Below are 144179 nucleotides of genomic sequence, written 5' to 3' on the forward strand. Positions count from 1 at the left end.
TGCAAATAAAGCATCACGAAGATACACTAGGAGAACTTTGTATAAGTTCACCCCATGTGCCCCTTGTATCTGGGATATGTCACTTAGGTTAAATTCCAGGCTTAATTTTCCTGAAATACATATATGAATTTTTCTTTATAGATAAGTCTGTTCTTCCTTAATTTGCTTACCAGTTAAAAACTGTTAAGAATACAAGAGTCTATACATGTGATAAAATGCTTGGAACTATACACACATACACAAATAAGTGAATATAAAAACTGCTGAGTCATGGATAACATCTGTAGCATGTAAAAATGTCAATTTTCCGATTTTAACATTGTATTGTAGTTACAGAGGATGTTACCATTGAAGAAATCTAGATGAAAAGGGGATTTCTGTACCTTTTTGCGAATCTCTGTAAGTCTGTCAGAATTTAAATTTTTTTAAATTAAATATTACTCAGTAACCCAGAAAGTACCTAAGACCACACTGGCTTTCTTGCTTTTCCTAGTATACCATTAACTCACTATGAACTAAAATGTTGTTGAAGTTGTTATTTATATGAATGTCTGGTATCCCAGGACTTCCCATCTATTCTTGAATAATTGAACTGTATAAAAATACAAATCTTTGATTTATCTCTTTTAAATTTGACTTATTTTTAAACTCAATGTTTTGGCCTGTCAAGATCTTCTTAAATCTTGATTATGTTATCCAGGGAATTAAATATCACACCTTGACCTTTCTGCTATCTGAAAATAGGTGAATTATACCTTTTATCTTCATCAAGGCCAAGGGAATCCAGGTTGACAAGGATCCATTAATCAGCACTCTTCATGTACATTTATAGTTTGCATTATTGAGTAAACTATAAAGGCACTTTGATGTATATCATCATCCAACCTTCATTTCTCCATTTTACTCTCAAGGATATCATGGAAAAAAAACACGTGGATGATGTCCTCTGAAATGTTTTTGTGCATTTCCCTAATCTACAAATCTAAAAACCCCATTTAGATTGTAAAAATAATGAGCTCAGAAGCCACAAAAGAAAAGGACAATAAAGTTGACTACATTTTTTTAATAAATGTGACAAAACAAAAACTCATAAGCAAAATTAAGGGCAAATCACAAACTGGAAAAATATTTGCAACATATGAGATCAAAAGACAATGTTATTTAATTTATAAATATTATTTATGTAATAATAAAAAGTTAAGCAACATAAAAATGAACAAAGGTTATGAAGAAGAGTTCAGGAAAATAAAAACATGAATGGTGGACAAACTTTTGAAGCAACGCTTAACCTTGTTAATGAATAAGTGCAAATCAAAACAGAAATATGATTTTCCCTTATTAGATTTCCAAACTCAAAACAAAAAATGTTAAAGCCTCATAGTGGCAATGCTGAGGAAAATCAAGTATTCTCTTCTGCTGCTAGCAAGATGTGTGTACACACCCCTAGGGTCTCTTTATATGTTCTTCCAGTTTCCTCCTCTTACAACGATACCAGTCAGATTGAATTAGGGCCCACCCTAATGGCCTCATTTTAACTTCATTACATCTCTAAACGCCCTGTCTCCAAACATAGTCACATTGAGGTACTGGGAGTTAGGGCTTGTGATGTTTAATTTTATGTGTCAACTTCACTGGGTTAAGGCATGCCCAAATAGCTGGGAAAGCATTATTTCCAGGTGTGTCTATGAGGATGTTTGAGCCAGTGGACTGAGCAAAGAAGATCACCCTCACCAATGTGGGTGGGCATCATCCAAGCCTCTGAAGGCCTGAATAGAGCAAAAAGACAGAGAAAGGGCAATTCAATCTCTCTTCTTTTTCAGCTGGGACACCCATCTTCTCCTGCCCTTGGACATTGGAGCTCCTGATTCTTGGGCCTTTGGACCCCAGAGCTTACACCACTGTCCCCCTCCAGCCCCAGGTCTCAGGTCTTTGACCTTAGACTAGAAGTTACATCATTGGCTTCCCGGGCTCTCAGGGCTTGAGATGCAGACTCAGTGACACCATTGACTTTCCTGGTTCTCCTGCTTACAGATTGGCAGATTGTGGGATTTCTTGGCTTTCATAGTCACGTAAGCCAGTTCCTATACTAAATCTCTTTTTTTATAAATATTTTTATGTATACACACATATGTATTATAAGATATATATTAAATCTATATATATACACACATTTATATAATTTATATATGATATCTATATTCTATATATACCACCTGTGTATATATACACATATATATATAAATATGTGTATATATAAGTATCAGATATATCACCAATTGTGTGTATGATATACCATACATAATATATACACACGTATATAATATGTAATACATTATGTATACATATACAAACATATATACATATATTAAACTCTATATTCCATACAAATATATATTAGGTATTATGTATACATATATATGTATATATAAACATAATGTATATGTAAATGTATATAGTATATATATTTACATTTATACATCTATGTATATATCATATAATATATTTACATATATGCATGCCTGTATATATCATATGATATATTTACATCTAGACATGTATATATCATATGATATATTTACACATATAGACATGTATATATCATATGATATATTTACATATATAGACATGTATATATCGTATGATATATTTATATATACATATATGTATATATTGTATATTTACATATATGCATATATGGATTTGTGTGTAATATATTTACATATTATATAATATAGTATATACATATACATATATGACATGTACTATATACATATAAGTATATGTCATATATATTTACATATATACATATATGTATAAATTATATATTATATATTTACATATGTGCATTATATAAAATATATACATATAGTACATAGTGTGTTTGTACATATATATTATATGTATACATAATACCTTATATATGTTTATATGTAATATATACTTTAATATCTGTATATGTTTGTATATGTATACATAATGTATTACATATTATGTGTGTATATATTATACACACACATACATATATGTACATATACATATACATAATATATACATATGTGTATATATTTTGTGTATTATATGTATGTATGTATCTATACATATATACATATGTGTATTATATATGTTTATATTATATGTGTATCATATATGTATATATTATGTGTGTGTATATATATTATATATATGTATATCATACACACGCACACAATTGGTTCTGTTTCTTTGGAGAACCCTAATAAAGGGCTTTAACATACAAATTTTGGGGAGACATAACACACTCATAACATACCATTAGTACCAGAGATGTTCACAGGAGGCAAGGACATGGAAGCACACCCCCAGGAAAGGCCTCAGAAGCAGGAGAGAATGGCCATCCAGGACAGCGGGTGGTGTTACATACATGGAAGGGAAAGGAGGTCATGGCAGCCAAGGGAAGAAACATGACCAGAGTCCCAGAGCAAAAGGTTGTGAGATGAGCTTGTGGGCTAATAAGAAAGTAGAGTTTCTGAGACCAAGGAGTAAACTGAAGGAATGGGAGGGAAGTAGATTCCAAAAACTTGGGAGACCTGGCCGAAGGTTTAGCTTTGAGGAGACAGCCCAATAGGGAAGTGGTCAAGAATTCTAGGAAGGGGAAAGCATGAATGAAATCGCTCATTTGGGAGGTTTCTCTAGAACTGGTACTGGGCGGTGGTCAGCAGTTCACACAGAGGAGACATGAAAGAGAGTGAGACAGGAGCGTTTTTATTGACAACGCATCAGGACACACAGAAACAAGATACTTGCTCAGGAAGAAACAAGCAAACAAGGAGCATTAGAGGAGCAAAGTCACTCACTCCCATCACTCCAGGCTTCCCCAAGAACGTCGCAGCATTTTCCCGAGTCTCTTGCAGGTGTGAATTCAATTTTAATAAATATTGGTTTCTCCAGAGTTTTGAGATCATCGATCATGGCAAAAATGTTGCCTGGGAGGTTTAAATTCTATGTAACATCATTATTATTGCCATGGGTTTTATTAAAAGAAAAAATCATCCAAATCATGAGAGAGAAACAAAAGGTTGATATCTGCCCCTCCAAAACACAGAGAAACAAATTATAGTTCCCTGTTCCCAACCCGTAGCCCCACCCCCAGCACCACCATTGTAACTTCCTGTTCATGAGCAATTTCTGTTTAATTTAAATTGAGAGGCCATTGGGCAAAAAGCCTGATTCCAATTCTGCTCTCTGACAATGCCCAATGCTATTGATGATGCAGAATTGATGTTGAAAATAGTAATGATAATAGTAATTATTCCTGCATGTCTTGCTCAGTACTGATCACACCACCATCCAGAATGAAATCCAAAGAGCCACGTGCACCCAGGACATCCCCATCTCCCCAGAAAGCTTGAAGGAGGCTGCCAGATGATAGAGAAGAGCTGTGCCCTTCCTCTCCAGGACAACTGCTACCTTCCAAGTGGTAGAAATTAATTCAATAGCTCCCAGGACGGCTTTGACAGGTGATTCCTCTAAGAATGGACCATAGTCAGAGGTGCATGGGGTGGCCTCACTTTTGCATTTTGAAAGAAAGCATGTACTCAGAACAGCAGAGGTGTCAGTAATGTGAAACTGAATTGCCTGAATTGTCTGAGAGTGCCAAGAACCACAGCAAGGTCAGAGCTAGGTCAGCACTAGCATCCAGCTTCCTGCGCCGGGAGTCTCTGGGTGCATCTCTTTGGCACAGGTCTGCAGCAGTAGCCCTGCTGAGGATACTCCTCATCCTGGTACATTAGTGCTCCCAAAGCCTTCCAGGAAAGCAAGGTGGCAGGATGGTCCAAAAGGCAGGCTCTGCAGCGAGATGGTCTGAATTCAAGTCCTTGCTCTTGGTGTGTGGCCTTGAGAGTGGGACTTTATATTTATCTCAGTGATTTGAAATCCTGAATCTGCCCTTCAACATAGAGTTGGCAGCCTTGTGAAGCTGGGCAGGTCACCTGACTTTATCTACAAGTTGATGATGATGCCTGCATCACAAGGTGGTCATAGGTTCTAAGTGATATAATGTACACAGCACACTCCCCCACCCCTGACGTGATAAACCCTCAATAGGCAATAGAAAGTTTACCTCTGTTATGCCTCTTATCACTTTGTATTTTAGTTATCTGGCATGTTTCTATTTTTCCCATGAGTGTTTCTTTAAACAAAAATGTGGGTGCTTCTGGTTTCCAGGGCTGCATTTTATTAATAGGTGCATCCTAGCACCTAGCACAGTAGAAGCCACTCAGTTGGCAACAAACACATATTTGGGGAAATAATGAGCAGTCAAATCATTGAGGCTGATCAGACTAGAAAGGGAAAACAGGAAATAATCATTTGTCTCACAAATATAAAGGAAGGGCTTTTATTTGGAGGGGAAGTCAGCTAACTATGGGATGTCCAAAGGAAAACCAGGATTAGAGATGCAAAGTGGCAAGGAAATTAAGATCTGTATAAGGAAGAACTTTCTTAGGATTAGACAGGTGGAGAGGGAGGAGCAGCTGCCTTCAAATGTGGCCACTGTGGAGGGATGGGGCTCTGCCCGGATGCCCGCCCATCAGGATGGGAGTCCTGCTGCCTGAGCATGGAACAGTGAAGCCAATGGCACCAGATACAGAGGGATAAGGAGTCTGTAATGGAGCAGTAGCAGCAGGCAGATGATTTTGTATTCACTAGTATAGCGCAGTGTTCCAGGAGTGTGCCGGAAGAGATCATGGGTTCTACCTTTTCCCTCTCAAAGTCCAAACTCCACACACAGATACACACACACACACACACACACACACACACACACACAGAAGCGAAGAGAAGCTCTGGGAAAGATTTTCTTCCTATTTCACAACAAAGATTTATTTTTAATGCCCCCATGTGGGAAATGAGCAGTGAGCCAGGATGGGCTGCCCAGGGGAGAATACAAATGCGCCAAGATATTAGAAAGACTCTCCAAGGAGACAGATCCTTGGGAAAGCATTGCCCTCAGTGTGTTGCCAAAGCCAGTCTCCCTGTCTGCCAAGGCAGTGCAACTCCCACGGGCTGGAGCTGCCCCAGGAGCCAGAGAAAGCCAGCCATGAAGGACGTCTGCCCAGACAGATAAGTGATAGTCAAGGAATTCTGGCCGCCCTCATTCTCACATAAGCCTCGCAGGCTCCAGGGCTGTGCTCAGGGTGACCAGGCTGCAAGGCTGTGCCCAGGGTGACCAGGCTGCAGGGCTGTGCCCAGGGTGACCAGGCTGCAGGGCTGTGCTCTGGAGCCAAGCATCCCCGCACTGACCCAGCACAGCTGGAGCTTCCACTGGCTCTTTGCACCCCCCTGTTTTTACTCACAGGCTCTGAACTCACTGACCTCAATAGCAGGCAGTTTTCTAGGCTGCCGATGGATGCTAATTATAGCCAGGCCAAGCAGAGCAGTTGCTGGGTCGCACCTGTGCTGTTACTGCAGTTTCCCATGACTAGAGATTCTTAGCTGTTAGTTAAGGACAAAGTTGCCCAGGGTCAGCAGCTGAGAGCACAGGTGCCTGGGGCCACTACAGACACAGCCACTCACCCTTCTCTCTGCCACTACTGGCCTTGGTCTCCTCTTTGTTTTTCTTGCCTCCTCTCTTCTTTCTTTCCCTGTCCCACACCCTCTTTCCTCCTCCTCCTTTTGCTCTCTTCCCTCCTTTAGCCATTCCCATCTGCCTTGAGACAGCAGATCTCCTGGTAATATTCTGACTAGGAGGTGGCTGACTTCCACTTGCAAGATCACATTTTTATTTAAAAAAATGATCATGCACCTGGCATGTGCCAGGCACTGTGCATTTCTACGTTGTGTGTGTGGTTGTGTGTGGCGGGGGGTGGGTGTGGGTTTCCCAAAATTCTGCCAGAGGAGTATGGTCCATAGATTTTGCTTTCCTTGAGTACTTTTTACTCTCATGCCTAGAATCACTCAACACGAACATTATTCACATTCTTTATCTTTCCAGAATAGCCTCCCAAAACACAGCACTGCACCTGCAGCCTGGACCCCTCCCCTCTCCCCTCCTCGAGGACTGTGCTCCTGCAGTGATCGCCTCTCACTCCGGAATCATCTCTCTCTGTCTTGATTCTTCCTGTCAATCTATGAGCATGCTTTAAGGTGCCAAGTTGACAAAGGGTGAACATGTGGACTTAATTTTAGGTGTCAATTTGATCACAGAAGAAGTGAAAACATGGGCAAAAATACAAGAAGTCTGCCCTCCAAATTATTAAGTCGTGTACAACTTCTGCCCCTTGACACAAAGTGCCATGCTTGCCTTTCTAGAATGCCCTTTGTCATAGAATAAAAAGAATTTGACAAGCTCAGTGACACTGAGATTCCTCCAGTGTTCCAAAACACATTAAATAGCGAACTATTCTTGAGTGGGGATTTGACTGTTGAGGAAGATACACTACTTTTATTTAACACTAAATATAACATGAAAAAAACTAGCACATGCTTGACTTTGGCTAATGGATGGCACTTTCAAAACTGTCCCCATTGATTTTTTTTATCAACTATATACAATTCATGCCCCTGTTGGATCCAAAGATTCTAAAATTTATCCACTCAATTATGTTTTAATGACTGGGAAAAGTGAAGCACTTATAAATGCTTATTTGCAGATCAGGTGGACTTTGCAGAAGAAAATGGATTTCAAGGGAATTTCAAGATGTTACCAATAAAGATGTTTTTTTCATTCAGCCCAATGCATCTGGCAGAAAATTTAGATGAGTGGATTGGCCATTGCCATACAGCAACAACAAAAACTTCAGTTTAAAAATATGTCATTTGCCTGCATGGGCATTTCTTCCAGCTGATGACATTGCAAAAACTTTTAATGAATTAAAGCTGAATTCGCCTGCAGAAGCCAGCGAAGTTAATGAATGGTTCAAAAATAATTATGTGCACGGTAAGATAAGGAGGCACTTACATAATGGCGTTCCCTTCAAATACCAGTATTGTTTCTGCCAAATGTGTGGTATGTATATGAGTGCATGCAGAATGGATTTCCACACACCCAAAACAACATCAAGGCATGACACAGAAGATGGGAAATTTTAATATGGAACGTTCATGTTGGTGTATATCAAATCATAGGAGAATCTCAAAAAGAACAACATCATGTAGAAAATGAATGTGAACATATTCTCCAAGGAGAGCCAGGGTCTAAAAGAAAAAAACTGTCTATTCATTGTGATGCAAGACTTCAAAATATAGTTAACGATCATGAAAACTGGCCAGCTCTTATGATGGACTATTTTGGTGAAATTACCCATAATCTATTCCTGTAATACACTTTTTCATATGTTGATTTTTTCCTTTTTTTTAATTTTTTTTTTTGGTTTTGGGGTTTTTGTTTGTTTTGTTTTGTTGTTGTTTTTTTTGTTAGTTTTTTTGTGTTTTGTGTGTGTGTGTGTGTGTGTGTGTCTTTTTTGAGACAGAGTTTTGCTCTTGTTGCCCAGGCTGAAGTGCAATGGGGCAATCTCGGCTCACCACAACATCTGCCTCCGGGGTTCAGGCAATTCTCCTGCCTCAGCCTCCCGAGTAGCTGGGATCACAGGCATGCGCCACCATGCCCAGCTAATTTTGTAATTTTTTTTAGTAGAGTTGGGGTTTCAGCATGTTGGCTAGGCTGTTTTAAGTTGTCAGCATTATGTTTTACCATTCGCTATGCTATCTTTGCATCTTTTCCAACACTGGAGGTATAAGTTGTGTAGAGGCTTTTAGAGAGTTTGAATTCATTTAACGCATTTTTTACAGATTTGACTCCATGAAATTATCACATTATCACAATATTGACTTTGTGTGTAAGCATTATGTACTATGCATAATTTAAAACATTGAAACTTTCTCAATAAATTAAGAGATGTCCTTTTTGTACATCTGCATTTGTGAAAGATAAAATTTCACAAGATCTCAGCTCTTTGGGTGACTGCATGTTCTGTGGTAACCCATCAAGGTTTTTGATCCATCTTGTCAAAAAATTTAGGTTGTCATGATATTTCAGATGACTACAGTTACAAATCTGGGTACACACAATTCCAGCCATAGTAATATGTATGTCTACATTTCCCTTTTGACCTATTTCTTTTTTAATATAGTTCATCTAGTCATAACTATTATGCCCATGCAACTGCCATTAACACACTTGAGTATTTATGCTTGCAAAAATATGTATATTTGTATCACCTCATTAATTGTGTAAAGTGGGCTGTGAAATATTCTGTCACGTTTTTATGTTTCTTAAATAAACCCCCTTTTCTAAATGTAAATAAATCTTTTAAAAACTTTTTATTTTTTCCAGAATTAAATTTTAAGGATTTTTATCTTTTTGGATTTCAACATTCAGAATTATGGAGTTCTGAATTAGGATTAGCGTCCTTTGTCAGGTAGTTTCATACTTAATATTGGCCATCTGTGTTTAGTGTATATCATCACATAGTTAGAAGATGAATGGAGCTGATGGTTGAGATGGCTGAGCAAAACTTCGGTTGTCTTTTATTTCATATGCATGGGATTTTTGCCTGTAAACCACAACTTTGTGCCTTCATCTTCCACTTAGCAGTGTGTGGTGGCCTGCAAAACCTAGGTTTATATTTGAAGTTCTTATAACATGTCCAAATAATATATACCATTAGTTTTTTATTAGCTCATGAAAATAACAAATATTTATATAGAATTATTTATGTGGTAGACTGATTAAAGAGACCAATATATTCTAAGATTAAAACTTTAGGACAAATAAGACTTAGAGCAATTAAATAGACACAAGCCAAAAATAACGAAAAAAAAAAATCAGGTAAAGTGTAAAACCATTCATTAATGACGCATTCTCTGTGAGTAATTAAGAGTTCCATTTAGTATGGGGGCACTCCCAATCTTTGAATCGAACAGGCTGGAGGCTGACTACTTCTTCTCACAGTGCTTCACTGTGGGTCCCCATGGGACAGAAATCTAAACTTAGGTAGAACATAGGGGATATTCTTGGACCTGTCCAGGACAAGACTTCACCCATCTCAAACTTGTGTCTTTGTACCTTAGAGAGAGCTAAAACTTGGCCATCTGTACCCCATCAAGGAAGGATGACAACGGGTGTGAAGTAGAATGAAAAACTGTCCTTGTTACAATGTGCGTGTGTGTGTGTGTGTGTGCGCGTGCGTGCACGCATGCGCTCACGCTTACACTCACAGTCAGAGAGGCAAGCTCATCTCATATTTTGCTGCTAGGAGTGATCACTGATATGATGTCTAAGGAAGGGAATTTGACAAAATTTACCAAAATTACGAATGCATACCCTTTGATCCAGTGACCCCATTTAAGGAATTGATCCTACAGGTATGCTCTCACATGCATACATGAATGTACAGTTATTCGTTGCAATAGTTTTTGTTAAAGCAAAAACTAGGAACCGCCCTTACATGTCCTTCATCAATGGACTGGTCTGTGGTTTAGATGCTGTAAGCAGAGGCATTGCTGGCCAAAGTTCAAGCTCTTTAGTCCAGCGCCAGAACGTCTTCACAAGCTGGGATCAGTCCAACTTCTCAGCTTCATCTTCCAACTCTCTTTCCACGAATTCCACCATCCATTTGAACTTTAAACTCCTGCAGGACAGAGACCTGTCCTGAGGCAGCTTTGTATGCACATAGGTAACACAGTGGTCAGCTCAGATTGTGCTACATGGACTAAGTCAGTATCTGTGGGTGAACGGACACCCGAATAACCAGTCCTGATGCCCTAAATGCCCTATCACACCCTTTCTTCACACTGCTGCCTCTGTCTGGAATAACCTCCTCCCTCTCTAGTGAAACCCTAATTATTCCTTACAGCCCAATTTAACCTTTCCCAAACCAACATGTTTCTCTCTCATCTCTATCCCCAGAGCCCTTTCCCAGTATCTGTTACAAAGCAGGTCTCACTAAACTCTTGCCATTGTATGGATCTCCCACCCCTTTCAAATTATAAAATCCTTGAAAGTGAAGACTATTTGGTATTTTTATCCCCATAGTTCCTGACACACATTAAGTACTCAATAAATATTTGTTGTTGAATGACTTGTGAGGGAAGGAAGAAACTTGGAGAATCTTCACTAGTCATCTTATTAGCTGAGAAATATACATCAGCATTTCAACTCAATGAATTGCTATCTTGGAAATCCAGAGATCCTAGCATTTGGGATTCAGATAATGAAGCAAAAACATTTTAATGGGGAGGAGGAGGCATGGAGTTACTGTATCATTTCCAAAGCCCAATTATTCTTTGAGATATAGCAGAATTCAAAGAGAATTTTTTCTTATCAACAGAGTTTCCCACAGTCCTTTCTTGAGACATGGTTTTTGAGCTCTGTAACCCCTAAGTCCCCCAAAAGGAAACTGAGCAAGTGAAGACATCCAGGCAAAGAAAAAGCCACCTTGTAGGGAATGCCCAAAGTTGGGGCAGCCATCCCAGTTGCTATAACCACAGTGACTAAATGGACTAAATGATGAGCTACTTCTCCCCTCTCCTAATTAGGTGGGAAAAGTCCCCAAAGAGGCAACTGTGACAGCAAGAATGTCTAATGCTGGAGCTATTTTCAGTAGCAATCAGCATCCTGGCCAGGTAAACACCAGAAACCTGCTCTGTTTAGGGGCAGTCCTGCCTGACTGGCTAGTGGCAGCAATTTAGTTGATTTATTTATGAAGAACCCATATGAATGTACTCCCTAAATCACTGCTAGCTACTCCAAGGTTGCAGTTTTAATGTTATCACTGCTCATTCAGCCAAGAGAGACAGAAAGACTTCCCCATAACTCACAAAGTCCCGATCCCCAGAGATTCATCACATTTTGATTCACAGCAGCGCCACTCCAGGAAGGAACAAAGGCATCATTCCAACGGGTTCATTGTTCTTTCATCCACTCTCTCATTCATTCGTTCAGCATACCTTATTGAGTATCCACTGATGCCAAGCCCTGTGCCAGGCATTATGAAACTAATAAAAATTAAAAAGGCAAAATTGCTGCCTTCAAGCAGCTCGTATAGTCCATTGGGGAGGGTAAAACATATACGTAATTAACCCTAATTGATGGCAATACTGTAGACTACAAAAGCTTTGCACAGTTTTAAAAAGTGCTAAGGGTGATTGCAAAATTCTCTTATGTCTGCGTCCATCCATAAAAACTTCCTGAAAAAGATGGCATTTGGACAAAGTTATGAAGGAAACCTAGGCTTTTCCTGGGTAGTGTCTTAGAAAAGAAAGTAACTCAAGTAAACAATTGCATTATGAAAAGGCCACCAGATTGAGATAGAAGTAATCTGGCATCTTATACCCTAGCTGCCACTTACACATATGTGATCTTGAGCAATGCTCTTGGGCATCTGTTTGTTCATCTAGAAAGTGAAGGATAAACCAGAGAATCTGTAGCCCCCATTCAATTCTGCCATTTTGTGTGGTACCCTGGGATCCTGACATAGTTTGGATCTGTGTCCCTCCCCAAATCTCATGTTGAAATGTAATCCCCAGTGTTGGAGGTGAGGCCAGATGGGAGGGGATTGGATCATGGGGGAGATTTCTCATGAATCATTTAGCACTATCTTCTTGGTGCTGTCGTCATGATAGTGTGTAAGTTCTCATAAGATCCAGTCATTTTAAAGTGCATGGTACCTCCCCGCCCCACCCCCCTCACTCCTGCTCTGGCCATGTGATGTGCCTGCTCCCACTTCGCATTCTGCCATGATGGGAACTTACCTGAGACCTCCTCAGAAGCCAAACAGAGGCCGGCATCATGCTGCCTGTTCAGCCTGCAGAACCATGAGCCGATTCAACCTCTTTTCTTCATAAATTACTCAGTCTTAAGTATTTCTTTATAGCAATGCAAAAACAGACTAACACGGCTCCCCAAATAGGGGGTGAGGTATCAGGAAGAAAGGAAGACAAGGAGTTACCCTACTCTCAACTACATACTTCTGCTCAGAGACCCTCACCACAGATGATCAATAATTCCAGGACATGTCTGCTGGGGCACACACATTGAGGCACACCAGTCAGATGTCAGCAGAGAGGTGTATATGAAGGGGAGAACAGGAAAGAAAAAGATTAGCTAATTTAAGCAGATTTTCAGTAATTTCTCAGGCTGAACATCTCCATCTCTAATAGATGATGTCTCAACTCCACTACTGCAGAAGCAGATATGAGGGAGATTTGAGGTGGCTGTTGGTTTTTACTTTTTCTTAGTTGTTCTAAACTGTGCTATTACAATAGAGGAGGGAGGCTGGGCAAACCATATCTCTGCACTGCACGTTCAAGAGCTCAATGAGAGGTATCGTTGAGAAATCACAGTCCCTAAATATGATGGCAGGAAAGGGCAGGAGGGGAGAGAGAAGAGAGTTTGTTCTCTGGTGCAAGATTAAGTACAAGAGAAAAGGAAAGCTAAAATGACTTCCTTTTTTCCAATGAAACCTCTAGTTTTACTCTTAAAAACCTCTAGTAATAACCCCCATGCCCATTTAAGAGCAGGGTTCTCAAAACTCCAGAAACTGGCAGCCTGTTCTTTCCTTTTTTAAGCAGCAGTATTTCATTTCTGGATCATCGCATAATATGCCAAGGGCCCTCCACCCCCATACCCCGTCACCTGCTCATTTACCTGAGCTACCTTCCAGACTCTGCCTCTGTGGGAGCCCAGCAATAGTTCTTTCTGATTCCATTCCCAGACACTCTGAGAAAGAGGCAGTCACAAGTCCTAATGTGGACATGTTTATATAACCAGGCACAGACAGATATAATTAGGCAGTAATGCGCCTAATCAGAGTTTGAATTTTCTTAGAGGTGCACAAACAATACTAATTTGATGGTGAAAGCATCTGTGTATCAAATTTAGATGAAACGACCCAAAGAAAGCATTTGATTAGCAGAGACAAGAAAATGGAGGAGAAGGCAGTGGTTAAGAAGCAAATTTGTTTTTTTGTTTTTGCTTTTTTGTTGTTTTTTTTTTGGTTTGTTTTTTGGTTTGTTTTTTGATATTTGGATGGCAGGTAAACAACACTATTTACTTGAAGTGGATCTCTTTCTTTTGAAAAATTAATTTATAGTCAGAAACATGTGTGGCTCGTGGCTTCATATTGAGGCTGTAAGCACTGGCAGTTATAGTCTTGCATTTGATCAGCCCCTCCTGAGGGCAGGGCGTGCTGCCTTTCACCGGTCATTGGCTCAAGTCTCTGTATTCCATCTCTGAGAATTTGCGCAACAGGCACACAATTATTAAATATCAGTTGATACGTAATTTTACATTCTGCTTTCCTCCCATCACCATTATATCACCATATTTTTCCATAATGATCTCAGTCATTGTTTATAATAATGGCATGGGTGTCCCACAAGTAGATATGCCATTTTACCAAACTGTTCCCTTTGATTAAACATTTAGATTGCTTGCTCTTTTTTAATCAAAAATAATACAATACAGCACCATGGAATTTTGGGACTAAGTGAAAAATGAAAACTACCTTGAATCAAGCATGAGATAAAAATCTCTCAGTGTCTCCCGCCTAACCAGGAATTCCTCACTGGGAGCAGAACTAACCATCAGTATTTAATTGGGCACCTGCTATGCGTCACACAAGAACCTTCCAAACTTGTCATTATCAAGCTTGCTAAGCAAAACTAACATAGATCAAGATCTTTCTTTCATTTTCTCATCTGTCAGCTTTTGTTTTGAATGGTTTGAGGATCAAACTCTTCTCCGGGAATGAGATGTTGCTGTGTTCCTTAATGTTTTCATCTAAGCTACGATGCAATAAACAATATTCAGGAAGCCATCTATTGCTAATTGCATGTATATATTTTTTTCTTTTCAAAGACAGTCATGAAAAAGGTGAGAAAATGTATTGAAAGTTAAAATTGGCAAAATTGTGGTCCTGAACTCTCAAAAGCATCAAAGCAAATGAAACTGCTGTGTGTAGATGGCAATCTAGAAGGCAATCAAGAAAAGCCAAGCAAAACAGCGGGACCTAGATAAAAAGGATTAGCAGAAACCACGGGATTCAAAAAAGGGCATCTCAGCAGCCAAAGGAACTCCAGGTTTTCCTTCTTAACAGATAAAACCGAGAGACACAGGTTTAACTACAAATAGGCAGATAAACGAGAAAGCCTTTGCAATGAAGTACAGGCAATGAAGGCTTTGAAGTGCTCACAGAAGAAAATCCAATCTTCCAAGCGGAACAAGCAAGGCTGGCTTACCACTTCCCTCCTCACCCAGTGTTTACTCCAACCCAGACCATCCCTGGCCTCCTGCCCTCTCCTGCCTCTGTGTCTCTGCCCACCTCATTTCCTCCACCATGAAGGCTGTGACTCTTTCTCCCTAATACCTGGCCAAAACAGCCTTATTCCTTACATCTGGCAAGCCCAGTTCTAAAGTCGCTGTCATGGGTACAAAATAGTAGTTAGAAAGAATAAAGAGGACCTACTATTTGACAGCACAACAGGGTGACTGTCATCAATAACTTAATTGTACATTTTAAAATAAAAACTGTAACTGCATTGTTTGTAACTCAAAGGATAGACGCTTGAGAAGATGGATATTCCATTCTCCATGATGTGTGTATTTCACACTGTGTGCCCGTATCAAACATCTCATGTGCCCCATAAATACATACACCTACAAAAATTAAAAATAAAAATAAAATTTAAAAAGTAAATAGGTAAAGTCACTCTCATCATGAAACATCTCCATGCCCTCCCAGCTGGAAGCAGTCTCTCCACCATTGCACAAAGCTGTGGTCCCTCCCCTGCCCTGCCTGCCACATTCTACCAGACTGTGCCTCTCTCAGCTCATTGTGACATCTTGTTCATCTCTGTATTGCTCACAGCACTAGGCTCAGTGCCTGCTTGTAGTTACCTCCCAATAAATGTTTGCTCATTTTCTTAAATCAAACCAAGGACCAAACAAAATAGTTACTGCATTAATTGAGGTGGAAGTTGTAGCCTGGAGCCCAAAGAACTTTGTTCAGTTAAGAGAAAGCGCTACAGGGAAGGGTGATGAGGACAAGGTGTGTAAAAGTAGCCTCAGGACACAGTGACTTTGTGAGAAAATGACTACTTAGAAGTCATCAGGAAAAGGAAATTGGGGGTTAGACAAACCACCTTAGCTCTTAGCTCTCCCTCCCCTTCCCCTCTCTCCCTGGAACTCCCCATCCTCCTCTAGATAACAGAAACTGCTGCAAGCTTGTGTGGTGATAACCCTAAATTTTTTGATAAGGAGTATGGGTTTGGAGATTTCTTTTTCTTTCTTCTTTCCTTCTATGTTTTGCTTCCAAGATTACAGAGTAAATTCACAAGAGAGAATATTAAAGCCAAAATTATGTCAACTGTGTCTCAAGAAGGTGCTTTGAACAGGATGAAGTGGATCGGGGGAGAAAGGCAGGAAGCTGAAATAATGTCAGAGCCTGATTTGCTGATGGATATGCCGCTCCTTGTGAGCGTAGCCAGCCTCACAAGTATGTGCAATGGGAGGTGTAAGAAGCAAACAACGTGCTGAGTGTACGGGAGGGAAAGGGTTCCAGACAGCCCCCACCACTTCTGCCCTGCACTTTTTAAAGGTCAAAACAAGTCCAGTGCTCACTCCTCCATCCAGATCAATGACCCCGTGTCCTCCCTTCTTCTCCATCACTTTTTGAGAAACACCTGAACCATATTCACATTGCTTCTCATTGGTTCTGGCCACACTCATTGCACTCATATAAACCTTTTCCCTGCTTGAAACTCCAGTGTAAGTTCTCCCTTCAGCTTAGCAAGACACTGAGTGACCTTGCCTCCTCCAACATGCCCAAGACCAAGGTTATCTAACAGAAGTCCCTGAATTCTCTCCTCTCCAGAATTCCCAATATGTGTCTACTATCTCCATCTCTCCATGCTCAGAGGAAGGAGCCTCAGGGGACACCCTAGTTTCTCTGCCTATCTTTACCCTTCCACTCCCTTTCATTCTCTTGGTTCTTCCGTCAACACATGAAATCTGAGTTGGTCTGGGCTTCTTCTACGTGTGTTTTTTGTTTGTTTGTTTGCTTGCTTAATTGTATCATTCATTGATACAGAGAATTTATTTGGATTGATCTAGTTACAGTCTTTTCTAATTTTCATTTGCACTGAGCAAACATATTTTACAAAATCTTCAACATATACTTGGATTTTTCACTACTATAGCGCAGCCAGGGCAAGGGACTTCTGGTCCACCCCACACTCCCTTTTTAAAGGATGTGATCTCCCTTTTATATTAACAAAGAAAATTAAGTTATAAGTTTACTCTTTCTATATGTCACCCATGTAACATTTTACATCATCAGCCTTTTCTCCATCTTATGAATAAATCCATTGAAATTAATCAAACGTTGTCAAATTTTTAATACATTTTATTATTTCTTTTCAAACATTATTTTCAGGGAAATAAAGTTAATTTCCCCTCAGGTGTTCCACAATGACTCTACACCTCAGATTTAGCTTTTACTATATTTTCACATGATGGTATAACCAGACTTTTTGCTTTAAGACAAACCCGCCCTCATTCCCTATTATTAAATTTATTGTCAGTCAATTTGTCTTCCCTCTTGCTTTTCAGATAAAGCTAAAATTTCCAGTGAAAGTCTTACAGCAGATTTTCAGTAAAGTATAATAAGTCATTTCACATGTATTCATCACCCTAAAATGTTGTATTTTAAAATTGCAATTTTCTTAATTGGCTGAAAAATAATATGGCTTAGTTTCACTTGGTATAAAATGAAATAATTAAACACACACATTTTTAATCAAGAAAGAAAAATATCTTTAAGATATGCCAATTTGAAAAGGCTGCAAAGTAAAAAACAAAATAAAAACAAATATCAAATCTAGTTTGTAGTAAATAAAACAATAATTGCCAGATTAAATGGATGAAAAAATGAGGAATGTGGCAGTGAAAAATAAAACCAAGGTAAAGATTTCAGTTGGTGAAATTAAAAGCCTGTGAAGTTTTATGGTCTGCTTTCCAAAGAATTTGTTTCAGTGTGAATCTCTTTTGTTTGTTTTTGTTTTTGTTTTTGACATGGAGTCTCGCTCTGTTGCCAGGTTGGAGTGTAGTGGTGCGATCTTGGCTCACTGCAACCTCCGCCTCCTGGGTTGAAGTGATCCTCCTGCCTCAGTCTCCCAAGTAGCTGGGACTACAGGCACGCGCCACCATGTCCAGCTAATTTTTTGTATTTTTAGTAGAGACGGGGTTTCACCATGTTGGCCGAGATGGTCTTGATCTCTTGACCTCGTGATCCACCCACCTTGGCCTCCCAAAGTGCTGGGATTACAGACATGAGCCACCGTGTCCAGCCTCAGTGTGAATTTTTAAATACCACAAACATATATACTATGTAGAATTGGAAGGTGCCAATGTTAAAACTTCCAATTTTGCATGCTAAGTTTATTGAAGGAACACTGTAAAAGCCTAGTGTTTGCAAAATTCTATATGTTGCCAAATATTGTAAATACCATAATTAGTTGATACTATAAAGTCATGATGAATTCAGAATTAAAAGAAAATCTGCTTCATAAATATTTCATTTCATTAAAAATGCCAGAGTTGGATGTTCTAAATGAACTGAAAAAATAAAAATCTTTTAAAAATAAGACCATAGACTCAGTGGCTCATGCCTGTAATCCAATACTTTGGGAGGCCAAGGTGGGAGGGTCACTTGAGCCCACTAATTCAAGACCAGCCTGGGCAATACGGTGAGATCTGTTCTATACACACACACACACACACACACACACACACACACACACACACACACACACACACACAAATTAAGAACATTAATTTAATGTAGTCTGCATACCATTAGCTGCCATTTGAAAAAGCAACAAAAAACATAGAAAATGTTAAAGCTGATATAAGGTAAGCTTATAATTCTCTCATGCTTACATTTCAAGAAAAGAAAAACCCCTGTACACATTAATAAATAGTCTGTTTACCAGTAAATACACAGAGTTCTCCTTATCCCAAAATCTGTTTGCATTTGCCACTTAACTAGGCATTGTCCCTTGGTTTTTGGAACCCAGATTGCGTTCTGAGTGTTTTTATGCTCTTGGTGTCTTCTGCTGTTTGTGCAGGGGAACCATATTATGAAACTTTTTTTGAACTTCTATTTGAATAACACTAGAAACTGTGGAAGCCTTCCTCCAGTCTTTGATGTTCCAGACCAAGGGATTGTTCTTTTCCCACTCTTTTGGGAGCTCTGGCAAATCCTCAAACTTGGTTAGAATGGTGGCCTGTTGGAAAGGAGCAATAAATACTTAAGTACAATAGAACCACTGCTGCTTATGAAACACATCTTAGACTTATGGAGTGGAGACTGGCTCAAAGAAGAGTCTTGGAAGCAAACTACAAAGATATTTTTAGCTTTATCTGAATTACTGAAACATCTTCAAAAGGACCTTCCCATTCTCATATCTCCATCCTGCAGGTCTTCAAAGACTAGCTCTTAGACTAGGGTTGGTTGCCAGTAAAGCGGATAAGAGTAATCCTCCTTTTGTGTTTCTTGTTACCAGGTCAAGCCAAAACCAAGAAGTCTTGAAACAGGGAAATGTAAAGTTTATGTCTGCCTAATTTTTCAAGTCCCCATGGCAGAGCAATACTTTGCTTGTTTCAATTCTACAATCCTTTCACTTTTTCGTCCAGTTACTTCAGTTTGTCAGTAAAATACTGGCACTCTAATTGGCCTTTCTTCTAGTTAATATCAGAGGGAACTCCTTGTGTTATCAATACAACATTCTCTAGATGCTCAACCTCAGAGTGATCTTTTGGAGAATCTCCAAAAATGTCTTATCACACTAAAGATTATTTGATGAGGCAACTTTAAGGAATATCTAGGAAATTCTAAAGATCTAATTTTTGACTGAAAGGAAACTCAAGACATTGCTCAAGAAGTCTTGAATTCTTGAATCTTGTTTCTTTTGGAAAGAAGTGACTTGGCCACCGGCTGTTTATGACAATAGTCTTTACAGGCATTTAAGCTTGGCAACCAGTTCATGAGAATGGGCCCAGTCTGCTACACTATTTCATCAGGTTTGGTTGTTTCTCCTATGCTTGCCAACAAATCTTCATGCAAAGATATGTAAGCATTCAAGTCACCAAATATAAGCATGAATGCCCCCCATGAAACAAGAGACAACTGTAGTATGAGCTCATGGTATGCCTTTCTTGCAACCTTGAGATCCTCCATTAAATCCTGTTCCCTTCGGGACATTTCATATGTAGCCCTACACTGATATTTCTTCAGTAATGACTCCTTCACATGACATTTAACATCATTAACCATTATTTCTTCTTTTAGTTGGTGTTGGGACCATTGATCTGCTAAATGATTTCTAAGCACAAGTCTCAGATGTGTTGTCACCATGAAGGGTAAATAACTGTATTTTTACACTAAAGCTCCATTTCTCACAGGACAGATCATGCCAAGGATATGACCGGAGCTTAAAGTAAGGGCTGCTAAGACTTACGACATTGCAGTCTTTCTCCCTTCACTTTCTTTTCAAAGTGAAGGCTCAGTGGAGTGCAGGTGTTCAAAAATGGAAAGGAGCTACCTCTCTAAGATAGAAAGGAATATCACTTGTCATGATCTGGCCCTGGATTGGGGTGCTGACAGAAGCCTAAGTGGCACCAGACGTACTAAGCCCAGAGACCTGGAGGCTCCGCTTCTGTGGCTGGGCTGCTAGTCTTGATTTCCCATCTTTAAAAAACCCTTCCCCACAGCTCTTCTACTCTCACTCTTTCCTTTGCTGATAATCATCTGGAAAATAATAATAATAATCCCTTTATTCTTTCATCAATTCAGTGATATTTTATTCTACCCTACCTCCTCCAGTAAACATAAACTATAGTCTCAAAAGTTATGAAATGCTTACTCTTAATTGTCAAAATCCAGTGATGACTCTTCAAAACACCTGACTCTGTAATTTCAGAGCAATGCTGATCACTTCTTTCTCAAAATTCTCTCCTCTCTGGGCTATTAAGAGACCCCTGTCAGTGTCTGGTATCCTGACCCCCACCTTGTCCTTTAAAAATATTCCAGAATAATCTGCCTTCATTTTCTTTCCTCTTGATACTCTCTTCTCTGTACTGCTGTATTAGGGTTCTCCAGAGGGAGAGAACAACAGGATATACACATATATGAAAGGAAGTTTATTAGGGAAAATTGGCTCACACAATCACAAAACAAAGCCCCACAATAGGCTGTCTGCAAGCTGAGAAAGAAGCCAGTAGTAACACAGTCCAAGTTCAAAAGCCTCAAAAGTAGGGAAGCCAACAGTGCAACCTTCAGTCTGTGGCCAAAGGCCCAAGAGCCCCCAGCAAACCACTAGTGCAAGTCCAAGAGTCCAAAGGTCAAAGAACCTGGAGTCTGGTGTCCAAGGGCAGGAGGAACAGATGGAAGCACCCATCAAAGAAGAAAGATGAAAAACAGAAGATTCGGCTAGCCAGCTAATCCCACCTTCTTCCACCTGCTTTATGCTAGCCACCCTGGCATTCGACTGGATGGTGCCCACAAGACATTGAGGGTGGGTCTTCCTCTCCCAATCCACTGGCTCAAATGTCAATCCCCTCTACAACACCCTCACAGACACACCAAAAAAAAAAATACTTTAGCAGCTACCTAGGCATGCTTCAATCCAATCAAGTTGCCATCTAATATTAACTCTCACACATCTTCAGCAGCCTTATTGTTTCTATCATCTTTATAAAAATATTGCCCATAACTACATCAGGATGGTGTTTTACAAAGATACATGAGCAACAGTGGTCAAATGCAGCAGGGAGGGAAACGTAGAGGGCAAGTACATTCCTAAGGAGACTGTTTCATCAATCCAGGTGCAAGGTGATGAGGTTAAAGACTGTGAATCATAATGAGATATCATTTCACATCCATCAGGAAGGATATGCCTTTTTTAAAAAGGAAAAAAATTGTTGGTGGAGAGATGAAGAAATCAGGATCTGCATGCATTGCCGATGGGAATGTAAGATGGTACAGTTGCTGTGAAACATAGTTTGATTGTTCCTCAACGGTTACACATAGAATTACCATATGATCCAGCAATTCCACTCCTGGGTATATACTCAAGGGAATTGAGAAGAGAGACTCAAACATGTTCTTGCACACCAGTGTTCAGACCATTAATCTCAATAGCCAAAAGGTGGAAATAATCCATGTCCATCAACAGATAAATTGATTTTTTTAATGTGGTGTATACACACAATGGAATGTTATTCAACCATTAAGAAGAAGAAAATTCTGATCCATGTTACAACATGGGTGACCTTGGAGACATTTGCTAAGTGAAATAAGCCAGTCAGTCACAAAAGAACAAATATTATATGATTCCACTTAATATAAAATAGACAAATTCATAGAGACATACTATAGAATAGAGATTACCCAGGGCGGGGGTAAGAGGAAATGGGAAGTTATTGTTCAATAGGTACAGAGTTCCTATTTTGGATGACGAAAAAGTTCGGGAAATTGATAGTGGAAATGATTGCACAACCTTGTGAATGTGCTTAATGCCACCAAACTGTACACTTTAAATGGTTAAAATGGTCAATTTTATGTTATGTGTATTATACCACAATAAAAAGTTGTATTTTATAAAAGGAAAACCAAAATGTATGAATGGCAAGTAAATGGAGGATAAGTTTTATCTGAAATTGTTTCAAAGGAAGAAATAAGAGGCCTTAGTGGCAAATAACATAGCAATACAGAGGACAAGGATTGCAGAGACATTTGAAAGAGTAAGATCACTCTTCATCTTCATTTTACATTCCTTTTGAAGTTATTCACTCATTCATTCATTTATTCTACTAATATTTATTAAGCATCTACTATGTGCCACACACTGTACTAAGTACAAGAGACAGGGGATACGGAAGTTAATAAAATAGGCAAAGTCCCTGATCTCATGGAACTTATTTTCTAGTGGAGAATAATAGATAAGGAACACATAATTATATGAATGTAAAATTTGTCAAGTGGTAAAAAGTGCTATAAAAATTAAAAAGGGAAATAGGAAATCATGGGGGGTAGAATGTTATTTTATATGCAGTAGTCAAGGAAGACCTTTCAGTTAGGTCTAACTGATTGATCAAAGGTCTAAAGGAAGTGAGAGAGTGAGTCACATAGGTATTTGCATAAAAAGCCTTCAGGAAGAGGAAAGACCAAATGCAAGTATATACAAAGTCCTGAGGTTGGAGAGTTCAAGGAAATCAGTAAAGAGCCCATGAAGTGGGAGCTCAGTGAGTGATGGGGAAGTAAGTGTTGAGGTTAGAGAGGAAGTCAGGAGGGGGAGATCCTGTGGGTTCTGGCTTTCATTGTGAGAAAAACAGGGAACTATTAAAAATTAGGGGCAGAGAAAGGATATAATCTACTTTGCATTTTAAAAGCTTATTATGAGGAAAATACATGGTTGGGATTGCATTCAGGGGGATCCTTCAAGACCACCCTCAGGTTCAGTGATCTGCTAGAAAGAACTCACAGAACTCGGCAAAGCTGTTAGACTCACTGTTGTGGTTTATTCCAGCAAAAGGACACAGATTAAAATCAGCAATGGGAAGAGGCACACAGCATATGGTCCAGGAGAAAAAGGTGCAAGCTGCCATTTATCCCTTCCTTGCAGAATCAAATAGACAGTGTTTAATCCTCCCTGCACTGTTGTGTGAACTAAGCAATACTCACAAGGCATCAGCCATCACAGAAGCTCACCCAAGCCTTGATGTCCAGGTCTTTTAATGGGGATTGGTCATTTTGGCATGGCCAGTCACCCATGTGGTTTATCTCAATTACTCGGTATATTAGTGGGGTTCTCCAAAGAAACAGGACAACAAGATACACAAAGATTTTTTTTTTTTTTTTTTTGGCCAATTGTGGCTTAAGTCCAAAATCTAATGGAGTAGCCCAACAGACTGGAGACTTAGGGAAGAGTTAGTTCAAAGGCAATCTGCTGATATAATGCTTTCTTTGCTTTACCATAGACTTCATACACACACCCACACAGAATTCCTTCTTCGTCGGGGGTCTGTCTGTTCTCTTATGACCTTCAGCTGATTGGATAAGGCCCAACCACACATTATGGAGGTTAATCTGCTTTACTCAAAGTCTTCCAAGTTAATCTCATCTAAAAAAGGTCTTGACAGAAACACCCAGAATAATGTTCGACCAAATATCTGAGCACTGTGGGCTCACCAAGTTGACACATAAAATTAACCATCATGCTCAGTCTCCATTCCTCCAGAAATAAAACGGATACCAGTTTTATTACTGGTTTTATTACCTAAGTTTTATTACCCAAGGCCCTCACCATTAATCACATTATTAGCATAAACTATCTAGAGTGGCCTAAGATGTCAGGTAAACAAAGACACTCTTATCAGTCAGAATATTCCAAAGCCTTAGAAGTTATTTCCCCATAGCCAGGTAAAGGCCAAACTGTCTTTGAAATGCACAAGGTTTGGACAGCTGAAACCTCCTGAGTTAATCATTTACCACATAGGGGTTAGGGTGGAAGCAGAAGCAAGTTAGATTTTTGTCTAGATGTACAGCAAAAATCCAGATGCTAGATAGTAGTAGTTTGGGTGAGGGGGTAAAGATGAAAGTGGTGAGAGGTGGGCACACCTTGCAAATATTTTCCTGGTAGAGCCATCAGGGTTTGTTGTTGAATGGGTATGAGATATGAGAGAAAGAGAAGAGTTGGGGATAATGCCAAGGTTTTTGGCCTAAGTAGTTAGAAACATGAGGAAAACTGAGGAGGAACAGGTTTGGGGCAGTAGAGAAGAAATGGTGAGTTTGGTTTGGACACGTTATGTCAGCCTAATCACAGTTCCCATTGGAGATGGACAGTCAGCAATTGTATTTACAAATGAGGAGAAATTGGAACTGGAGATAAATATATTGAGAGTCATCAGTCCATGGGTTAAGTGAGGGAAATGAAGAAAAGTATGTCCAAGAACTAAGCCCTTAGCCACGTCCACATTGAGAAAGAATGACTAAAGGGAATATCAAAGGAGCACCTGATAAAGGAGCAGAAAAAGCAAGGCTGAGTGCTTATCTGCAAGCCAAGGAAAGAGCTTTTCTTTTTATTTTATTTTATTTTATTTTATTTTATTTTATTTTATTTTAATTTATTTTGTTTTATTTTGAGACCGGTCTCACTCTGTCACCCAGGCTGAAGTGCAGTGGCGCAATCTTGGCTCACTGCAACCTCCGCCTCCCGGACTCAAGCAATTCTCCTGCCTAGGCCTCCTGAGTAGCTGGGACCACAGGCGTGCACCACCACGCCCAGCTAATTTTTTGTATTTTTAGTAGAGATGGGGTTTCACCATGTTGGCCAGGCTGGTCTTGAACTCCTGACCTCATGATCTGCCCCTTTTGGCCTTCCAAAGCGCGCCCGGCCAGGAAGAGCTTTTCAAGAAGCAAATGGTCAATTGTGCCAAATGCCTATTGACAGGTCAAAGATAATGTATTTGAACTAATCACTGAATGTGGCAATTTAGATGTCATGGGTGACCTTGGCAGGAGCAGATTTCAGATTTCAACATGAGTGGAAATAAAAATCTGTTTGGAGTTGGTTGAAGAGGAAATAGGAACAGAAGTAGGAACAGTGACTACTGGTGGTTGTTGTCCTTGTCATATTCTCCTCCCTGCCATGCCTTGGCATCTACTCATTGCCCTGTGGCCCCTATCTAGAATTCTGTGTGTTCCAGCTTTTAACTAATGCTGTCTCTGACCTGCTGGTCTTGGCAGTGGAGTGGTTCTAGGGAAGCCACACTTCCTTTTACTGCTCTGCCCTAATCCCCCTGCTGCCATGACACCATGTAGACTATACTGTACATTTGAACAGACTTCATAGAAGTACGGAAGTTAACTGGGGAATAATGAAACCTGATGTCAAATGTAACTATTCCCAGAGTTCAAGAGGAAAAGCACTAAAAATTAAACTCTTCATAGGGAGGTCCCCTCATGGGCACACACCAGCTTCTTTCTCCCATCTCTAGAGGTTTTCCCTCCCCTCCCCTCTCCCAGTGAGCCGTCACAAGGTTGGTCTTGCCCTAAGATTTACGCCCCATCACCACTATAGTAATACCTGGGTCACAGTGATTCCTCCATGATATGATTTGCAAAGTCTTTAGCTGAGAATATACCATTGAGGACAATGTGAGTCATGTTGCTTCAGATTTAAAGCTTCATATCCGAGCCATTCCACGCCTTAAAGCAATGGTTTTCAAAGGCTGACATGCCTAAGAGTTACTCTGGGACTTGGTGTGTAAACCAAAAGTAACTGAGACAGGTCTCAATCAATTTAGTTTGTTTTTTTGTTTTGTTGTTGTTTGTTTTTTTGTTTGTTTGTTTGTTTTGCCAGGGTTAGAGGACACACACGGAAGAAAAAACACAGAGATCACAGAAACAGTCTGTGGTCTACCTTTCTCAAAAGATAACTTTGAGGGCTTCAATATTTAAAGGGGAAAAACAGGTTGGAGGGGAAACGGAGGGCATGGCAATCCACATGTTCCAAGAGAAAAGGAGCAGGTAGGGGAACAGTCAGTTATATATTTGTCTTATGCTCAGTAACTCAGCACTTTACGTAAGATAAGGTGAACATAGAATAGCTACCTATGGAGATACTTAACCTTTTATCTGTAGCTCTCTGCTTAGGGACAAAAGGAAAGGTAGTTTCTGGCATGACTCAGCTTTCATCTTCATTTTTTTTTCTTTTGGCAGAGTGAATTGGAGTCCTGAGTTTTTATTTTCCTTTCACAGGTGTAAATGCACATTCCTGAACTCCATCCCCAGAAATGCTTATCCAATGGACTTCAGGTACTCCCAGGAGCCTGGACTTTTCAAATGATACATTAAGAAAAGCATTTCCTGGCCGGGCGCAGTGGCTCGGGCCTGTAATCCCAGCACTTTGGGAGGCCGAGACGGGCGGATCACGAGGTGAGGAGATCGAGACCATGCTGGCTAACATGGTAAAACCCCGTCTCTACTAAAAAATATGAAAAACTAGCCGGGCATGGTGGCGGGCACCTGTAGTCCCAGCTACCCGGGAGGCTGAGGCAGGAGAATGGCCTAAACCCGGGAAGCGGAGCTTGCAGTGAGCTAAGATCCGGCCACTGCACTCCAGCCTGGGCGACAGAGCAAGACTCCATCTCAAAAAAAAAAAAAAAAGAAAAGCATTTCTTAAGCAGGTGGTTCTCTGACTTCCCCAGCTAGGGATCTGTGTTCTTCAGAAGTTCCTTGTGTCTTCTGTGGTGCTGAGACCCTTCAATTCTAGGTCACACCTGTGTAACTTATGAAGTAAAGTGGTTCATTTGGGGTCACAGTTCTCAGGCTCTACAGGAATCATGCTGCCAGCATCTGCCTCTGGTGAGGCCTCAGGAAGCTTACAGTCATGGTGGAAGGCAAAGGGGAGCAGGCACATCACATGGCAAGAGCTGGAGCAAGAGATTCAGGGAGGTAAGTTCCCAGACTTTTAAACAACTAGCTCCCGCATGAACTGAGCAAGAACTCGCTTATCACCAAGGGGATGGTGCTAATCCATTTATGAGGGATCCATCTCCCTGATCCAATACCTCCCCCTAGACCCTTCCTCCAACATTAAGAATCACATTTCAACATGGGATTTGGAGGGGACAAACATCCAAACCATGTCAACACCCCATTCAAGCTGGCTGGACCCGCAGGAACTCATGCAAGAGATGGGGGGTGGGGAATGAGGGGAGTTTCAAAGACCCCTCTTACCTCCCTACCAGAGACCATGCAGTCATTAGCACAGAATGGAAACACAACTTGAATCAAGCTATTGATTAAACTTGGGTCTGGTTTCTTGGCTGAGATCAAAATACATTCACTTCCCTGTCCCTAGGGCTCACTCAGTTTTATAGGTCAGTCCTTGGCAAGCCCTATTGACAGAAAATTAAGTGAAATAAAATAGCTGGCCCTTTGGACCACAAGTTCTGTTAGACAATATGCAAGACTCAAGCTTGCATATTTGTCCTCTGTGACACCTGGCCTCTGACTGCTGTTGGGCTCATGGTCCAATGACATCATTTTGGCCTCTCTGAGGAGCATTTCCTGCTATACGTCCTTCCTTATAACACCTCCTATTGCCTCACCCTCTTCTTCCCAGGAAGTACTTTCTCTTTGTCCTCTTCCATGGCTCACAGTGACATCAGTGGCTTGACGGCCAGAGTCAAAGTGGCTTGAGAGATAGGGGAAGCCCACCCAGGCTCAGACACATGGGCACACTCAGCTCCCTCCAGAACAGTTTCAGGCCCCCTTGAAGCATCAGGCTAAAGAAATACCCTCTGTGGCAAGATTTCTAACTTTGTAATATTTTAGCAGCAGAATGCTTTTCCCCTCTCAAGTTTTACACAAAACCCACTGTACACTTGTGCAAAAACCAGATAGAAGTAATCTTTTATGATTAAAATTGAGTTTGACACTTATAGCCCAGCCATCTCCACCTTTGCTACCCTCTCGGCAGTGTCCTAAATGAAGTGGCTTGAAAAGTCCCTGTTCAATGAGATCACCGTGACTCGCAGAACCTTCACAACTTTGGGCCCTTGGTCTTCCCAGCCTTGAGTCATCTTTTACACAAAAATGACCTGGATCCTCTTCTACTCGAATGAGAAACCTTGCACATCTGTGAAGTCCTGAACCTTCCAGCTGACTGCAAATGCATAAGATAAGATTGAACAACACAACCCCTGATGAAGAGTCGATGCTTGCCACAGCTCCTGGGGCTCCCCTCCCAGTTCAGGGACCTCTTTCCTGCTGGGATCAGCACCACCTGCCTCTTACAGCTTCCCCTGGGAACACGCCCTCTGCCTTGTCAGAAACCATGTTCACAGTCTACCCGCTTCTTGACCCATCACATTCTTCTCTTCTCCATCTCTCTTCTCAGATCTATATTTTTCTTTCTCTTATCTTTGTCCCTCAAAGTCTTGCCCAAGCAGCCATTTCATAAGTTGGCAAAAAGACCTGATGTGAAGGTTTGTCTGTAAACAGTGGTAAAATAGGACACTGAAAAAAAAGCAGCATTAATTTAAAAAGGCCGGGAATTTCCACTAAACATACAGACGTTATAAATGTTATAAATGCCAACACTTCCTTTTTGCAACACACGTCACATAGAAAAAGTGTAGTAAGAGGGGTCAGGAATTTTTTCTTAGAATTTGTCTTTTACATGCACCTAAATAAATGAGAGCATATGTATAGTTTCAGTTTTAAGTCAAGACCCAAACCTTTTCTTTAAACAGTAGATAAATAAGTGTAATATTACAAAGTAATGATAAATTAACTTTGCATTTCATTTTTTTCAGTACTTGGTGCATGCAGAAAATGCTAAAGGGTACATTTAAAGTAGAAAAATGTTCTGCATGTCTGAAATTTCTTCCTGGCTTCTATTTTCAATTACTTATTTAATGATAACTAAGCAAGTCTGAATGAGAAAGAACATCTATTCATTCAAACCAATAAAATGTGGAAGAAAAAATCTGATTGTCTTCCATATAGGTATGTGCTATGTAATGCATTTTTTAATGATCAGAGAAATGCCCACAAAATTTGATGATATCTCACTGATGTAAATTGAGAACTTGAATTTGCTCATGGAAGGCATCGTCAGCCAGTGTGAAATACCTGGGATGCTAAGCCTACCAGGCTTACATATTAATTAAGTTAGGTTGTGATGACCCATTAAAATGATGCTCCCAGAGGCAGCTGACCCACATTTTTGAACCTTTCCTAGTGCTTTAGATGCAATGATCACTCCTGTGTCTAAATACTTACTACCAAATATGAAATGTATAATAGTGTGCCCTATAGACAGCATAAGAGGGTCAGGGACCCACCTGGGTCTCAGAGAACAATGGCATCAGAAACGTGGATGCTGTCAGGGGCCCCAGATGGCTCACCCCTTCGTGTGAGCTTCATTTTCCTTACCACGTACCACCTTCTTCCACGCAGCAGGAGACATGACCACCTCATCTCCAGCTCTAGAGAGGCCGTGGGACCTGATGTCTCAGTTACCAGTTCTAAAATCTCAGGTTAGTGTCAGCGGGGTCAGGCTTCCATCCCCAAACTGGATGGGGAGAAAGGGCCTGTGTAAAGACCATTTCATGTACTCCCCTGAAACACAAGATTGGAAGGAGCATTTCCCAGCAGGAGGCAGAGCTGTTCTAGGCATACAAAACCCCAGATGTCAAAACAATTTCTGAATACTTATGTTCTATTTGTATATTATGTGAGGCAATATACAAAAACACTTAAAGAGCAATTAAGCACAAGAACTATCCCTAGACAATACATGATCTCTTATCAAAAGGATATCATGGGAACCTTGGAAAACATTATGCCAAATTAAAGAAGCTAGTCACAAAAGAGCACATATTATATGATTTCATATATAGAAAATGTCCAGAATAGGCCAAGCACAGTGGCTTATGACTGCAATCCCAGCACTTTGGGAGGCCAAGACGGGCGAATTGCTTGAGGCCAAGAGTTGGAAGCCAGCCCAGCCAACATAGTGAAACCACATCTCTACTTAAAAATGTAAAAAATTAGCCAGGCATGGTGGCACATGTGTGTAATCCCAGTTACTCAGGAGGCTGAAACATGCAAATCGCCTGAACCCAGGAGGTGGAGATTGCAGTGAGATGAGATCAAGCCACTGCACTCCAGCCTGAGTGACAGAGCGAAACTCTCTCTTACGAAAAAAAAAAAAAATGTCTAGAATAGACAAATTTATAGACAGAAAATTGATTCACAGTTGTATTGGCCTGGGGTGGGGTGTGGAGATAGCATTAGGAGGTAATGGGAAGTCATTGCTAAAAGATATGAGGTTTCTTTGGGGGACGATAAAAGTGTTCTAATATTGTTTATGGTGATGGTTGCACATCTCTGTGAATATAGTAAAAGATATTGAATTACACACTTTAAATGAGTAAATTATATGATATATGAATTATATCTCACTAAGGCTATTTTTTAAAATGAAAAAAGATGTCACAGAAAAGAAATGTTCAACCTTAAATTAATAGAATCTTTGTTTTGAAACAGTGAAACTGCAAAGTGGTAAGGTGTTAATAATGGTAACAAAGAAAATAATTTAAAAACTAAAATACGTTTGTAAACAAAAAAAAAAAAAAATCAAAGATCTCTGCTGTAGGAAAGGTGACCAAAATATAAATTTAAAAATGAGTAAATATTAGGGCAATAAGTTTGAGGATGGAAACTGAATTTTGAAATAAATTTTAAATCTGCTGTCTCATTTTTACTTTGCTTCTCAATCAACATTAACAAACAGAATACTTGTTTTAACCTTCAATTTCCTACCCTCATGCTGTTAACTTTCTGGCACACACTCTGGTTATATTTTAATAATGAACGCACTGCTTGAGAGGAATATTTGGAGAAAAAAAGAGAAGGGAACAAAAGTAAAGAAATCATATACTCCACAAGAACTTAAAATACAAAACACCAGTAACTTCACAAAAATATCTAACACCTAACTCCTCTTGTGAAAAAACACTGCAGACCCCTAGGTATTCTTTGAGGAACACTAACTAACAGGACCCAGAGGTCACTCATGGCCCCCTGATCTGAGAATGAGACTCCTCCAGTTTGTAAGCAGATTTTCAGCCATTTTCTTTCCGATGATCCTACCCTCAGCCCAATGACAAGGGCAGAGCAGAGATTGTTTTCTCTACTATATAGATGAATTAATGGAGGTTCAGAGCAATAGAGCAACTTAATCAAGTTCCCACTTTTGGAGAGAATAAGGATCTAGAACCCAGTGCTCCTGAAACCAAATCTAGCTGTCTTTTTTCCTCCAACTTTTAAGTTCCAGGGTATATGTGCAGGATGTGCAGGTTTGTTACATAGATAAACGTGTGTCATGGTGGTTTGCTGCACAGATCAACCAATCACTGATGTGTTAAGCCCAGCATCCATTGGCTGTTCCTCCTGAATATTGGCTATTCTTCCTGAATAGCCAATAGCATTGACTATTTCCTTTCCTCACCACCCCCTGCCCCTCCGACAGGCCCCAGTGTGTGTCGTTCCCCATCATGTATCCATGTGTTCTCATTGTTTAGCTCCCACTTCTGAATGAGAATATGTGGCAGACACCAAATCTTGAGAATGGACATTGGCTGCAGAGCACTAGCAGAGTCCAGAAGGCCCCCACTGTGCCAGACATTAACTCTGCAGTTGCCGAATTTAGCCTTCAATTTCCTAGATTGTGCGAGAGAATTGGGGTGATGGCTATTGTATAATTTTAATAACGAGGATAGCCAGAGTTCTAGTGCACTCTCACTGAATACTAGTTTGATTCCCATTGAAAATAGATTGAAAACACCTGATATTAACAGTAAATATTATGACCTCTGAGGCTATATGCAGTTGGACAATAAGAATCTAGCTTTTCATGGGCCTGAATCATAAGAGAAAGTTGGAATGTTTGTGTCCACTATTACTACTAATTAGTGAATATATTTTACAGAGAAGGGAAGAGAACTTAAGAAGGGGACATCTTCATCTAGCTGACACCAACAACTCAGCCAAGACAAAGTCATTGGAGATTCCTAACAGAATTGATCTTCCTTGTGGAATAAAAGATTAACCAACCTTGAAAATTATGACTTAGTTCTTAGCATATAGCACAGTGGAGAAGAGCTCAACCTCTGGAATCAGACTGAGTTTCAGTGATGGCCCAATCTCTTACTGGCTGTGCCTCAGTTTCCCCATCTGTAAAATGGGGATCACAGCATCCAACTCAGGATTTTTGTTTTAGAATTAAATAAGCAAGTGTATGTCAAATGCCTGAGACCTGGTCAGTGCTCACTAAATGGTAACCATTATTGTTAACTGTGAGGAACAACCCATCAGGATTAGAGGACTCCAGGAGAGAGAGGGACAGAAAGGGAATTATAATAAGAACCCATATGGTCTGGAGACAAAAATTCTAATTGCCACTCTGCCCACGATAAAGCTATTTTCATCTTCAATACTAATCTCCTTTTCTTCTATATGTCATGCCACCAAGGAGGCATTGGTGAATGTCTAGTAAACTAGATGATTATGTGTTTTCTCTAACTCATAAAATGAAGTGATTTCCAAATGTTTATCCCTAGGTTTGTTGATGTAATAAGTACATTCTACTTGTTACTAAATAGAAAAAAGAGTCTGAAGAAGAGCTTAGAGGCATAGCATTCTAACATTAGACACTAGAGGGAAATCTTATTTGATGGATGTGGTAGGAGGTATTATCTCTTATAAATATGGGATGCTTCTTTAGGAGGCAAAATTGTTTCAAATAAAAAAAATAGAAAGCCTTTTTATGACTGTTGAAGACGATATGCCCAAATGGATAATGCTTTAAAACTTGGAATGGATTACACATTTAAAACCAAACTCTAAAATAAAATAGACATTCTAATTCCAAACAAGAGCATCCCTGGCATTTCCCGTAAAAGGAAAGGACTCTTGGTGTGAGTTGGGTCTTGGCAAAGGACACAGCCTGGCAGGCCCCAGCGCATGTTGCCAGATGAAATACGCATGCCCTAGTGGCTGATTGGCTCTGACTGAGACACATGTGGTCCGAGGTTTCTGAGGCTCCTCAGAATGTAGGTGGCCTTCGTACCAGACTGGCTGAGGGGCAAGGCAGAAGTCAAGTGATATGATTCAGCTCTGTGTCCCCATTCAAATCTCATCTCAAGTTGTAATTCCCAATGTTAGGGGAGGGACCTGGTGAGAGGTGATCGGATCATGGGGGCAGATTTCCCCTTTGCTGTTCTCATGATAGTGAGTTCTCATGAGATCTGATGGTTTGATAGTGTGTAGCACCTCCTCCTTTGCGCTCTCTCTCTCTCCTGCCACCCTGTAAAGAAGGTGCTTGCTTCCCCTTCGCCTTCTGCCGTGATTGTAAGTTTCCTGAGGCCTCCCAGTCATGCTTCCTATTAAGCCTGTGGAACTGTCAGTGAATTAAACCTCTTTTCTTCATAAATTATCCAGCCTCAGGTAGTTCTTTATAGCAGTGTGACAATGGACAAATACATCAATCAACTACCCAGTGGCTCCTTGAGGAGCGTGACCAGCAGACCTGCTGTATTGTGGCATATCAGAACAGGGGCCAGGCTAAAAAACGCATCCAGCATCAGCATGGGTTACATAGAAATCTCATTTATTTTGCTACCATCACAGACGCCAGCCCAACCAGTACTTCAAAAGCAATGAGATAATCTTCCAGTTAGCTGTTGTGAGGAGTAATTGAATGTAATCCATCTCTGAGAAAACGGAGACAGGATTTTTACCAACTTAATTGCTTAAAACATGAATGAAAACCCTGTGGCTCTTTTAAAAACTGTGAGCGTGCAAAGAAAGCTACTAACTTAACTGTATTCTCAATGTAAATATTTATTTTAATAATTAAGCAAATCCCTCAATAATATGACCCCCAGGTGTTCTCTTTCCTGGACTTGGAGCACGTTTGGATAACAAAGATATCACTGGCACCTGCAAGCCTACCTTTTAGTTTCAACCCAAAGAGGAAATTGAGTAGGCCTCGGGCAGGAATTGGTGGGACTCCTAACTGAGCCCTTGCTACGTAGACACATAGACAAGTAACTCTGTGCTGCTTCCTACCAGTTTGTCAATGCCTTGAAATAAAGCTTACTTTTCCACACAATCCTTCTCCTAATACTTCTCCTCCTCCTTTTTTCCCACTAAAGGAATCTGAGGGAATCAAGGAAGTAATGAAGCAATAAAAGGCCTAATTGAAACTGAAAGCCAATTCAATCCCTGACCTTTTGCAGGAATTTATTTTGGTCACCGAAGTGTTGATGTTGCACTATAGTGTTACATTCTGCCCTGGTTACCAGGAGGAATATCTCCCCAACCTCAGGATAATCAAGGTTTCTCCTCCCTGATTTTGGCAAATATGGAGAAGCTACCCATAAGAAATGAAAGCTGAACCTAATAAGCATTAGGGCAGTGTGTCTAAAGTGCTCTCAAGGAAATCCGGAGGCACTGTTAGAGCCTTTCTCCAGACACATCACATGTATCATTTAGGGTAAGCCAGTCTAGTTGCTATCATAAACAAACCCCAAAATAAGTAATGGTGCCAGCACAATAAAAGCTTATTTGCTTCTCAAACTTCAAAGGGAAGTTGCTGATTGGACACAGCCTCCTTCATCTTATGCTTCTGACTATATTCAACATGTGGCTTTCAAGTTTTCTTAGTTTGTCTGCATCTAGTCAAAGAAAGGGGAAATAGCCCAGAGTTCTCATTAGAAATTTTTATGTGCCAAGTCATTTCTGCTTCACATCCCCTTGGCAAGAACTCAGTTACATAGCCAGACATTGCAGCATGAGAGGCAAGGAAAGACAGCGTAACTGTGGGCTCCAGGAAGAAGAGAAGTGAGTTTGTTGAATAACTAGGCAGTTTCTGTGGGTGGATTATATCGCTGTCCCTTCTTCATCACCCTCCTTGTCTACATGATCTTCCAATAAAACCTTGCGGGGCTTCTCAGTATACAATGGCATACATCACTTCCCCTTCCCTCTGGGTATGGCCTTAAGACACCTTTTGGGGGGGGGCGGAGCAAGATGGCCGAATAGGAGCAGCTCCAGTCTCCAACTCCCAGCGCGAGCGACACAGAAGACCGGTGATTTCTGCATTTTCAACTGAGGTACTGGGTTCATCTCACTGGGGAGTGCCGGACGATCGGTGCTGGTCAGCTGCTGCAGCCCGACCAGCGAGAGCTGAAGCAGGGCGAGGCATTGCCTCACCTGGGAAGCGCAAGGGGGAAGGGAGTCCCTTTTCCTAGCCAGGGGAACTGAGACACACAACACCTGGAAAATCAGGTAACTCCTACCCCAATACTGCGCTTTAAGCAAACAGGCACACCTGGAGATCATATCCCACACCTGGCCAGGAGGGTCCCACACCCACGGAGCCTCCCTCATTGCTAGCGCAGCAGTCTGTGATCTACCGGCAAGGCAGCAGCGAGGCTGGGGGAGGGGCGCCCGCCATTGCTGAGGCTTAAGTAGGTAAACAAAGCCGCTGGGAAGCTCGAACTGGGTGGAGCTCACAGCAGCTCAAGGAAACCTGCCTGTCTCTGTAGACTCCACCTCTGGAGACAGGGCACAGTAAACTAAACAAACGCAGCAGACATCTGCAGACGCAAACGACTCTGTCTGACAGCTTTGAAGAGAGCAGTGAATCTCCCAACACGGAGGTTGAGATCTGAGAAGGGACAGACTCCCTGCTCAAGTGGGTCCCTGACCCCTGAGTAGCCTAACTGGGAGACATCCCCCACTAGGGGCAGTCTGACACCCCACACCTCACAGGGAGGAGTACACCCCTGAGAGGAAGCTTCCAAAGCAAGAATCAGACAGGTACACTCGCTGTTCAGAAATATTCTATCTTCTGCAGCCTCTGCTGCTGATACCCAGGCAAACAGGGTCTGGAGTGGACCTCAAGCAATCTCCAACAGACCTACAGCTGAGGGTCCTGACTGTTAGAAGGAAAACTATCAAACAGGAAGGACACCTACACCAAAACCCCATCAGTACACCACCATCATCAAAGACCAGAGGCAGATAAAACCACAAAGATGGGGAAAAAGCAGGGCAGAAAAGCTGGAAATTCAAAAAATAAGAGCGCATCTCCCCCGGCAAAGGAGCGCAGCTCATCGCCAGCAACGGATCAAAGCTGGACGGAGAATGACTTTGACGAGATGAGAGAAGAAGGCTTCAGTCCATCAAATTTCTCAGAGCTAAAGGAGGAATTACGTACCCAGCGCAAAGAAACTAAAAATCTTGAAAAAAAAGTGGAAGAATTGATGGCTAGAGTAATTAATGCAGAGAAGGTCCTAAACGAAATGAAAGAGATGAAAACCATGACACGAGAAATACGTGACAAATGCACAAGCTTCAGTAACCGACTCGATCAACTGGAAGAAAGAGTATCAGCGATTGAAGATCAAATGAATGAAATGAAGCGAGAAGAGAAACCAAAAGAAAAAAGAAGAAAAAGAAATGAACAAAGCCTGCAAGAAGTATGGGATTATGTAAAAAGACCAAATCTACGTCTGATTGGGGTGCCTGAAAGTGAGGGGGAAAATGGAACCAAGTTGGAAAACACTCTTCAGGATATCATCCAGGAGAACTTCCCCAACCTAGTAGGGCAGGCCAACATTCAAATCCAGGAAATACAGAGAACGCCACAAAGATACTCCTCGAGAAGAGCAACTCCAAGACACATAATTGCCAGATTCACCAAAGTTGAAATGAAGGAAAAAATCTTAAGGGCAGCCAGAGAGAAAGGTCGGGTTACCCACAAAGGGAAGCCCATCAGACTAACAGCAGATCTCTCAGCAGAAACTCTACAAGCCAGAAGAGAGTGGGGGCCAATATTCAACGTTCTTAAAGAAAAGAATTTTAAACCCAGAATTTCATATCCAGCCAAACTAAGTTTCATAAGTGAAGGAGAAATAAAATCCTTTACAGATAAGCAAATGCTTAGAGATTTTGTCACCACTAGGCCTGCCTTACAAGAGACCCTGAAAGAAGCACTCAACATGGAAAGGAACAAACCGGTACCAGCCATTGCAAAAACATGCCAAAATGTAAAGACCATTGAGGCTAGGAAGAAACTGCATCAACTAACGAGCAAAATAACCAGTTAATATCATAATGGCAGGATCAAGTTCACACATAACATTATTAACCTTAAATGTAAATGGACTAAATGCTCCAATTAAAAGACACAGACTGGCAAACTGGATAAAGAGTCAAGACCCATCAGTCTGCTGTATTCAGGAGACCCATCTCACACGCAGAGACATACATAGGCTCAAAATAAAGGGATGGAGGAAGATTTACCAAGCAAATGGAGAACAAAAAAAAGCAGGGGTTGCAATACTAGTCTCTGATAAAACAGACTTTAAACTATCAAAGATCAAAAGAGACAAAGAAGGCCATTACATAATGGTAAAGGGATCAATTCAACAGGAAGAGCTAACTATCCTAAATATATATGCACCCAATACAGGAGCACCCAGATTCATAAAGCAAGTCCTTAGAGACTTACAAAGAGACTTAGACTCCCATACAATAATAATGGGAGACTTCAACACTCCACTGTCAACATTAGACAGATCAACGAGACAGAAAGTTAACAAGGATATCCAGGAATTGAACTCATCTCTGCAGCAAACAGACCTAATAGACATCTATAGAACTCTCCACCCCAAATCAACAGAATATACATTCTTCTCAGCACCACATCATACTTACTCCAAAATTGACCACGTAATTGGAAGTAAAGCACTCCTCAGCAAATGTACAAGAACAGAAATTATAACAAACTGTCTCTCAGACCACAGTGCAATCAAACTAGAACTCAGGACTAAGAAACTCAATCAAAACCGCTCAACTACATGGAAACTGAACAACCTGCTCCTGAATGACTACTGGGTACATAACGAAATGAAGGCAGAAATAAAGATGTTCTTTGAAACCAATGAGAACAAAGATACAACATACCAGAATCTCTGGGACACATTTAAAGCAGTGTGTAGAGGGAAATTTATAGCACTAAATGCCCACAAGAGAAAGCAGGAAAGATCAAAAATTGACACTCTAACATCGCAATTAAAAGAACTAGAGAAGCAAGAGCAAACACATTCGAAAGCTAGCAGAAGGCAAGAAATAACTAAGATCAGAGCAGAACTGAAGGAGATAGAGACACAAAAAACCCTCCAAAAAATCAATGAATCCAGGAGTTGGTTTTTTGAAAAGATCAACAAAATTGACAGCCCACTAGCCAGACTAATAAAGAAGAAAAGAGAGAAGAATCAAATCGACGCAATTAAAAATGATAAAGGGGATATCACCACCGACCCCACAGAAATACAAACTACCATCAGAGAATACTATAAACACCTCTACGCAAATAAACTGGAAAATCTAGAAGAAATGGATAATTTCCTGGACACTTACACTCTTCCAAGACTAAACCAGGAAGAAGTTGAATCCCTGAATAGACCAATAGCAGGCTCTGAAATTGAGGCAACAATTAATAGCCTACCAACCAAAAAAAGTCCAGGACCAGATGGATTCACAGCTGAATTCTACCAGAGGTACAAGGAGGAGTTGGTACCATTCCTTCTGAAACTATTCCAATCAATAGAAAAAGAGGGAATCCTCCCTAACTCATTTTATGAGGCCAACATCATCCTGATACCAAAGCCTGGCAGAGACACAACAAAAAAAGAGAATTTTAGACCAATATCCCTGATGAACATCGATGCAAAAATCCTCAATAAAATACTGGCAAACCGGATTCAGCAACACATCAAAAAGCTTATCCACCATGATCAAGTGGGCTTCATCCCTGGGATGCAAGGCTGGTTCAACATTCGCAAATCAATAAACATAATCCAGCATATAAACAGAACCAAAGACAAGAACCACATGATTATCTCAATTGATGCAGAAAAGGCTTTTGACAAAATTCAACAGCCCTTCATGCTAAAAACGCTCAATAAATTCGGTATTGATGGAACGTACCTCAAAATAATAAGAGCTATTTATGACAAACCCACAGCCAATATCATACTGAATGGGCAAAAACTGGAAAAATTCCCTTTGAAAACTGGCACAAGACAGGGATGCCCTCTCTCACCACCACTCCTATTCAACATAGTGTTGGAAGTTCTGGCTAGGGCAATCAGGCAAGAGAAAGAAATCAAGGGTATTCAGTTAGGAAAAGAAGAAGTCAAATTGTCCCTGTTTGCAGATGACATGATTGTATATTTAGAAAACCCCATTGTCTCAGCCCAAAATCTCCTTAAGCTGATAAGCAACTTCAGCAAAGTCTCAGGATACAAAATTAATGTGCAAAAATCACAAGCATTCTTATACACCAGCAACAGACAAACAGAGAGCCAAATCAGGAATGAACTTCCATTCACAATTGCTTCAAAGAGAATAAAATACCTAGGAATCCAACTTACAAGGGATGTAAAGGACCTCTTCAAGGAGAACTACAAACCACTGCTCAGTGAAATAAAAGAGGACACAAACAAATGGAAGAACATACCATGCTCATGGATAGGAAGAATCAATATCGTGAAAATGGCCATACTGCCCAAGGTAATTTATAGATTCAATGCCATCCCCATCAAGCTACCAATGAGTTTCTTCACAGAATTGGAAAAAACTGCTTTAAAGTTCATATGGAACCAAAAAAGAGCCCGCATCTCCAAGACAATCCTAAGTCAAAAGAACAAAGCTGGAGGCATCACGCTACCTGACTTCAAACTATACTACAAGGCTACAGTAACCAAAACAGCATGGTACTGGTACCAAAACAGAGATATAGACCAATGGAACAGAACAGAGTCCTCAGAAATTATACCACACATCTACAGCCATTTGATCTTTGACAAACCTGAGAGAAACAAGAAATGGGGAAAGGATTCCCTATTTAATAAATGGTGCTGGGAAAATTGGCTAGCCATAAGTAGAAAGCTGAAACTGGATCCTTTCCTTACTCCTTATACGAAAATTAATTCAAGATGGATTAGAGACTTAATGTTAGACCTAATACCATAAAAATCCTAGAGGAAAACCTAGGTAGTACCATTCAGGACATAGGCATGGGCAAAGACTTCATGTCTAAAACACCAAAAGCAACGGCAGCAAAAGCCAAAATTGACAAATGGGATCTCATTAAACTAAAGAGCTTCTGCACAGCAAAAGAAACTACCATCAGAGTGAACAGGCAACCTACAGAATGGGAGAAAATTTTTGCAATCTACTCATCTGACAAAGGGCTAATATCCAGAACCTACAAGGAACTCAAACAAATTTACAAGAAAAAAACAAACAACCCCATCAAAAAGTGGGCAAAGGATATGAACAGACATTTCTCAAAAGAAGACATTCATACAGCCAACAGACACATGAAAAAATGCTCATCATCACTGGCCATCAGAGAAATGCAAATCAAAACCACAATGAGATACCATCTCACACCAGTTAGAATGGCAATCATTAAAAAGTCAGGAAACAACAGGTGCTGGAGAGGATGTGGAGAAATAGGAACACTTTTACACTGTTGGTGGGATTGTAAACTAGTTCAACCATTATGGAAAACAGTATGGCGATTCCTCAAGGATCTAGAACTAGATGTACCATATGACCCAGCCATCCCATTACTGGGTATATACCCAAAGGATTATAAATTATGCTGCTATAAAGACACATGCACACGTATGTTTATTGCGGCACTATTCACAATAGCAAAGACTTGGAATCAACCCAAATGTCCATCAGTGACAGATTGGATTAAGAAAATGTGGCACATATACACCATGGAATACTATGCAGCCATAAAAAAGGATGAGTTTGAGTCCTTTGTAGGGACTTGGATGCAGCTGGAATCCATCATTCTTAGCAAACTATCACAAGAACAGAAAACCAAACACCGCATGTTCTCACTCATAGGTGGGAACTGAACAATGAGATCACTCAGACTCAGGAAGGGGAACATCACACACCAGGGCCTATCATGGGGAGGGGGGAGGGGGGAGGGATTGCATTGGGAGTTATACCTGATGTAAATGACGAGTTGATGGGTGCAGCACAGCAACATGGCACAAGTATACATATGTAACAAACCTGCACGTTATGCACATGTACCCTACAACTTAAAGTATAATAATAATAAATAAATTAAAAAAAAAAAAAAAAGTCAGGAAACAACAGGTTCTGGAGAGGATGTGGAGAAATAGGAACATTTTTACAGTTGGTGGGACTGTAAACTAGTTCAACCATTGTGGAAGACAGTGTGGCGATTCCTCAAGGATCTAGAACTAGAAATACCATTTGACCCAGCCATCCCATTACTGGTTATATACCCAAAAGATTATAAATCATGCTGCTATAAAGACACATGCACATGTATGTTTATTATGGCACTATTCACAATAGCAAAGACTTGGAACCAACCCAAATGTCCATCAATGACAGACTGGATTAAGAAAATGTGGCACATATACACCATGGAATACTATGCAGTCATAAAAAAAAGGATGAGTTCATGTTCTTTGTTGGGACATGGATGCAGCTGGAAACCATCATTGTCAGCAAACTATCACAAGAACAGAAAACTGAACACCTCATGTTCTCACTCATAGGTTGGAACTGAACAATGAGAACACCTGGACACAGCAAGGGGAACATCACATACTGGGGTTTGTTGTGGGGTGGGGGGAGGGGGAGGGATAGCATTAGGAGATATACCTAATGTAAATGACGAGTTAATAGGTGCAGCACACCAACATGGCACATGTATACATATGTAACAAACCTGCACATTGTGCACATATACCCTAGAACTTAAAGTATAATAAAAAATTAAAAAAAAAAAAAAAAAAAAAAAAAAAAAAAGACACCTTTTGGGCAATAGAATGAGATGGAGTGACAGGCTGCCAGTTTTGAACCTTGGCCTTGAGTGATCCTGTAAGTGTGCACCTGCTCTCTTTGCCTCTCATCACCATGAGAAGAACATACCTGGGCTAGTCTGCTTGTCCCCAGGCAGGATCAGAGACATGGAGCAGAGTCAAGTCTCTCTAATCTAGCCCAGCTCAGATCAAACCACCCTTAACATCAGATTCATGAGAATTATCGTTTTAAGCCACCGAGTTTCGGAACAGTTTGTTAGGCAGCAGATTTTGGCAATATCTGTTACATTCTGCTACATCACCACTCAACAATTTTTTTTAACTCCGAAACAGAAATCTACAACAGTTTCACTACTGATACCACAATTAAAAGTCAATCCTTCTTCCCTTCAAGCCTCATTTAAAAAGCATATGTAATAGTTCAAAATTTAGCTAAAATTATATTAACTTCATTTTAGATTACCTAACAAATCTTTGGTGAATACTAAATTGGAACACAAATGTCTGTTTTTAATAAATGCATCCATTCCTATATTAACAGTTTATGATTTGGTTGAGAGAACTAATGCATTGTTGCTGGTTATGAAACAGAATAATATGGTTATAGTTAGCATCATTTTCATATACTTCATAAAGAAAATTTTTATGATGATATAATAAAGATATGAGCGTTGTTGGTTCTGAAAGCTCCAAAAATGTACTTTGAGTTCCCATGGATCAAGTTGAGGGGTAATTATTTGTTTACTCAACAGACCGTGTTTCAATGCAGTTGCTGTGCCTCTTACTGAAACGGCTCCGTTGTCTGCGGTATATACACCGGCTCTTGGTCTCAGTCGAGAAGATTTCAGGACACGGACATACATGAGGAGTGGGTTCAGGAGCAGAAAGTGTAATAGAAAAAGAAAAGGGAGAGAAAAAGTTTCTTCATGTTGATTGAGTAAGCGGGTCGACCAAAAGAGGGTTTGTCTTCTGTGGCGGAAGGCAATTGGTTTGTACAGAGGCTTCAGGAGGCAATGTTTGATTTACATAGGGCCCAGGGCATTGGCTTGACCAGGTGTACTATTTACATAGCCCACAAAAAGACTGGCCCTCCCACCCTGGTCTTTTATTATGCAAATACGGCCTCCACCTGGCAGCGGCCATGATATCTGTACACGTGGTTTTATCCGGAGGCTGCCATGACACCCGGCACACATGATGACAAGGAAAAGAGGGGGGAGACGCCATATTGAATGTACCTGGCTTGCAGATACAGCTGCTGTCATTTACATATAAAATCTTCTATTCTGCATGTTTATGCCTGACTTCTCAGGCTGCTTTCTGCTAGAGAAGAAGTAGTTTGGGGGTTGCTTTTTAGTAAAGGAAAATTCCAAGGAGAACTTTCACCCTTTCTAGCCGCCTAAAAATAATTTCTTAATAACTCCTGTATTATAACTTCAAAGTCTCTAGAGATATGGGGAGACAGACACTGGTTGGTTAATGACCAGCCAATGATATGAGTAACCCTAGTTGCAATCAGGTGTAACAGGTAGGGTAGAAAGAAGAAGGAAAGAACAAAGGGAGACAGGAAGTAAGGGAAAAAGGAAGAAAGGATGGAGATGACACAACACATGCATGGCTAAGAGATGAAAGGAATGGTCAGATCCCAGAGAAAAGCATATGAGAAAAGCAGCCACCTCAAAATATGCCTAGTCCAGGCACCACCTAGTGCCTAGTGTGACTGTCACAGGACTCCAGGCAGAGACCATAATATATGCAAGAATCTAGAGCAAAGAGAACAAGCCTCTCTTATTGGTCTTCAATGCTCTTTCATCCCTTTATTAGTTCTTCATGTTATAATCTACTATTCCTTGCTACCAAGACAGAATGAAGTGTCCCTTCTCTGTCTGTGAGCTCCCTGGATTCACCTCATCCTATTTTCCCGCACACCATCTAAAAATTGCTGTCTACACATCTATACTCCCTACTAGCATGTAAGTTATATAGAGAGCAGAGACTATGTCTATTTTGTTTATCCATCATCTCCCTGGCACTAACACAATATCTGACATGCAGTAAGCATTCAGTAAGCATTGTCCGAGTCATGAGCATCATTTACCTATATGTCTTTGTGCTTGAGGAATCATGAATATCTGCAAACATTTCATTCACTCTATTTCAGGAGGATTTTTTTTGTTTTAGCTTCCTAAAATCCTTAGAGATTCTGAGCTCAAATATTAAAAGATAGCTACATAAATAAAAATTGAAAATATGCAATGAATTCTTGTCATCCTTGAATCTATTCAAACGGCTTTGAGAATATTTCCACTGATATGATGATTATAATTGCCATTTCATTTTCATACTTTTTTTTTGAGACAGAGTCTCGCTCTGTCACCAGGCTGGAGTGCAGTGGTACAATCTCAGCTCAATGCAACCTCTATCTCATGGGTTCAAGCGATTCTCCTGCCTCAGCTTCCTGAGTAGCTGGGACTACAGGTATGCACCAACACTCCCAGCTAATTTTTGTATTTTTAGTAGAGACAGGGTTTCACCATGTTGGCCAAGATGGTCTCTTGACCTCATGGTTGGCCCACCTCGGCATCCCAAAGTGCTGGGATTACAGGCGTGAGCCACCACACCTGGCCTTATAAACATGTACTATCTAATGATATTTTGGTCAACCAGGGACCATGGCCCTATAAAATTATAATGGAGCTAAAAAATTCCTACACCACCTAGCGACATTGTAGCCATCGTAAAATCATAGCACAATACATCACTCACATGTTTGTGGTGTAAATACACCTATTGCAGCGCCAGCCATTTAAAAGTGGAGCACATACATTTATATACAGCACATAATGTTTGATAATGTTAATAAACAACTATATAACTGGTTTGTGTATCTACTATACTATACTTTTTGTTGTTAATTTAGAGTGTACTACTTCTAATTTTTTTTTAATTACCTGTAAAACAGCCTCAGGCAGATCCTTCAGGAGTTATCCCAGAAGAAGACAATATTATCATAGGAGATGACAGCTCCATGCATGCTATTGCCCCTGAACACCTTCTAGTGGGACAAGATGTGAAAGTGAAAGACAATGATATTTTTAAAGTTTAAAAGTTAAAAAAAAAAAGAGCCGGGTGTGGTGGCTCATGCGTATAATCTCAGAATTTTGGGAGGCCAAGGCTGGCGAATCACTTGAGGTCAGGAGTTTGAGACCAACCTGGCCAACATGGTGAAACCCCATCTCTACTAATAAAACAAAAATTGGCTGTGCGTGGTGGCCTCTTCCTGTAATCTCAGCTACTCGGGAGGCTGAGGCGGAAGAATCACTTGAACCCAGGAGACGGAGGTTGCAGTGAGCCGAGATCATGCCACTGCACTCCAACCTGGATGACAACGTGAGACTCCATCTCAAAAAAAAAAAAAAGTAGAAAAAAGAGAAAATAATTGCTAAATGGAAAAAAACCTTTTGGAGTAAGGATATTAAGAAAGAAAATCATTTTTACAGCTATACAATGTGTTTGTGGGTGCTTTTCTCTTTCATTTATTTATTTATTTATTTATTTTTATTTTACTTTTATTTTTGAGACAGGTTCTCACTTTGTTGCCCAGACTGGAGTGCAGTGGTATAGTCATGGCTCACTACAGCCTCGACCTCCCAGGCTGGAGTGATCCTCCCACCTCAGCCTCTTTAGTAGCTGGGACTACAGGTATGAGCCACCAGAGCTGACTAATTTTTGTATTTTTTGTGGAGAAGGGATCTCATCATGTTGCCCAGGCTGGTCTCTAACTCCTGGGCTCAAACAATCCGCCTGCCTCAGCCTCTAAAAGGTGTTTGTGTTTAAAGCTAAATGTTATTATAAAAGAATCAAAAGTTAACATTTAAAAGTCTGTAAAGTAAAAAAGTCACAGTAAGCTAATTTGTTATGGAAAAAAGACAAATATTTTTCTAAGTCTAATGTAGCATAAGGCTACAGTGTTTATAAAGTCTGCAGTAGTGTCCAAAAATGTCCTAGGCCTTCACATTCACTCACCTCTCACTGACTCGCCTAGAGCAACTTCTAGTCCTTCAGGTTCCTTTCTTGATAAGTACCCCATACGAGTGTACCATTTTAAAAAATCTTTTATGTATTTTTACTGTACCTTTTCTATGTTTTGATATACAGATACTCACCATCGTGTTACAATTGCCTACAATATGCAATACAGTGACATGTTGTACAGCTTTGTAGCCTACGAGCAATAGGCTATACCTTATAGGCTAGATGCAAAGCAGGCTATGCCATCTAAGTTTGCATAAGTACACTCTATGATGTTTGCACAACAGTGAAATCACCTAGCAATGCATTTCTCCTAACCTATCCCCATCATCAAGCAATGCATGACTATTTATTGCAATATCATTTTATTGCATATTTCTCATGACATTTTTATTTTTTAAAAAGTAGTTTCTGAAAGTTTTTAAGATATTTTAAATCCTTTTAAAAATGAATAGCTAATTTAGATCCTTTTGGATTTGTGACCTTCTGCAAACATCAGTTCATACTAAATAATGTTTATGGTACAAATTTAATATTACCTTTTTTCTCAAAGTCTACAATCACTCTATTTGAGAATCTTCTGCTGTTATGTCTAACTCTTCTAATGCATCTTGCATCATATCTAAATTAAATCTAATTGCTTTCACATTTCCCAACCATGTTATCTGAGAGTGATTGCAGGATCAAATTTTATATGAATTTCTTCAAAATATGCCAATTTATACTGGTGAAGAGATTATCAGACATAATCAGACATAATCTCTGAATTAGTCCCCAAAAATGTAATTATAATTGGCACAGTTGAGGCCATGTCTCCTAGTAATGAATTCTAACTATGTACAGTACCTGGCACAAAGATTGGTTCTGGATATTTCAGCCTACAGTCTAGCTTGCCCAGGTTTTTTTTTTATGGTTTTTTTTTTTGGTTTTTTTTTGTTTGTTTTTTTGCGGCCACATCAACACCGCTGCCTTATGCTGCCCTCATCAGTCTCTTAAATTAATGCCTATTATCTAAAGAAGATTTTTTGATTCTTCAATTAAGTAAAAAAAAAAAAAATGTACACTTTACAACAGGTGTAGAATCGATGCAATACTCATTTCAACCTTCTTGTTTTTGTCTTCTGGTTCAACAATATGTACAACAAATGTTAGTTGTGTAACATTTTGTCCCTGCCACAGTCTGATTGAACTGAGTAATATATACCTTTAAAATTTTTATGTATGGCATTTTGTCTCACTTAATTACCTGTTAAATTAATCATTACATATCGAATTCTCCATCCTAAAGAGTGATAATTTATTTTACAATTTCTTATGCATCTCACATGTTTGGCCATTCAAATTTTGAAATTATTTCTAGTGAACTCAGAAAATTTTCTTCTTTTTTTAGTAAATATTGTGCCTCAGAAATCTTTGTTGTGCTTTGTTTTGAAGAATATCACGCCAATGTTCTCTATCAGCACTGACTTGTCTGCATGGAATACTATTGATTGTTCACGGTTTATTCAGCCTTTTTGTTCCATTGTAGTAATTGCATGTGGGGCTTTTTGTGTACAAGTGACATTTCACGATTGCAATTAAATCTTTATTCAGGGAAGAATATGAAGTTGCAAGTTTGCCAGGATTTCTTCTGGCATGTTCAAGTTATGAATGTGATTAGAAAAATGCTCTGACTCTCTTTCTTCTCTTTTTTTGACCAATAACTAAATCCTCATTAAATAAACAATTTGCAGTGCCCTGTTTGCATATCTTATGTGGGTCATATTGAATAGAAATCTGCTCTTTTTCATTGTTTTCCATTTTTAAAAACTTAAGCTCACTACTTCTTTGAAAATTTTCCCTTTTTTCAGCTTTTTTTCTTTTTCTACATTTTTATATTGTCAATTTAAATTTCTACATTTTAAATTGTCATTTAATATTTATATATTTTATATATACAGCTACATTTTCATATTGTCAATTTTAATCTCTATCCAATCTCTATTTGCATTCATTCTCAAAGACCTAGGAACTTCTGCCTCTCAAAGCCTCCCTGTAATATGAAACAGTGTTCATCTCTGATACATAGCCCCCGAACTTTATGGTTGCCTTTTTTCCCCTAGTGTACATCGTTTATAGATCTTTTACATTTTATTATGCTAAATATATATAACTAAACATTTACAATTTTAACCATTTTTAAGTACCACATTTCAGCATTAAGTACATTTACAGGTTGTGCAAGCATCACCACCGTCTATTTCCAGAACCTTTTCGTCATCCCAACTACAACTCTTTACCTGTTAAACAAGAACTCCCGAGCTGGGAGCGGTGGTTCATGCCTGTAATCCCAGCTCTTTGGGAGGCTGAGCTGGGTGGATCACTTGATGTCAGGAGTTTGAGCTGAGATCACGCCATTGCACTCCAGCCTGGGCGAGAGAACAGGACTCCATCTCAAAAAGTAAAAAGGAAAAAAAACAACTTCCTACTTTCCCAGCCCCTGGAAACCACTGGTCTACTTTCTGTCTCTATGAATTTGATTGTTCTAAGGATCTCATATAAGTGGAAAAATACAATATTTGATTTTTTGTGATTGGCTTGTTTCGCTTAGCATAATGTCCTCATTATGTTGTAGCATATTTCAGAATTTCCTAATTTTTAAGACTGAATGATATTCCATTGTATGTATTGTGTGAGTCCATTCACATTGCGATAAAAAGGAATATCTGATGCTGGGTAATCTATAAAGAGGTTTATTTGGCTCACAGTTCTGCAGGCTGTACAAGCATGATGTCCGCATCTGCTAAGCTTCTGCTGAGACCCAGGAAGCTTTTAGTCATGGTGGAAGCAAAGGAGAGATGTTATATCCCTGGCAAGAGAGGGAACAAGAGAGCAAGGAGAAAATGCCCCGTCTCTTTTAAACAATCAGCTCTCGCATGAACTCATTACCACAGGGGAGGAACCAAGTCATTCGTGAGGGATCTGCCCACATGACCCAAACACCTCCCATCCAGCCCACCTACGACATTGGGAATCACATTTCAACATGAGAATTGGAGGGGACAAATATCCAAACCATATGATGTATTTACCACATTTTGTTTGTCCATTCGTCTATTGATGGACATTTGGGTTGTTTCCACACTTTGGTTACTGTGAATAATGCTGCTATGAACATTGGTGTGCTAGGCTCTATGTGAGCCCCTGATTTTAGTTTTTTGGGTTTATACCTAAGAACGAAATTTCTAGGTTATACGGTAATTCTATATTTAACTTCGTGAGAAACTTGTGGCTGCCATTTGCACCTAAATTTTCGTCTACTCCTTTAATATTCGGTTGTTTTAAAAGGTGAAGTTCTTCAGAATATTTTTCTAGGTATTGTGTGTGGGACAGAGCTAACTACATTTCAATGTGGATGGATACTCAATTGTGTCAGACTCATTTATTGTATAGTGTTTTTCTCCTGTTGCTTTGAAACTCTAGTTTTATCATACTCTAAATTGTCACATAAACATAGGTCTCTTTCTGGATTCCTATTTTTTGTATTCAGCCAATGTCCATAGCTATACAAGAGTTCACATTGTGCTTTTCTCAAACTATTCTTAGTTTTTCTTGCACATTTTTTTCCTTTAGATGAACTTTAGACTCAAGCTTGTGAAATTCAGTTAAAATTTTCTACGAATGTTCATTAGAATTGTATTGATTGACAATTGAATAGGGAAGAAGCAACACTTTCACAGTATCAAACTCTTGCATACAAAAACTTGGTATTTCCCTCCATTAATTCAGGTCAGCCTTTCCTTTCTCCACTAAAGATCTTCTGCATCCTCCTTACCTTATTTTTAAGTTTTGTTGCTACTGTGAATGCAAAATAAGAATTGCTATCTTTAAAATCATTCAGGAAAAGATCTATTTAATAATAGCAATATTATGCTTTAATCATTCCTGTATTTTTAGACATTTAAGCTTTTTCAACTTTTGCTATTATAATTTAGAAAAAAATGCTGCTATATATAAATCTTTGACTACATTACAGATTTTTTTCTTGGAATCTTTGGAATAGATTCTGCATATTTCTGGATCAGAGAGTGGGGACAATTTTAAGGTTCTTAAGGCACATTCTTGATACATTGCTTTCCATTGCACTAAAAAATCAAATTTAAACTCTTCCCCATTAGCCACACAGCCCTCCCTACACAGCTCTTGCCTCTCTCTCCAACATAATCTCTTGCCACTTTCTCCCCAGTCCACTGTAGTCCAGTCCTATTGGCTTTCTCTCTGTTTCTATAACACACCAAGCTTATTGCTGAAATTTTGGTGCTTAACACCATAAAAGCTTATCCCTCACTCCTCCATCTTGCAGCTACAGCATCTGGAATGTATAGACTCCAAGACTGCTGCAGGCAGCAGACGGGGCTGGAGGAAGCACCCTGGTTCTTAACTGCCTTGACCCAGATGCCAAGATGTCACATCTGCTCATAGTCCATTGACCAAAACCAGTCACATGACCCAGCCTCACTACAAAGAAGGGCTAGAAATATCAAGAGTACATGGAACATTTGTGAGCACTGTCTGTCTCTGCCACAATGGCCCCCAATCTCCCATTTGCCTTTGCCTTTCTATCATTTCCCTGGAAGTCAAATAGTCTTTTATATGATTATTAGCTATTAATAGCATGTATAATAACTATTGATATCTATTAATAGCATGTGTTCATGAATCACTTGCACATGTTCTTTCCACAATTATCTATAAGAATTCTTATTTGTCCATTAGAGCTATTTATATGTGAAAGCTATTTTAGGATTTCTTAATGATTTCATCTGTCATCTGTTCCAATTTTTTTTCTGTGTTTAATTTACATTTAATGTTATGTCGTTGGCTTGCATGGAGAAGTTTTTATTTTAAAATAATCTGTTTTCTATTCATTACATTTGACTAGTAATAACCAGATTTTGTTGTTGTTGTTGTTGCTTTTAAAACTGCTTTCCTATCAAAATACTACACATTCACCTATATCTTCTTATTCTTATGGTTAGACATTTTACATTTTATTTTTCAATAAAAAATATAAAATTATTGGCTGCTAGCCAATGGAAAAAATGAGGAACTCTCCAAGAACCTAAAAATGAGATCACATAATGAACCAGAACACAGATATGAATCATTACCTTAAACAAATTGGCCACCAAGCTGAAGAGTTATTTAGCATGGGGAGTATGGGGAATATGCTAAATAAAGGAGTACCAGAGAGATGCAATTCAAGGAGAAAGTATCATAATCAGACCTATGTGGCAGATACCTCCCTTTTGTAGAAACAGACACATCTGGCTATCATCAGCTACTAGAACATCCAACTCTCATTCCAGTTCTGATTCTAGTTCTCAGTGTTCAATTATGAGTTGTCTTCCCATGTTGCTTGCCAAATCTGGTCTGCTGTTTATGTTTGTAAATAAAAAATAAAGTTTTCTTTAAACACAGCCACACCCATTCATTTACATTGTGTATGGTTGCTTGCCTCTCAAACAACAGAGTTGGAGTAGTTGTAACAAAAAGGCCAAATGGCCCACAAAACCTAAGATACTTACTACCTGGACCTCTGCAGAACAAGATTCCTGACTCCTACATAAGAAGTGGCAAAGGAACATGAAAAAGGAACCTAGACCTCCTCTTTAACCAGACTTTAGAAATACACTTCTAGGCCAAGCACAGTGGTTCACACCTGTAATCCCAGCAGTTTGGGAGGCCAAGGTAGGAGAATTGCTTGAGGTCAGGAGTTCAGACCAGCCTGGGTGACATAGAAAGAACCCCATCTCCATAAGAAATGTAAAAATTAGCTGGGCGTACTGGTGCATGCCTGTAATCCCAGCTACTTGGAAAGCTCAAGGAGGATCACTTGAGCCCTGGCATCCAAACTATGATCACACCAATGCACTCCAGCCTGGGCTACAAAGCAAGACCCTGTTTCTGGAGAAAGAAAAAGGAAAAAAGAGTAAAGTGTATTCAATTAGGAAAAGAGGAAGTCAAATTATCTCTGTTTGCAGATGACATGATTTTATATTTAGAAAACCCTATCATCTCAGTCCAAAATCTCCTTAAGCTGATAAGCAACTTCAGCAAAGTCTCAGAATACAAAATCAATGTGCAAAAATCACAAGCATTCCTAAATACAAATAACAGACAAACAGAGAGCCAAATTATGAGTGAACTCCCATTCACAATTGCCACAAAGAGAATAAAATATCTAGGAATACAACTTACAGGAGATGTGAAGGACCTTTTCAAGGATAACTACAAACCACTGTTCAAAGAAATAAGGGAAGACACAAACAAATGGAAGAACATCCCATGCTCATGGATAGGAAGAATCAATATTGTGAAAATAGCCATACTGCCCAAGGTAATTTATAGATTCAATGCTATCCCCATCAAACTACCATTGTCTTTCTTCACAGAATTGGAAAAAACTACTTTAAATTTCATATGGAACCAAACAAGAGCCCACATTGCCAAGACAACCCCTAAGCAAAAAGAACAAAGCTGGAGGCATCATGATACCTGACTTCAAACTACACTGCAAGGCTACAGTTACCAAAACAGCATGGTACTGGTACCAAAATAGATATATAGACCAAAGGAACAGAACAGAGGCCTCAGAAATAACACCACACATCTACAACCATCTGATCTTTGATAAACAACAAAAACAAGCAATGAGGAAAGGATTCCCTATTTAATAAATGATGTTGGGAAAACTGGCTAGCCATACGCAGAAAGCTGAAACTGGTTCCCTTCCTTACACCTTATACAAAAATTAACTCAAGATGGATTAAAGACTTAAACATAAGACCTAAAGCCATAAAAACTCTAGAAGAAGACCTAGGCAATACCATTCAGGACACAGGCATGGGCAAAGACTTCATGACTAAAACACCAAAACCTATGGCAACAAAAACCAAAATTGAAAAATGGGATCTAATCAATCTAAAGAGCTTTTGCACAGCAAAAGAAACTATCATCAGAGTGAACAGGTAAGCTACAGGATGGGAGGAAATTTTTACAATCTATCCATCTGACAAAGGGCTAATATCCAGAATCTACAAGGAACTTAAACAAATTTATAAGAAAAAAACAAACAACCCCATCAAAAAGTGGGCAAAGGATATGAACAGACACTTCTCAAAAGAAGACATTTATGCAGTCAACAAACATATGAAAAAATGCTTATCATCACTGGTCATTAGAGAAATGCAAATCAAAACCACAATGAGATACCATCTCAGGCCACTTAGAATGGCAATTATTAAAAAGTCTGGAAACAACAGATGCTGGAGAGGATGTGGAGAAACAGGAATGCTTTTACACTGCTGCTGGGAGTGTAAATTAGTTCAACCATTGTGGAAGACAGTGTGGTGATTCCTCAAGGATCTACAACTAGAAATACCATTTGACCCAGCAATCCCATTACTGGGTATATACTCAAAGATTATAAATCATTCTACTCTAAAGACACATGCACAAGTGTGTTTATTGTGGCACTATTTACAATAGCAAAGACTTGGAACCAACCCAAATGCCCATCAATGATAAACTGGATACAGAAAATGTGGCACATATACACCATGGAATACTATGCAGCCATAAAGAAGGATGAGTTCATGTCGTTTGCAGGGACATGGATGAAACTGGAAACCATCATTCTCAGCAAACTATCACAAGAACGGAAAACCAAACACCACATGTTCTCACTCACAAGTGGGAGTTGAACAGTGAGGACACACGGAGGGGAACATCACACACCAGGGCCTGTTGGGGCTAGGGGGCAAAGGGGAGGGATAGCATTAGGATAAATACCTAATGTAGATGACGGGTTAATAGGTGCAGCAAACCACCATGGCACGTGTATACCTATGTAACAAACCTGCATGTTCTGCACATGTACCCCACAATTTAAAGTATAATAAAAAAAAGAAAATAAAACATTTCTATTTTGTTTGTACCACTGGATTTTTGTGGTATCTTGCCATAATTAATCATCATGAAACAAATCCCTTCAGAATATATATACATCAGTCAGATTGGGATAGGCTATGTTGTACCAATCACAACCCTTAAAATCTTGTGTGCCTATAAGAAATAGGTTTATTTCTCACTCCCGCTACGTGTCTGTCCACTGTGAGTCAGTTGCTACTTCTGTTCCACATCTTCTCACTCTGGGACGAGTGAAGGGAACCCCCATCATTTGAATCATCATTGTCGCCCCGACAGGGAGAAGGAATATGGAAATCATGAGTTGTTTCTTAAAGTTTCCACCAGAAGTGACATTTCTCACTTTTGCTCATCTTCTGTTGACCAGCGTTAAGGTCTGTGCTGGGGCAGGTACTGTGAGGCCCTGAGCCACCTCACCTCAGCTACTGGAGCTTCCCTGGAGCACGGTGCAGTTCCCAGCAAGCTGGCAGCTTCCATCTCAAACGCCTGCTTCTCTCTCCTATTCCCAGGGACTTTTCCCAACACCAGGGCTGGTTCCACTCACACAATCCAGAAATGCAAGGATGATAATGCCACTGCAGCAACATTCAACAACTGGAGGGTGGTAGTTGGTGATCAATGCCCCAGTAACCCTCTTTTGGTTTTTTTTTTTTTTTTTTTTTTGACACAATTCTGAGGCAAGATTAGCTTTATTTCTCTGAGTGGCCTCATTAGAATTGAGCACCAGTTGCCCATAGCTAGCTTTTCCCTCATCCCTGTCTCACTTCCCGACTTCCTCACTTTTTTGTGGTTGTTGTTTTGTTTTTCTGGTTTTTTTTGTTTTTTGTTTTTTGTGTGTGTGTGTGTGGTGTTTTTTTTTTTTTTTTTTTTTTGAGACAGAGTTTTGCTCTTATCGCCCAGACTGGAGTTCAATGGCGCAATCTCGGCTCGCTGCAACCTCCACCTCCCGGGTTCAAGTGATTCTCCTGCCTCAGCCTCCTGAGTAGCTAGGATTACAGGCAAGCACCACCACCATGCCCGGCTAGTTTTTGTATTTTTAGTAGAGACGGGGTTTCACCATATTGGCCAGGCTGGTCTTGAACTCCTGACCTCAGGTGATCTGCCCACCTCAGCCTCCCAAAGTGCTGGGATTACAGGCGTGACCATTTCCTCACTTTTGTTTCCTGAGATCACTTTCCACATATGCTACATTGCACCCAAGACTTTGTCTCAGGGTCCACCTTTATGGGAAATCAAATTAAGATACACAGCCATGCCTAATTTAAAGGGAACAGGAAAAGCCATTTCAATAAGACTCCAGAATGACAATAGCTCTACTGACTCCCACAGCTTCCAGCACCTTCTAAGGTTAGTTTCCAAGAATCAGGCCCACACATTCCAATCACACTGGGCTTTGTTGCTTTGCGTTCATTTTTCTGCTTCTATGCCACTTGTCATATTCTCTGCCTGGATTATTCTTTCTTTCTTGTTTTTAATATTTGTAATCCAGGTTGCTCCTTAATTTAAGATCCAAACGAATATTGCCTCCACACTGCTTTATCTGATCCTGTCATCTCTTACCCTATCCCCCAAAGTAGGAAAAATTCTTCCCTCCTTTAAACACCTAATAGTCTTTTACACTTTTCACTTTCTTTCTTGCAATGTAATTATGTTATGTTTTACCTATCCTAATCTGTTGCAGTCTTATCAATGACAAGATTTTTTCTCCATCCATCTTTATCTTCCTCATTGCCTAACAGTACTAGTGCATAATAAATGCTGTTGGCCCATGACTGGCTAGGTGAGTAGCTGATTTTCTTCATTTGGGAATGTATTTATCCCACACCTACTAAGCTAACCAAAACACATTTCCCATCAGAAGCTAATACAAAAGAAAGTTGGTTTATGTTTTTGTACCAAACCTGTGGCAATTCATTATATCTCCCTCTTTTCTCACAATAAATGATTGACTGCAAGATAAGTAAACTTAATTTTGTAGGGCATTTTCTATCTCCTGAAGTACGTGCACATTTTTACTTAGCATTGTGTTAGTCTATTCAGGATGCTGTAGCAAAAAACACCATAAACTAGGTGGCTCATAAACAACAGAAATTTATTGCTCACAGTTCAGGAGGCCTGAAAGTCTAAGATCAAGGTTCTGGCAATTCAGTGTCTGGTGATGACGAGTTCTCTGCTTTGCAGATGGTGGCTTCTTACTGTGTCCTCACATGGGGGAAGGGATGAATGACTTCCTTTGTGGTACTGTCCCCATGACCCAGTCACCTCCCTATAACCCCACCTAACCCCACCTCTTAATAGCATCACCTTGGGGATTAGGTTTCAGCAAATGAATTTTGGGGGCACACAAACATTCAGCCCAGAGCAAGTGCATTTGCGTTGTGTGCAAACTTTATTGAAAACAGAAATGAGAGTTGTCTCACCTCTGAATTTGGGGCTCCTAATACAAGAGACTTAAAGAACAAGAAGACTCTGTCTTTTAACAACAATTGCACTTAATTAATTTGAAATGAAATACAGCCTAGAAGACAAGCTGTCCTCAGACTCCATGGCAAGCCTCTCAGAAATTTGGGATAAGCTTTGTGCTTGAAGAAGTGGCTACAGCTATTGTTTTACACTTCTTAAAATGAAGGTGGTAGCTGCCAATGTAAAATCAACTGTGGGCCAGATGAACAGACCCGCATATTTTGGACAGTTTCCTGCATTGTCTTGGTAATCTGACAGCCCCAGGCTCAGAGAACCATGTTCATTTAACAAATATTGACTGAACTCCTGCTATACACCAGGGCCTGTCTAGGCCCTGGGAACACGACAGTGAGCAACAGCATGGCTCCTGCCCTCACAGAACGAACCTTCCAGTGTGTGTGTTGTTGGGGGAAGCTGTCCTGACCTTACTATGTATTAGCTATGTGATCTTAGGTAAGTCACTAGATCTATTTTAACCAACATTGTTTTTGCTGTCTATAAAGAGGATATAATATCCAGCAGCCTCATCTTCCTGCAGTAGGATTCAAATGAGATCGTCTAGGTGAGTCCAGACTCAGCTATGACTGGGTGTGGGTGCCCAGGTAGAGTGAATACTTGAAGGGAAGCCATGATGGTTCCCTAAGGATTCATGGAGTTATTTGCATATCTTCTCCAATGTCAAGGGCAGGTAAGTCCCAGCTGGGCACACCAGAGAGAGAAGCAGCTGCCTCAGGAAACTGTGTCTGGAAGGAATTATACGAACATTTCCAAGGGAGAAAAAGAAAAGCATAAGAAACTTACTGTTGGTCCAAAGTAGGACTTGCCTTTTCCAAGTCCGGCCCTTATTGGCCATTTAGAGAAAGCTGCCTTTTGGGAGAGATAGAAGATTGGGAATATGTGGTGGGAACTAAGGCAAGGAGGTATGAGGAGATTCAAGGCAGGTGCAGCATTTGGTTGTCCATCTCCAGCGTATGTGAAAGGTTCCTTCCAGTTATTTTCTCAAGAGTTCACCTTAAGAAGAGCCACAGTGGGTGGCCAGACATGGTGACTCACACCTGTAATCCCAGTACTTTGAAAGGCCGAGGCGGGCAGATCACCTGAGTCAGGAGTTTGATACCAGCCTGGCCAACATGGTGAAACCCCATCTCTACTAAAAATACAAAAATTAGCCAGACATGGTGGTGCATGCCTGTAGTCCCCAGCTACCTGGGAGGCTAAGGCAGGAGAATCGTTTGAACCCAGGAGGCAGAGGCTGCAGTGAGCTAAGATCATGCCACTGCACTCCAGCCTGGGTGACAGAGCAAGACTCCGTCTCAAAAAAAAACAAAAAAAGGAGGGCCACAGTGGGGAATATGTTAATATGTTTAAAGTGCTGGTTTTACCTGAAAAGGGGAGATAAAAGAATATTTATCGTGGGCAGTTTCTAAAGCCACAGAAGAGATGTGTGCCCCAGAATCGTGTTTCTCAGTCGTTTATTTTTTTTCTTTTTCATTATTATACCTCTACAAAGAAAAAACATATATATTTAAACTTTAAATTAATTAATTTCAATTTGAAATTAAATTTCTCCCTAATGAGAGAAATTAAGGACTATGATTTTGTCAGGTATCATTGCGCTACCTGGCAAACCACAAACCATTGTAATATCCAAATTTCTGCAATCCCCTAAGAATCAATTTTCACCTCTTCAAGGACAATGTCACCCCTGTTGAAAATTGCAAAGGAATTCTTTAATAGATTGATGAAATACCTGTAGGATACTGCCACTCACTTTTCCCAGGTCCCATGCTATCTAGTGTGCCAGGGGCCTTAATACAGCCCTGAACATGTGAAACTGAAGACAGGTCCCTCTGGGTGCAAAGGGTCTACCAAGATGCAAATGTCCTGTGAGACTTTCCCTAAAATACCCGCCTAATCTTAAAACTAGGAAAAGAACAACAGAGCAGTGAAGTCAGCAACCCAAAGGGCTTTCACAAAGCAGTTTAAATGTAAATGCCAGATTGACTATTGGATATTTACTCAACACCTATTCTGTGCAACACACTGGGATAAGACATTCTTTTGGGCTTGTTGATCTTAAACAATGTCAAGTTTTCAATGGTCATTTGCAGGGAAAATGTGAGGGAGCAGCACAACTCTTAACTCTAAGGTGGGGAGAGAACACTGCGGCCTTCACACAGGAGGCCCTTTCCATCTTTATATGCAGCCATCCAAACTGGATTCAGCAATCCATTTCTCCAAAACATCATACATGGCAACCCTGAATTAAAGACAGGCTTCAGAGAAACAAAAGTAGTGAGTTCCTATCCCAGACTCATCTCTTTTCCAGAAAAGTCTAACAGGAAATTAATCAAAAGGTATGACAGATCTTATGAAATTTCTTTTGGAGCCTGAACATGTACTATTTTCTGTGTAGCTGGGCTAGTAACATTCTGGTTTAGGGAACCAAATGTCCTCACTGATCACAATAATTTGTGTCTTCATATAAATTACTTCTGATCTGGAATGTTGTTTCTTCTTCTTTCTTAGTCTCCTAGTGAATTTTTATACTTTTGCCAAAGATCTGATACTCAGGAGAAATTAAAATCAACAGAGAAATTAATGGTTCTTATGTAACTATGGAACTCTGTAGGACAATTCTTTCACAGAGAAAACTGGGCACCTTGAGAGTGTAATTAAAGGTAATTCAAATCTAAATTGTAGGGCAGAGTTAAGAGGATCAGGACAGGTGCTCAAATCAAGTCTCATGGTAGGGTGGGAAGAAAAGAGAGAGGAGCTAACCAGAGGGAAGGCAAGTTATCAAGATGAATACATAAGTTTGATTATGTCACCAAATTCACCTTAACCATATCAAATCTTTATTTCACACCATTTGGCAAAACAAATTTTAAATTCATATGTAATTTTAAAAGTTCAGGAAACCAGGCTTCAAAAATTATTCAATATGGATCTCGACTTCAAAATTTAAGGCTAAGTCAGGCAGCATTTCATTATCACAGTCGAGTACATGTCAGACGATAGATAGCATCTTCTGGTTGAGATTTCAACTGTATTTTATTTGATTAACTCGGCAGAAATATTAACTCACACAGACTTGAGAGTTATTTAGCATCTGCAGCTAGTAGTTATTCAAAATGCCAAAGGGAAAACCATCAGGCAGCTTTTCCAAATGAGCAGAACAAGCATATTGGGCTATTGTAGGTATTTGTATTTGGGAAAGTTCAAAAATGCAAATGAAGGAATGAATTCAAGCACATGTTTATGTATGACAAAGCTGTGTAGGTCCATTTATGAAATTGAAGGAGAAATAAATGTGAGTTGACTGGCTTTTAATAACTATTAAACAATCAAGACCGAAGCATTTGGATGCACTCTGCTTTGCCTCCCAGGCACCTTCTAATGCTGCCTAGCTTTCCTAAGCAAGAAACCTTGAAATTATTTAATTTCATTGTTGGTATTGCTTCCATAGTTCCATCAACATTATCACCCACATGGGAAAGAGAGATGGAAACTGTCAGATCAAATTCAGTTTTGTAATACATATGCTTGGAGTCATAAACAACTACGAAAGAATAATTTATCAGACACTTCAGCTATTTTGACACAATACCAAGTGAAATGAATACTTGAAACAATTTGATTAGTGTAGAAATTCAGTCTGGATAATATTTGAATCAGGAAGTGTTTTTAAACTGAATATGTTCTGGTCTACTTGTTTCAAATCAACTAGACATTTTGCCAAATCTCTGCTTCACTTTGTGTTTTATGAACACGCTGTTATTTAACATCACCTCTCCAGTTAGGTTCTACCCAAACTGGAAGTTAGGTGAAAAGACAACAGCTGACATTTGCCAACAGTTACCAGTTTGGGTTTGCAAGAAAAATCCTATGAACCATACTTCCTCATTTTGCCAAAACAACTGAATTTTAAGGAATTGTTTTTTAAAAGTGATCTGTATAATGTATGTAATAAAATCAAAATTTTATTTTATACATTTAATTTATAGCTTAAAACATTTTTCTATATCTGAATATACAAATTGGGGCAGGAAGAGTCCTTTATCAGACCTGTGCCTGGGTTTTTGATTGGGAAAATAGTTAATTCTCAATCATGATTATGTAGACAGTTCAGGAACTGCAACCTAAGAAATGTCAGTGCCTTGGATTATGGTAGTGGACAGAAGCCAAGGATATTGCCAAACATCCCACAATGCACAAGACAACCCCCAACAACCAAGAATCATTAAGCTAAAAATGTCATAGTGCCAAAGGCAAGAAACTCTGGATTATGGCAAAGAAAACCAAAAGGTTAGATTTTCTTCAGGAACAATTGCTAAGTTATGACCAGAAGATAGAGAGAAAGATAAGTACTGAGCTGGGAGTTAAGAGGTATTCCTAGTCCTTTTTCTGTCAACATGCCAGACAAAAACTTAATGACTTAAAACTGAAAAATGATTAATTTAAGCAAGTTAAATATTTATAGGAGCCTTGGTTTTCTCCTACATGAAATAAGGACCCCAAGCTTTACATTTTCTAAAAGCCTTTCAATTATGCCTTTCCATTAGGCCAGAACTTGATTTACTGAAGTATTTTACCATTTATAAAATTATTTTACATCCAACATTTCATTTATTTAAATAACATAAATATTAATACTTTGTGATCAATAACATTTGCATAATAAATTTAAATTGGGTTATCTAAAGGAAAACACAATCCTATCTGTGCTTTGTACCCTCCAAGAGACAAGTTGCCCCAACCCAACTTGACCCCCAGACACCCCAGCCCACCAAGAGTTGGAGGCTACTTCCCTTCCCTTTGAATCTCAGTTGGTCTTGTGACTTGTTTTGGCCAAGAAACAAAGGTAGTGAGTTCCTATCCCAGGCTCATCTCTTTTCCAGAAAAGTCTAACAGGAAATTAATCAAAAGGCACAACAGATCTTATGAAATTTATTTTGGAGCCTGAATATGTACTATTCTGTGTAGCTGGGCTAGTGCCAATGCTATGCCAGTCCCAGGACCAGGCCTAAATAGGCCTGGCAGCTTCCACTTTTACGTTCTCAGAGTCAGCTGTGATGCCATAAGAAGTCCAGACTAGACTACTAAACTATCAGAGGGCCATCTGAGAAAAGTCCTGGACAATGAGAGGCCACCTTGGATATGCCACCCCAGCTGAGCTCCAACTGAGTGCAGCTGCACAAGTGACCCAGTCAACATCATGCAGAGCAGAAGAACCACTCAGATATGCCCCACTCCTGGGGCCACAGAATGTCACAATCATACGTCATTGTTGTTTTTAGCCATTATGTTGGAATTTTGTGTTTCACATCAATAGATAAACTGAAACAGAGCTTTGCTGGCAACTCAAAGAAATCCTCTTCAGCCTCATCTACATGTGACTTTATCTTCTCTGTCAGGGACAAAAGGCAAGAGGCATGACTGTTCCCAGAATGTTCAGTGGCCTATCACTGCCTTGCATTTTTCCTAACCAGAAAGAATTTCTATTGCAACCAAGTTACTTACTACCCCCTCCAACTAATCTGCTTAGCTTTGCTGAGAAAATTAGTGTGATATTACTAGAGAACTCAGGGAATGATATGATGCTGGAACAGATCCCTGTTTTCCCAATTATAACACAAGCTGTACAGAGTTTTAGCTGCTGCCTTCTAATGTGTGCAAAATTCAGTCACCTCGCTTCAATGTACTCAGTATAATCAACACAAAATGACTGAGCCAAGCCTGGAAATTCTTATTTTTTTCCACATAAAATACAAGTGGCTAATTGTTCCAACACTCAAATCTCCAGACTATTTTTGGCTTGGCTAATGCTGAAAAAATCAAATGTGGGGAAAAATTGCAATAAGTTGCCAGATGCATTTTTGTCTTGATTCAGGTGTTTCTATGTAAAAGTATAAAACCCTGAAGATAGCTGGGCAGTAAGAGACCTTGAAGATGACTCCCAGGCCATACTTGCAGGCACCATGGTCTGCCTTTTGATTTCCTGCTTCTCAGAGGAAAGCTTACAAGCCAGAGCAGTGACCCACTACCCTGAGCACAGAGAGGACAAGAGGAGCCCCACCCCTGCTAGGCATGTAGCTTTGCCCCCTCCATCTCATTATTTCCTACTGGGTAGTTTTGGCAGGAGAATGTAAAAGTTGGAACTTTGGGAAAGGGAGTCTTTGGTCCAGTCAAAAGTCTCAGAGTTAAATTAAAAAGCCCTGAGACTTCTAGAGTCCACAAAGCCCCATCCTCAAGCATATAGAAAATCTAAATAAAATCTTTGAACTAGCCCAGTGCGATCAGGTCCCACGTCCCACCTCCCTATCCTTGCATCCTCTGAACATTTTCTCTCTCTGAACATTGTAACTACATTCAAACACAGTAAGATACACCTTCTGTTTTTATTGTAAAAACATCCTTTTGAATGTTGTCAACTGGCTTTCTAAAAAAGATATTTCAATTTACACTGCTACCAGTTTTGCCAAAGCACTACAAAGACAGAAAATAATTATTTTAACAATTAAGCTTGGCTTAACAGATGAGAAATGATATTTGATTTTTTAATTAGCCTTTTTAATATAGGAATATATACGGTGTTTGCTCATAGGAATCATCTCAAAATCAAATTATTACCTAGACACTGAATATAGTCAGTAATTAAAACCAAAAGAAATCAAGATCTCCAAAATTTCCATAGCTTTTCATTTAATAATTCTTACACCTCATACAACTGGAAATTCATGCACATAAAATAGCTAAAAGAAAAAAGTTATAAGGCCAAAGAGCGCTGATTTATCCAGTATAAAGTGATATAGTAATGCAGTCAAAATTCGAAAATGCCATTCTTCCCTAAATTCTTTGACATATGACAAGAATTTTAAATGGATTATTTTAGCTAGTAGGCAACTGCAAAAATACCACACAGAGATAAGGAAGCTGTGTGAGTATTTTTGGAATTCAAAATTGTGAGAGCAGATGAGATTACGCAAAAGATTACACAGATGGAAACTGGCCCAGGATTAAGCCAGCACTGACAATAACACAATGTGGACTGTCTTCTAAAAGAAGCTAAAAGAATAGAGAGGCCTGGAAACAGGGCCAGGCAAGGGTAGGGTCTTCCAAGTCTGAGCGAAAAGGATTTGGGAAAAGGTTGGGGGTAGGGGAAGATTGTCCAGCATTAACATGCAGAAAAGTGAAGGTATTTTCAGAAAAAAAGAACGCTTTTAGACTTGAGTCTGAAGGGACTATGGATGCTCCTTGACTTACAATGGGCTTACATCCCAGCAAACCCATCGTTAGTTAAAAATATCAAGTTGGAAATGCATTTAATGTGTTTAACTTACCGAACATCATAGTTTAGCTTAGCCTACCTTAAAGATGCTCTGAACATTTATATTAGCCTACAGTTGGGCAAAATCACTGAACACAAAGCCTGTTTCATAATGAATTTGAATGTCTCATGTAATTTATTGAATGCGGTATACTGTAGAGTGCAGTATCAGTTTTTTACCCTGCTGATCGTGCAGTTGAATGGGAGCTGCAGCTCACTGCTGTTGCCTAGCATCGTGAGAGAGCATCATTCTGCAAACGACGGAAAAGGAAAAGGTCAACATTCAAAGTATAGCATCTACTTAATACATAGCACTTTAACTCTGTCATAAAGTCTAAAATTCGTAAGTTAAACCACAGTAAGTTGGAGGCCCTCCAATCCTGCCGTCCAATAACTGTGTCACCTCTCACTTGTCACCATCAGCTGTACAACTGATGGAGAATGCAGGACAATGCACTACTCCATCCTCAAATAATTAACAATGACTAGAACACAAATCAAGGTCACGTCAAGGTCTAGGAACCAGAAAGAGGCAGAAGACCGCGTCAGTGGACACGTTAGTGTTTGAGGAAGTTTGAAAGCAGGAATCCGGTGTGAATGCAGAGAGGAGGGAGGCAGAGGGCAAGAGTTAGCTGATCTCTCGCCAGGGAACTCGAGGCCGGAATTCTGGTCCTGCCCTCCTGGTTGCTGCCCTAGCCATGTTGGGCAAGTCACAGACCTTCTGGAGGACCAGAAAAGAAACAATCTCTGATGTCACTCCTAGTTCCAAAGATCTATGTCCTAAGGACAGAAGATTTGTGTGGGAGGAGAGCTGGGGTGGGGGAATGCTATGCAAAGAAATGTGTAAGCTTGTGAATTAACCCCCTTCCTTTCTAAAATAAAAGACAATAAATACTAATGTAGAAATTTTAATTTTGTTAGAAAGCAATAAGAAATGGTAGGGGGGAAAAAAACGAAGAAAAGAAATGGTAGGGGACAGAAAAGAGATTTGTATTCATGGACCATGCCTCCAGAGTTCAAACTCTGGTCATCCTGATATAGAGTCTGGTTTTAATACAGGGAAATAGGATAGTGTTTGAAAAGGAAGTATCACTATTACCTGATGTTTCAAAAGATACTGAAGTCTACGTTTTGGCAAAAGGTAGTTGCTAGTTTATATAGTTTAAAACATTAGTAATTGCACATTTTCTTATCTATATCTTTCTGAAACATGTTAATTTTCATTTCAGGGACATGTACTAATGTTGGTAGATGGTTCTCCATGGGCTTTTTGCTTTTCTGCACATTCTTGCTGGATATGCCAGAAATGCAAGGTTCTTTATTGGGGCCATTTTTCAGGGTTGCATTTGCAATGTGCACCTTGAGAGCTGAAGGAAAGGCCAGGTGCTGTGGCTCATGCCTGTAATCCCAACACTTTGGGAGGCCAAGGTAGGCAGATAACTTGAGGTCAGGAGTTCAAAATCAGCCTGGCCAACATGGTGAAACTCCGTCTCTACCAAAAAAATACAAAAAAAAAACTAGTTGGGTGCGGTGGTGTGGGCCTGTAATCCCAGCCACTCAGGAGGCTGAGGCATGAGAATTTCTTGAACCCAGGATGCAGAGGTTGCGGTGAGCCAAGATCACGCCACTGCACTCCAGCCTGGGTGACAGAGTGAGGGAAAAGAGCAAGTAAGCCACTGCCTGCTACAGAATGGCTGGTTCTGACATGACCCACTGCATGTGTAGGTATCTACGTAGAACCAAATTCTTACCCTTGTAGGAACTGGGGTTGAGGGGGAAAAGCACAAATTCTGATACTCTGGCTACTGCTTTTGCTGTGAGTAATAAAGTCTTTCATCTCTGGGGAAAAAAAAGAGAGGAATTTAAATTGCCACTCAAAATGCCCAGGAGAGTCACAATAGTTATAAAAGTAGTCCCTTCTTTCATGTCTGCACATCTGAGGCTCTACATACAAGGATGATGCTATTAAAGAGCTGAAATGTAACTGGTTCCCCAAACAAGGTGTCAGCAATAAAGTTTTATTGGAACACAGCCATGCCCATTCATCATGCCCATTGTCTATGGCTGCTGTCCTGCTGAAAGGCAAAGCTGAAGCACTGGGATGGAAGCAGTATGACCACAAATCTGGAAATATTTACTACATGGCCCTTTTCAGAACAGTTTACCAAGCCCTGCTCTAAAGCAATGGTTCTCAAGCCTGATCACACATTGGAATCACTTGTGGAGCTTTAAAAAAATACTGATGCTTATATCCTACCCCTAGAGATTGTATTCAATTGGTCTAAAGAATATAATCGCATAATTGATAAATGAGCTTTGCCATGTGGGTTTTTAAGAGTTGCTTCCACCCTGTGATTATAATGTGTGGCCGGAGTTGACAAGTTTTTGCCAAGGTTCCCTGAGCCAGACCTTATTAGAGCAGGGGCTACATCTTCAGAAGGCAACATACTCACAGCTTATCTTAGTTCCCCTGAAGAAACTAATCAAAAGCTAGTATTCGTATTCAAATTTCTGTTTTCCCAGAGAAATTGTTTCACAAGTGTCCACCTAAAGAGTATTTCTCTGTCTTCTGAAAAACCAAAGCCAGACATTGACGGTTCTCTTTCTCAATGACCCTGATGAAAGAATACATTTAATAAAGTCCTTCTAAAATTCAGTGTCAAGAGAAAAAAATAACTCTACAGGTAAATTTGTAAACATCCTTTTACCCAGCAACTACAGCAACAAGCACCTAAGTCCTTCATGCTTTACACTGGAAGTATAATCTGTCCAGATGGCTGGTATATCTGTTTCTTTGATCCATTTATTATTATTTGTCTTATTTTTAATTGCTCTGTTTTTCTCAATTATTAATTATGCAGATCCTTTTTAAGGCAAATATTAGCAAATACAGATGTATATGCTTTACTTCATAAAAATAATAATAGTGTTTTAAAACATGTCTGCTGATGTTTTGACACCTTCACTGTCAAGAGTGGGATGTGTGTCCCTTCCCCTTGAATCTCGGCCAACTGTCATGACTAGTCAACCAATAGAGTACTATGTAGTGTTGCTACATGGCTTCCAACGGCCAACTGCAAAGGACAAGGCCATTTCCACCCAGCTCACTGGAAACACGCTGGAACCCTGAGCCACTCTCTTAGTCTTCTCAGGCTGCTATTACAAAATACCATAAAAGCATGGCTTAGAAACAACAGAAACTTATTTCTCACAGTTCTAGAGCCTGGGGGGGGGGTCCAAGATGAAGGCACCAGCAGATCTGGTGTCTGGTTCATAGACGACACCCTCCCATTGTATCCTCACATGGTAGAAGGGTCATGTGAGCTCTCTCTGGGACCTCTCCTAAAGGCATTCATCCCACCCAAGAGGGCTCCATCCTCATGACTTATCACCTCCTAAAGAGTCCACCTTTTAATAGCATCACCTTGGGGGTTAGGATTTTAACATGTGAAGTTTGGGAGGACACAAATATTCAGTCCTTAACAGCCACCATGTAAAGTCCTACCACCTTGAGGACACCATGCTGCAAGGAAACCCAAACCACCCCATGCAGAGAGATGACACAGGGCGGGCCTGAGATAATACAAAGAGAAAAACTCCCTGCCAGCCCCCAGATACTCTAGGTTCCTGCTTTTCTAGCACCAGCCCCATCTGACGACCACCTAGTTGGACACCCTAAGCTAGAAGGCCCCAGCCATATCCTCCCAAATTCCTGACCCACAGAGACCAGGAGAGATCATAAACGTATTGTTGTTGTTTGATGTCACTATATTTGGGGACAGTTTGTTAGGCTGCAATAGATAACAACGCATGCATCTGTAATAACAGTAACATGCAGAACAATCTCCAACAAAGAAGACTTGATGCCTCCTCTTCTCAGTCTCCCTGTGGCCTCTTCTATTGTCAGAAAATATTAGTGAGAAAGTTCATCCATTCCAGAAAGAATCAATAGTAGATACTAAAATCATTAGGTGAAAGGTTATTGGAAAACTCGATAGTATCACCCATCGCTTACTTTCTTATCACAAAAGGAGATGCCTTCCTTTACAATAGAGAGATCTGGCGGTCATCACCTTGAACAGAGTAACCAATACAGCATCACAAATAGTGGGACAGTCAGCCAGACATTAAGTGCCTCCTGCTGTGATGCAATATGAAATACACACAACATCACCACCTCTGAGCTACTATCACCAAAAATGTTTAAGTTGAATCTAACCCGGCTTGAAATGTAACTTACATTGTATAGGAATTACTGGGAAGAGAGAAACAAGATAAACATGACTGTGAGGAAACTATTAGACAGATCTAGGATGTAGGACAGTCTGCAAAATATCTGGCCTAATTTCTTCATTTAAAATAAAAAAGAGGGAGACACTGTTCTAGATTAGGAGAGACCTGAAGGACAAAATTCAACAATCCAATGCAGTGCCATCTTTATATCATGGTGTGAAAAGAAGCATCTATAAAAGACATTTTGAGGAAAATTGGGACTATTTAAATGAATCCCAATTTTTCTTCTTTTTATGCTGGTCACATAAAACACAATTGGTACTATTTTCTTAATAGTTAGGTTATTAGTGATATTAAAAAAATAGTGCCAATTGTGTTCTATGTGACAAGGGTATTGTGGTCATGTAGGAACACATCTCTTTTGGAGATGCATGCTGAAGTACTTAGGGGTAATATGTTACAATATCAGTAATTTACTTTAAAATAATCCGGCAATGGAAAAGAAATACAGAGACAAAGCAAATATGGAAAACTGTTAATAACTGTTAAATCTAGGTGGTAGATTGATGGATACCTATTCTACTATAATTTCTACTGGTCTCAACATTTGAAATTTATCATGAAAAAAGTATTAAAAGCTTAAAAGTGTATTGAAAGCAATATTTTTTTAAAAAAATTCATCATCCAGCTATTCTAACTCAGGTGACTATTACTTCAATTAAATATACATTCTTCAGGAACCGCCCCCCACCAAAAAAAAAAAAAAAGCCCAGCTGATAACCATTTCCCCAGTGTCACCTATTTTATAGAGGATAATTTTGTTGAAAGGAGCAGAGACCACACACACACACCCCCATTCCCTCAAGCCTGGTCAAGAGAAGTGGGGTTTATTATTAAGCTCAAATGATGTCATGAGGAGTCAAGAACAGGAGTAGAGGAGACCCAGAATTAAGGAACAAGAAGTTATCTCAAGAGAGTTCAAATAGAGAGTGTTTCTAGAATCAGTGCAGTTGCAGGAACAGATATTCTTGCTTTCCTTCGGCCAGAAGAATCATTCTCTTTCTCTCCCAGACTTATCTTCTTTCTCCCCATCCTTAGCGTGTTGACTTCTCATTGCCCTCACAGCCTCCCTGACCCTGACTCTGCTCTCAACACCTTTCAGCTACAATACCCATATCCAATTGTCAGCTTTCTTTTGTGTTTCTTCATTTCTGTTCACCCAAGCAAGACCCTGGTTGGCTCAGCTCATCTCTGTGCTGGTATGGTAAGTCCAATCAGCTGGTATGGTTAAGTCCAATCAGCTGTAGCCAGGGAGAAACTGAATCAAGTGATAAAAAGAGGCAGCAGTTGAAACAGCAAGGGTTTTCTGTGAGTAAATTCCCTCTGAGGGGACTGTGGGCAGGGAGGACAACAGCATCCTAAAACAATCTCTATCCTGTCTTATAGACAGCATTCTGAGCTGCAGGGAGATTTTTGCAAGGATGTAAAGAAGAAATTCCTGGGTTTCTACATCTCTGCACAGGACCATTGTATCCCATGAGATCATTGTCTAGCTGATTAGTATAAAGCAGCGATTATCTCAGAACACAGCATTTACCTACGATTTTTCTGTGAACTAAACACATACCTGGAAATAGATGAAGCAAGATGACCACTCCTCTGTCTGGGTTTGAGTAATACAAATCAATCACAGACTTTCATTGAGATCTAATATTACCCTTCCTTTATTTAGCCAGTAAACATACATTGAGTGAATGTCTGCTGTGTGCATCACACTTTACTAGGTTAAATGCAGGTTACACCAAGAAGGAGAAGGCAAAGCCTCTGTGGGTAAGAATATTACACTACTGTTGAGTGAAATGATATACACACTCCAGAAAACATAAATAACAAAAGTAATTGCATCAGAGGAGAGCTGTCATAGGTCAATGTATGCTAAGTGTAAAGTGGATGCTACAAGGAAAGCTGAAAAATTCAGATAAAAAGCCTTCTGGAAGGGGATTGGCCTTGGAGGATGGTAAGCCATTTTAAAGAATGTACTTCATGATAGAGAGAACAATAAGACCGAATGCAAGAAATGTGTCAGGCAAGTCTTGAAAAACAGATCACAGGCAAACCTGATTAAAGAGGATTGTATTGAAGGCAAGTGGAAGGTCATTTTGAAAAGGGGTGACATGGGGACCAGGTGGTGAAGGAAAGACCTTGAATGCCAGGATAATGAGCTTCATGTTCTGAGTAAGGCTTTAGAGTCAGGAAGGGAAGGGATGAGATCAGCGTTTTAGGAAGTGCTAGTGTCAAGGGTAGGCTGAAAGGCCAGAGCGCTTTGCAATTTACTAAGCATCTTCACATATGAGTCATCTAATTCTCTCCTGGCAAATGGTTTCTTATGAGGCTTTTAGAAGCTGGTGCAGGGCAACATTCAGAAATCTACACAGACTAGAGTTACAGCAATTAAAGAGAGTGAGTTACCGGCGCCAGAATGGTCAGACAGATCAATGATGCAAAATGGAACATCTGGAAACAGACCCAAATATTTATATTTATATATATAAACTTAATATTTTATCAGGGTAGCATTTTAAGTCAGCAAAGGAAATAGAATAATCTAATAAATGGTTTTAAGGCAATTGACTAACCACTTAGGAAAAAAATAGGTGAGAGGCCTGCCTTACAACTTACACCAAAAAAATTTTTTGAATGGATGAAGAAGTGAATCTCAAATGTTGGTTGATATTTAATGACCTGAAGAGTTTGTGAAAAGAGAGACTCCCAGAGATTCTAATTCAATAGTTCTTAGGTGGGCCCAAGAAACTACAGTCTATAAGCCAGACTGTGATAAACACTTGCTTAAAGACTTAATTATAAAAGATGAAACTACAAAAGCATTAAAAATAGATAAATATTTATGTGATTCTTATGAGGGGAAGCATGACACTGAAAGCAAAAAAAAAAAAAAAAAAAAAAAAAAAGATTTGACTCCAAAACAAGTAAATACTCTTTATATCATGTAAACACCAATTTCCCCATTCCTTCCATTTAGTACAGCTAAAAACTCTGGACTATATATATATATATAAAGAAACATAAGGAAACCCTGAAGGATGGAGAGAAGAAGGCAGGCTGGGCCATGCGTGGAAGCTCACGCCTGTAATCCTAGCACTTTGGGAGGCCCAGGAGTGTGAATCACTTGAGGTCGGGAGATTGAGACCAGACTGGCCAACATGGTGAAACCCCATCTCTACTAAAAATACAAAAATTAACCAGGCGTGGTGGCAGGTGCCTGTAATCCTGTAATCAGGAGGCTGAGACAGGAAAATCACTTGAACCTGTGAGGCAGAGGTTGCAGTGAACTGAGATCACGCCACGGCACTCCAGGCTGGTCAACAGATGGAGACTCCTTCTCAAAACAGAAAAACAGAAGGCGGCAGGGGGGCTGAGGACTTCGGGACCTGAGGTGAGTTCCCTGATTTTCTTTTTGTCTCATGAACCCCATCCTGGGTGGTGGAGAAGCCAGCAACCCAGAAATGCCATCAAGTGCAGACAGAAAACCCAACAAAAGCCTGCTCTCTCTAGCCCAAAGACTGTGGAAGGGGCAGCCGAGCAGGACAAAAACTTTTAGGCAATGATATGTTTGGGCTCTGTGTCCCCACTCCAAATCTCATCTTGAATTGTAATCCCTACATGTTGAGGGAGGGACCTGGTGAGAGATGATTGGATCATGGGGGCAGTTTCCCTTATGCTGGTCTCGTGATAGTAAATTCTCATGAGAGATGATGTTTTAAAAGTGTGACTTCCCCCTTCGCTCTCTCTCTCTTCTACCACATTGCAAGACGTGCCTTGCTTCCCCTTCACCTTCTGCCATGATTGTAAGTTTCCTGAGGCCCCCCAGCAATGCAGAACTGTGAGTCAATTAAACCTTTTTTTAAAAAAAAATAAATTACCCAGTGTGATGGTTAATACTGAGTGTCAACTTGATTGGACTGAGGAATACAAATTATTGGTCCTGGGTGTGTCTGTGAAGGTGTTACCAAAAGAGAATAACATTTGTGTCAGTGGGCTGGGAAAGGCAGACTCATCCTTAATCTGGGTGGGCACAATCTAATCAGCTGTCAGCATGGCTAGAATATAAGTAGGCAGAAAAATGTGAAAAAAGATTGGCCTAGCCTGCCAGCCTACATCTTTCTCCTGTGCTGGAATGCTTCCTGCCCTCAAACATTGGACTCCAAGTTCTTCAGTTTTGAGATTCAGACTGGCTCTCCTTGCTCCTTAACCTCCAGATGGCCTATTGTGGGATGTTGTGATCATGTGAGTTAACACTTAATAAACTCTCCTTTATATATATTCCATTAGTTCTGTCCCTCTAGAGAACCCTGACTAATATACTCAGTCTCAGGTAATTATTTACAGTAGTGTGAAAATGGACTAATACAGGCAATAACCACTCTACTCTATTCAAACACCACAAAAAAACTGTGGCCTTACCCCTGCTAGCCAAGGCTGAGTGGAGAGCCTGGACTTCCACTTTGACCTGATGGAAACAAGGTTTCCCTTCCCCTCCCTGCTGTGGTTGTGTCAGAGGTGGCCTAATGGAGAGCAAACCCAGCTGTAATGAGTTGTCCCTCCACAATGTCATTGGAAGCCACGTAGGGGGCAATAACAGGGAACCTCTGCCCTTCCAAGCCAGGGTGGAGCCAGCAGAGGCCTTGTGGGGACCCTGAACTCCCACCCCACCCAGCAGTAACAAGGATCCTCTCTTGCAAGGAAAGCCAGAGGAGAACCTGGGCTAGAACCACATGTGGCAACAATAAGACAATGCCCCCTCTTCCCCTGCCAAAGCTGTGAAAAAATAAAAAATTTTCTATAACAGAAAATTTAAATAGGATCCAGAACCTCATCCAAAGTATCCAGGTTTCCACTGAAAAGTATTTATCATACCAAGAACCGGGAAGATCTCTACTTGAAAGACAAAAGATAATCAACAGATGCTGTTGTAGGTTGAACGGTGGCTCCTAAAAAGAGATAAGTTCATGGACCTTTTGAGTGTCACTTTATTTGAACAATAGGTCTTTGCAGATATAATTAAGAATCTTGAGATTAGATCATCCAGAACTATCCAGATGGGCTGAAAATCCAATGGCAAGCATCCTCATTCCTCATAAGAGACGGGAGAGAGCACATGAACACAGAGGAGAAAGTCATGTGAAGACAGAGGCAGAGACTGGAGTTACGCAGCCACAAGCCTGGAGTCACTCAAAATTGCAAGAGGCAAGAGAAGATTCTCTCCTAGAGCCTTTGGAGGGCGCACAGCCCTGCCAGCAACCTGATTTCAGAATTCTGGGTTCCAGAATGGTAAGAGAGTACATTTCTGTTGTTTTAAACTGCCAAATGTGTTGTAATTTTTTACCCTAGGAAATAGCCCTAGGAAACTAATACAGACACCAACACCAAGATGACACAACTATCAGAGATTTTAAAACAGTCATCATAAAAATGCTTCAATAAGCAATTACAAACATACTTGAAACAAATGCAAAAATTAGAAAGTCTCAACAAAAAAAAAAAGATACAAAGACCAAGTGGAATCTTTAGAACTGAATTGTACAATAACCAAAATAAAAAAACTGTGGATGAATTCAACAGCAGCATGGAGATGATAGAAGAAAGAATCAGTGAACTTGAAAATAGAAATATAGAAATAACCCAATCTGAAACACAGAAATTAAATAAACTGAAAAAGAGTGACCAAAGAGATCCTCAGGGACCTGTGATAGTGTCAATGAAGTTAACATTTGTGTCACTGGGGCTGAAAAAATGAAGAGAAAGAGGGTAGAGTTAAACACCATTAAAAAGTTAAAGACAAGTGAGAAAAAAATCCATCCTATATATGATAGACATATATTTAGTTTAAGATCCTTTTATACATACATGGCTTTCTAGGGGAGCTTTCAGCTCACAGTCTATCCTCTTCCTCAGTCAACTCTTCTTGTACAGGGATGGTAACTTGACCCAAGGGTAATTTATCTACAGGCTACCAATAGCCCAAGACAAGGTTCTCTGGGGAAAAAAAGTGAGAGACAGAGAGGTGACAGTTATCTGCTGAGCCAGTTTCTCTTTCAACTGGTGCTATAAACTATAACTATTAAAATTATAAACAGGGTTGAGTATGATGGCTCATGCCTATAGTCCCAATATTTTGGAGGGCTGCGGCAAGCTGATCACTTGAGCTCAGGAGTTCAAGACCAGCCTGGGCAACACAGCAAGACCCTGTGTCTACAAAAATTAGCCAGGTGTGTTGGTGCATGCCTAAAGTACCAGCTGCTTGGGAGGCTGAGATGGGAGGATTGCTTGAGCCTAGGAGGTCGAGGCTGCAGTGAGCCAAGGTCACACTAGAGCACCCCAGCCTGGGCAACAGAGCAAGACCCTGTCTCAAAAAAAAAAAAAAAAAGAAGGATAAACAACCATAGAGATAGGTGACAGTTTTCTGCTGAGCCAGTTTCTCTTTCAACAGGTGCTATAAACTCTAGCTATTAAAAGTATAAACAACTATATGAAATTGGGCTAAGATAAGCATAATAATTGTAGTATGAGAAAACTTGTTCACTAGTTGACAAGAAATAACATCAATAATATATTGGTAAGTGTTAAAAAGAAGATACAAAAACAGAATGTATAGTGTAATCACATTTGGGGGGAAATATCTATGTATCAAAACATGAAGAGTGAAGAAGAGTTAAGTAAAGAAATTACCAAGATTTTTCTCTCCTATTTTTTCTTTTTTACTAAGTTACACCTTCTCCTATTCTAACAATAAATACACTTACTTGCATAATTTTTAAAGTAAAAATAAGAACTTAGAAATGGAACATTTGATTTGCTTTGTGTGGGCTTAGTTTTTATTTGAAATTCACATAACCTATAAATCCTAGTCCAGTGTTAGCTGAGAAATTAGACAAATTGTAACACTTAAACAGGAAGAAACTATTAGTAAAAAAGACATCCCCTTCACCCACACACTGAGGCTGACTCAGGTGAGGACTTTCTTTCTTAATCTACATGTATATCATTAAATTATTGCTATCAGAGAAAATTATAAATAGTGAACAAAATGAAGAACATGCTTCTAAAAATATTTGCTTTTGAAAGAACAGGAAGTCTATTCTATTCATTTTTTCTTTGACTACATCCAAATAACAGATTATGAGACTACATAATAATAAAAGAACAAAATTGACCCACGTGTGCACAAGTGTGCATGCACATGCACACACACACACACAAACCTCCAAAAGGCCCCAGTACAATATCCAGCATAACATAGTTTAGTCCCCAAAACAGGATCCCCCCTGAGGCAATATTCATGTAGGTTATATTAAAGCAGTTGAGTCTGTTGAGAGACACACTCTAGCTTCCACATGAATTTTATGGAGCCTCTCCAGTAACTATTCCCACCTAGAACATCTCTTGCTCAGCTGGAACAATGTTGTAATTGGAAGTGGTGCCATTAAGATGACAAGAGTTGTTAGATGTGCCGCCATCATCACATAAAGTGCCAGACCTGGTTATTCATACTCAAGCCCTACCTGCTTCTAAATAGTAGACATTGACCCAAATTACCCAGATAAATACATGCAGCTTTCCGTCTACCTGGAGCTCAAAGCACCCTTGGTGTTATAAAACAGAAAGGAAACAGACAACGGCCGAGGGCCTGGCCAGTGTTCAACATGCCCTTGGCGTTTCCTATGCGTTGGATTATGTAATCCTTGCTTTAACACTTGGAGATTTCTATTATCTCCATTACACAAGAGATGGCTAAGGCTCAGAATAAAGAAGCTTGGGAAACAGGCCGGGTGCGGTGGCTCACGCCTGTCATCCCAGTACTTTGGGAGGCCAAAGTGGGTGGATCCTTTGAGGCCAGGAGTTTGACACCAGCCTGTGCAATGTGCAGAAATCCCATCTCTACTAATACTTTAAAAAAAAAAAAAAAAAGTGGGGAGCGGTGGCGGGCACCTGTAGTCCCAGCTACTAGGAAGCTGAGGCAGGAGGAAAAACTATGAAATTCCCGTAAGTCTTCAATAGGTGCAGCTTCCACATCAATCCTTCCCTGGGATGGTTTCCTTGGGTTAGTGCTCCTTGCCCCTCAGTCCAGCAAATCCACAATTCCCACCTAAAGCTCCAGGTATTGTTAAGCAATCTCTCTCCACCTCCATTAAAAACTATTCCCAAGACATACCACTACATTTGGACCTTTAAAATCTAGCCAAAATTGGCCAAGTGCAGTGAGTCACTTCTGTAATCCCAGCACTTTGAGTGGCTAAGGTAGGAGGATGGCTTGATCCCAAAAGTTTGAGGCCACAGTGAGCTGTGATTGTGCCACTGCTCTCCACCCTGGGCAACAGAGCAAGTCCCTGTCTCTAGAAAAACAAAACAAACAAACAAAAAAAGCAGAAATGAAAACTACCACACTCTCTTCTTGGGGAATTCTCATTCTCATTCTGAACTGCTTTTGCTTCCCACCACTGGTGAAGCAGTCCTTTTCCATCCTTCTGAAATGCCACCAGTAGGGGGCCACCAATGGGCACTGCAGGGTAAAAAAAAAGATGTTATGAAATCCCGCTACATAATCTGCGGGGCCTGCTACAAACTAAAAGCACAGGTTCCCTTGTTCAAAAATTATTGAGAATTTCAAGATCGTGGCAGCAGAGCATAAAACCCAACACAGGGTCCTGCTAAGCAGGGGTCCCTGTGCCACTGTTGCAGCCCATGAAACCAGCTGGGTCCATACTGTACTGTCCTGCTGTGGCCTGGGCTCCTGCTCAAGCTCAGAGCTGCACCACGACGGGCCCACATCCTCCCCACCTTCCTGCCCTCTGCCTCATGGCCACCACATCCACTCTCCTCTCCATCTTCTTCTACAATCCTGGCCATACACAAGGAAGCACCTTCTTCATCCTGCTCCCAAACACAAGTGTACAAGCCCTTTTCATGTCAAGGATTTCACTCTTAATTTCTACCCTGCAACAGATAAGGGGTAACAATCATAACCAGCAGAGAGGATACGGAGCTTCTCAAAGTTCTTACAGTAGGGATCCCTAGTCTCCAGGGCCAGATTCCCTTCTGAGATGTCTTAGCTGAGATGTCTTTAGCTCGCATTCCTGGAAGTGGGACTCACAAAACACCGCCACCCCAAGGGAGGGCCATTTAGAAGGCTGTGTTCCATAGTGATTATGACCAGGACCGGGGTTGCTAGTTCCATCATTTAGTACCTATCTGACACTCAACAAATTACTTACGTAGCTTTTCCAAGCCTCAGTTTCCTTATCTATGACATAGTGATGATAGCATACTGAGCTACCAAGAGCAGATAAAGCCTGAGACTCACTTTGGGGAGCATGTAGCTAATACCACAGGTCCTGGCATGTTCATCCTCTCAAAATCTCCCCATCTATGAGTCTGTTCAAAACTCCCAGAGTTCCCAGTGAATAAGATACAGGGCAATGAGGAACAGAACGTGATTTTATGATAATCATTCAGGGGTTGCCATTTGAGGCCCCAATACAGACAGCTGTGATGTCAGACATCTGGACTAGTACTGGTACAGGAGAGCTGAAGGAGGGTATTTAATACAAATCTCTGAGGGGTCAAATCCCACAGCTCTGCAGACCCCTGATGACACTAACTGCTGTAACATTTGGGCAAAGGACAGCATTGATGGAAAGCCACTGTGAGTGAGAAAGTCACTGTGAGTCCTCCCTGTAGGGAAGTGGACAGGAGGGAGTCACCAACGGGGACTGCAGTAGCAACAGCAAAAGAGAGCCCCTTGGTTCTGGAAGGCCGCTGTCATCCCTTCCTAGCCTGCCGTCCCCACCACTGACCCACAGCTCCACACAGAGCCTGAGATAAAGTCTGCAGGTAATTCGTTTTGGGAGTGAGCCCAAGGAGCAGGCCTGAGAGACAGGCAAGGGAACAAGGGAAGGATGTTACCAAGGTTGCCAGGGTTACAGTGACTGGTGCTTATGAAGTAGGTCTCCGAAAAGTCTGCTTGGGGAATGAAAGAGGAAAGCATTTATTCATTGACTCTCTTTCCCATTGTCTGAGAGCAGCTCCATGAGCATTAACTCCCACCCTTCTGGGTTGTGCTCCTACCCCAAGCCCAGCTATCAGAGAAGCCCCAGGGCAGGAAGCGAGAGGTAGAAAGCTTAGTCCGAGGACTGACTCCCTCTGGCTGCACCTACACAAAGCTAATGGAAGCCTGCTCAGAATAAGTCACAGCAATAGCAGCTGAAGCAAAATGTGGGGCCCAGAGGATTTGTAGTGTCCAACATAGTACAACATCCAAGAGGGTTATTGTGAAGATGAAAGGAAAAGGGCAAATGTAAATGTGCTTAGTCTAGAACCTGCTGCAAAGAATATTGGCTATCATTGCTATAGGTGGTCTTATTATTCAGACTCTTTCCTCCTCAAGCCTGAAGACATGACCTGGCAGAACAACAGGTATCTTTTCTTCCCTCTGCTAGACAGCTCACATCTTAGAGCATCTCCAGATTTGGTGACACCCAAGACCCAGGGCTTCGCAGCGGGGCATGTCCTTGCAGAGTATTCATTCCTGCTGTTTTTCCCATGAAAAGCCCTATTTGAAAATATTTTTTAAAAGTACAAAAAACATGTGCAGTTGAAGAGTTGGCTCAGAAGTGTTTGGACTTTTTTTAACCTCTTTTTTTCATTTTTAAGTAGAAGGCTATCCAGACAATGAGGTCATAATTACACAAAGATTTCTCCAGTTTAAATGTAATGTAAGACAAATAACCATCTAACTTAAGACCCAAAAGGGTATCAAGGAAACAAATGAGAAAATTGACCGGCCCAATATGACCAAGAAAATCTTCCATATCACAGGAGGCACAGTTATCATTCTTAACACCATTACTCTGATATAAAGAACTCATGTGAGGCATCAAAGTCGATAACAACTTCAAGCACAAAGAGTCTTAACCTTAACCAGATAATTTATCCTCAAAACCCTGGGATCCTCAGACTTTGCATTGCTCATCCTTCTCCCAGAGCAATCCCCACTTTTTCTCTGTGTCACCATAAAACAGCAATTAATGGGAGTGCACAGGGAATGGAGTGTTCTAGATAATTGAATTTTCTAGTTAAAGAAAGGCCAGTTCCTAACAACCCTTTCTGTCCCATAAAGTTTTCAAAACATGAGTCCGTTTTTCTTCATCCCAAAGTGGACTTTAGATGACAGAATGGAACCTTTGTTTTAGGATTCAGTCTCTTAGATTTTACGGCCTTCTTCATTCTGAGCACTAAAGAGAACTAATATAGTGAATAGAAGATCGCACTGTTTGGGAGACAGACATTCAAATTCCCAGTCTGTCACTTAAACTAGCTAAGTGATTTTACCCAAACTACTTAACCTCTCTGAGCCTTCCTTTTGTATTTGTGATATGGGGGTAATAACATCTATATCATACATGTTCCATAAAAGTTACACAGGCCTGACACACAAGACCCTCAATAAATGGCAGTGTCAGGAGTGTCCTCAGGGCTCACAGTTGGGGATGCAGAAGATGGAGAAGGCATAGGAGATAGTGATGAGTCTACATTGATACCAGGAGGCCCTCTGAAAGTTTCTTTGCCAAAAACATTCTTCAATATCTGCTTATTTTTTCTCTTACTTGCATCTTTCTCAAAAAAAAAAAAAAAAAAAAAAAACCCCACAAGAACAGAGAGAGCTATGCTCTGATTAGCTTGTCTCAAATTCATGAATTTAAATGTCTTAAGTGTCTCTCTGCTTACTCTCTATCTTGGCCACATTATATGTGAAGGCACAGAATAGATCTTATAGTTGTAGAATGCAGAAGGCAGCTTCCAGCCGGTAGTGGCTTCTGAGTCACCATCAAGCCCTGCCTGCTCAAATACACCCTCCCCAAACCCTGCTACTTAAATGACTTCCATCACAGTGATTGCTTTGGGTTAAAGCATTTCCCTAGAGAAAAGAAAATTCTCCAGAGAAAAGAAATATGTTACCTGGGAGAGAGAAGGACAATCTCTCCTCTAAAAGGATTTACTCAAAAGTTAGTTTATCAGATTAATTCATCACTCTTCAGAATTCCTGATGTCTGGTCTCTCTTTACCATACTCTCTGTGTTTAGGCATCCTCATTCATATCTGAAGCTTGGATCATCAAGCTCCAACTCCAACCCAAATCACTCTTCTAAAGGTTATACCCAGACATTCAATGGCCTAACACCTCAATTCAGATGTCTTAAAACTGCTTCTTAATAATTGTACCTAACCTAATCCTATAGCCATCCTGCTCTGAGGCTCTCTATCTCAATGATTGGCACCACTAACCATCCAACCATATAAGTCAGAGACCTAAGATGTGTCCTTTATTTATACCCCTCCTTCACTTCCAAAACATTAAGTCCCATAGATTTTACTACTGAGGATCTTTTGAATCTCCATGGCCACTTCTTAATCCAATCCAACATCATGTTCCACCTGAACATTCACTACCTATATAATATCTCCTCAAATATGGCTCTTTCCACTAGAGCCAAATCTCATTCTTATAAAAAGAGGAACCAATTCATGTCTCTCCTCCAACTCAGATCATCCCGCTGTGGTTAGGATAAAATCCAAAATTCTTAACATCATGTACTAAGCCTTACAGAATAAAGACTTCACCAATTGGTGAAGCCACATACCCCATCCCTCTCCTCTCATCATCTTTCAGTTTTCACACACACACTGTGCTTCCTCCCACTTAAGGACCTTTGAAAAAGCTGTTCTCGTTGCCTGAAATGATGTCCTCAACCCTATTTCTCTTTGTGTAGTTAATTTTTAATCAAGGCCCAAATTTTAGCTCAAACAGCACTTCCTTAGGGTAGTCTTTCATGAGCCCCAAAATGATCAGGGATTGCTATACACACCATTGGAAGAGCTATCAGAATTATCTGGAGAATTCTTCAAAATATATATGCCTCTCCCCTTATCTCCTTCTGTCTCTGTCTCCCTCTCTGTCTCTCTCTCTCACACACACACACCACTGCTGCCGCTGCCATCACCACCAGATTCTCATTTCATACTTACATATGTCCAGTTGATAATTAATAACCATTAATTATCATTATTAGCCATTATTGTGAGTGGAAGTGTGTTGTACGCCTCAGGAACATGGAAGTGGAAAGACATCCAGAACTCTTCTTCTAGATGACCTTTAAGATCCCTTCCAACTTTCAGATCTGCAATTCTCTTATGTGCAAAGTACTATGCTAAGACCCAGTCAGTGTTCACATGGGTACTATCTGAAAGTGCAGGGTATTAACATTCAGTAGAGCTGGGGTTGCCAGACAAAATATAGGATACCAATTAAATTTAAATTTCAGATAAACAACAAATAACTCGTTCCTTATCTGAAATTTGAATTTAACCTGTATATTAGTTTGCTAGGGCCGCCATAGCAAAACTCCACAGGCCCAGTGGTTTGAATGACAGAAATTTATTCTCTCACAGTTCTAGAAGTTAGATATCCAAGATTAAGATGTCAGCAGGCTTGAGTTCTCCTGAGGTTTCTCTCCTTGGCTTGCAGATGGCCACCTCCTCGCATAGCTTTTTCTCTATGTGCATGCTTCCATGGTGTCACTCTGTGTGCCCTCATCCTCTCTTCTCATAAGGACATCAATAGTATTGGATCAGGGCCCACCCTATGACCTCATTTTACCTTAAAAACCCCCCTTAAAGGGCCTATCTACAAATATAGTCATATTGAGGATTAGAGCTTCAAAATATGAATTCTGGAGGAGGGGGATAAAATTTATCCATAACTGATATAGTATTTTAGTATTAATATATCTCTTAATCCATAAAACTATAACTGTATTGTTTATGGATACATACATATATAATAAAATATAAAATTATGGACAGGAATTAAACTAACTTCACAGTGCTTGTTATCTCTGGTGAGGGAAAGACAGAGAGGGACAAGGATGGGAGTCAGTGTAGAGAAGTTGTAAATGTACCTTTTTTTTTTTTCTTAAGGCAAAAGCTATCTGAAGCAAATATTATAAAATGTTATTTGTTAAGTCCAAAAGGTGGGTACATGGTATATTATAATCCCAGCACTTTGGGAGGCCGAGACGGGCGGATCATGAGGTCAGGAGATCGAGACCATCCTGGCTAACATGGTGAAACCATGTCTCTACTAAAAAAAATACAAAACAATTAGCCGGGCATGGTGGCGGGCGCCTGTAGAACCAGCTACTCGGGAGACTGAGGCAGGAGAATGGCATGAACCTGGGAGGCGAGTGAGCCGAGATCGTGCCACTGTAATCCAGCCTGGGCGACAGAGCAAGACTCCGTCTCAAAAAAAATAAAATAAAATAAATAAACTAAGGATGATGATCTGTCACTTCTAGCTTAAGAAAGAACAAAGCAAGTAGAAATTGATTTCAGTTGCACTATGGAAGACAAAAGAAGTTGTGAGCCACCTAACTGAACAACCCATAGAGAATGAGGAATCTCCCTCTTCAATAGTTTAATATCCATGCAACACCTCTTCTGTGTAAGACACTGTAGTAGGCATTTTGGAAGAGATGATTGTATGTAAACCAGTTCAGTATCAACAAAGAGTTTATAATCTGGATGGTCCTACTTACAAAAGAATTATATTCTAAATATTTATTTCTATACCTGTTGGTTAGAATACAGCCCTCAAGAAAGATTTCCCTACAGAGGAAAAAGCAACGTTATCAACTCTGGTAAAGTTCTTAAGTTAGCCATCAAAAGTTCTACTTGTTCTACAATACAAAATTATTGAATTCCAGGATTGGAAAGGATCTTAACATAATTGAAATTCTGTACCTTTCTAATGAAAAATAGTAGAAAACAGCATGTTTCGGAACTAGTAATGAAACAGCACAGAAAAACAGAGTTGAATAAGAAATAGCTTTTCTCATTATCTTGAATTCTGAAGTTTCAGGAAAAGAACTAATTAAAGGCAGGTTGGAAAGCAAAGGAAGCTCGCGGAAACTGGAGGGTGGAGGGAGTCATGGGCATTCCAAGGTCTTTTGAGATTGATGGCACTGATTCTTTTTTGTCATTTATGGTTTCTACATTCTGTTTTAAACAACGAGCTTTATTTCCCGTGATATTCAAGTTGTCACTGATGATCTTATGCTCATTTATCTACCATAATTAAATATCTATGATTCAATGAATTTTTTTAGTTTATTTTTAATTTTTCTGAGTGCATAGTAGGTGTATACATTTATGGAGTACATGGTATGTTTTGATACAGGGATGCTATGCATAATAATGACATCAGGGTAAAGGGGGTATCCATCCATTCAAGCATTTATCCTTTTTGTTACAAACAATCCAATTATAATCTTTTGGTTCTTGTTGTTGTTGTTGTTGTTGAGATGGAGTCTCACTCTGTCACTAGGCTGGAGTGCAGTGGCGTGATCTCGGCTCACCACAACCTCCATCTCCCAGGTTCAAGCAATTCTCCTGCCTCAGCCTCCTGAGTAGCTAAGATTGCAGGCACATGCCATCACGCTCAGCTAATTTTTGTATTTTTAGTAGAGACGAGGTTTCACCATGTTGGCCAGGAAGGTCTCGATCTCCTGACCTAGTGATCCACCTGCCTCAGTCTCTTAAAGTGCTGGGATTATAGGCGTGAGCCACCATGCCCCGACTTAGTTCTTTTTAAATGTACAATTAAGTTATTTTGACTATGGTCACCCTGTTTTGCTATCAAACACTAGGTATTATTCATTCTTTCTGTTTTGTTTTGTTTTGTTTTGTTTTGTTTTTCCCATTAGCCATCCCCATCTTCCCTCCACCCCCTACTACCCTTCCCAGCTTCTGGTAACCATCCTTCTACTCTCTATGTCCCTAAATTCAATTGCTTTAATTTTTAGCTTCCACAAATAAATGAGAACATGAGATGTTTGTCTTTCTGTGTCTGGCTTAGTTTACTTAACATAATGAACTCCAGCTCTATCCATGTTTTTGCAAATTACAAGATCCCATGCTTTTTTATGGCTCAATAGTACTCCATTGTGTATAAGTACCTCACTTTATTTATTGGTTCATCTATTGATGGACATTTACATTACTTCCAAATCTTGGCTGTTATGAACAGTGCTGCAACAAACATGGGAGTGCAGATATCTCTTCAATATACTGATTTCCCTTCTTTTGGGTATATACCTGGGAGTGGGATTGCTAGATCATATGGTAGCTCTATTTTTCGTTATTTGAGAAACCTTCAAACTATTCTCCATAGTGGCTGTACTAGTTTACATTCCCACCAACAGTGTACAAGGTTTCCTGTTTCTCCACATCCTCGCCGGCGTTTGTTATTGCCTGTCTTTTGGATATAAACCATTTTAACTGGGGTAAGATGATATCTCACTGTAGTTTTGATTTGCATTTCTCTAACATTCAATGATATTGAGCACTTTTTCATATGCTTGTTTGACATTTGTATGTCTTCTTTTGAAAAATGTCTATTCAAATCTTTTGCCCATTTTTTTATTGGATTATTAGATTTTTTTCCTATAGGATTGTTTGAGCTCCTTATATATTCTAATTTTTAATCTCTCACCAGATGGGTAGTTTGCAAATATTTTCTCCCACTCTGTGTGTTGTCTCTTCACTTTGTTGATTGTTTCTGTCACTCTCTGAAAGTTTCTAACTTGATGTGGTCCCACTTGTCCATTTTTGCTTTGGTTGCCTGTGCTTGTGCAGTATTACTCAAGAAATTTTTGCTCAGATCGGTGTCCTGGAGAGTTTCTCCAATGTTTTCTTGTAGAATCTTCATAGTTTTGAGGTCTTAGATTTAAGTCTTTAATTTATTTTGATTTGGATTTTGTATATGGTGAGAGATAGGGGTCAAGTTTTATTCTTCTACACATGGATATCTTGTTTTCCCAGTATCATTTATTGAAGACACTGTCTTTTTTCCAGCATACGTTCTTGGCAACTTTGAGTTAACTGTAGATGTATGGATGTGTTTCTAGGTTCTCTATTCTGTTCCATTGGTCTATTTGTCTGTTTTTGTGCCAGTAACTCTGCTGTTTTGGTTACTATCGCTCTGTAGTATAATTTGAAGTCATGTAACGTGATTCCTCCAGTTTTATTCTTTTTGCACAGGATAGCTTTGGCTTTTTGCTCAGGATAGCTCCACTGAGAAGCACATTGTTTAATTCCCAAGTGTGTATATAGTTTCCAAAATTTCTCTTGTTATTGATTTCTAGTTTTATCCCATTGTGGTCAGAGAAGATGCTTGATATTATTTCAATTTTTTGAATGTTTTAAGACTTATTTTGTTACATATACATTTTAGGATTGTTTTTTCTATTTCTGTGAAGAATGTGGTTAGTATTTTGATAGAGATTGCTTTGAATCTGTAGATTGCTTTAAGTAATATGGACATTACAACAATATTTATTCTTCAAATCCATGAACATGGAATATCTGTCTTTTTTGTGTGTCCTCTTCAATTTCTCCATCAGGGTTTTATAGTTTTCATTATAGAGAGCTTTCACTTTTTTAGTCAAGTTTATTCCTAGGTATTCAATTTTAATTGTGGCTATTGTAAATGGGATTAATTTTTAATTTCTTTTTCAGATTGTTCACAGTTAGTATTTAGAAATGCTACTGATTTTTTATGTTGATCTTATACCCTGCAACTTGACTAAATTTGTTTATCAGTTCTAATAGTTTCTTGGTGGAATCTTCAGCTTCGTCCAAATAAAAGATTATATCATCGACAAGAAAAATAATTTTACTTCTTCCTTTCCAGTGAGGATGCCTTTTATTTCTTTTTCTTGTCTGATTACTCTAGCTAGGAATTCCAGTACTATGTTGAATCACAGTGGTTAAAGTGGGCATCTTTGTCATGTTCCAGATCTTACAGAAAAGGTTTTCAGTTTTTCCCCACTCAGTATCATGCTAGCTGTGGGTCTGTCCTATATGGTTTTTATAATGTTGAGGTATGTTCCTTCTATATTCAGTTTTTTGAGGGTTTTTATTATGAAAGGATGTTAAATATTATCAAATGCTTTTTCAGCATCACTTGAAGTGATCACATGGTTTTGTCCTTCATTCTGTGATATAATGTATCACATCAATTGATTTGCATATGTTGAACCATCTTTGTATCCCTGGGATAAATCCTACTTGCTCATGATGAATTATCTTTTTAATGTATTGTTGAATTCCCTTTGCTAGTATTTCATTGAGGAGTTTTGCATCAATATTTAGCAGAGATATTGGCCCTTAGTTTTCTTTTATTGACATGTCTTTGTCAGGTTTTGGTACCTGGGTAAAACTGGAGTTGTAGAATTAGTTTGGGAGTATTCCCTCCTCCTCTGTTTTTTGGAACAATTTGATTTGAGTAGGACTTCTTTAAATGTTTGGTAGAATTCAGCAGTGAAGCCATTATGTCCTAGGCTTTTCTTTTCCGGGGGACTTTTCATTGTGACTTTGACCTCATTAGTTGTTATTAGTCTGTTCAGGTTTTGGATTTCTTCATGATTCAATCTTGGTAGGTTGTATGTGTCTAGGAGTTTATCCATTTCCTCTAGATTTTCCAAGTTATTGCCATATAGTTGCTCATAGTAGCCACTAATGTTCCTTTTAATTTCTGTGGTATCAGCTTTAATATCTCCTTTAAAATAAATCTCTGATTCTATTCATTTGGGGCTTTTTTCTTTTTTTCTTCATTAGCCTGGATAAAGGTTTGTTAATTTTCTTTATCTTTTCAAAAAACCAACTTTTTGTTTCATTGAACTTTTGTGTTGTTTTCTTCATTTCAAATTCATTTATTTCTGCTCTGGTCTTTATTGTTTCTTTTCTTCTGATAATTTTGGTTTTGGCTTGCTCTTGCATTTCTAGTTCTTTAAGATGAACCATTAGGTTATTTGAAGTTTTTCTACTTTTTTGATGTAGAGGCATATCACTATAAATTTCCCTCTTAGTACTGCTTTTGCTGTATCACATAGGTTTTGGTATACTGTGTTTCCATTATCATTTGTTTCCCAAAAAATTTTTAGTTTCCTTCTTAATTTCTTCAATGACCCAGTGGTCGTTCAGGAGCATATTGTTTAATTTCCATGTGTTCGTATAGTTTCCAAAATTTCTCTTGTTATTGATTTCTAATTTTATTCCATTGTGGCCAGAGAAAATATTTTATAGTATTTCAATTTTTTTAATGTTTTAACACTTGTTTTGTGACCTAACATATGGTCTATCCTTAAGAACCATCATGTGCTGAAGAAAAAAGTGTACATTCTGTAGCCTTCAGATGAAATGTTCTGAAAACGTGTATTAGGTCAATTTGGTCTATAGTGCAGATTAAGTCCAATGTTTCTTTGTTGATTTTATGCCTGGGGGATCTGTCTAATGCTGAAAGTGGGGTCTCAAAGTCTCCAATTATTATTGTCTAGAGATCTATCTCTCTCTTTAGCTCTAATAATATTTGTTTTATATATTCGGGTGCTCCAGTGTTGGGTGCACATGTATTTACAATTGTGATACCCTGTTCCTGGACTGACCCCTTTATCATTATACAATGACTTTTCTTTGCTCTTTTTACACTTGTTGTTGTGAAAGTGGGCGAAGTATATGAACAGACACTTTTCAGAAGAAGACATTTATGCAGTCAACAAGCATATGGAAAAAAGCTCATCATCACTGGTCGTTAGAGAAATGCAAATCAAAACCACAGTGAGATACCATCTCACGCCAGTTAGAATGACGATTATTAAAAAGTCAGTAAACAGCAGATACTGGAGAGGAGTGAAGAAATAGGAATGCTTTTACACTGTTGGTGGGAGTATAAATTAGTTCAACCATTGTGGAAGACAGTGTGGCAATTCCTCAAGGATCTAGAACTAGAAATACCATTTGACCCAGCAATCCCATTACTGGGTATATACCCAAAGGATTATAAATCATTCTACTATAACGACACATGCACACGTATGTTTATTGCAGCACTATTTACATAGCAAAGACTTGGAACCAACCCAAATGCCCATCAATGATAGACTGGATTAAGAAAATGTGGTCCATATATACCATGGAATATTATGCAGCCATAAAAAAAGGATGAGTTCATGTCCTTTGCAGGGACATCGATGAAACTGGAAACCATTATTCTCAGCAAACTAACACAGAAACAGAAAACCAAACACCACATGTTCTCACTCATAAGTGGAAGCTGAATAGTGAGAACACATGGACACAGGGAGGGGAACATCACACACCAGGGCCTGTTTGGGGGTGGGGGGCAAGGGGAAGGATAGCATTAGGAGAAATACCTAATGTAGATGATGGGTTGATGGGTGCAGCAAACCACCATGGCACATGTATACCTATGTAACAAACCTGCAAAAAGAGAGAGAGAGAGAGAGAGAGAAACAAAATTCTGACACATGCTACAACATGGATGAACTTTGAAGACATTACGCTAAGTGAAATAAGTCAGTCACAAAAAGACAAATATTGTACAATTCCACTTACGAGAGATATCTAAAGTGGTCAAGTTCATAGAGACAGAAAGAATGGTGGGTGCCAGTGAATGAGAAAAGGGGGAAATGGAGAGTTGTTTAATGAATACAGAGTTTCAGTTTTGCAAGATGAAAAAGTTCTGGAGATCTGTTTCAACAATGTGACTATACTTAACACTACTGAACTGTAAAAAGTGATTATGATGGTAGATTTTATGTATTTTACCACAACTAAAAATAAAAAAATTAAAGTGAGCAAAACAAAATTTTTAATTTTTAAAAATTATTGTAAAAATACATACCATTACAAGTGAGGGATGTAGGTGGGGCAGATGGAATAGGGTCAAGGAAGATGAAAGAAGTGAGTTGGGAACTGTAATGACATCAGGTGAAATCATTTACAGGATACTCACCACTTTTTTTTAGCGCAGCTCCTGGTGCTTTCTGTTCTTAGTACTTTGTACCATTGCAATCAGACATTTCCATGGCAATATTTTGACCTCTGTCTCCCATCCAAATCCCAAACTCCTTGAAAGCAGAAGCCTCATAGATGTGCCCATCACTGTATCTCCCAAGCCATCATATTGACTGATAACTCATAGGCACTTAATATTTGTAGAATGAAATAAATGAATGAATGAATGAACGTGCAATCATAGAAACCACTCCTCTTAAAAGTCAAATTATAATGAAAGAAAATAATTTCAAAAAATATACTATAATTGTAAATAAATGCTACAAGTAAAAAGACACAAGAGTACTGAGGTAAGTAATGTCATTGTGACTTGGCAAGTTTGCATGGAGAAGGAGGGAACTGAGTTGAGCCCTAATCCTGTCCCCACCTCTCTTTGCTGTGTGACATTCAAGTGAACTATAGACACTTCACCACTATTCCATGATGAATATGACTCACTTGCCAGTAATTAACTACAGATAGTTATATTTTCAAGGTTCTCCAATTTTACTTGCAAAGTTTCCCTTTTATCCTGTGGGTCTGTGATTAAATAGGAGAAAACTAGTGTAATTCATAGGATTTTAAAGTTTTGATCCTACAAATATCAATTGCTCTGAGCTGTGCCTTATTTCTCTTTAAAATTGGCATGGCCTTTACACTAAACTTCCTTGCATCTCAGCTCTAAATAAATTTCTAATGAAATAAATTAAAGCTCCCTGTAAACAAAATATATATGTGATAAAAATAAAACCTTGAATTTATGCAACAGCTCCAAAAAGAGTGCCTCATTTATCTACCCAAAAAGACAGAAAGAGAAATAAAAATTCTCTTTGGGTAACAAATGGATAAATACCAGTATTGTTATTATCCTTGCCTATAGGATGAATAAAAGAAGGAAAGAAAGGTCAGGCTACTTGCCCAAGGTCACTCTGGAAGTCAGTGATAGGGATGAGAATGGAACCCAGGTTTCCAGGCTCCTGGCCCAGTACATTTCTCTGAGGACCGTAAATTACCAGGCTGTTGAGGCCTCTAGATTCTCCAGATGTTGCCATCTCCTCAGTGTCCTTGTGCCGCCACCCAATGCCTTCACATTTTTTATCGAGTTAGATGAAAGTCTCCCTCCTTCTGACAGTTTTATTACCTCAAGAAACCATTATCTCCCTCTAACTCAGAAAGTTATACTCAATTGTTGGTGCAGTAACCAAACAGGAGTCAAAGACATTTCTATGATTGATGCATCCTTCACTGGAATACAGCAGAAAATATTACTGCTTCGATATTCCCGTTTTTTTCAGGCCTAAAGGTTAATCAGTTGACAATGTTACACAGAAAGGCTCTTTAAAAAGTCCAACAACAGAGACTTTTTCAAGAGAGTTGGAGAGTTCTCCAACTTACACCCTGGTCATTAATGCCCAGAAGAGAAGCTTTAACAAATGGGGGAAATGTAAGCATTGTTAAGGTCATGGTGGGGGTTGGTGGCACTTTACGTAAGTTCAGGGGTCAGAACCTAAGGACCACTGAGTGGAGCTGAAATTGCTACTTGCTAAGGTCTTGAGGGAAAAAGAAAAAAAAAAACAAAAAAATGTGAAAAATGTAGGAAGAAAAAGGGAAAGATATAGAAAAGCGAAAATGAGGAAAGTTAGAGACATAAAAAGGAAAGAGAGTAAAAGAAAATAATGAAGTTTAAATTAATAATAGCTAATGACTAACATGTACAGCTTATTAAAGGTTTTGACCTTTTCATGTATTGCTGCAAAACTCCTGCATAGTAGATGGTATCATCCCAATGTGATGAATGAGGCTTATATGCCAAAAATCAGAATGTTAGGGAATAGAAGGTGGTGGATTCAACTGCAGTTCTCTCTCCCATTTCCACCAAGGACCCAAGGAAGATCTCACTGAGTGACAGCAAAGGCATTAAAACCTCGTCTCTGACAGTAGCCCTAAGGGACTCGCTGGAACCCTCAGCTGTGTAACATAACGTGAAGGGACCTAAGGGCTTTCGCTGTAGACCCTGTAGAAGTTGCACTCCTCCAAGTTAAAAAAGATGAGAAGAGGATGTCAAGGGTGCCTGCTTCTTCAAAATTGAATCGAATTTGTAAGCATTCTCCTTTTAGAAAGAACCACGCATGCAAAGATATTGAGGCACCAAATAATGTCCAATGTTAAAGAAGGTGAAAAATGATTGCATGGGGAAAGCATATGGTAAAGATGTAAAACAGAAGAAAATGCTGGTTCAGTGGCTGAGTGTTAAATCCTGGAGGGCCTAATAAACCATAGTAAGGAACATAAAGTTTATGTATTGGCAATGGGGAGACTTCAAAACATTTAAAGACAGGAGGGGGGGGTTGTAAATGACAAAATCAAAGCTATTTTGAAAAAAGAACCCTGATGGCAATATAAAAGAAGAATGTGTCTATGAGACAGAATATGAGGTAAAATTCAGGCATAGAAATATGGATTAAGAGAAAAGGGGTGCTCGGGCATGGTGGCTCACACCAGCACTTTGAGAGGTTGAGGCAGGCAGATCACGAGGTCAGGAGATCAAGAACATCCTGGCCAACATGGTGAAACCTGGTCTCTACAAAAATACAAAAATTAGCTGGATGTGGTGGCTCGTGCCTGTAATCCCAGCTACTCGGGAGGCTGAGGCATGAGAATCACTTGAACCCAAGTGGCGGAGGTTGCAGTGAGCCGAGATCATGCCACTGCACTCCAGCCTGGTGACACAGCAAGACTCTGTCTCAAAAAAAAAAAAAGGAAAGGAAAATTGTCTGGAGAATAGAAGTAGAATCAAGAGGACAGAGGCTGAGGAGGGAAGGAGTCAAAGACGATTCTTAGAATTCTGGACTTCATAACTGAGTAAATGGTAATGATGTCTGTCAAGACTGAGAAGATAACAATTTCAATTTAAGGCATATTTAATTTGAAGTATCTGTGGACATGCAGGTGTATGTGTCCAGTAAAATGATAGAATTATGGTTCTGCAGCTCAAGAGAAAGTTAATACTGATAACATAAGTTTGGGAACTGGCAGTATATAGATAATGATAGAAGCCATGGCAGTAGCAGCAAACATCAGTGTCCAGCCTGGATCAAACACTCTAAGGACCCAGCCCCCAAAAGAGCCCTAGACCATGTAATAAACAGACTGGAAATATTCATTAGGGAACTGGCTTTCAAGGAATTATTTTCCAGTCAGCTTTTCTAGACTCACCAATATATCTATTTTCACCCCTGCTGTCCATCCTTTTGAACCACATTCCCTACAGATTAGAATATCTCTTAACAGGCTTCCCCAGCTCTAGGTCCTACTGCTTTGTTTCTCAGATTCTTAACACTTCTCGCCAGCTGCAGGATCTCCAAAGAATGATAAACCAGTGACCACTCCCATCATCACATGGCCCTAAAAATTTGTACATGTGTGCTCCTCTAAGGCAACTTTGACCTGCCTTACACACCCTAAAACTGAAGAAGAGAAGCGTCAATCACCAATATGTGGAAACAACACAAATGTGCATCAATGAATGAATGAATAAACAAAATGTGGTATGTACACACAATGAAGTCTTATTTAACTTCCTTAAAAAGAAATGAGATTCCGAGGCATGCTACAACATAGATAAATCTTAAAAACGCAAATAGATAAATACCAGTATTATTATTATCCTTGCCTGTAGGATGAATAAAAGAAGCAAAGAAAGGTCAGGCAACTTGCCCAAGGTCACTCTGAAAGTCAGTGATTAGAGTCAGTATTAAGAGAAATAAGTCAGACACAAAAAAGACAACATTGTATCATTCCACTTATATAAGGTACCTAGAATAGTCAAATTCATAGAGACAGAAAGTAGAATGGTGGCTACCAGGGACTGGGGGAGGGGGAGGTGGGAAGTTATTGTTTAACAGGTACAGAGTCTCTGTTTGGGATGATGAAAAAGTTTTGCTATGGGTAGTGGTGATGGGTGCACACCAATGTGAATTTACTTAATGCCACTGAATAGTACATTCGAAATGGTTAAAATAATAAATTTTATGTTTATGTTTCACTGGTATATTTTACTACAAAAAAAAAAATCTTGAAGTCATGGTTGGATACAAGTATTTAAGAGGTAGAGAATGAAGAAACATTAAAATACCAAGCAGAAACAATCAGAAAAGAAAAATCAGAAGCGAACAGTGATACAGGAAAGCCAAGAAAACAAAAAGTTTAAGAGGAAGATGATCCTTTACTGAGTTGGGTAGTAAACAGAAATCACACAGGATGAAGACTTAAAAGGGTCTTTGCCTTTAACTCTGAGAAGGTCACAGGCAACATCGGTGAGGGCAGCTTCTGCAGAAACTGAAGCCAAAAGTCAGATTTCAAATGGTTAAGAGAATGGAAATTGATAAGTACCATGGGAAATATACACATTTCCCTTCAAAAAAAAATTCCCCTTTCAACGGGAATGGAAACATGCCCCTTTCAAGAATTTTGGCATTTAAGGAAAATAAAAATAAAAAAATTTCAAGAATATTGGCATTTAAGGCAATAGTTAGAGATGGTGTTAAAGTTGAGGAAAAGGGTTTTTGTTTTGCTTCATTCTGCTTTGGTGAAACATAATTATGCCTACAGACTAAGAGAAGGACTCAGTGAATAAGGAACTCTCTCATCAAGGGGAAGGGGCTCACACAAGTTCAAGGTTTGAGTGAAGGAAAAAGAGGGTGGTATCTGTACCAGAAGGAGAGATCAGCTTTAAAATAAAGGAGGGAACTTCTCTTTCTCTACTGCAAGAGATGAGCCTTTTTTTCTGTGAGGCAGGAGAGGAAGGACACTTTGTGTATAGATCATCTTAGAGGCCACAGCAGGGGAGTTCATTGGTTCACACATGATGTCCTCTATTTTCTCCAAGAAAATCATCAAGCGAAGGAAACAGGGCCCAAAGGGGGTTTGTTAGTAACACACAGTAGGTGATCTTGAGTATTTATTGATGAAAATGATCACCAGCGATGAGTATTCACTCCTCATTTTATTACCCAGCGATGGTGCAGTGCCTGTTACAAACTGGGTATTCAATACATGTTGAAGGAATGAATGAAGAATACATGACTGATCCTTACAATGAAGGCCCTGAGTCATCCAAAGGAGTAACATTATGCCCCATGCACTTGGTTTGATAAGAAATTGTATAATGCAGGTTAAAAGATAATCAACATAAAAACAGTTGATTCATTTTATATTCTTAAAATGAAATACAACACAGTAATGACAAAGAAAAAACTATTGCTGTATACAAAGACATAAACAGATCTCACAGATGCACTGTTGAGCACAAAGATCAAGATACAAGAAGATATTCCATATAATTTCATGTACATCATGTTCAAGAACAGGCGAAACTAATCTATGATGATAGAAGTCAGAATAGTGGCTACCTTGAAGAAGGGTGTCTTACATGGAAGGTGTCATAAGAGAACCTTCTGAGTGCTGGACATGCCCCATGTCATGATCTCAGTGGTGGTTACACAGGTGTATGCATAGGTAAAATGTATCAGGCTGAATACCTAAGATTGTACACTCTATGTAAAGTATATTTCAATTTATGAAATGAAAGATGCCCCAAAATTGATTCAATGTTTGCAAGTTTATTCAATTGCTACCTGAAATTAGCTTTAGCATGTTAAAAACAAAACAAAACTGTTTCTCTACTCATAACATTTCTGACACCAAATATGTGGGGTTTTCCTCTCAGCACCAACCAATTCAACTCTCCAGACACCAACCGGTTGTCCTGCAATTTAATTTAATTTTGACACAAGGTACCCAATGCTAGCACAGACCCCACAGATTACGAGCTCACTCCACACAACAGCATCCCACTTGAAATGCCAATTGCAAGTCAAGGCCACCCCCAGTTCTGACCAAGCAGCTATAAATTGGCTCAATATTTTGCTAGAACAGCTCACAGAACTCGGGGAAATGCTTTTACTGGTTTATTATAAGGGATATTACAATTAATATGAATAAACAGCCAGGTCTGAAGAGGTGTATAGGCTGAGGTCTGGAAGGCTCCTGGGCATGGGAGCTTCTCTCCCTGTGGAGTTGGGATGCACCCCCGTCCTGGACATGGATGCACTCACCAACCCAATCGCTCTCCAAAAGCCATATTTTAGGGACTTTTATGGAGGCTGCATCACATAGGCATGGCTGCCACTTATTAACTTAATTAATTTCCAGCCCCTTCTCCTTTCCAGAGGATAGGGGACAGCTGAAAACTCCAAGCCTCTAATTATGGCTTGGTCTTTCTAGTGACCAGCCCCCTCCTGAAGCTATTCAGGAGGCCACCAAGAGTCATCTCAGTAAAACAAAAGATGCTCCTGGGCCATGCACAGTGGCTCACACCTGTAATCCCAGCACTTTGGGAGGCCGAGGCAGGCGGATCATGAGGTCAGGAGATCAAGACCATCCTGGCCAACATGGTGAAACCCTGTCTCTACTAAAAATGCAAAAATTAGCTGGGTGTGGTGGTGCGTGCCTGTGATCCTAGCCACTCGAGAGGCTGAAGCTGGAGAATTGCTTGAACCAGGGAGTCAGAGGTTGCAGTGAGCCGAGATCACGCCACTGCACTCCAGCCTCGTGACAGGGTGAGACTCCGTCTCAAAAACAACAAACAAAACACACAAACAACAACAACAACAAAAAAGATGCTTCTATCACCCAGCAAATTCCAAGGGTTTGAGGAGCTCTGTGTAAGACAATTCTACTATCCCCATCATTCCGGAAATTACAAAGATTTTAGGAGCTCTATGTCAGGAACCAGGGATGAAGAACAAGTATGTATTTCTTATAATATCACACATGTGAATAAAAGTTCTGACTGGAAGAAAAAGAAAGAAATGATTTGGAGAAGAGAAGAGAGGCATTAGGTATTAGAGGGACAGGTACAAAAAAATTCCATCATGGAGGTTGGGGGCTGGTAGGGAGAAACTATAGAAAAGAAGATAAGAGGTTACCATTTTGTTTCAAAGTTCAATTCAATAAATCCAATTAATAATTATTGAGCACTTATTTACTACAAAGCACAATGCAAAGTTCCAGGGCAATTTCTAAAAGTGGACCAACTGCATCAGAATCATGTAAGTTGTTTCTTTAAAGTGCAGATTCTTAGACCCCCATCCCAGATCCACTAATTGAGAAATTCAGGGAGCTGGGCCCAGGAATCTCATTTTTAACAGTCAACTCAGATAATTCTGCGAAGATCACAATTGTTGAGACATGGGTCTGCACTGACTTCTCTGCCCTCAAGGGGTCAGGGAATGGAAATGAGACATATGAACAGATGATTTCCATACAACTTGGCAAATAACAATGACCGAGATGCTGAGAGACTGCAAAGTAAGCTTAGGAATATCTAAGGGTGGCAGAAGAAACAGTAGTCAAATCAAGCGAGGTAATGCTTGTGCTGAATCTAAAAGGCTGCATAGCAATTAGCAGAGGAAATTGGGGTCAAGGAAAACGTGGAAAGGGTTGATTGGTTCGCAAAGTGTGGTCCCTAGAGAGTAATGTTAGCATCACCGAAGAACTTGTCAGAAACACAAATTCTCAAGCCCCACCCCAGATCAACTGAATCAGAATTTCTGGTGGTAGGCCCCAGCAATCTGTGTTTTCAAGCCCTTAAAGGGATTCTGACCCACACATAAGTATGCTGGTTAAACCACCAGGACTGCAGGCCATGGAAGAGGCAAAGAGGTAACAGAGTAGAGCTAGTAGGAATACAGCCTTGGTGCCAGGCTGCCTGAATCCAAATCCAGGCTTTGCAGCTTCCTAGCTAGGGGACCTTAAGTGAATTGGTTAATATTTTTGGTGTCGGTTTCTTTATAATAATGGACTTCACGCATAATTACCATATATAAAGTGCCCAGGACAGAGTCTAACACATATAAACACTACATAAGTGTATGTTTTTATGCAGTGTAGGCCAGCAAGGGAGATGGTAGGGCTGTGTCATAGGAGACTCTGGCCTTTGAGCATCAGGATGGAGCCTGATATGGCAGAGTTCTAGGGCGTCAGCAAGGGTCAAAGCATGATATTTCACATTTAAAAAAGAAAAAGACATCTGGGAACTTCCACTTCCAAAAAAGATGAAGTAAGTGTACTTTTTCCTATTCCTCCCACTAAGTAAAACTGAAAACCCTGGACATTATAGATAATAACATTCCAAACAGTGGAGAGAAGAAGGCAGGTCAGCAAGGGACTTTAGGACCCTTGGGACCTGCGGAATGACACAGTAATGAGTTCACTGGAGTTCTCCTTTTTTTTTTTTTTTTTTTTTCATATATCCCAGACTTGAAGCTGATGCAACCAGCAACCAGGAAATACCAACAGGTGCCAACAGAAAAGCCTACTCTCTCTAGCCAAAGGACCAAGAAATGGGCAGCCTAGAAAGACAGTGTGGAAATAAACCAAGACCAACCAAATGAGGAAAGCAAAGGCTATTTTTGACATTTCTCAAAAGAAGATATACAAAAGGCAAGGAAGTATAGAAAAAGATACTCAACATCATTGATCATCAGAGAAATGCAAATCAAAACTACAATAAGATACTATCTCACCCCAGTTTAAATGGCTTATATCCAAAAGACAGGCAATAACAAATGCTAGCAAGGATACGGAGAAAAGGGAATCCTCGTACACTGTTTGTGGGAATGTGAATTAATGCAACTGCTATGGAGAACCATTTGGAGGTTCCTCAAAAAACTAAAAATAGAGCTACCATATGTTCCAGTCATCCCACTACTGGGTGTATACCCCAAAGAAAGGGAATCAGTATATTGAAGAGATATCTGCACTTCCGTGTTTATTGCAGCACCACTCACAATAACCAAGATTTGGAAGCAACCTAAGTGTCCATTAACAGATGAATGGATAAAGGAAATGTAGTACATATACACAATGGACTAGTATTCAGCCATAAAAATTAATGAGAGCCGGCCGGGCGCGGTGGCTCAAGCCTGTAATCCCAGCACTTTGGGAGGCTGAGACGGGCGGATCACAAGGTCACAAGATCAAGACCATCCTGGCTAACGTGGTGAAACCCCGTCTCTACTAAAAAATACAAAAACCTAGCCGGGCGAGGTGGCGGGCGCCTGTAGTCCCAGCTACTCGGGAGGCTGAGGCAGGAGAATGGCGTGAACCCGGGAGGCGGAGCTTGCAGTGAGCTGAGATCCGGCCATTGCGCTCCAGCCTGGGCGACAGAGCGAGACTCCGTCTCAAAAAAAAAAAAAAAAAAAAAAAAATTAATGAGAGCCTGTCATTTACAACAACATGGATAGAATTAGAGGTCATTATGTTAAGTGAAAAAAACAGGCACAGAAAGATAAACTTTGCATATTCTGACTTATTTATGGGAGCTAAAAATTAAAACAATTGTACTTATGGAGATAGAGAGTAGAAGGATGGTTACCAGAGGCTGGGAAGGGTACTGGGAGTCTGGAGAAGGAAGTGGGGATGGCTAATAGGTACAAAAATAGTTAGAAGAATGAATAAGATCTTGTATTTTATCATGCAAAAGAGTGACTATAGTCAAAATAATTTAATTATAATCTTAAAATAACTAAAAAATATATAATTGGATTATTTGTAACACAAAGGATAAATGCTTGAGGGGATAGATACCCCATTTACCCCAATGTGATTACTACACATTGTATACCTGTATCAAAATATCTCATGTACCCACATTAGATGTGGGTACACAATATGCGCATCTGCTATGTACCTTAAAAAAATCTATTTTTTATTTATTTTTATTTTATTTACTATTAATTTTTTGTTGTTGTTTTTTTGTTGGTTTTTGAGATGGAATCTTACTCTGTCGCCCAGGCTGGAATGCAGTGGTACGATCTAGGCTTACTGCAACCTCTGTCTCCCAGGTTCAAGTGATTCCCCTGCCTCAGCCTCCTGAGTAGCTGGGATTACAGGTGCGTGCCACCATGCCCGGCTAATTTTTGTATTTTTAGTAGAGACGGGGTTTCACCATGTTGGTCAGGGTGGTCTGAAACTCCTGACCTTGTGATCCACCCACCTCGGCCTCCAAAAGTTCAATTTTTTAAATGAAAAATAATGATAATAAAAGCTGTTTATTCTGAGTTTGCCTTAGCAAGGGAGTCAGCACAGCTACTCACATTTCGGCAAAGATTCAAAGGCAGGCAGAGGAGTGGGGAAGTTTTGTAGTGGAAATAGGGAAGGCTTCAGGTGTGCTCTGATTGCAAGCTGTCAGCATGGGGAAGCTGTAACAGGGCGAACAGAAGCGGGGGCTCCTACGTGATTAGTTAGGGGTTAGTGCATCATTTGGTCTTCTCTGGTTAGCGCTAAGTTGAGAGCAAGAGCAAAAGTTAGGAAAGCTGTCCATTATTAATCCGGCCCTGGCCATTTGGGGCTTACTGTTACAGAGGTTGTTGTTTAGTTTCCTGGATTATCACTAAAGACAGCAGTCTGGCTTCCTGGAAGTCTGACTTCTGGCAGGCTAATTTCCTGAGTTGCTTACTGTAGATCAAAAGCTGGTTTCCTGAGCAGATTGCTGCAGGCTGTGGGTCAAAGTTCTATTTTTACATGTGGCCTGGTCATTGTCGGTTTGCGTATTTGGTCTCTCAGGCATGAAGCAAGATGTGACGAGAGTGTCGGCGAACTCGCAAGGAACAGATCGTGGTGTTTCATGTTTAAAAATGAAAAAGACACCTGGGAACTTCTACTTTTAAAACCATGGAGTAGATGTATTTTTTCCTATTCCTCCAGCTATGTCCACTAAAAGTCCTGGATATTATAAATAAGAAGAATCTGAAAAGTACAGAGAAAAAGGCAGACCAAGAAGGGAGCATTCAAGCAATGACTGGGTGATGAGTCCCCCAGATTTTCTTCTGTTCTTGTATATCCTAGACTTGCTGATATACCTGGCAACACAGAAATGCCAAGGGTGCAGACAAAATCAGCCCCCACAAAAGCCTGCTCTTTCTAGCCAAAGGACCAGGAAATGGGTAGCTTAGAAAGACAAAAAGCGTTTAGACAACAACTGCTCTATTCCAGCCAAAGAGAAAAAAGTATGGCCCACCCCCACTCACGCCAGTGAAGGCTGGGTGAGGGGCTTGGACTTCCACCTCACCAGGCTGTAACAATACGCCCCAAACTCAGCTTCATGGTGGTGTCAGAGAGGCCAGTGGGAAGCTGGGACTCTCATTCCCACTGGGCAATAACAAATCCCCCAAACTTTTTCCGTAGAGACCTCATGGGGACCCAGAGCTCCACTCCCACCCAGCAGTTATAAGAAGCACCCATGTTTTAGGAGCCAATGGAGGCTGAGTGGAGACCTGGAATTCTACCTCCTCCTGGCGGGAAGGAGGCAGCACCCACACTTCTGCTAGGGCACCCTGCCCCGACTCTGCTGCTGGACGTCACGGTCAGTTTGTGCTATTGGGCTCTAATTTTGCCATGGGAGCAGTTACCAATGGGGAGACTTGGTAAACAGTACAGGGGTTCTCTCGGAATTATTTCTTAAAACTGCATTTGCATCTATAATTATCTCAAAATGAAAAGTTTAGTATTTTTTAAAAAAATAAAAACAAACCTGTACTGACTCATCTGGCAAAGAAGAGCTATGGGTTTTAAGCAGAGTGCAAGATTAGGTTTGTACCACCAGCCACCTTTTGACTGCAGCTACACAGACAGCCCCATTATGACAACCTTGGAACACCATGGAAATTTCTCTAAGAGGAGCCTTTGGCACAGGCTGTAGGCTGCCTGCTCTGAAGAGAGAATCTTCCACTTGGCATCATCAGAACTGACGTCTGGTCACCCTTTCCCATAAAGGAGACTGCCTTTATGGGCTCTGTAGGAGACAGCCAGGCACAGTGGCTCACCCCTATAATCCTAACACTTTGGGAGGCCGAGGAGAGAGGATTGCTTGAGGTCAGGAGTTCAAGACAAACCTGGCTAACACAGCAAGACCCTGTCTCTTAAAAAATAAAAAATAAATAACAATAAAGAAACATGTAGGTAGTGAAAAACCAAGGAACAGTTCGAAGTTTCTAGGTTGCTGGGGTGATGAGCTTAACACCCCTGTGGGAAGTATTCAGGGGAAACAACCATGAAGCAATGGATGATATTACTTATAGAGAGCAAGATCTTGATTTAAGAGGCTCTTGTTTCTGACAAATATGCTCATGAACCTTCTCTGTCAATGCCAGTAGTTTCCGGAAATCCAAAAGGATAAACACAAATCAGTGTGACTGGTGACCAGAGGAGACTGTGGAGCACTTTTTCAACAAGAGAGATTTTGAAAATGAAGCCTGTAAGACGCTTCCTACGCAGTCAGTTTGTTTCCACCTGTGTCACTTGGACTCTAGCATTTCAAGCCCTGGACCCTGGGTAAGATGGAGCTGTCCTGGCCAGAGACAGGGACCAACGTGGGGAGGGTGAGGAAGAGAGCAGTTTGGTAATCTATAAACACTTGTCAAAACCCTGCAACAAAGACAACAAACAATACTTGGTGGGAAATAAAATGGAAAGATAGGTACTAGAAGTCAGAGAGTGCTTGAGCTCAAAGAAGACAAAGATCCCCACTGGTAGGTGAGGTCAAGGTGGCTTCTAAGAGGAGTTGGGGCTGTGCTGTCCTGAGAGCAGAGAGCACCCAGACAGAGCGGGACACAGTGAGTCCTTCGGGGGAAAGCAAGGGACCTGGCAGGGAATAGGAATTCGCCACTGGAGCAGGGCGTTTTGAACCCCGTGCCATTGTTAAACTGGGGCTAGTCAGTTCAATTAACAGAAAAGAGAAACTTAGGATAGAGTTGCAAGATGCCTCTCTGAGGCAATCTGTCTTGTGTAAAAGCAAAACTTTTGGTAAATCAATTCTTTTAATATTTTTTAAAAATCTGTTCCTGCTCAGCCCTAGATGTGCAGTTGGCTCAGTACAAATCCATACCCAATCCCAGCCCTAAAGGATCTTACATTCCTGCAGTGCAGGTGCACAAATACAATTAAACCAGCAACAAGAGGTTTTCTCTCTGGTGGTGGGAAAATTACAACATTTTTTATAGATTCTAGAGCAACACGATTATGTATTTATTCCCTGTTTTAAAATGTAGTTTTTATTATCATTCAGGTATGCTGAAGCCAACAGATCAGGAGACAGCTGCCATTGAAGAGATACGTCTGTTACTCACAGACGCAGAAGAGGAGAAAGGAGATGTGTCGTGTCGTGGGAGCCACACAGAGAAGCACCAGGGTTGGTCAGGAGGCAGAGGGTGCAAGAAAAAATCATGGGCAAGAGGCTTTATTCTGCTTCCCTGGGAGGAACAGATGAGATAGGGTAAGCAGACTTAGGAATGGCTAGTTTGAATAATTTCAGTGGTCTCCAGGGTATACCGGCTGTTTCTAGTTTTCTGGTACCTGGCTCTGGGGTGATTGGGGCAGATGGCTGAGAGTGTTAAGAGGAATGGGAGGTGCAGCTCTGGACTGGTTAAGCTACACATGAAAGGCACCCTCGCCGGTGAGTTGTTTGCTATCTCTAGCAATTAACTAGCCATGAGAGGGGCAGCCTCTCTAAGGTCACCAAGGCCCCAGGTATCAAAGGATCAGAAATACAAAAAATAAAAAGGCATGATTAAAACATTCTCCAGGTATTTACTGGGCACCTCCTACGTGCCTTGCACTGCCATTGGGCCTGTGGATTTTCAGAAAACCTGTAGATTTGCCCTTCACCTGAGAGAGACCCCACCCTCTTCAGCGATGGTACACACACACTCACACAGATTACTTAACAATTTGAGAATTAGTTGTATTCATCAGCTTGGGCTAGAATAACAAAATACCATAGACTCAGGGAGTAAATAACAGAAATTTAATTTTCACAATTCTGGAGGCTTGATCTTGATGTTTCCACATAGTGGAAAGAAAGCTCTTTCTTTTTCTTTTTTCTTTCTTTCTTTTTTGTTTTTTGTTTGTTTGTTTGTTTTTGTTTTTGTTTTTGACAGCGTCTCACTCTGTTGCCCAGGCTGGAGTGCAGTAGTGCCATCTCGGCTCACTGCAACCTCTGCCTCCCAGGTTCAAGCAATTCTCATGCCTCAGCCATCCAAGTAGCTAGCAAGTAGCTAGGATTACAAGCACATGCCACCACACCCAGCCAATTGTTGTTGTTGTTGTTGTTGTTGTTGTTGTTGTTTTGTATTTTTAGTAGAGACAGGGCTTTGCCATATTGGCCAGGCTGGTCTCGAACTCCTGGCCTCAACTGATCTGCCTGCCTCAGCCTCCCAAAGTCCTGGGATTACAGGTGGGAGCCACTGCGCCCAGCTTCTTCTTCTGTTATAAAGTCACTAATATCACCCTCATCACATGCTAAAGGTTCTGTCTCCAAATACCATCACATTGGTGATTAAGGCTTCAACATATAAATTTGCGGGGGGGACAAAAACATTCAGTAAACAACACTAGCAATTCAAAAATGTATCAGTATGAATATTGCAAATCAGTATTTCTCAAACCTCAGTAATAGATGGACCCTTCTGAAAGAAAAATATTTTTCACAGATCTCCAATGTTGACTTAAATTATATTTTATTATGTTACTTAAGTCTATGCAAACAGAAAATGATTTATAAAATCTTTATACTTACAGATTAAAATCACAACATAACAATTACATACAAATAAAAATACAAAACCAATAAAATGTAAAATAGTGTTTAGTGTAATAATTGATAATGCTTTACGTAAACTTGATTGACACTCTTGAGAATTTTAGTGGAAAAATGAATTTGAACATTTCCCATTTTACTTGTTCCCAATATGGATCAAATTTCTGTATTTAATTTTTTTTCTCATGCCACCTTGTCAAAGATCGATCTGATTTTGAACATGACAAGTCATCCCTTGAATCATTGTCATTGAGTTCATTATCACACTGTGTTAATCACTAACTGAGTTTCAACGAACTCACTTTTAATTACTGATGCAGTATTTTGATAGATCAATCAACTTAATAGAAAATGCAAAAGTTGAAGAAAAAAGATTTCCATTGGCCTATTTACAAATCCATTTACTAGTAGTGAATGGTTACAAGTTGATATGGACCAAGAGAGAATTCATGTAACACCTCTGCTGGCAAAGCCAGCATGGGGCTGCCTGCTACCATTCATGTTCAGACACTGCCATGTGCCCTTTGATCACTCCATTTTCCCTCCACTCTTTTCTGTTTAAGCTTCCTCAAAGATTTTGTTTATTTAGCTAGCCTGGATATCATTTGACCTTCAATTGGTACCACCAAGGCACTGAAATTTTAAAATGAAACTGAGGCATATGCATTCAGATGAGACCTAGGCTTATGTTATTTTAAAACTTAGCATTGAAATTAGAACATTCTCAGAAAATCTCAGGATGCCTCCTCAAGGATAAATCCGAGTCCTTGGAGGTCCATGGATCCCAGTTTGAGGAATGCAGCACAGTCTGGATGAAAGGAGAAGATTGGTAAAAGCTGATGAGGTCATGGAAGGCTTTGGAACAAGGATATAGTTGAAGCTAAGTGGGAAGACAGGGAGGATCTGGAAAGATAAGCAGAAGAGAGGAGTGAAGCTCTTGATAGCAGATACAGATTGTCTGTGACTCAGCCAACCTCATCTGATGCAATACGGATATTTATGAATCAACTGACCCACTCCAACACCATGCTCCTCTTCTTACCCTAATCTATAAGTCTTCTTTCAGTTGCTATAACTAGCAATCAGAGCTATCTCTTTTAAAGTCATTTCCCTGGATACAATTCCCAGCCCCCAACACACTTTGTGAGGCTGGCTCCTTCTCTTCAATTAAGTCTTAGCCAAAATAAACTTTTTCAGAAAGGTCTTCTCTGACACCCTAATCTTATTAAATTTCCCCATATTATTCTTTTACATCATCCTCTCTTTTCCTTTGAAGCTTGTATTCGTTTTCCATTGCTTCTGTAACAGATTACCACAAACTTAGTAATTAAACAATACAAATTTATCCTTTTATAGTTCTGGAGGTCAGAAGTCCTAAAGTCAGGATATCTCCAGGGCTGCATTCCTTCTGGAGGCTCTAGGGGAGAACCTTCATCCTTCTCTTTTCTAGCTTCTAGAAACCAACTGCATTCTTCGGTTTGTGGTCCCCTTCCAGTTTCAGAGCCAGTGGCATAGCATTCTCCAACCTCTGTCTCTGCAGCCATCATCACTTTGCCTTCTCTGAATTTGACCTTCAGCCTCATTTATAAGGACCCTTGTGACTAGATTGGACCCACCCAGATAATCCAAGATACTCTCCCCATCTCAAAATCCTTAACTAATCACATTTGTAAAGTCCCTTTGCCATGTAGGGTAACGCATTCCCAGTTCTGTAGAATAGAATGTGGGCATCTTTGGGGGCCATTATTCAGCCTACTACAAGGCTCTTATCACAGCTCATAATCCTCTGTTAGTTTACCTTTACATTGTCTGTCTCACACACCAGACTATCAATTCTATGGGTGAAAGAACTAGGTATTACCAAGTGCCAAGTGCATAGCAAATGGTCATGAAACATTTAATAAGTGAATAAAGAAATAGCAGGATATATGATGGTGGAGGATATGCCCAAGATAAATTCTAAGGAAGATTGGCAAAGCTATTCCATCTGTGCTAGATTTCACTAAAAAATGGTAAAAAAAAAAAAAAAAAAAAAAAAAAAAAAAAACAAGCCAGTCTTGCTGAAGACGATTTAGTCTCACTGCTCTAGAGTGTATCTCAACTCTAGAGTAGGACTCTAACTGACCAAGTTGGTTCCAGTGTCCACCCCATGGACCAATACTCATGGCCATGAAAATAAGGTTATGTAATAGCACCATCAGAGCCACCAGGGTGGAGTAGGGAGGGCCATGCCCAAAAAGATGGATGGGATACCAGACAAAAGGAAAATAGGGAGATGGGTAGAACCAATTTCTGCCCAATAACACCCAACAATTCCAGCACTGCCATTAAATCATCTTAAATTATGTAGCCATCTTTCTTTTCTTCTGTATGGTGTTGCCACCTCTAGCTTTTTCCATTTTTATGCCAGTTTTTCTTCATCCTCTATCTTCCCCATTTTTTCTCTTTCCTCCAATATACATGACTAATACATAAAACTGAACTTTTTTTTTTTTTTTTTTTTTTTTTTTTTTTTGAGACAGAGTCTGGCTCTGTCACCCAGGCTGGAGTGCAGTGGCCGGATCTCAGCTCACTGCAAGCTCCGCCTCCCGGGTTCACGCCATTCTCCTGCATCAGCCTCCCGAGTAGCTGGGACTACAGGTGCCCACCACCTTGCCCGGCTAGTTTTTTGTATTTTTTAGTAGAGACGGGGTTTCACCGTGTTAGCCAGGATGGTCTCAATCTCCTGACCTCGTGATCCGCCCATCTCGGCCTCCCAAAGTGCTGGGATTACAGGCTTGAGAAAATTCAACTATTTATTTAAATGTATTACATCTACCAAACAAAGCTTTGTATTTCCAGCTATTAATTTTAAAATCAAATGATGTAGCACTTTCTTGGGGTGGGGTGACAAGAGCCATTAGTTGGAAGCTTGGATCTTTGAGATCTGGTACTAATTCTCTCGCTAGCTGTAAGACCTGGACAAGTCACTTGCCCAAATTTGGCTTTAAATTTCTTCTTTGAAATGAAGAAGTTGGTCTAAATGATCTGTTAGATTATAAACACCTCTAGGATTCCAGTACACAAAGGTAAAACTAACTAAAATGGGAGAAGCTAGTTCATAATCAGAAAGGTGGGTTGCATATAAATTGGGTGGTTGTTTTGTTTTGCTTTTAGAAATTATTGCCATTCAGTGATAATGATGATAATAATTATAGCTTACATTTACTGCATGTTTACCGTGTTCTAGGCACTGCTTTAGGCAGTTTATATATGTTGACTCATTTAATCCTCATTTGAAAATAACTAAAGTACAATCAACAGAAAGATACTATACCCCCGCATTACAGATTCCCGAAAACAGTCTCTCCCCATGAGAGTTGATCCCCAAATCCAGAGGAATTTGACCACTTATTGACCTGAATGCTGTGTTTGTGCCAATCTCATTTAATCCTCACAACAATCAGTAAACAGTAATGTATTTCTCACCTTGGCTGACCATCAGTTTTTGAAAGAAGACGTAATAGATTAAAGATGGCCACAAGTTATTTGCTTCTCCTCTCATCAAGAATGGGAACTACTTCCCTTTTTCTTGAATCTGGGCTGGTCCCATGACTTACTCTGACCAATCCAAGTTGATAGAAGTTACACAGGACCAGTTCTAGACTAAGGCCTTGTCCTGGTGGCTTCTCCCTTTGGATTCTGGGAAGTCCAGGGTATTCTGTTGAAGAGAAGCATCACAGGAAGAGGCCTAGGAGGACGGAATGAGAGCCGGAGGGAGAGCGAGGGGATTGGAAGGAAACCAAGCCATGTAGAGGAGTGCACCAGCCAACAAACAACAATCAAGGCCTCAGACATGGGAGAGAGGACTTCTTAGATCATCCAGCCAGCCCATTTACCAACTGAATGCAGCCTCAGGAGAGACCCCACAGAAGACCATCAAAAGAACTTCTAGTCAACCTTCAAACTCATGAGAAATAATAATAAGTCATTGTTTTAAGGTACTATACTTTTGGGTGGTTTTTTATACAGAATTATAGATACAAAACAGGGACAATGAACTTTCTCATCCCCTCTCTGTTACACAGGTGTCTTGACCCAGCAAGAACAGTAAATGTCAGTGTTACTTAATACAACTCAAGGGAGACACAGATATAGACATAGAGAGATAAATATAATAGGGATACTGTTCTCCCACAGAGTACAAGAGAGTTTGGCCTGGAGTGAAATGGCGCTGACTTTAGGTATTGTCTGTGCATGCAAACTAAACAAAGATGAGTAGATGCATTTGGCCATCTTAGCCATCAAAATAGACTGACACATGATCACTTTGGCTGCTACAGTCAGAATCCATCACAAAGAGAAAAGAAAACAGCTGATTTGCCTTGCTATAGTCTCAGCACCCAGTCAACTTCATCTTTTGATTCCACATGGACCTCAGTAGTCTGGCATCTTTGGTCCCACATGATTGTGGGTGACAGAAAGTGACCCCACAGTCACTCACACACAATGGGAAGCTGTGTAGCCCATTGTCTGCCTTGCACTTCCACCTTCTGGAACTGTTCTCAGCATCATGAACCCCTGGATTAGGATGCTTTTGTCTGTTCTGACCTGCATGCTCTATGCATGAGTTTTCCTAACTTGTAGATTTTTGCAGCCTGTTCTGATCCCATCTATCTGACCTTTCAAGTTTAACAAGAATATTCAGGCCTCCAGTTCAGGCCTGCTTAGGGGATAATCCTTTAGCAAACCTATAGCTACCCATATTCCTGCACTATCCAATCAGCCAGTAGGCGCCCTCTGAGCACCTGCTGGGCACACCAGAAACGAAAAGAAGCATTGCACTTGACCCCTCTCCTGCCATCAGAAGCTTCCAAATTGAAAATATGCTGTTTTCCATCTCTCCAAAAAGAATATTGGATTCCACTTAATAAATACTCTGGTAAACAGAAAGTTTTATCCCATACGTGGACAACCAATTTGCAATGAATCAGAAAGCAATCAAATACACCCGACACTAAATTATACTGCACAGAAGTCAATCATTTTTTGAGAATTCTTGAGACCCTTCAGGATCTTGCAGAGCCTCTGGAATATCATTATAAATATCAGTATCATTCTGCTTGCAAAGCAATTAACACCAATTAACAGCAATTTCTGATTGACAGAAAGCCAGTTAAACCAGCTCTCACTTGAGGGAAAGAAAGACATTAGCAAAATAGAGAAACTACGCAGAAATCAAAAGGTAGAGGAGAAAGCATATATCTTTTAGAAATGCAAACTTGATCTTTCTAGTCTCCAGGCTCTGGGATGAGGCATGGGGTGAAGAGTGGTTGCTATTTCCAGTGGACAGTGTATCCTCACTAGGTTCTCTCTTTCAGACTTAGGACCGGGGTGGGGTTTCAGGAGGATTCCCTTCCACTCTTCTTTTGGAACAAAGACTGCTGGCCATTTGGAAAAGATGAAATCTTTCTCATATCCAAAGGGGAGAGCTGGGCAAGGAACTACTGAGAGGAAATTTATGCACCAATGTTAGAAATGAAGAAGCTGGCTGAGCATGGTGGCGCACACCTGTAATCCCAGCACTTTGAGAGGCCAAGGCAGGAGGATCACTTAAGGATAGGAGTTGAAGACCTAGCCAACATAGTGAGATCCCATTTCTACAAGAAATAATAACATTAGCTGAGTGTGGTAGCACATGCCTGTAGTCCCAGCTACTTGGGAGACTGAGTTAGGAAGATCGCTTGATTTGGAGGTTGAGGCTGCAGTGAACCATGATGACACCACGGCACTCCAGCCTGGGTGACAGAATGAGACCTGGTCTCAAACCAAAAGAGAAAGAAAGAAATGCAAAAACTACTCCAAAAAAATGTTTATAAACTATAATGTGACCAGAGTCATTGCACCAAAATGTTAATGGCACCCAGGGAGTTCTGGAAATAAATTTCGAAGAAATGTCCAAAAACTAGAGTGAAGAATTTATCTTCCCACAGAATTATTTAAGGCCTCTAATTTGTTGAAAAAGGAATTACTGGCTCAAGACTGCAAGGCTGCAGTAATTAAACTAACAAATTATACGTACATTTATCTAGGTAAAAGATATTCATCACCCTCCGGATATGACTGCCATATTCCACTGCTCGGCGTTCAAAATTTTTCTCACTGAGCATCTATCTGCTCTGTGCTTTGCGAACAGTTTGCTAAGAAAGGAAGGACCCCCAACTCAAGTCCTGTCTTTCCATACCCTGAATGACAAGCCACATGGATGGCTTCAGGTTTCAGGGAGAAGGGAAGGAGGAAGGGAGGTCTGATCCATTTTAATGCCTGCAGCAGCAGGAAATTAAATCTTCTATGCAAAGCTCTGTGGCCAGCATAAGATATGAGAAGAAATATCCAAGTGTGCTTATAAATGAGAAAGGTCAAAGACTTCTTTCTCTTGTTCACCTTCATGCAATTTATTGGGAAACTGGCATACCATTACTCAAAAAGATAGAAATGAGACCATTACAGTTTCTTTTACTTTGCTGGCTGAGTCAAACTTTGCATTCAGAGCAGTTCCTCATGCCAGGGGTGAGGACGTTTTTGCTGCGAGGTTTACCCACGGGTAGAAATTAAAACGGTTAAGTCTGGGCACCCTGTCTACATTCCTAGTTAATGATTTGCATGTTATTTAATGATGTCCACAGTGTCACCGGCAAACCTAACAGGCCCACTTGCTAGTCCATCATCCTGATCACTGAAAAAATATTAAGTAAGAGCTTCTATTAATGTGTCCTTTGGGTTGACCCAGAGTCTTGAAAAGCTCTTTTTAGGTGAAAAACTTGGTCATTGATTCCCTGACTCATCTCATGGTAGTCTGGGGCCTGATGTCCTTGGAAATAAGGATGGGGGGAAAAGAAACAATGCCCAACATTGCAATGGTCAGCGTGTGTTAACTCCATTCTAATTTAGTTAATTAATCTTAACCCTGGGCTTCAATGAAGCCATCCAATTTTTCCACCTTAGCTCTCCTGTCCTGTGATTATAGCTATTCCCTGCCACTGCTACACATAGGTGCACACACATGCACATGACACCTTAATTTGGTTGGCTGGTGTTAGGGTAAAATAAAGTTATTAGAGTGGGCCCTAATCTAATATAACTGGTGTCTTTACAAGAAGAGGCGATTAGGATACAGGCAGGCACAGAGAAAAGACCATGTGAAGACACAGGAAGAAGGTGACCATCTACAAGCCAAGAAGGGAGACGTCAGAAGAAACCAGCTCTACTGACAACTGCATCTTGGACTTCCAGCCTCCAGAACATTGAGAAAACATATTTCTGTCGCTTAAGCCCAGTCTGTGGTACTTTGGTACAGCAGCCCTAGAAAACGAATACAATTGATTTGTCCTTCAATCTGCCTGGATGAGTTTACTTGCCCTGGAATATAAACTAAGTAAGGTCATTCCTGGTTCCTGGCTCTGAAGGGCAGGTAAATTAGATCAATGTGGCCTGGAGGGGACCAGGACCAGGATGACATTCTGAACTGCTCAAGGAACCTGGATCATCAGCTTCTTCCGTGTGTCAGCACTTGCTGGGCTGCTAGAAAGGTGATCAGGAGACTCAGCAGGGCTGGGAGCTGTGACTCAATTGGGTCCCTAAATTGAGCACCTCAAACCAAATGCAAGAGGACTGAAAAATGGATGCCAGGTCTGATTTTTGCTAATTGCCTATTTTAAGAGCTTATATTCACAACGACATGGTTGCAAAAACATTCTAATGAAATATTGGGCTAAAAGGGTTAGTGAGGTGATGCAGAGTCATAGCACGTCAAAAAATTTTGCTCAGTTCTAGAAGCCACATCTCAGCCAGGTAGTGAAAACTAAAGAACAATCAGCATGGCAAAGTGTTTGGAAAACATGGCATATAAGAAGAAGTTTTGGAAAATTAGAGTGTTTATTCTGAAAGTGGGATGTTTTAAAGAGAACAAGACTGCTGTCTTTAATACTCACACGGCTCTCTTGTGGTTGCAGAGTTAGACTATTTCTTTAATACCCCAGGGTAAAACCAACACCAAAGGAAGACATCACTGGGGAGGAGTTCAAGAAGTTTTAACAATAATATCCTGCAATCCTGAGGTTGAGTTAGTTTTGAAGTCATTTTCATCATTTAAGAATGATTAAAAACCATTCAGTCAATAAATACTTATCAAGCATTTACCATATGTAGAGTTCTGGGGTGACATACGTGGAGGATTTCTGTGGGGAGACTTGATTCTTTCCATATTCCACTGGTCATGGTAAGGTTGTCAGATAACAAAGCCTAGCTCAAACTATGTACAGCCACAGAGTGGGGGCATGTGACCCAGGCAGAACCAGTCATAGCACCTCACACCCAGGGAGCAGTGAATGGCCAAGAAGAGTGAATAATCCAAGCAGGTCCAATTCAGCCCTGAATTCATTTATAGATGAAGGGAGAGGCACATGCACTCATGCTCATACATGTGCCTTTTCCCAAAAGGTTTGCTAAACTGGGAAGATGCAGACCTGAAGCTTTGAGTAGCCATTTTCCTACCAAAAAGACCTGAGAAATAAGGGGAGAAAAAGGTAGTCTACAAATAGAGTTTGAGTTCCCAAATCTCACCAATGATTCTCCCCTCCTTTTGATTGGCAGGCACAAGGCTACCTTAAACTAAATTTCTCTTACTTTCAACCAGAAGAGTCTTGATTAGCACAAGTTGATACTTTTTCAATGAATAAGTTGTTTTGGAGGAAATCCAGTAGTATAATACATAGTCACTGCATCAAGAAGTTTACAAAATTGACTCAATAAATCCTATTAGATCGAACAGATGGCTGGATACATAAATGGGCAGCTAAAGTAGTAGACAATAGGTGCAATCAGAGTTCAGAGAAGAGAAAAGCCTCTATAAGTCATAGCTGTTAGGGATGGTTTCAGGAAAGAGGAAGAATTTGAAGAGCCCTAAGGATATATAGGATTTGAAGAGATCAATGGAGGTGAAGCTGGGAAAAGAAGAGGGATACCCACCACAGGTGGGGGCAATGGGTGTGTGCAAAGGCCCAGGAAGGGACATGGGACATTTGTGGATCAGAGAATAGACCTGGTTACTCCGGAGTTGAGGATTCACAAAGAAAGTAAATGGAAGACAGCATTGGACAGGTCAATTAGACCAGATACTTGAATTCCTCAAACACTAGATAAAGGTATTTGAACAGTATCAAACCACTGAAGATTCTTGAACAAAGAGTGCTGTAATAAAAGTGGGGTTTCAGGGTACAAAATTTGATAAAAGTGTCCATTTTGAATCTGGAAGCCAGTATGAGAACATAAAGAGTGCCCCACCCAAGGAGATGATTCTGAAACCCTCTGACTGTGATCATAAAGACCCAAGTGGACGGGGTCTACACATAGAGGAAACAAGGGGTTAAACCTGAGCTGTCTGTTTTTGCAATATCTCTTAGGACACATTTCCAGGACTCGCTGACACATAAAACCCCAAAGGACACAATGAGGTGGTTGTCATTTTAGCTCCTCCTGCCCAGGACCAGATTAAATTGTGCTCATTTGGTTGCTCTGTCATGCCACCAGCAAGGCAGAGCCCCGAATCAACTTGCACAGATTCCCAAACGAGTTAACATTTTTAATCAGAAAAGCTCCACAAAACATCCTGGCCCCATCATTGTGGATTACACACGCATTTTCTAAGCAAATACACAGTAACCTACCTTGAGAATATAGAAAGGAAACTTAAATATCATGTTGGAATTACTTTCTGAGAGTACAAGTGAATAACCATTATCAGCCAAAATCCAGAGAAAATACTATTTGGATATTGCTGCAGGGCTCAGGAGCTGATTCAGAAAGAAGTGTTTCTGCATTCAACCATTTAATAAGAAAATATTTGTTGAAGACTTACAGTGAATTACACTAAAATACAGCAAAAACATTTGTAGAGGACAATCCAGCTTCCAAAACCCATTCATATATTGCACCTGATTTTACCCCTTCCGTAATACATTTAGGTAGACAGAGCTGATGTGATGACCTCAAATTTTAGGTAAGGACAACTTGAGGCTCAGAGAAGAGACTTATCCGAAATCTCTCAATAGACAGTGTTGAACCCAGGTTTGGAATCCAACCGCTTTGACTCTTGAGTCCAGAGGACTTTACACTGCACCCATAGAATACAGAGGCAGGGGAGTCAGGGGTCACTGCAGCACTCTCTGCAAGGCCGGGACATACCCTATTATACAGAGAGAATGAAAAGGTAAAAGCTCTGCCACAAGCCAGTTGTGTGACCTGAGGTGAGCCACTTCCCCTCTCTGGTGTCATCTGGAAAACAAGACCAGAAGTCTAGTATAGAATACTCCAAGAATACCAGAACTGAAAACAGAACCCAGGAAACTCTGCACTCTAATCTACCAGAGGAGTGGGAGTGAGTGGGGCCAGGATTTCCACCCTAGAACCACAAGAGTGTTTGCTCTAAAATCCCCAAGAAGCCCCAAGGGAAATAACTTACCCTAAAGAAAGAGAGATTCTGGGAGTCGAGGAGAAGGGTAAGAGTTGAAGGAGATTTTCAGTATCACACAACGTCTGTCTCTGAGCCTCTTCCAACTCATGCCTGAGCTCTAACAAGGATACAGCAAATCATAAGAATGAGGAGGAGGATTGAATGAAAGCTGAAAGAGTTAGTCAAGCCTCTGTAAGACAGGGAGTATCAGTGTGTGACGTGGGCAAGCTGCTCACTATAAGCCTCCGTTTTCTCACTTGAAAATGGGATGGCTAAACTATGTACCTCACAGGATTGCTGTAAGGATTCAATGCAGGAATGCATAAAGCACTTGGCAAAAATGCCTGGCACATGGTAATACATAATTCTTATATTTATGGTATTGCTGTTATTAATGTGGCTTCCCTGCTTTGTAGCCTGGTGGCAAAGTGTGGAACAAGTGATTTCTGTTTGAGGTTTCCAGCAGACAGCTCTCGTTTTGGCCTTGCCGGAATACCTCTTTCTCATTCCAGAACCTCTCTTTCCTGGGGGAAACCCATTCTGGGGGCTGTACAGGACCAGCACAACCCCTTCAGTCACGAAGAAGGCAGATAACCAGGTCTGGCCCATCAGAGCTTCTCATTCACTTAGCCACACTGATGAGTTCTGGAAAGGGCAGGTGATCCCAGCAAAGCCCATCTAAATCCGCTCGTGAGAGTTGATATATGGATTCTGGGAGAAAGAGAGGTCTTTCTCCAGGACTGGGAACTGAAACTAGAATATGGGCTTGGAGCAGCTCCAAGAGCAAAGCTTTGTGAGAAAGAAAGCCAGGAGAGTTCATGCAGAGCCAAGAGGCGTGCTCAGTCCAAGGAGCCTCAAGGTCCAGCTGCCTATGAATGTGGCTCCCTGCTTGGACTTTCTAGTTAGGTGAGCCAATAATGCCCCTACTGTGTTGAGAGCAGCTAGCATTAGTTTCAGTCTCTTTCACTCGAGAGTCCTACTAATTCAGATGACTGCTGGCATAGTTGGAGCTCAGAATGGACCTGGCAGCCTGAGCACCAAGGAACCTCCACCTGGAACTGACAAGACACCTGGTGATCGAGGACTGAGGGGGATGCAACATCTCACCTGCATTTTGGCAGATCCCATAGCACATTACACCATAGCAAGCAAGAGAAGAAAAGCAGGAGATGGCAGAAGCCAGGTGTCATTTGAAAGGACTACCTGCCAAGAACAAAATTTAAAGTATACTGAGTTTTTCAATTGTATTTTTCCTATAAAATTCATCTTACTGTACCCTTTTTAATTTTCTTTACATGTTAGAAGAAATCATTTGATCTAGCCTTGGGACAGGATTTGGTGTTAACTCCAAAGGAAAGAATGAAAGCATGTGTTCTCCCTCCAACCCCAACTCCTGTGTGAAGGCTGGCTCCATGTCTGCAAAAACTAAGCCTCTTTTACCCTTGAGGAGGGAGAAATGTTTAATGTTGTTGAGATTTGGAGCTTTGTCTTTTGGGCCATTTATGTTCCTCTGTACTTCAGCAAGAACCATGTGTTAAATCAAGTTTAGCCTAAAGCTGCCTCCTTACATATTTTAAGCTTGGCCTCAAGGTTTTTCCATACATAGGGAACTGTAACCTAACTGGATATGTAAACAGACTATAACCTACTCTTGTGCCAATCAGCAAATGTCAACCAAAGGCAGCCAACTATTCAAACCACATTCAAATAAGGAAAATGCTAAGCAGTAACCAATCTGGCTATTTTTGTACCTCACTTCCATTTTCTCAACATCGCTTTCCTTTTTCTCTCCATAAATCTTTTTCCACCACATGGTTGCACTGGAGTCTCTCTGAGCCTACTGTGGCTCTAGAGGTTGCTCAATTCACAAGTCATTTTTTGCTCAATTAAACTCTGTTATATTTAATTTGTCTAAGATTTTTCTGTTAACACATGTGATAGAAAAGAAAGAAAGAGGGATATTGAAGGTTGAAAGAATTAAAAGGATTTGGGCTGGAACCAACTGGAGTAGGGAGAGACCAAATAAAATAGGTTTTCTGCCAAAATCCAGAGCCTTCACCCTTGTTCGAGAGTAAGTATCTTCCCCAGGAAGTCAGAATAAGCAAACAGTGAGACAAACCACTGAGAGCATACTTTGCAGTGCCCTAAAGCCAGCCTAAGACCAAGACCTGATTCTGGCCACTGAGGCCAGGGACACTCATCAGGTTCCTGTTGATGGGTGCATGGGAATATCACTGAGCCAGCATCCAGAAGCTCACCAATGGTCCAGGTCTATTATGAGATGCAGTCAAGCCTGGCCTGTGCCTCAGGTCATCAGAGGCCATATAATTTGACAACTATGGAGATACTTCCCATAGTTCATGACTATGACAACTATGGAGATACTTCCCATGAATTCATGACCATGCTGCTGTTATGCTCCAGCTGGGCCAAACCCTCTCAGTGGCGTCACACTTGGACTTCAGGGGCACCTTCCTTATGTTCACACCCATACAGTTATCCACTGCCCGAAAGCTCCTCCAAAGGTGGTGGGTCCTGAGAGGCTTCCAACTTCAGTAATACTCTGGGCCAAACCAGGCTCCCAATACACTTGGCCCTTTGGATTGAAACCAGTCACAAGTACTGACAACTCTTTTCTTCACAGTAATCCTGCCACTCATTCCTGCCACCACCACTAGTTCTCTAACTACCCTAGGCTCCTTTAGTAAAATGATTATTGATTTTTTTTTTAGACCAGGTCTAACTCTGTTGCCCAGGCTGGAGTGCAGTGGCATGATCTCAGCTCACTGCAGCCTCAAACTCCTGAGCTGAGGCGATTCTCCCACCTCAGCCTCCCAAGTAGCTGGGACTACAACCACCACACCTGGCCACCTTCTTAACTACTAATTCTGCATCCCAAGGAGTGAGACAACTTCTGCAGAGCCCCTCAGTCCAAGGACACCATTAGATCCCTCTTAGAAAGGAGGATGCTATGGAAAGGAGCTCCTGTAGCTGTGTCTTCAGGCCACACTGAATACCCAAGATGTCCAGAGAAGAGAGACTGGAGTGGACTAATAAGCATCAAATGATTATTAGTAAAGCATGGAAAAACACTCACAGGACACTCAAAGGGCAACGAGGAACCTATAGGCAGTCTGTGTGTTTATTGCAATTTCTCGTTGCCTAAAGCAGTAACCTCCAAAATTTTGTAATGCAAAACCAATTCAGTAAAAATTCTGAAAGCTCATTCCCTAATTATATATATATATGTACTTATTTATAGATTATACACATATATAATTGTTCTAATAATATCATATATATTATAAAACTCATTTTAAAAGTTATTTTTGAAAAATATAATAAAGAAGCCAATAACATTTCTACCAAATGTCTCGCTGAATTTATTGGCCAATATACATTTAGGTTAAGGTTTGACAGTAGCAACAGTGGATATAAATTCGTATTTTAAATAATCTTGATTTCTATTTTGGGAGCCAACTTTTTGTTGGATGATTCCATTCCCACTGTTTTTACCTCGTGTGGGGTTTGACGAAGACCTCGCACTAGGAATAGAGGGGTCTGGTCTGCCATTTGCCCATGCTCTGCCTGTTGTTTGTATTAGTGCTATCTTCAGTCTGCAGTTTCATTTCAGAATTCTTTCAGCTACTTGTCAATTTTGTGCAGGTTGAATGAGATATGACCAAATAAAATAATCTGTAGATCCATTTAGCCAGGCAAACGTACAGAAAAATACACTAGAAGCAGGCAAAGGATTGGAGTGGAGCCTCTATTTATCCTTCAGAATACTTTAAGTCCTTTATGACGCATGGCTGCCCACCATACGAACTAAATGAGGTGAAGGAACACTGTCACTCTGTAGATAAATACCAGGCAATGTTTCACTTGCTTTTTTAGCATACATAAATAAGTTTTACTATTTTCCCACAGTCTGGTGAGTCATTTGCCACAGCCCCACCCACTTTGGAGAGTCCATCACAGGAATCACTGCCTAGACGCTGGCAGTGGCTGTCACCTCCCAGCACCTCTCTCCTTCTCACCTGTACCACAGCTGCTAGGACCAAATATTTCTGTTACCTATGCGATAAAGTTCAGATTCTTTCACATGTACAGAAACTTTTGCACCAGACTGCTGTATCTTTCCAGCCTTATCCCTTTCACCTTTTCCCACATAAACTCTACAGCACCAGCAATCACTTCTCCAGTAGTCCAGATGCTTTTAGGTCTTTGCAATTGTTCTTTTCTCCACCAGGACTGTCTTCCTCTAACTTTGCCTTCCTAAAAATCTCCAACTCATTTTTCCACCCCCAAGTCACATTCTACCCACTCTGTTATCTTTGGAATCATGTCCACAAATTCAAGGTACAATGACAGTCACATTCTCTTTCCTTTTTCTAGTTAATTATTTTAATACTCACCTTCTGCTTGAGACTGCTCCATAACCTTGATTTTTTTCTAGCAAACCAAAGGGGCTTAATTCAACCCTGAAAGGGTCAATCCACTGCCAAGTCAAGTAGAGAGAATTGGAGTCTGGTCCTGCCTACTGTAGTTACCTCTCCTTGCCTTGTGTTGTCCTGGAAACCTTAGATACTTGTTCACTCCATACACATTTTACAGCCACTTGTCCCTGGTACACAACCCAATGAATTCATGACCATGCTGCTGTTATGCTCCAGCTGGGCCAAGCCCCCTCAGAGGCCCCACACTTGGACTCCAGGGGCACCTTCCTTATGTTCACACCCATACAATTATCCACTGCCCCAAAGCTCAAATCCTCCAAAGGTGGTGGGTCCTGAGAGGCTTCCAACTTCAGTAATACTCTGGGCCAAACTAGGCTCCCAATACACTTGGCTCTTTGGATTGAAACCAGTCACAAGTATGGACAACTCTTTTCTTCACAGTAATCCTGCCACTCATTCCTGCCACCACCACTAGTTTTCTAACTACCCTAGGCTCCTTTAGCAAACTGATTATCGATTTTTTTTTTTTAGACCAGGTCTAACTCTGTTGCCCAGGCTGGGGTGCAGTGGCATGATCTCAGCTCACTGCAGCCTCAAACTCCTGGACTCAAGCGATTCTCCGACCTCAGCCTCCCAAGAAGCTGGGACTACAGCCACCGTGCCTAGCCACTTTCTTAACTACCAATTCTGCATCCCAAGCAGTGAGACAACTTCTGCAGAGCCCCTCACAAAAACAAGAGTCTTGTTCCACCTTTGTCTCTGAACACCTTTAAGCTGGAGCAGGGCCCTTGTTTCAATCAGCTCGAACTGCTGTAACAAAGGACCACAGACTGGGTGGCTTAAGCAACAGAAATTTACTTTCTCACAGTGCTGGAGACTGGATGTCCAAGATCATGGTGCCAGAAAATTCAGTTTCCAGTGAGGCCTCTCTTCCTGGCTTGTGACAGCCACCTTCTTGCCATGTCCTCACATGGCCTCTTCTCTGTGTACATGGAGAGCAATCTCTGACGTCTCTTCCTCTTCATATAAGAACACCAGTCCTAGGCCCAGTGCAGTGGATCACACCTGTAACCCCAGCACTTTGGGAGGCCAAGGCAGGCGGATCACCTGAGGTCAGGAGTTCAAGACCAGCCAGGTCAACGTGGTGAAACCCTGTCTCTACTAAAATGAAAAAAATTAGCCAGGCGAGGTGGTAGGCACCTGTAATCCCAGCTACTCGAGAGGCTGAGGCAGGAGAATCGCTTGAACCCAAGAGGTGGAGTTTGCAGTGAGCCAAGATCATGCCACTGTACTCCAGCCTGGGCGACACAGAGAGACTCCGTCCCCAAAAAAAAAACACCAGTCCTGTCAGATTAGGGCCCTACCCTTATGACCTCATTTAACCTTAATTAGTTTCCTAAAGGCCCTACCTCTAGATCTATTTACTTTGGGGGTTAGGACTTCAACATAGGAATTTGTGTGGGGACACAAGTCAGTCCATAGCACCCTTCAGTATCTGTATTAAGTTCTGCCTGGATTGAAAGCAGCTGGCAGCTTATTGGACTGAAGAAAAAGAGAAATTAACCTTCAAAAGAACATCAATCCCCACCTCACATATATAAGGCTTTCCTGACCACCTCAACACACAGCCCACAAAGAATCAGATACTCCATCTTCTGTGTGGCCATACTACTTGCTTCATAGGTCACGTTATGGGTAGAACTGTGTCCGCCCAAAAATTCATATTTTGAAGCCTAACCCCAGTCCCTCAGAATGTGCCCATATTTGGAGATCACATCTTTACCAAGATGATTAACTGAAAATGAGGTCATTAGGTGGCCTCTAATCCAGTATGACTGGTGTCCTTAGAAGAAGAGGAAATGTGGACACAGATACACACAGAGAAAAGATGAGGTGAAAACACAGGGAAAAGATGACCCATCTACAGGCCAAGGAGAGAGAACTCAGAAGAAAACAGCCCTACCAATACCTTGATCTCAGATTTCTAGCCTCCAGAAATATAAGAAAAAATGTCTGAGGTTTAAGTCACCCACTCTGCGGTTACTTACCTCGCAACAACTTACCTTGTTACTGCAGCTCTGGCAAACTAGTACAGATCAATTTTCTCTATTTGGAAGTAAACTTCTGAACAACTAGGTTATATGCACCTTTGAAATTTCTAGGGTCTTGCACAGTGCCTGGCCTATTCTAAAGCCTCCTATATGTTTGTTGATGAAAAGAGGGAAGGATGGGCCGGAGGGGAAGGAGGGGTGATGGGGTCCTGAGTCCTGGAAATTGCCACCTGTGTTCTGAGTTTTTAAAGCTGTATTCTACTCATGCTGCAAGGAATCACCTGGCAATTTATGATTTTTTTCCTCTTCTCTGGCTTCTATCCATATTTACATAAATCATGAGTGAGTCAGAACATGTGGAGGGCTTACTGTGGGCAGAGAACTATGGTAAAAATACAAGGGACGGCTATAGCAGGGTCTAGCAGTGCCATCCAACAGAAATACAATGTGAGTCACATACGCAGCTTAAAATTTTCTAGTGGACACATTAAAACAGTTTAAAAAGAAGTAGGTGAAATTAGTTTTAATAATACTTTTTTATTTAACCCAATCTATCCAAAATATTATCAGTTCAACATGTAAGCAATATTTTTAAAATATGAGATATTTTACATTCCTTTTTTGTCTTCAAAATCCAGAATGTGTTTTATACCTACAACAAATTCTGCACTGTAACTCTGACTAGCCACATTTCAAGGGCTCACAGCCCACATGTGGGTTGTGGTCGCTGTATTGGCCAGCACTAGAGAGCCAGTGGTTAATGCCACAGACTTGGAATCAGACAGGCATAGGTTTGCATCTTGACCTGTCGCTGACTAACTCAATTTCTCTATGCCTCAGTTTCTGCAGCTCTGAAATGGAGCTAATACCACCACCACTTAGGGCTACTACGAGGATCAAACGAAATAATCTACCTAAAGCCCTCAGCAGACTGTCTGACACAGCAGCTTCATGACCACTGTGTGCCAGGCTCTCTGCTATGTAATCTACATGGTTAATATTGAAGAGATTGTACCAGTTATTATTTTTAATGGTTAGTGCTGAGGTGACAAGAGCTGAAGCAATTTCTCCATCAGATGGCAGATGAATAACCTCCCTCTAGCTTGGTTTTTCAACCTATAAAATGGAAATAATGGGTAAATCTGCCACTAAAAATAAAAAGGACCTTCCTATTTAAGTAGCATGATACCTCAAAATGTTAGCTTGAGATTCTTCGGCTTACAACACTAGACCACAGCCATAAAGACAAAAGTTACAGCCTTCTCTACTTTGCATGTATTTTCTGATTAGTTCACTTCAATACTCCCCTAGATGCAGGGATAATTCTGGGAGTTGAAATCCCTCAAGCTGACCTGAGTCCTATAGTGCTTTTTTAAGAAAGTGATCTTCTCCAAATTCATTCAGCCACTATTTCTGAATTATGGGTGCATAAAAAGAGATACACCTTTTTGTGTGAGGTCTCATAATTCACCCTCACCTAACACAGGTGATAAATGCAAGCAGGCAACTCCCTGTTAAAATATATGGAATAGATATATTACTGTATCTACTGTATATTTTCATTTTGGCATGCAATGAGCTCTCCTTCACCTTATGATAACAAATTACATAACCTCATCCATATCATAACATTAAATAACAGGATACAAATAAATCAATGTAATGATATTTTGTTCCTTGTAACTACTTTCAGCTTTGGATTTCAAAGCCCTTTACAAACACAAATTAATTAGCTCTTGTGCCACATGAGATTAGTTTTAATATACTGCTATAAATTGTAGTACAGGAATACCAGAAGATTATTCATATATACTCATTTCTTTATAAAGGTTCAAAGAACTAAAACCAGTTGTTCTCAACAGGAGGCAATCTAGTCCCCCAGAGGGCATTTGGCAATGTCTAGAGATATTCTTGATTGTCACAACTGGGCAGGGAGGGAGGTGCTACTGGTTCTACTGGGCAGAGACCAGGGATGCTGCTAAACATTCTATAATGACCAGGACAGCTCCTCACAAGAAAGAATTATCTGGTACAAAATGTCAATAACGCCAAGACTGAGAACCCCTAATCTAAAGAAACATATTCTTCTTATAGGGAGAGTAGGAGATTTCTTTGTTTCTTACTTTGCTAAAGATATTTCCTCAATTCATAGGTGAGGTGATTTCCACTGAGAACTAGCCCAACTAGATTTAAACATCAACTCATTAACTATGAAACAAAAATCTAAGACAAGAACTGACATTTGAGAAGACCAAGTTACTAGATAAAAATGTCTCATAGTCAACCAATCAGAGAATCAGCAAGGAAGGAACACCCCCCACACCTTCCCTCCAAAAAGAAATGACCCACTGGCTTCACACAGAGGATCACTTTTTCCAGATACCTATGCTACATTCCTAAACCACAATTCGCTATCTCAAAATGTTTGTCATTATTTATATGAGGAACAGACACAGGAGTGAGACATTGCTGATGTAGGGCAAACCATGCCATTGCACAAGTTCTACTGATGGCAGGACAGGAGACACCTTCAGGTTTCAAGGCTGAGCACTTTTTGAAGAAGAGTAAGGAGTGGTTGATATGGATGTGTGTGTTTGCGTGTGTGTAATTCTTTCTGATTTCTTCCCTTCTGTCTTTTCCTATGTGAAATATTGGTTCAGCATCTCGCTAGTGGATGTGAAAGTTGCTATGAATTTTCTTCTCGTGTAGTTGCAAATCACCTCCTCCACATTTTCCAACTTTCCTACTTGATTATATGGGGAAATAGATGATACATTCCTGAAGTAGACCATAAATAAAATACACAGTAGTCACAGGAGACTTTAGATATTTGGAAATGGAAACCTCATTCAAATAAAAACAGAACATATGACTCATTTAGCAATCTGTCCCCCAGAGAATAAAAGAAGCTGCTAAAGAAACTACTGTTCTGCACCTAATTCTTGCACATGGAAAGAAAGCTATTGGCAAAACAGAAGTGTGGTATTGTTCAGAAAAAAGTATTCTGTCATTTTAGAACCATAAAAGAAACTTTGGGCATCATCAGATATAAGCCCTAGCATTTTCAATTTCAGAAAGTCAAGAAAAGATGAGCATAATTCCATGATAAAAGATGGGTTTTTTTGGAGTCTGGTTTTTTCCAAGGCTGGAGTGTAGCAGCACAATCTTGGCTCACTGCAACCTCCACCTCCCAGGTTCAAGCAATCCTCCTACCTCAGCCTCCCAAGTAGCTGAGACCACAGGTGCATGCCACCATGCCCAGCTAACTTTTTTGTATTTTTGGTAGAAATGGGGTTTCACCATGCTTCCCAGACTTGTCTTGAACTCCTGAGCTCAAGCTATCTGCCCATCTCAGCTTCCCAAAGTGCTGGGATTACAGGCATGAGCCACCACGCCTGACTCCATGATAAAAAGATTTTGAAGAAGATATGGCTCACAAAGACTGGAGAGTTCTCAGAAATGCTATTCTGACTTCATAATTAGTAAATTATCTTAATGAATAAGGAAGGATAAAAACATTCAGAGAAATCAAAGTATTTCTTAGAGAAAGTGAAGTTCGAAAGGAGAAATATAAAAGACGAAAGGACGTATCAGGTGTAATCATGTTGACCATGTGGCGCTTGCAAACAAAGCTGAATGTATATAGGGCTTTTAGGAGGGGGAGTTGTCTCAACAAGATGAGCTCCACTGCCCCTGGACTATGGTTTGATCAATAAGTCTTGGTCCATGGTGTGTTTCCTTAGCTGCAGATCTCAAGTCTTTGAGAAAATCATGGTTGCTCATTTGTTGTGGAAGTGAGTTAAAGAGTAAAACATAGTTATACAAACTGAAAACAGAAATAAAAGAGAGAAATTATGGAAGAAATTATATGAAACTAAAAGGTTAGAAAGTAAGGTTATTCAAATGAGACCTGAATAAATGGAAAGAGATACCATCTTCATGGATAGAAATATTCAATATGAAAAGATTCCACTTCTCCAAACAAATTAAATGCAATTCTAATTGAAATCCCAAAAGATTTGTTTAAATTATACTGAATTTAAATTATGACTTAAAATGATTTCAAATTATACTCAAATTAAGACTGACAAACAAAAAGCCAAAAATAGTTAAGACAATTTTGAAGAAGAAGAATAATGTAGAGGATTCTTACTCTACCACATATAAAGACTTATTATATATAGCACTTAGTGTTGTATTGACCTGTGATAGGCAAGTAAATTAGTGAAGCATCATAGAGAGCCCAGATATAGACCCATATATTAAGCTTATATAAAAACATATATTAAAAATGTTTTAAACAAAACAGAAAGATGGCCAGGCACGGTGGATCACTCTGTCCCAGCACTCTGAGAGGCCAAAGTGGAAGGATCACTTGAGCTCAGGAGTTCAGGACCAGCCTGGGCAATGCGGCAAAACCCCATCTCTTCCAAAAATAAAAAAAGTTAGCTGGGTATGGTGGTGTGTGCCTGTGGTCCCAGCTACTCGAGAGGCTAAGGTGGGAAGATCGCTTGAGCCTGGGAGGCAGAGATTGCAGTGAGCAATTCCAATGAAGATCATGCCACTTCCCTCCAGTCTGGGTGACAGAGTGAGACCCCATGTCAAAAAAAAGAAAATAAAAAAAGAAATATCATTACAAATCAGTGGATAGAAGACTGACTCTTCAATAAATGGTTCCAGGAAGGACCATTAGTTTTATTATTCAGCGAAAAAAGGTAGCTTCTGCAGATTGCACAGTACTCAAAAAGCAATTTCAAGGTTATTAAGTACGGAAATGTTATAAAGTTAAACTTGAAACTTTGAAGAAAGTGTAGGAACACATTTTTCTCACCTCAAAATAGGAAAGAATTATTTTAAAAAGATTCCCGACACAAAAATCATAGGGATAAAAAAACTTCTATTTGATGCATTCATTCAAAACATAGTTTCAACACAAGTAACCTAAAAATAATTAATATCCAGTTACAACAAAAATAACATAAAAGCTATTATTAATAATACTTAATAGTACTACCTAAGAAAAATAATACACTTGAAGAATGGGACAAGTTTAGAAACAATGGCCTAGGAATATACAAAAGAATGAATCTCACTAGTAATCAGGTAAATGCAAAGGAAGGTAGCCAAATGATATACCATCTCATATCCAATGATGTTGCCAAAAATTAAAATCTGTTTACACCAAACGCTGGCAAGATGGAACACTCATATACTGAAATGGGCATGTAAGTTGTTCATCAACTTTATAAGGCAATTTAGAAGAATCTTGTTAAATTGAGGGCACTCATATCTAAGACTCAAGCAATCCCACTTCTAAGTGTACAGCCTAGGGAAACATTCTCAAGTGTTCTCAAGAAGACATGTACAACAGTGTTTATAATAGTGTAAGCGCCAGAAAAAATCTAATGTCTATCATGGGACAATATTGTTTATAATTGTGTAAACGCTGGAAACAATCTAATGTCCATCAATGGGAGATGCAATATAAAAATAATTTTTAAAATTTATACAACAAAACACTATACAGCTTAAACTATAAAAAGTTAAATCAACCTGAATGCATCTCAAAAAAAAGTTGAGCAACAAAAGAAAAAGTAGATAAATTGGACTTTATAAAACTTAAAGACTTTCATGCTTCAAATGACACCATCAAGAAAGTGAAAAGACAACCCACAGAATGGGAGAAAATATTTGCAAGTCATATACCCCATTAAAAGTTTTGTATCTAGAATGTGTAAAAAATTGTTACCACTTAATACTAAAAATGCAAATAACCCAATTAAAATATGGGCAAAGGACATTAATAGACATTTCTCCAAAGAAAATATAGAAAAAGGCAATATACACATGAAAAGATTCTCAACATCATAGGCCATCAAGAAAATGTAAATCAAAATCGTATAATGAACCACTTCACATACACTAGAATGGCTATCATCAAAAAGGCAGATAATCACAAATGTTGGTGAGGATGTGGAGAAATTGGAGCCCTCATACACTGATGGTAGTAATGTAAAATGTCGCAGCCACTTTGGAAAAGAATCTGGCAGTTCCTCAAAATGTTAAACACAACATTGCTGTACGACCCAGCAACTCCACTCCCATCTATATACCCAAGAGAAATGAAAATGTGTTCATACAAAAACCTGCACGACTGGTCATAGCAGCATTATTCATAATAGCCAAAAAAATAGAAACGTATACATGTCAACTGATGAATTGATAAAATGTGGAAAATCCATGCAATGAAATATCTGAAGGTAAAAATACATATAATATCTGATAATGAACTACTGATGCATGTTACAATATAGATAAACCATGAAAACATTATACTAAGTGAAAGAAGTTAGCTGCAAAGGACCATATATTGTATTATTCTCTTTATATGAAAAGGCCAGAATAGACAAATCTATAGAGGCAGAAGGTAGATTAACGGTTAATGCCCCCAGGGAGAGGGGGCAATGGGACACCATTGCTAATAGAAACAAGATTTCTTTTGAGGATGATGATAATGTTTTAAAATTATAAATATACTAAAAACATTGATTAAATTGGTGAATTGTATGGTGTATCTCAATAAAGCTGTTCTTTGAGGAAAAACAAAGGACAATGAGGCCAAATGTAATGTGGTTTATTTCTGGATGAAACCCAAAACAGAAAAGGAACATTAATGGAAAAACTAGTAGAAACTTTTTTTTTTTTTTTTTGAGATGGAGTCTCACTCTGTTGCCCAGGCTGGAGTGCAGTGGAGCGATCTCAGCTCACTGCAACCTCTACCTCCCTGGTTCAAGCGATTCTTCTGTCTCAGCCTCCCAAGTTGCTGGGATTACAGATGCCCACCACCATGCCCGGCTACTTTTTGTATTTTTAGTAGAGACAGGGTTTCGCCATGTTGCCCAGGCTGGTCTTGAAGTTCTGACCTCAGGTGATCTGCCTACCTTGGCCTCCCAAAGTGCTGGGATTACAGGCGTGAGCCACCATGCCCGGCAAAACTAGTAGAATCTTAATAAAGTCTGGAATTTAGTTCAGATGCACACACCACCACACATGGCTAATTTTTTATATTTTTGGTAGAGATGGGGTTTCTCCATGTTGGCCAGGCTGGTCTCAAACCCCTGACGTCAAGTGACTCATCCGCCTCAGCCTCCCAATGTGCTGGGATTACAGGCATGATCGACTGTGCCTGGCAAAACTAGCAGAATCTTAATAAAGTCTGGAATTTAGGTCAGATACTCTAACAACGTTGGCTTCTTAGCTTTGACAAATGTACCTGGTAATGTAAGTTGGTAATAGTAAGAGACACCTGCTAAAGGGTATACAACTCTCTGTACTCTTTGCAAACTTTCTGTAAATGTAAAATAATTTCAAAATAAAAAGATTATTTTTTAAATGTTAAGCAAAAGAAAATGTAGAATGAACATTTCATTATAACAACATTCAAATAACATTTACAAACATGGGAAACTCTTGTTTGGGGACACAAACATGCTCATGGATATTTTCATGTCCTATAATTACCTATATAAATCATAGGACATGAAAATATTCATGAGCATGATAAACCAAATTCAGAACAGTGGTTACCTCTGGACAAGAAGAGAGTGAAGGAACTAGAAAACATGGTAATATTTTTCTTTTTAATTAAAAATAATTCTCGGCTGGGTGTGGCGGCTCACACCTGTAATCCCAGCGCTTTGGGAGGCCAAGGTGGGTGGATCACCTGAGGTCAGAACTTCAAGACCAGCCTGGCCAACATGGCAAAACCCCGTCTCTACTAAAAATATAAAAATTAGCCGGGCGTGGTGGTGGGCATCTGTAATCCCAGCTACTCTGGAGGTTGACACTGGAGAATCACTTGAACCCGGGAGGCAGAGGTTGCAGTGAGCTGAGATCTTGCCATTGCACTCCAGCCTGAGCAACAAGAGCAAAACTCCATCTCAAAAAATAAAATAAAGTAATTATAAAGCAAATATGACAAATTAGTAAGTTAAACAAATGTGGTGGTATGATCCAGGCTTTTATTGTATCATCCTTTACATCTTGATATATTTGAAATATTTTCTTTCAGAAAAAAGCTATAATGAATTGGGAAACATTTAAAGACACCTCATGTCTCAAGTAACAATGTTAGCAGAGTATAAAGGCATGATAACAATTTTCATTATCATTGTAAAGATAATACAAGGATTACACATGATTAGCATTTGGGTAAATAAGATGGCGCATAATTACTAAGAATGGCTATTATTTGTAAGAAGAGCACATAAATTAGTCATAATAGACCATTTAGTTTTACGTTCAATACCTTCAGTGCCTGAAATTGAATATGTTATGACCTTGGGTGAGCCATCTAACCCCTTCACCTCTCCAGTTTCTCCATGGTAAAATGGAAATAATAATATTGCCTCTCACACTACTGGACGATTAAATGAGGTAATCCATGTAGACTGGATTAATCCCATGGTCTGCCCACCATTGGACATTTGACAAGATCTGAAGATATTTCGAGTTGCCACAAATTGGGAAGCAGGAATGCTCCTCGCGTCTAGTGAGCAGAGACCAGGGATGCCGCTGAACATCCTACAGCGCACAGAAGAGCCCGCAGAAAGAATTATCCTGTCCCAAATGCCAATAGTGCCAAGGTCAAGAAACCCTAATGTAGAACATTTAACACAGTGCCTGGTGCATGGACTGCACTCTGCTATTAGCTGCCATATCATCATCATCACTGTTGTAATGTAACACCAGGAGAGGCCTGAACACTCTGGTACCTAGATGTATCTCCTTTCACCTTTTTAATAAGTGTTTAAATTGGCCCCAACACAGTCTGTACTGCAGCTGGGAAGACTAGTGTGTCTTTGGAATATAAGAGGTGTCATTTTTCTCCCTTGCTTGCAGCTCTGAGTTGCTCTTCCCTTCCCATCCACTTTCATTTATTATTTCCACTTTGTAGCTGTATTAATTAACCCTGCAAAGGGTTTTAGGCATCCATTGATAGAAAGGACGTTTGCTTTCAAAGATAAAGCTGTGTCATTATCAAGCCTCCACTGCACACCACAGAAAAACAGCCTTTGGAAAGAGCTGCTCTGGGCAAACAGCGGTAAATTATCCATTGTTAACCTTGGTCTGCCTGTAAAAGAAAATATTTTAAGAGGAAAGAAAAGCAAAGACAAAACAAACAAAAGTCATGTAAGTTCTGTACCCACTTGCAGGGTCAGTACAAGAAAGATCCGCCTCTCCTGGACCAATAATTAAACTGCAGAGCTAGAGCACGGTAGGTCAACCCACTCTCCCATCTAAATGGTGTGAGTGTGGGCACCTAGCCCCATTTTCTATACAGAGACACCCTTCTCGACCAAACAACAGCAAATCTTATAAGTAAATTTGCCACTCCCTCAAAACAAAGAGCATCTTGAACAATAAATAAAACCAAAAAGCTTAATAATCTTAAGAGAGGGTTTCCGTCTCTTGTTCCCTACCTTCTTTTCTCACAAACCACAGTGAAGAGCAGCCCGCAGGGCCTGTACCTACAAATTTTGATTAAGTAGTTTTCCACTGAGATAGAGAAAAATATTAGCATATTCTGGGTTTTAAAGACAAGCCATGAGCTCGTCTGTTATGTCAGCAACGCTTTTAATTCTGTGACAAATGGCTTTCCACAGTGAGTTCACCACATATTTCTTTCCCTTTTGTTTCTAGAACTGGATATTAGGAGAGGATCCCTGTAGAAAGACCAACTCCACCCTTAATGACGATGAGAAAATAATTTCCTGAAAGTATTCATATTTTTCCCCCAGGGGAGATGTCCAACATACCTAGAAAGAGGAGCTCAGAAATTCAACGTGTGAATGGGAAAAGTAAAGAGGGCTAGGGGGAGCATCAGAGTGAAGCTGAGGCCAAGCCCAAGGTAGGAAACAGAATTGAAGGGTAGATGATGACCACAGAATGTTCTCTTGGGCCGGGCGCAGCGGCTCACACCTATAATCCCAGCACTTTGGCAGGCCAAGGTGGGTGGTTTCCTGAGCTCAGGAGTCTGAGACCAGCCCGGGCAACACGGTGAAACCCTGTCTCTACTAAAAATACAAAAAATTAGCCAGGTGTGGTGGCATGCACCTGTAGTCCCAGCTACTCAGGAGGCTGAAGCAAGAGAATTGCTTGAACCCAGGAGGCGGAGGTTGCAGTGAGCCGAGGTTGTGCCACTGCACTCCAGCCTGGGCAACAGCGTGACACTCTGTCTCAAAAAAAAAAAGTTCTCTTGGGATTTATAGTCAAGGTTGTCAGCCAACAGAGCTAGTAAATTGGTGTGGGGTTCCCCCTGTTTCTGGGATAAGAATAGAATGGACTCTACACAGAATGTTCATTTTGGAATGTGTATCCCTCCCTCCCTCCCTCCTCTGTGAATATCCTCAAACCTCCTCTCTGCTGGCCCCATCTGATCTCTCCTTCCCGGCCCATTTCTCCCAGGAAGCCTCTATAACCACCTCAGCCAAGAGCATTGCGCTTTGCCTCTCCCCAGCATCCAGGAGATTATACTCAATGATTATATTAGAGTGTGATTATATTTGATTTATCAGCTACCTAAATACTGACTGGTATTATTCTCTGGTCATTTCTTATCACTAGAATTGTTTTCCCACAGATTTCCAGGTCAGAGATTATCTCTTTTTCCTTTTCATTCTGTAGAGCACAATGCTAAGTAAACTCTAAAATAATGTTGGACAAATTGGATTGAATTGAATAAATCAGGGGTCATATGGCCTGGCTTTGTTACTACTCTTGCACTTATATCTGGCATGTGTAGGCGTGAGTGTGCATAGATGTGTCTGGAGGGACAAGGTGGATATGTGGACAGTTCTCCAGCTGGTGCCACAAATCTGGAGATTGACAGATTTCCATACCAAGGATGTCTACCATTAGGCCCCCTCTTCTAAAATGAGAAGATACTGACTGGTCCAGAGAGTTAAAGTGGGGGCAATAGGACACAGGGAAAAGGAGGAGGGAATAAAAACAAGTTTCTCCCTTTTGTTCATCTCTTTCCTCAGCTCCAATCTGCTGGGTTTTTTCTTTGCTATCATGAACAGGATAATGGCCTCAAAAGATGTCCACATCCTCGTCCCCAGAACCTGTGAATAGGGTATGTTACATGGCAAAGAGGAATAAAGGTTGCAGATGAATAAAATTGCTTTCAGCTAACTTTAAAATAAGAAAGATCATCCTGGATTACCCAAGTGAGCCCAACATACTCACAAGGGTCTTTTAAAGTGTGAGAGGGAGGCAGAGGAGTGAGAGGCAGAGAGAGGTGAGAAGATGCTCTGTGGCTGGCGTTGAGGATGGAGGAAAGAGCCACAAGCCAAGGAGTGGGGTGGCCTTGAGAAGTTGGAAAAGGCAATATGGACCCTCCTTTAGAACCTCCAGAAGGGACATAGCCCTGCCCATTCTTTAGTTTTCACCCAGTGATTATAAGATAACAACTTTGGCTTTAATGTCAATGCATATTGCTATAAATGCATAGCCTCAACTAGTTAATGCTATTTTCTAACCACCAGGAGATGTCAGGCCTAAACACCAGTTCTACCATGAAAAGAATGAATTAAATCTACCAAGAGGCCAAAGGCAACTGCTGAATCAAAAACAGAGGTCCAAATGACTAGCTAAATGCCACCACCCCTATCCCTACCTATGATTCTATCCAGGGTAGGTCTTTCTTCAGAGTCTTGATTACCCTCACTGCTGCAGACTACCTCCCACCCAAGCTATATGAACACTGAGATCACTAAGTTGCCAGGAGCCACTAATGACTCTCAAGGATGCTACCAGCAAAAATTCTCATTCTTCAGACTCTAGATTTTCCCCTCTTGTCACAATATATTCATACACACGAATCAAGATCCTGATACAGTAATTCCATTTATATAATTTAAGAAACAACTTTGGGCTGGGCACAGTGGCTCACACCTGGAATCCCAGCACTTTGGGCAAGCTGAGGCAGGTGGTTCATGAGGTCAGGAGTTCGAGGCCAGCCTGGCCAAGATGGTGACACCCCATCTGTACTAAAAATACAAAAATTAGCCAGCTGCAGTGGCAGGTGCCTGTAATCTCAACTACTGGGAAGGCTGAGGCAGGAGAATCACTTGAACTCAGCAGGCAGAGGTGGCAGTGAACTGAGATCATGCCACTGAACTCTAGCCTGGGCGACACAGCAAGACTCCGTCTCAAATAATAATAATAATAATAATAATAACTTTGGGTTGTTTCAAGCCACTAAATTTATGGTCATTTGTGAGAGCAGCTATAGGAAATGAATATATTCACTGATGTATCAAACTCACCATGAGGGCACTGACTCTAAAGCAAGGTCCTGGGCCCACTTCAGATCCACTTCATCAGAATCTCTGAAAGGTAGAAACTTGAAAGCCCCTAATGAGTCTTACACACACTGCAGGTGGAAAACCCCAGCCAGAAGAGAAGGCCTGCAGGCCAAGAGACCTGTTCCTCACTGGCTGCAGGATGTGCACAAGTCACTTCCCCACTGGAGGTCTGTTTCTTCTTCAGAGCTCAAGCTGATGCCACTGTCCTCCCTCTCTTAAGACTGTTAGGGTGTTAAGTTGCAGCTGAGACCTCAATTTGACACAAATTTCCATGTTTTTTTGTTTAAGTGTCCTCTTCCTGGCTACATTGTAAACTATAATTCCAAACCCAACAAAATGTAGGACACACACAAAAATATGCTGAACATCCCTAATCATTAGAAAAATGCAAATTAAACCCACAATGAGATACACCTCATACCCATGAGGAAGGTAGGAGGAAGGGAAGGAAGGAAGGGAGGGAGGGAGGGAAGGAGGGAGGCTTGGTAAGGATATGGAAAAATTGGAACCCCTGTGTACTGTTGGTGGGAATGTAAAATGATGCAGCCACTACAGAAAACAGTATAGTAGTTCAACAAAAACTAAAATAAAATTGTCATATGATCCGGCAACTCCAATTCTGGGTATATAACCCAGAAAATTAAAAGCAGGATCTCCAACAAATATTTGTACACCCATATTCACAGTAGCATTATTGTCGATAACCAAAAAGTGGAAGCAGACTGGGCGCAGTGGCTCACGCCTGTAATCCCGGCACTTTGGGAGGCCAAGGCGGGTGGATCACTTGAGGTGAGGAGTTCAAGACCAGCCTGGCCAACATAGTGAAACCTCATCTTTACTAAAAATACAAAAAAAAAAAAAAAATTAGCAGGGTGTCGTGGTGCATGCCTGTTATCCCACTTACTTGGGAGGCGGAGGCAGGAGAATCACTTGAACCTGGGAAGCAGAGGTTGCAGTGAGCTAAAATCGTGCCACTGCACTCCAACCTCCTGGGCGACAGAGTGAGACTCTGTCTCAAAAAAAAAAAAAAAAAAAAAAGAGGCGGAAGCAAACCTAGTGTCCATCAACACATGGATAAGTAAATGTGGTACAAATGTATAATGAAATATAAGTTGGTCTTAAAGGCAGGAAATTCTGACATTCTACAACATGTATGAACTTTGAGAACATTGTGCTAAGTGAAATAAGCTAGTCACAAAGGAAAATGCTGTAAGATTCCACTTATATGAGTTACCTAAGTGTAGTCAAATTCATAGACACAGAAAGTAGAGTGGTAGTCGTCAGGGACTGGGAGAAGAGGAGAATGGGAAGTTACCGTTTAATAGGTAGTGAGAGTCCATTGTATAAGACGAAAAGAGTTCTGGAGCTGGATGGTGGTGATAACACAACAATGTGAATGTACTTAATGCTATTCAACTGTACACTTGGAGATGGTCAAAATGATGCATTTTGTGTAATGTGTAATTTACGAAATGAATTTTTTTTTAAATGTAGACCACAAGAATGGGATACACTAGCTCTGCAGTTTAAATGTAGAACCTACGAGGGCTAAATAAATGTTAGTTAGCTGATGGTGGAGGAAAGAGAAATATAAGGGTTGAGCTTTTGCTTCCCCCAGAATAAAGCAAAATGTGGCTGAGCCCGAATCCCACTGCTGTTCTCATGTCACCATCATCTCCGACAGACAAGGTAAACATCCCTGAAGGGGGTGTGTTTCCCCACACCTGAGACTCACTGTGTGGGGGACACAGCATAGACCATGCTGGGCTTGTGTCTGTCACAAGTATTACACTGGAGGGATGGGAAAGAGTGACACTGGACAGAATCATCCCCCTGCCTTCTCAGCCCAGATTCCACATTTATCCATGAGCCAGCAGAGTCACATCTTCTGCTTTCTAATTAACCTCTTAGCCCACCCAAGTTAGAGGTAAATTTATTTAGACTCAAAGTAGATAATGATACACCTGTTTAATTAGACATTTTATCTACTACCTTCATTGAAGTTTATCCTTGTTGGAAAGAGCTATTAATTTAATTGCTATCTCCCAATCACAACCAAGCATAGATTTCAATTGCTATAGGCACTTAAATCCACGGCAGAAGAGGAAAAAAATCTACAAATCTATAAATGACCAATCCTGAGTGAGTTCAGTTAACAAAGCAAAGACGAGATAGGATTCGATTAAATTGGCCAATAGATGAATGACGGTGGGCAGAGCTGATGCTGTCTGCCGGCAGCACTAGGATGTGACTGAGTTTTATTTGGGTCAGTCACTTGGCCTTGGCAGTCCCTGCTGCGCTGCCTTATCGCCACATGGTTTCTGAGCACTGCTCAAAGCCCTTCTTAAACATCACCCTGTCCTGTGGCCAGAAAGGCCGCAAGAGATGATCTCAGAGATGGGGACAGTGAGGTCCTGAGACAGTGAGCAACTCGGCAAAAAGCTGGATACATTCAGTGACTGGGCTGGGGATGGAATCCAACCCCCAACCCTTAGCCCAAAGCTCTTCCCACTCCATGGTCCCTCCTCTCTGCCCACACACAACACACTGTACCTTTGTATTTTAATAAGCCTCCAATATTATACAATTCTATGCAAATCAACCAGGAACAAGCAGTCGGTGCAATCACTCATTACTGATCTTCCATTAGTTTATCCTTGTCGTTGGTCCAGCTGTATGTTTCTGGGTCCCTGCTGGGCTTGGGGGCCACCTCAGTACAAAGGCAGACATGGCTCTTTGGTTCCAGAGTCCCCTAAAAACAAGACCTCACAGATACAAGACCCTTCTTCTAAGGATCTAGAAACAAGAAGAATTTATTTTCTCACTTTGATCAGGCGAAAAGAGGTTGCATGAATATAAGGCTGGGCTTGGTGGTTAAACACCAACCTGTGCAGCAGAGATCACTCACCAGAACCCTCATGCTCCAGGATCACAGAGCAGGAGAAACAAGGAAAGGGCCGTAACTCAAGAAGCATCTGCGCACAGCAGAGCGGGCGCCTGCTGAGATGTCAGGGGTGTCAGATGAGTCCACACCTGCAAGCACCCTGCAGTCTCCACTCATCAGCACCAAACCAGACAAGGCCCAGTAATTGCTTTTCTAGGCTTCATTTCAAAAGTAGATTTCTTCAGATAGTGAATAGTTTGAGAGAGGCCACTATCCCAGGAATAGAAAAGAGGAGTGCCTGTGCATATGTGTGTATGGGTGTGTGCTCGGGGGTGGTGGGACGGGAAGTGGGGAAGGCGGGAGATGGAAATGGCAGTTAAGATTCTAGCACTTTGGGAGGCCGAGGCGGGCGGATCACGAGGTCAGGAGACTGAGACCATCCTGGCTAACACGATGAAACCCCGTCTCTACTAAAAATACAAAAAATTAGCCGGGCGTGGTGGCGGGTGCCTGTAGTCCCAGCTACTCGGGAGGCTAAGGCAGGAGAATGGCTTGAACTCAGGAGGCGGAGCTTGCAGTGAGCCGAGATGGTGCCACTGCACTCCAGCCTGGGCCGTCTAAAAAAAAAAGATTCTAAAAAGCAGGCACTTGGAGCTAACTCACTGGCCTGAACCAATTGTTGGTAATCAAAGGGAATGCAATTAATGGATGCTGAACTCACAGAGCCACCAGGAATGTAAAGTTAAGGTCTGTATTCTAGCCTTCACTCACCACATGTTTCATGCCTCATTTTCAATTACCCCTTAGGCAATTAACTATGCAGCTTAAATGAAATGCGTGGAATTCCGGAGAGATTAAACCTGATAGACTCAGCTAGTAAAGCTTTAACATTCAGAAGTTTAATGAGATGATAATGGGGAAGAAACTGCCCTAACCCTTGCTAACCCAGGCTATACCAAGTCTATTATGCAATGTCAAGAATATGCAGCAACCACATAGCACCCAGGCAGAGTAGATGCTTCCACAAAGCCTGAGACACCTGATCTTCTGGGAGCAACGTGTTCTTATCCCCTCTATCCCAACCTCTTGCTTTCTCAGACCCTCCCAAGAGTAACAGGAAAATGTAGCTCTCAACAAATCTTAACATTTGGGAGGTTTTGTGTATTCTCTTTGTTTTGGTTGAGCTACTCACAAGACTGCTTTTTCCTCTCCCAAATTACTTAACTTTTTTCTTACTCATTTTTTTCTAAATTAGCAAACAGATGTTCTTGATGAGACAGCTAATTTTTTAAAGTGAGCCATTTATGAATTGTCTTTAAGGAAAATGGGCTTCTGGGGATGATACTGAGTGTAGATATCAGAGACATGAATTGGCTCTCAACTCTGTCTGTCAAACTAGCTGGATGATCTTGCAAAAGTCACTTAACCATTTGTACAATTATGCATTCATTTATGCGACATATATTTACCACACGCCTAGCATGGCCAAAAAAAGACCATGTTAGGTATTATGTAGGGAGGTACCAAGATATAAAGGATGAGATCCCCAAGGAGATCAAAGTCTCTGTGTGAGATTCAGTGTCTGCTACGTGTCAAAGCCAAGCACAAATAAAGTGTGACAGGAATTCAGGGAGAAATCCCTATGGTGGTAGGAGATCCCAAAAGATTCAATGGAGGAGACTACACTTCAGCTGAACTTTGAAGAATAAATGAGGTTCAGTAGACAGAAAAGGCAGTGGAAGGTGAAGAGCAAAGCCTAGAGCAGGGCAGAATAATACAAAACATGTTCAGAAACTAGAGATGGGAGCCTTTCTTGGTCACGCTGAGACATTGAGATCCTGGTGTTTCCGGTAGAATAAAGCAAAGGAAAGCAGAGAGCAGGAGACCAGTTTGCAGGCTGATGGGCCAGGTCAGATGTCAGCTAACACATGACCCAGTGGGAGGGTACTGGAAGCAGAAAGAAATGGACTGAAGCAAGAAACATAAATGGAAGACATTTCTCCCAATTCCAGAAGTCACCTTGGGAATAGGGAGGATATTAAAGATGCCAGATGCCTGACATTGTCAGGAAGGTGCTGAGGATATGTGTGTATGTGTGTATATATATATATATATAATTTTTTTCTTTTTTTTGAGACAGAGTCTCAGTCTGTTGCCCAGGCTGGAGTGCAGTGGCACGATCTCAGCTCACTGCAATCTCCACCTCCTAGTTCAAGCGATTCTCCTGCCTCAGCCTCCTGAGTAGCTGGGATTACAAGCACCCACCACCACGCCTGGCTAATTTTTGTATTTTTAATAGAGACAGGGTTTCACCACGTTGGCCAGGATGATCTCAAACTCCTGACCTCAAATGATCCTCCCGCCTCGGCTTCCCAAAGTGCTGGGATCACAGGCATGAGCCACTGTGCCATTTCTCCATTTTAGAATACTTGAGATTTTGGTGTTAGCCAAATCTCCTGAGGAGGCCGACAGGAATTTAAATGAAGAGCTATAGTTTGAAGAAATCACAGCCTCCATCTCCTCATCTGCCAACTAATGGTTTAGACCAACTCAGTAAGCTTGCACCCTGGATGCCCATTAGAATGTCCTGGGATATTTCTGAAACCACAGACGTCCAGGTGGCACCCCAGACCAACTAAGGAGAATCGCTGGGGGTGAGAGGTCCCAGTGCGCAGTCCCTGGGGGAGAGTGCTTGGAAGGAAATGCCCAGCCCTTTGATGATTCTTCTTTTTCACCTTCTGTGTAGACTGTAGGAGGAAAGGAGTTCAGTGACTTTTACTCAAATCGACCAAAATATAAAACAGATTTACCTTTGATCAAGAATCCTCAACAGAGAGAAATACCTTATTAAGTATTCCAAAATGAAGGCTGGTTTCTATGTTCCATAATTGCCCTGCTGGAGGCATTTTTTTTTTTTTTTCTTTCCCAGAGAGAGCTACAGAAAAGAAGGATTAAAAGGAAAAGAACCTGAGTCTGGAATCTTGGAGGTGTTGCAAGTCAGGGCAGGTTGAGACTTGTGCTGCAGACACAGCCATTTCTCCACTACGGCCTCACTGACCATCCCCCACACATTCTTTATTCCTTATGACGTGGAAATCTCTTTCCATCTAGTTTATTATTTGCTCCTAAAACCACCCTGTGAGTTAGACAGGGCAGAGATTATTAATGTTCATTTACCAGTGGGAAACAAAGGCTTGGAGACAAGAGTGGACCTTGCCCACATCCCCCCATTAGCAAAGCCAGGATTGGAAAGGACGCAGGCCTGGAGGCTGGATTCTTCCCCCACCTTCTGCTGCCTCCACAGAACTGGAAATGTCGGAAATCTAATGGACACATCAATGAGAATTCAAAAGTGAAGATGTCTTAACTAAACGTTCTGCCCATCAGCCTGTGAACTATTTCCTTCACCAAACTTAGAGCTGGAACTCAAAGTATGGAGCAAGACTGCCTGGCTTTAATTATTTTCCCCTGCCCCTCGTCTGTTCTTTCCTCCACCCAGTGGCAGAGACACCTAGGAGCATGAAACTTGAAAAATGCAGGCAGAGCCAGAAGACAGAGAAGAAAGGAATATGTATCACTCAGAAGCTGAATAATCATGTCTCTTGACCAGGTCTTAGCTGCATAGGAAAGGCTGAGGAAAGCCTGTCTGGAGTAGTGCAGATGTGTCCAACCATAGGAGTCACTTTGGTATGTAGCAGGTACTGAAACATTTGCTGAACAAGAATTGAGGATTCCACTCCAGAGACTTCACACTATCTTGTCAAGAAAACACAACTAGTCTTTAACTCCTCTCCCCAAAAATCTCTAAATTGTATGTCATTTACATAATTTTTTTTTTTGAGACGGAGTCTCTCTCTGTCCCCAGGCTGGAGTACAGTGGCCAGATCTCAGCTCACTGCAACCTCTGCCTTCCGGATTCAATCGATTCTCCTGCCTCAGCCTCCCGAGTAGCTGGGATTACATGTGCCCACCCACCACCAGGCCTGGCTAAATTTTGTATTTTTAGTAGACGGGGTTTTCACTATGTTGGCCAGGCTGGTCTCTAACTCCTGACCTCAGGTGATCCACCATCCTCGGCCTCCCAAAGTGCTGGGATTACAGGTGTGAGTCACCACGCCTATCCCATTTACATAAATTAACATACCGTATGATATGGTTTGGCTGTGTCCCCACCCAAATTTCATCTTGAATTGTAACTCCCACAATTCCCTCGTGTCTGGAAAGAACGTGGTAGGAGGTGATTCAATTATGGGGGCGGGTCTTTCCTGCACTGTTCTTGTAATAGAGAATGAGTCTCATGAGATCTGATGGTTCTAAAAATGGGCATATACCTGCACAAATGTCTCTCTTGCCGATGCCGTGTAGGAAGTGCCTTTTGGCTTCCACAATGTTTGTGAGGTCTCCCCAGCCATTGAACTGTGAGTCCAATAAACCTATTTTCTTCCCAGTCTTGGGTATGTCTTTAGCAGCAGTGTGAAAACAGACTAATATACTGTAGATAAGTCAATACATGCTATCACAACCAGAGAAAGGCATATCGTTCACATCATTCTCTCAGGGATCAGTAGGTTTCAAGGAATAGAAATCCACTCAACTGGCTAGGTGAGGTGGCTCAGGCCTGTAATCCCAGAACTTTGGGAGGCCAAGGCAAGTGAATCACTTGAGCTCAGGGGTTTGAGACCAGCCTGGCCAATGTGGTGAAACCTCGTTTCTACAAAAAAAAAAAAAAAAAAAAAAAAAAATACAAAAATTAGCAGGGGTTGGTGGCATGGGCCTGTAGTCCCAGTGACTTGGGAGGCTTGAACCAGGGAGATAGAGGCTGCAGTGGGCCAAGATCGTACCATTGCACTCCAGCCTGGGCGACAGAGCAAGACTCCATCTCAAATAAAAAATAAAAAGAAATAAATAAATCCATTCGACTGTGGATTCCTATCAAAAAGAAATGCGTTGTAGTACATGCAAAAATTCCTGCACTGGAAACATACCTTGTTCCACCTCTCCAGAGCTATGTGGTTTTTCCCAGATCTTGCTCTCTCCTCTCCATTTCCCTTTGAGCTGGATTCTTCTGCATTATAGACACAAGCCTATGTCAACTAGACCTTTCAGGACCGCTTCACTTTCTCTGTCTCCTGTTTCAAAAGAGAGAATCTGATTGGATGCTGGCCAACAAGTGGATTGACTAGACTCTGGTCAGGCATCCACCACAGATCCAATCAGGGGAGGGGAGAGAGCACAGTACAAACAAAGTCTCCCTGGATCCCGCTTCTCCTTCCACCCACTGGTGGGGACTACTGGTGAGGAGAGCAGTTTCTAGTAAAGGAGGCTGTGGGTAGGACAAGAATCTCCAGAAAGTTCTATTGTGGTTGTTATCCCATATAATTCTAAAAAGTCATTTTAATTAAGTTACCTGAAATAAAGACCAAGTGTGTGAGTCCTCGTATCTCCTTTTTTTTTTTTTTTTTGAGACGGAGTCTCCCTCTGTCACCCAGGCTGGAGTGCAAGTGGTGTGATTTCGGCTCACTACAACCTCCACAGCCTCCCAAAGTGCTGGGATTACAGGCGTGAGCCCCTGTATCTCCTTGAATCTGCACACTGAGTATCCAGGCATGCACACTGCGCTGTATCTCCCAGTGCACACTAGGAGACGAATTACTTTTTAAAGCTATAATGTGTTCCAGGTGAGTTGGACCTTAAGGGCTGACTGCAGTAGGTGGTTTTAACCTTTAAAAACATTTTTGAAGTAAATCTACTTATACTTCCATGTTAACTGATGTAAATGACACACAATTTAGATATGTGCTTTTCTGTTAAAGAGCAGCTTCGTTTTTCTTACTAGCAGAGAAGCCAGAAGTGAGGAGTTCAGAGAAGATTCCCTAAATCTCATACAGCAAATATTTGGGTACCTATCATGTGTCAGATACCATGCTAACCTTGGTACAACGTCACTTTATCCTCACAGTCATGCCTCCTCCGAAGGTATGATCTCCACGGAATAATGAGTCTTTGGCTCAGAGAATTTAAGTGATGGATCTGCGAGAAAGAAAAAGATAAGGCCGGGTGTGGTGGCTCACACCTGCAATCCCAGCACTTTGGGAGGCTGAGGTGGGTGGATCACTTGAGGTCAGGAGTTTGAGACCAGCCTGGACAACATGCTGACCCCCCAGTCTCTACTAAAAATACAAAAAATTAGCTGGGTGTGGTGGCTCACACCTGTAATCCCAGCTACTAGGGAGGCTGAGGCAGGAGAATTGCTTGAACCCAAGAGGCAGAGGTTGCAGTGAGCTGAGATCACACCACTGCACTCCAGCCCAGATGACAGAGCAAGACTCCATCAGAAAAAAGAAAGAAAGAAAGAAAGAAAGAAAGAAAGAAAGAAAGAAAGAAAGAAAGAAAGAAAGAAAGAAAGAAAGAAAGAAAGAAAGAAAGAAAGAAAGAAAGAAAGAAAGAGAGAAAGAAAGAATCCTGGGCTGCAAAAAAGCTTACACTCCAAAGAGAGCAGTTAGGGGAGCGGTTTAGTGTGGGCACTAGAGCCAGAGTCCCTGGGGCTGTGTTACATGGGGCAAGCAATTAACATTGCTATGCCTCAGTGGTCATTTTCATCCCTATTTCATAGAGTTGCTATAAAAATTAAACAAGTCAAAAAATGAAAAGCACATAGGAAAAAGCCTGACAGGTAGTAAATGTTCAAAATACTACTGGTTATTATTGTTATGAAGAATGTGGATAAGAACAACGCAGACGAAGAAATGGCAAATCTCATAAGACACCACATATTTAGGTGTTAAATTGAGTGCCTTGCTCAAAGGAAAGGGAAATAGGTAAGAACTGATTAGCCTGGAAAGGCTTTATGGGGGAGTTAGAACTTGAGCTAAGCTAGGTCTTAAAGGATGGAAGAGATGTGGGTAGGTGGAGAGAAGTAGGTGGGTGCTCACTCTGAAGTCACTGGGGTGCAGCACATCGACAGCAGTGAGGCAGGGCTGACCAGCCCAAACACCCTCTGAGTGTCTGTGTGTCTCTGGACTGAGACTCTAGGAAGAAGCAGTACATAACAAATGGATGGGTAGGATGAAGCCAGATTATGAGGTGATAGATAGTCAAAAAGAAAAGTTTAAGCTTCCTGGGAGCCACCAGAAGCTACTTCATGCATCATAAGGACAAGCCCACCCCAAGACTACTCAAACCCAAAGGCAGTGCCTCCTTTACACAGGCAAGTCACTTCCCTTCTCTGGGCCTTGGTTTTCCCATCATACAAAGTGGAGGTGGGACCAGAGCAGAGTTGGTCAGCAAGACCTGGGAAGGCGTGAGAAGCCACACATCGTTGTCTCCCTCTTCCTCCCCAGCTTTCTCCTGGTCTCAGCATCTACCTCAGCAAAAACTCAAGTTCACAACATAGTCTAGTGCCTTATTTGGAATAACCTGGAGATGTCTGCCGTCATTTCTGTAAATTCCAGGTATTTGTCAGGAGATCTGGGCTGATGTTCTGGCTCCTCCCCTGAACAACCTGAGTAACAAGACTGCATCCTCTTCCTCAGGGCCTCCGTGTTGTCAACTGTCAAGTGGGAGAATAATACCTGAGCTGCAATTCATGAGATGGCTATGAGGATGATGTGAAGAAGCTCTGAAAACAGGGAAATGCCACATGCTGTTGGGAACAGACAAGGGCTTTGGTTTCAGGAAAAGGGCAATGAAGCTGCAATCAGACATCCTGGGATCAGGCTGCTGTCACTCAGCAGC

General features: G+C 40.6%; 1 pseudogene; it reads left to right on the forward strand.

Annotated features, from left to right (window-relative positions):
- The first annotated feature begins 33665 nt into the window (after window positions 1–33665).
- On the forward strand, window positions 33666–34282 carry LOC126941087 (SS18-like protein 2; annotated as a pseudogene).
- The last annotated feature ends 109897 nt before the right edge of the window (window positions 34283–144179 follow it).

Source organism: Macaca thibetana, chromosome 18 (assembly GCF_024542745.1).
Source record: "Macaca thibetana thibetana isolate TM-01 chromosome 18, ASM2454274v1, whole genome shotgun sequence".
Taxonomy (NCBI): Eukaryota; Metazoa; Chordata; class Mammalia; order Primates; family Cercopithecidae; genus Macaca; species Macaca thibetana.